The sequence below is a fragment of the Danio aesculapii genome, chromosome 9 (genome assembly GCF_903798145.1).
Source record: "Danio aesculapii chromosome 9, fDanAes4.1, whole genome shotgun sequence".
NCBI lineage: Eukaryota > Metazoa > Chordata > Actinopteri > Cypriniformes > Danionidae > Danio > Danio aesculapii.
Window position 1 is genome coordinate 40925167 of NC_079443.1, and position 140480 is coordinate 41065646.

The following is a 140480-nucleotide window of genomic DNA, read 5'->3' on the forward strand; positions in this document are numbered from 1 at the left end:
ACATTATTTTGTAGTGAGAAGACTACTACTTTTTTATATTACATTTTACAATGCATTTTAAAATTACCACACTGTAAAAAAGTACAGGTTGCCTTAAATGTTTAGAGTGAATCAAATTACTCTTATCAGTCCTTTGAACTTGTATTATATTAAGCTGAACAGCTTGCGCGTAACTTCAACTTAATCTTGTTCTAAATTAATTGTATAAGTTACAATGAACTAAAACATATGTTGTCATGATTAATTGATCATAATTTTACAGTGTACGACAAAGTCATGAATGTAATTCAAAAATAAGACCATATACGAAATGTCAACAACTCTGAAATGAAATATTAAAATAATAATAATAATAATGAATACCTTAAATGTTGTAGTGAGGTAGAAACATGCCTATTTTTTAATTTAATATGCATTTGTTTTTATTTCAGAAATAATGAAAATACAAAAACTAAAATTTGTACTTAATTTTTTTTAAAGTGTTTTAGATTTTTTTTTCACTAAAACTTCCACACTTTTCCTTGCAAATTAAAAAAATACAAAATATATTATATGATATTATTCATTTTCCTAGTTACTTTATTCATCAGAGATCACCACAGCAAAATGAACCAGCTGTGGAGCGACAGATAAAAATATTATATTGCTTGCATTTGCTTATCCATTGCATTTGCAGTAAACCATTGATGCAGTGTTAGTCAAAAAATAAAAAATAAATCAGAAACAAGCCAGCAAGACTTCAAGCAAAGAGTTGAGAAAAAGAACAAGGGAGCAGCAGGTCCCTGCAAAACAGTGTTTAATGAGGCTATAAAATCAACTACATCAAGAGTTTGTTCACTCAGAATAGTAGGACAGATGACAAAATATCACTGCGAATCTACAGAAGGATGTGGGCAGATTTACACAATCCTACACACGAACAAATAAAAATCACTCTCAAATCAAATCCCAAGCCATGACTTAACAAGCGACAAGGAGAAAATTGGAAAATGTCAAAGAGGTAGTGGATGAGCCAAAGAGACTTTTGTGTGTGTTTTTGTGTTAAGCCAGTCTGTGCAAACAGGACTGCGGTCCATTTGTTACAAAAAAAAATAAATAAAAATTTAAATAAAAAAAAAAAAAAAAACACATTGATAAGCAGGTCTAGACACGGTGTGCAGAATCTTTCCTCTGGCCATGGGCATGTTGTGTGTATATTCATAGTTAAATGCAAATGCTAGCAACTCAGACTTGAAATCTCTCACTCACTCCACTGTCTGCCGTTTCTGATTACTGCTCTGGGGAACAATTCAAGTTTTTAGCTACTGGTCTACGATTAGTGTCTCAAACTTGTCTGCAAACATTAACAAGATAGGTCTGTAATACCTGGGGAAAGTCTTACATTAGTATTTTCAATCACCTCAACGGTAGTGTATATATATATATATATATATATATATGTATATATATATATATATATATGTATATATATATATATATATATATATATATATATATATGTATATATATATATATATATATATATATATATATATATATATATATATATATATATATATATATATATATATATATATATATATATATATATATATATATATATATATATAAATAAAATTACATGTTTAAAATACAAAAAGTTACTTTACAATGTTAAATTGTGTAAATGTTGCAATTTCTGATCATACGACAATTGCATACGACATAATTATTTTATTTATTTTTTAAGTTCAGAAAGACCATTCATATGCAAACACAATCTCACAGAAATTCGTAACTTTTTGATTTAGTAGCTAATTCGTATGAATTCGTACAATTTAATACGATTTGCTTACCCCTAACGATGGTTGGGTTTACTTAATGTAACACTAACATTTTTCTCATGAGATCAGGCTGCATGTGCTTACCAAACATGCATTTATTTATTAAATTCACAAAAATGACAGAAAATTAATTGATTTGTTTAAAATAAGCTTTCTATTTTGCTCAGTTTTAAACTGAAATTTATTCTTGTGATAGTTAAGCTAAATTTTCAGCAGGCATTACTTCAGACTTCACTCATCCTTTAGAATGTATTGTAAAACAAAAGATAAAAAAACAGCAATTATCTAAAACAAAATCTTTACAAAGCAAAGTAAAAGTCTTTACTTTTCAGTTAATCAGTGAATTTAAAAAAGCCTCTCATTGACAAACTTATAAAATTTTAATACTAATTCAAAGAATCAATCAGCAAACAAAGTGAAGTTTTACAAACTAATTTCGAAAGGCACACGTGATGATTGATTGCAGCTGGTCCCTCATTCATAATCAGTAATAATCCAATCAGATTGATCCAAGCCTACAATAAATAGTCTGACTTCACCCTACTGTCTTATCTTCGTTTTGGAAGAATCCCCCCTTCCACCCCATCTCCTCCTTTACCACAGCGAGCTCTTGAGGCCTACCTGATCTCAGACCCCTTTACGTGCTAATTGACCAGATGGAAGCCCTGGGCTCAATTATCTCTGATCTCAGAGTTCTCACCTGGGACAGCATTCCAAACCTGCTAATAGCGTCAAGCAATTTCTAAGTGTGTAGTCGTGAATGAAAATTGTCAATTAGATTTTATGCCAATTTCATTTACATTTTTGATATACAAGATGGTATTTGATGGCAGGGTCAAAATGAACATTTTCTGACTGAATAAACTAGTCAATATGATAAGTACAGGCCCACTGTTATACAACTTACCTGTCTAAATAACAATAATAATGAATAATTCATCAAGTGTTTTGCATAGGAAGTGAGTGCTGTGCTGTAAGCTCCATGACTCATAACTTTTGCATGGAATATTTTTTCCACACGCGCAATCCTTCGGGCGTCCCTGAAGTGTGCCAGCGGTGACTGTGGAGGGAGAAAAGATTGAGCAGCCATGTGAAAGCAAAAAAAAAAAAAAAAAAAGCAGTTCGCAGTGGTTGTGTAGATGGCAGACTTCTGGGTGTCCAGTGGCGGGCCAGAATAAAACGTCCCTGTCAGAGGCTTGTGGCTCCCCAGAGTGAGTTCTGATTAATTGGGCTGTCCAGCCTCTCTGATAGCGGCTGCTTTACCCACCGCTCCTGGGAACCGTACCCATGCCCCTTTCACTCAACCCCATGCCAAAAAAGGGAACGAATAAAGAAAGAAAGAAGCGAATATCGGGCCTTTGAGTCTTTGCGGCTAAAATTAGAGACGTTCTTCCCTCGTCTCTCATGTTTGCGGTCTCTCTCTCTCTCCAAAATGATCCTGCATCAGCACTGCGTTCACCTTGCTGAGGGGTTTAATGTGTCTTTATGCATGTGTATGTCCAAGCAGGGGCCATTTAAACAGTATGAAGCATTCACAGTGCAACTTTCGTGTCTGTGTGTGCAAGTGTGTAACAAACTGCTAAATCTATAGCCAGGTCACCAGCAGGCCTCCTAGATTAAGCACCGCTGTCCACAGTAAACAGCCACAGAAGGCAAAACTCAACAGAGATGACATTGCAACAAAATTGCCATCCAAAGTCCTACTAAACCCTGCAGTGCTGCCCTTCATTCTCTGTATATCACCATATGCAGTGTCCTAACCATGCAGGCACGATGCAATGCCACGATATGCAATTGAAGATGTAATTTTCATGTTAATCAGCCATAATGTGAAAAGTGAGGAAAGAGTTTATTTCTGTAATGTTGCAGCTGGAATAATAGCACATAAACAATGGTAAAGATGATGTCAGGTCTGATTTTGTGCTTTAATAAATATTAAAAGTGTCTAAATGTCAGTTTGAATGTCATTTTGAGTGAGTTTTACAGCAATAATGATTGAGACGATGAGTAAATTTACATCAGATCTTGTCAAAGAGTTGAAGGATACTTGTCCAACACCCTTTTTTGATTGGCAGTGATATTTCATTTATTCTGTTGCATATTGGAGCAGTGTAGTATCAGGTGTGGACAAAGAAAACCCTTGTCACTGAAATATTTCTGAATAAAGTATCATGATATATGTTTGTTATACCAGGGAATTTTAAGGTATGTAACAACTCATTATGCCACGTTGTGTTGCTAACTGTAATTCAAACAAGTGGAAGAAGAATAGTTCGGAGACGTGAGTCAGCAGTGGAGTTTATAAATGTGCCTCAACGAAGGTTTTGTTTCCGCGATGAGAGAACAGTTTGTGCGTGTAGACCCACATGTGTGGATTACAGTGGTCTGCTAACAAGACAAAAATATGTTTGTAAGAAACACTTTTTTTTTACCAGAGAGCTTTTCAAATTTGGAAATGGTGAAATCCGGATTTTCCTCTCGTCTTTAAAAAAAAAAAAAAAAAAAAAGACGCAGTTCCAGTTCATGTTGATTGTCCTGTCTCTACGGATTTGGTAAGTGTGTGATGTTCAAGTGTCCAGTTCATGTTGATTGTCCTGTCTCTACGGATTTGGTAAGTGTGTGAAGTCAGTTAGTATTGTCAGCAATACTCTTTCCATTTTTAAAGACATACCTTAGTCAAAATGATTTAGTTACCAAGTAATATCACAGCAATATCATGGACTGAAAATCTGACACTTCCACACAGCTCTCAGATCTGCTGTAAATGCTTCTGATACACTGTCTATCTCCCCTGTGTCTGCGTTTGTGTTACCACTGCTGTGCACATAATGAAACTCCCCTTTTCATGCAAACCCTTCCCTCTTTCACCACTCCCACCTAAAATCTAGACTGACCCAATTTTTTAGACTAGCTGTGAAAACACCCTGCTGAGAGGGGGGGTCATGATCCTTTAAGTGTATTATGCGTCCTATCCTACTAAAAGGTTAAAAGTTTCAATTTAAGGACCACGATGCAGCCTCAATACAAATAAATGCATTTTAAGTGTGCAGTGTATTTTCATGTATGAACATTAGAATAATTATGTGGTTTCCTTTTATATACATATTGACAATGGACCATTATTTTACCTATATTTTGACATTTTCATATGATACTTCCAACTTTGGTCCATATATTTTAATTATAATTTAAATATCTTCATAATGCCATGTAAATAGTCAACAATAGTGCTGATTTGAGTCTCAAAGTCCTTCAGTGGGTATATTATTGAACAAAGAAAAAATGAGCAATTCCTGCGTTATGGATGTGACATTTGCAGTAAAATCTCATAACATAAATTGACAGAGGAAGTATAGGTTATCATTATATTGAAACATCTCTTTATATTTTTCCAAACAACTAGCCACAGAGTTGTGGGAGCAGAACAATATTAATCTGTAAACATTTTTTATATTTTAAATTAGGAAAATAAGCATGCGTTATGAATGTGACAAAAAAGTCTGCAAGTTCACAGTATATACCATACTTTGTAGAAATTCTGTGAATTAAACTGCACAACACAAAAGAAACGATGCTAATCCAAAGGATAAGAGTTGGATCACTATAGAACAAACAATTTTATTTGATTTTACATTTTTGCATTTATGAGGAATAAGCTTCGTTATGGATGTGAAATTGCAACTTGTGTGACTTTGTTAAATCAAATATCATAGTTTGAAAACACTGACAGAGACATTTTTGAGTATTTTTAAAGCACTGTAAAATACAAGCCTACATAGAAAAAAAAACCTGCAGAAACTGTTTTGCTATTTAGGCAAAAAGTTAATTTTCATGGCAAGGTTGACATTTGCATGGAATTGCTCGTATAATAAAAGCCTTTATACATTTCATTGACTAAAAATATCTACAGTAGCTTAGATTTAGTATCTGTATGAGAGTAATTTGATTGATGTTGGGTGTCCAGTTGATTCACCAATCCAAAAAAAGCTCATAGGTCAAATTCAATCAGTAATTAACTGAATAGCAAAGACTGCACTGTATGCTTCTCATTCAATAAAAAAAGCATCAGAAGATCATTCAGTTCCTGCTACTGAAAAAAAAGGAAAAACTCTCAGCTTCCAACTCTGCGATCTACAGAAGAATGAGCTTGTTTCAGAGTCCATTCATTGGGGAAATAGCTCAGTATCACTTCCAGGTAAAACCAAGCTAAAAAACGACTTTCACAGAGGAAAAATAACTCCGCCGACAGACACAAAGACAGCAGATCTGCCTTTCTCCAAGCTTCTACAGGTTGAACGACAGTCCTTGCTCAGCACATGGCTCATCTCTCCTGCAGTCAGTCAGCCAGCCAAGGTCAATTGCCTTCCCCTTTTCCTCTCATTCAGTGCTTTATGTGCCTTTACAGCCAACTGTATTTCACTGCACCAAGGTGACTGCTGGCCCACAGAGACTGGCACAGACTGCTGGGCAGCTTTAGACATCAGCAGACGCAGCACAGGCCTGACCCTGAGATTCACCCTGATCGTTTTCCTTTTCCACCCTCGCTCATTTGACTTTTATATTCCTCCTTTAAAACACATTATGGCTTCTTTCTACACTTTACCATTAAGTTTAATCTGGCATTTTTCCATTTTACTCTCATTTCGCTTAAGCACTCGCTTTTATTCTTCGATGTCTTTTTCCTTGCATCTAAATCTTTCATTTTTCCATTTCTTCTTTCCCTCATGTCTCCTTACGGGCTGTAAAAATCACCTATAACTGCTCACATCCATAAGAACTTCATTAGTGGTGACAAAATGTGTCTGTTGTGCATAACACAATGAAAATGTGTCCCTGAGAGGGAATACAAACATTTAATTATACAGTAATGACATAAAATGACTGAAAGAGGAAGAATCAAAAAGAGAAAGAAAAAAAAGGTGATGCGTGCAATCTGTGCAACACTGGTGGAAGCAACTGAAACTGGAATTGGATGGTATAAGTGAAAGTTAACATTAAAAACAAATTATTAAAATGAATTTAGGCTGGGACTAAATGTTTTTCTCATCAGATATGAAGGGTTTCAAAATTGCAATTTGCTCCTGTCAGCGGAGATGTAACTGATCAAGTACTTACAATGATTATTTTGACTGCCCATTCTACAATAGAATACTGAATGTTTAAACGAACAAAATGATGTTTATTAATGGTGACTGTTTGAAACGCTCTCAGACGTTGTATTAGTTATGAATTAATTCAGAGTACAACAATTGGGTTTTATTCCATGTATATTTTGCTGTATAAAATTTTTTACCAATAACTCAGACAGGCCTATAGTTCGAGTTCTGATGTTGTTAATGTAGACAAAATCAAAACTATCCATATTGATTTCGTTAGCAAACACTGTTAGTTTTGTGGTGAACAATTTATGTCATTAAGAAAATAAATAGTTTGCTCTTGTAATCTAAAACTGAAATCTGAAAATGCACTTCATGTTAGTTTTCAGGTAAATTCTCAAATTACATCCTTTTTGGGGTATTACAATACTTAACCACGCTCCCTTTTCCTGATCTCTCTGAATGAAATGCCTACTACAGCTAATCAGTTTGCAGCATGGGATTCGCTATGCCACTATTTCTATTCAGCCCCCACTTTTGTGATCAGCTCATGAACACTGCTAAATTATCACCTCAGTTCCCTTTAAATTTTAAATGAAAATGGTGTTTCCCACCTCGTTTTCAACTCATTTTTCATTTAAGCAGCAAACCCCCAAACCATGCTGTGCAGAGCAAGAGCACAAGGTGTGTGTTTATTGATAGATTGTTATCTAGAATATCTGCATTTGCAGTTCTTTGCTGTAGAAACACGTATCACTTATACCCTTAAGTCATGGAGGAGCAATTGTGTTTCCCGTGCTTTCTCATTTAATATTCCATTTCTCTATAGGAACTGCATCACAATACAAAATAAATAAATAAAATAAATAAATAAATAAATAAATAAATAGGCAGAGATTCCAGTTCATGCAGACTTTAAATTTTAATATTCTAAATATTTTTTTGAACACATCAGTTCAATTAACATCCACATTAGATTCAATTTATTAAAAAACAAGGTGTTCCCCAAACCCCAATGCCTAAACCCAACCACCATTGCAGATGAGCAATTAATACTAAAATGTACTAATGAGATCATACAAATTCATATGAATTAGCCAGCCTGATCTCACGAGAAAACGTAAGTATTTTACGTTTTGTCAGTTTAGTGGCTAATTCGTCAGTTCAGTCGATTTAAAAAAGGAGGCGTGGCACCTAATCCCACCCCTAAACCCAACCGTCATTGAGGGATGAGCAAATCGTACTAAATTGTACGAATTAGATCATACAAATTTGTACGAATTAGCCACTAAATCAAAAAGTTACAAATTGCCGTGAGATTGTGTTGGAATTAGCCACTAATTCAAATATGAACCCAATGTCAATGAAACCAATCAAATATTAATTGAGAATTTGTACATACTGTACACATTTTGACTCCTCTTCTAAAATTTACCTCACACATACTGTATAAGCAAATCAAAATTAAGTCCAATCATACACCACAGTCATTTTGAAACAGTCAGTATCGCTCAAAGCCTTCCAGTAATTACATTGTTAATGCAGATTAGCGCTGAATATTTTCAAAAAGGATTATAGAGAAAGAGTGAAAGGCATACAGAGAAACTGCCCCTTCAGCAGCCCTCGCAAGAAAGAAAAACATGAAACGCTCATTAGAGGGAGGTGCGCTTCGTTTATAGTCAAGAACACGAGTCTGTAATTATTCCTTTATTTGTTAAGTTCATTATTCAGGAGTTGCAAAAAGCGAAAAGGGGAGGAGGATGGGGTTTAAATAAGAAGAAACCGTTCACTTCGTTGTCAGCGACCTCAGAGGGAACAACAAGGGGGAAGAAAAAAAAAAAAAAAAAAAAAAAAAAAGGAGGCAAGAAATTGGGGATGCACAATTAACTTTAATTCTGTACAATCGCTTTTAATTCCATGGGCCACAGTAATGAGTGCATTTTAGCAAAGATTAGCCCTATATCCATTGTCATACTAATTTCTTCCTTTGTGGCACGCACAAGAAAGGGATGAAAGAAGTTGAAAGGAGGAATTGAAGCAGACGGAGGGAGAAGCCTGGAGAGCGGGACGACTTCATATTAAACGATTGGCAGTGTCAATCAGAGCCAATGTTTCGCTTTCTCCATTGCCGTCCGCACGCTGATGAAAATCCTCCGAATGGCACTTATTAACAGCCTCTCTGCTGTTCTTAATTGTAGGCTGACAAGACTTGTCTTTGGCTTTGGGAGAGAGGGACAAAAGCAGCTCTCAAACATCATAGTCGTGGACGTCTGAGCAGCTCATGTACATCTGAATAGCACTTTGTATAATGAGTCAGAACACTGAATGTTATGAATTTTGTCAGTGCGGAGAGGTGGAACTGAAGATTGCGTAAAACAATAGCTTGCAGCTGTTTTGCTGCTGATTGGCATTGCCATGTTTATTGCCTGCGTGGATGTCATTTTCTCAACCTTGTCACTTAAAAGTGAACTGAACTGATTAAACTTGACTGTTCATTTGAACTCTGGTTCAATGTGAAACAGCAATATCCAAAGTTGGCAAATGTGAAAATTGCAGCAAATGATAAAGCTGGCAAGTTCAAATTGTATCAATACTAGTGTTTGCCAAAGCTCATACTTGGTGTTAGAAGTTTAAAGAAACCCTTTGGCAGTTTTGGTATTTTTCAAGTTATCACAAAAGTGCATGAACCCAAGCTCTTCACATAGCGGAAAAACATAGTTGGGGGATTTTTTTATTTATTACTTTTTCCTTAAATAGAATCCATTGCCACTTACAGATGATAATACAATGCAGGCCAGTTTTTAACCACAAACTACAAATACCACCTACTAACACACAGTCTAGACTTGACACACAGTCAAAATTATGTTGATTTCATTCCCAAAAAAAGCTAGTCAAGCTTTCTCAAAGGATACTTTATTCATTTTCTTTTGGCTTAGTCCCTTTATTTATTAGGGGTCACCACAGCGGAATGAACTGCCAACCTATCCAGCATGTATTTTACGCAGAGGATGGCCTTCCAGTCACAACTTTAAGCCAGCACCTGGAGGAAACCCACGTTAAAAACACAGGGAGAACACGTAAATGCCACACAGAAATGCCAACTGGCCCAGCTGGGACTCAAACCAGCAACCTTCTTGCTGTGAGGCAACAGTGCTAACCACTGAGCCACTGTGCCACCCACCAAAGGATACCTTTACATGGCAATGAAGTTATGTCCTTTGCAAACTAGAAAGTTTCTTATACAAACAACAACAACAACCAAACTGATATCGGTTCATGGTTTAAAAAAAAGACTATGTAATACGCATGCAGGCCAGTAGATTGTGATATCACTTTGTAAAGAAACACTACACACCTGCATATGAACAGTTACGTAGTCAAGTATTTGTGAATACCTATAATCAAAACACATTATGAATGCATGTTATCAATTTCAGAAATTTGGCATTTTGCAAAATGCCATTTTTATGTAAACAAACCACCACAACACAAAAGTTTTCTATTGTCGTTTGAATGTTCCATCAACAGGGCAAATTAAAGACAACATGTATGATTTTTCTTATTAAAATATCCAACACCAACAAGAACAGTGTTATATATTTTGCTGATTTAAGTAGTTGCATTATCCCAAATGTTTAAAATAAAATTCTAAATACAAGGCAAGTTTACTTCCATAGCACATTTTATACACAATGGTAATTCAAAGTGCTTTACATAAACACAAATAAAAGAAACACAAAATACAAGCATAAGTAAATAAAAACAAAAAAATAAAAATGATTAAATTGGAGCGGTTTTCAGAGTGACCGCAACTTGACGTAGGAGTGCGGTCCCCCCGCCCACCAATATTGATTGACAGGCATCACCATATACATTTCACGTCAGCCATTTTCAGCGTGTAAGTCAAAGCGATGTCACTTAAGGAACACCCTTCCTCTCTTTTTAGATGTAAGGCTCATTGGGCTCAACACAAGATCAACATTCAGCACATGATCACTTAGGTAGGTTTGCGAACATTAGTACTTTTCATTGCGTCTACCTTAAACTTCAGCCGTTTGCATTTCTCGCGGTCACAGAAGCTCCCTGTGATCTTAACTAGATGCAGCTGGAAAGTGCGAGCACGTTGCCTCACGTGTGCGTCGCTCCATTGGAAATAAAATGCAGGTCGCACACCAGAAGTGCAGCTCAGCATCATGCCACGCAGCGCCATGCATTTTAGAATTCTAAACATAGGTTTCTATCAGGGTACACACAACGGTGCTTCAAGTCGGTGGCTGTCTGCGGCGCCCAGCCACGATTCAGGACACTTTGTTTCTGCCGCGCCACAGAGCGTCATCTGAATAGTTTCATTTTAAATAACATCCGAATGTGTGTGTCTGGTGTGCCGTGTCGCAGCTCCAAGCAGAGCATCCGGTGTGTCTCAGTCAAAGTTAATTCAGTGTGCTTGGTTATTAGTCTCGGTGTACAAGCTCGGCACTTTAAACTAGCACACAGTTGGCTGTAAAACCATACAAATACACAAATGATTTTGTACTCTCTGCTGGTCTTTGTCCGAGTCGTACATGAACGGTTGAATGCCGGTCCTCTCACTCATGTTGCTTCTCTCTGTCTGCCTGTCTGTTGCCAAACACAGAGCAGGGGAGCCCCTTGTTACGTTGGGTGGGAAGTCGAAACTAATTTTTATATGAAGCAACACACCCCTAAAACAGCGAGCTGTGTACACGTCCCCAAAATGACACTTTTGAACACATAATAAAAAAATCTGAACTGTGTTTTGAACTGAACCTAAACTGGCACACTCAGAAGAGCCATAATAATAATAATAATAATAATATTAAATCATAAAAAAGGGAAAACTATGTGCCCTTTAATATATTTTGCATTCTATTAGACTGCACAGGGTAGCATTACAGCAAAACTCTAAAATGTATTTAGCATGATAAAATAAGAGCTGCTTCATCCCCATGTTCATGACCAGAAGAACCAGAAGTCGTCGTTGCTTTTATATCACGTCATGCTAGTCTCATCAGCAATTGCTTAAGCACTCTCCTTTCACTTAACTTTCAGCCTTACACAGCTCATTCATGAAGATGATTTCCTATACGTCCTATAGGATGTAATAAAGATGAAAGCTCTCATGACTCCATAGCATCATTAAATCATGCCTTTGTTTGTTGTGAATATTCACCCTCTAGCAGCTGAAATTACATACTATTAAATGTTTAGTACAAGTTAAACTTAACAGCTCATCACAAAATATATAAATAAAAAATAAGAATTTTCACTTGCTCCTCAAAAATCTATTTTCAAAAGATGAAAATAATAAGATCCATAAACAAAATGCATCTAAACATGATTTTAGTGTGGGAAAATTCCCTTTTCTAGAATTTTAAGTATCAACTTGCATTAAATTAAAAGGTGATTAAGCTTTTTGTGTTGCAGCCCCAAAGCTCATGCCCTTGTTTGTTGTGAATAAGCGCCCTCTAGTAGGAGAAATTACATACTTTAAATGTTTCCGCCTTTAAATGTTTAGTACAAATTGATCTTAACAGCTGTCAAAAAAAGGATTTCCTTCTGCTCCTCATGTTTGTGATGATTTTAGTGTGGGAAAATTCCCTTTCCTAGCATTTTCTGTATCAACCTACATTAAAATCAAAAGGTGATCAAGTTTTCTGTGTTGCAGCCCCAAAGCTCTAGAACAGTCTCCCTCTAAACATCAGGACTTCTCAATCATTAAACGCTATTAAATCTAACAAAAATGTACCTTTTGAAAAGGTACCACCCTGGTGATAGCTTTTGTACCTTTATTTCTGACAGTGTATATATTTTTTTAAATATTTTTAATACTAATTTATTTATTTTTTTATCGTAAAACACTTTGGCTCAACTTTGTTTGTCTAAAATTGTGCTCTTTAAATAAAGTTTGCCTTGCCTAAATTTCACAAAGGAATAAACCCTAAACTAACTGGGAAATGATTTCAAATGCTGCACAGCTCATATAATACCTTTTTCTAAGAGAAAAATAATTGCTAAGTCCAAAAATTAAACCGCTAATTTCTGCTTTTATATCCTCCAAAAATCCGTCCCAATTTCTACCACTGTAATTGCCTCACTGTATCCTTTATTAGAAGAGAAAATAGAATTATTTTATCTTGCTATCAAAATAATCCCACAACCGTTCAGCACCAAGTCCCAAACATTCCTGCACTCCAACTTAGTCAATATGAAAATATAAAAAGTGTTTGAGATATTAAGAAGAGACAATTATGGACTGAGATGAAATCAAAAATGACAAAAGAGATGCCTAGAGAAATGCAGAAAGTTGTCATGCTGCAATCATTCTCCTGCCTTCTCTTAGCTCGAAACAATTTGATTCTCTTCAGGCTGAGATTGCTTGTTTCAATACATCACTGCTGAACTTGTGAAGATGAGAATCAAGAAAACAGCTACATGGGGTCGATCTGGCAATCACTGCTGGTCTAGATAAAGTGAAAACATCCCCAGCCGGCAGAGCTGTGCAGTCGGAGGTTAAATGATTTGAACTTCTGACTTACCGTGTAACTGACCTAGAAAGGAAAATAGCCAGCTTCTGTCTGATTTGATTCACATAGATACTCTGCGTATGGGAAGAGCTTTTGTCAGAATGAACGTTTTGCCTGCAAACAATTTTACGTTATGAATTACACATGAGTTGCCATGTCCTATTGCCCATGGTCAAACACTGCATGTATGAATACTGATAACAATTCAGTGGTGCGTCAAACCAATAGAAGACTGTAAACACGGCACACGCATGTGAATGAATACAAGAAACGCTGTGCCTCATTTTCTTTATCTCTTTCTCTGTCGCTCACTTCAGGGTTTAGATTTAAGGCTTTATAAAAAGGTGTTTCACACTTGTTGCTACTAATTGTAACAGATCTGCTCAATATCTACTGAAAGGCCATGTAATTGTATTTAATGTAGGTGCCGAGAGAGAAAAACAAGAGACAAATCGTTTGAGAACACTTAAGTACACAGATTTGGTGTGCTATTTTTGATAGTCAGAAAGACATCATCGGCATTTTATTAAAATCTCAAAAATCTCTCACTGTCAATGACCAGCGATCCAGCCCATGCAGATCGCCGGAGAACTACAAATCTGCCACCAAATAAACTACTAATCCTATCATGTCTGAAATCTCCCACCTGTTCCGGTTCACCGTTGATTGCAAACACACACACACACACACACACACACACACACACACACACGTGTGAAGCTGTTCAGGACTAATTAAAAAGGGCTATAAAGAGGGCACGCGTGCGCACACATACATTGTTGCAGAGTCTGGTTATACTGTTTTGTGAACATATGATGCATTTCCCTTGCCTTGTCATGTTTGACCTTTGCTTTGATTCTTTGTTTACATGGTGTGCCGCATGTATGGATCATTCGCCTGTTTACAGACCACGCTTTGGATTACTCTGCATACACCCGTTTGTTCCTTTTTTACTCTTACTTGCTAGGCGTTTCTCTTGGTGATGGTGAAATGAAACTTTCTGAACCAGTAAACGGTTCAACTTTTGTATCGGAAAAAGGTTCGTTACTCGTAGCTTTCCAAATCAGAGCTCGATGAGGACCCCTGCCGGTTAAAGTGTAGGAAAGCATTGAGTTGCAAAAATGTCAAACATTCACAACTGACCAACTCATTCATTTAGTAAAACATTAATAGTTATATACACAAATTAATGTAGTTTTTTTTTTTTTTTTTTTTACATATAAGGTATGTTACATTACACCGCCAATGACTGTAGTAAAATCCAAGGTATTTAAAAGTATTTATGTTTATCGTATTCCAATCTGTCCTACACCCACCCACTCATTCCGAGCGGGGATTGGACCAGAAATTCCAGCATGAGCGGTGGATGCTCTAAGGAGGAGGCTATGAGAGTGAGGCATTTGCGTTGCATTCATCAGCTCTCAGTTACACACTATACTATAATATGCAAAGGCCTTTCTTAAAAATAAGTGTAAATAATACACTAATACACTATAGTATGGTACAAAAGCTTTTTATTATGAATTACTATTGTATTTCAGTTGAATTACTGGTGCATGGGACCGTGCAGTGCTTTGAAACAATAGAAATGTAATAGATGCCTAATCTCTCACTATACACTTTACTAACCTACGAGGATGTTTAAACCTTTGAATCAAAATTCAAAGTGGTCACGTGGGTGTAGGCAAAAATTAGGCTTTAGACATCACTGATCAAGTGATTATGGCAAAACTATAATTAAGATCCAGTACACGGTGTCGCTGCACAATGTCACATCACTACTGACCATGCTTTGGATTACTCTGCATACACCTGTTTGTTCCTGTTTTGACCCTTGCTTGCTAGATGATTCTCTTAACTCCATTGTCCAGCGTCCTCAATTACATTTTAACCATTTTTTTTGTGTGGATGTATAAAATGTTTTTATTGGTTGTTTTGGAAACTGACATGAATTCAATCACATTAAGTTTAATTCAAGTTTTCCCAAAATGCAGTTGTTTTTATTTATTTTTTTATGTATTTATCTTGTTACTGGACAGAAGCACAAAAACAGTGCATAAAAATGATGTAAAATTCTATAATTTTCATTAAATAATTACATGAATAGGAAACTGGTTGATGTCAAATTGTTTGTCTATCTATAAAATGTACAAAGTATACACATGCATAAATAACATGAATTAAGAGTGCTTATTTTTAAGTAACAATGTAGTAACATATCTAAACAAAAACTGCTTCCAGATCCCAGTTCCAGCAGATCTAAAACGTTCATATTCTATAACGTCATGCGATGAAGGCAAACATCATAAAACAGAACCTTTATTATTCATAAACAGAAAATTTCAAAAGCACAATTCACCCAAAAATAAAAACCCATCATTTACTTAATGTCATTTTAAAACCTCAAAGACTTTCTTCTGTGCAACAAAAAACAAACAAGTCAAAGTGACAAACTGCTTATTTCTGAGTGAACTATCAAGACATTAACATCTATATATCATTACCCGTCTCGCAAAATCAGTCAAGGAACACAGAAGTAAAATCAGTATAGAAATCTATAATAAGATTTGGAGAAAGTAAGAAGAAGTGACTGAAGGATGAGTAAGAAACAAGATATGAGGCAGTAGTAGCAGCTCTACAGTGATCAAATCCACAAACAAAATCAAATTGCCATTAGACTCCGAAAAGATGAGGCAGCACATGTACAGCAGCAGCAGTCAGTCAGTCAGTGCAGCTCCAGTGGGAGAGAGAGAGAGACACTCAGAGCTGGAGCAGAGAGCAGCACGATACGCACAAACCCGCCTGCGCTTGGCAGGAGTTGGCGCTCCTAACAGAATCAAAGGCTGCTTTTCTTCCCATTGAGACACATGGGCTCAGAGGTCAGCCTGCCTTTCTTGGACCAAGATGGAGGAAAAAAAGTGAATAAATGGGCTTTGTGAGACAATGGGTTATTGCTGTGTGGGCAGGCGTTTGTAGCACCGTGGCCTCTCGCTTTGACGATATAAAAAGGGAGCGAAGGATGCTGCGTTTCCACTGCCACGATAAAAGCAGATACTTTACCCTTCTTTGTTGATAGGGCTTCCGGTCTGTGTAAACATTTAGAAGTACTGTGAACTTAGAGAACTTGAGGACATAAATATTCAACGCCTCACAAACCTATCTGTGCTATACGGTATCAAAAGGCAAGGATGGAGTAATATGTTATGAAGGATTAAAACAAAATGAATGAATGAATGAACGCAGCAACAGCGGGAATTGAAAAAGTACCCCAAACAGAAACATTAAAACATGCTTTGACAAATTGATGATAAAACTTCACTAGAATGTAAAGTTTAAAAGGAAGAGAAGATTTTCATGGGATAATTTGGTTTCTAATGGATGCTGTCAATCAAAAGCAACAGAGGCCGTATATGAATGGAAAGAAGTGAACTGAGAAAATGCACTCTCACAGTCAAATAAATAAAGAAAATAAATAAGTATTAAAATAAACATTAATACTTTTCTCAATCTTATTTAATTCAAAATTTATCAATTATTCATACACAACCAGTGCTTAAAAGGCAGATTGATGTGTCACTCTTATCATAAATCAGTTCGGAACAATTTAATTACCTCCCCCTACATCTTAAAATATATATATATAGAAAAATAGTATACATGACTTCTCATGCTTGTTCCACAGCTCCATTATAACAAGGGATCCATCCACGAAATGATCAGATAGAGGAAAAATAGAAGTGAATTTGCTGAATGATTCATTTTCATCAGCAGCCAGTCTCGCTGACGGGACTTAATCCAAAACTAAGCCGATTAACAAACTGATATTTGTGTTCCTACTATTCCCCACAAGTCTTGCTACTGGCACGGCTCCTAAATGTCACGGAACAGACTGATTTAAATTCACGAGCATCTTCAGACAGACTGAAGCGATAACCGATATGGATCACTATAATGAGTAATACATCTGACTAAACACAACAGCACACTTCAGTGGTCCGATCCCTCATCATCATAATCACCAGAATCATCATCATCATCAACCCTTGGTGTTCAGACTCCCTTTCATTTGACCATATTATTTAGCCTACAGCTGAAGCGATGAATTTTAAAAATGTTCAAAAATTAAAAATTAAATTACCACAATATTAATTAGTATTTTATAAAACAAATTAACAAAAAGTAAAATATTTAAAGATCAATAAAATATTATTTATTAAATCTATTAAACTGTAATTAAGCAGTGTGTTTTGTAATTCAGACTTGCTATAAGTTCATTTATTATATTTAGATGTCAAAGCTTGAATATGATGCTTTTTCTACAAGGATTTCATGTTTAAGCCAAGATATGGAAAAAGTGTATATAATATGAGGTCTTGATCACTTTTTTTTACCCCGCATTGATGACCTTATAAATCATGCATGCATTACAAATATAGATAAACAAACTAATAATTTTAGATAGACAAACCACAAAACTTTGACTTGAAAGTTTGTTAATTGCACAATTATACGTTAAAAAGGTTGTTTTTGTTTGTGGTTACTTTAAAATTGCACTTTTAAAAACAGTTCTTTGTGAATCTTTTAAAGGTTACTTAAGAAATCAAAAGTCGGTCTCCTGTGGTTGCAAGCCAGCAATAAATCAATCGCATCATCTTGAAAACAAGCTTGTTTGACCGACTTGTATCCTGCAGAATATCCTACAGTAGTGTTGTTGTTCTTTAACTGTATACCCATTAAAATCGCTCTCCCTTGTAGGCTTTTTAATTTATTTAATCTAAAATAACAATTGGATCAGCATCGTGTCTCCGGGCAGCGCAGCGGAGCGCAGAAGTGCGTCAGAAGCCCCTGCATTTACCATGACACGGAGAGATCAGTAACAAACCGTAAGCCCTCATTAGTTCGTGCTCTTTACCTGCTTTCAACCAGTGAACTCAAATAGCTCGATTTTACCTGTTAGTTAATGGTGAGTGTATGACAGTAGGTTATATATACTAATAACTAATGATAAGCATTGAAAACACAAGCATGTAGTCACGAGAATCGTTTAGATTAGTTGTAAAAGCTTTTCGAACTCATCAAAACGGCGTAAACTTTTTTTTTATAATACAAAAAAGTTTGCTTGGATGTTTCAAAAAGGTCAATTCAATGCGACTGTGATGGAGGATCGGTGGCTACGGCATCATTTATACTACCAATCAATGCTGAAGCTTCGTATTGATGAACTTACCCATTCTGGAAGGATTTGAAAATCATCAGTGCATGTGTGTGGAGGGGGGTGAGAAGAGTATGGCTTGCTAAAATCCTTTTAAATGCATTTCATTTTATATAAAGCAACTATTATTTTAAGGGCATCGCTTTCGATTACATGTGTTGTGTAGCTACTTGAATTATACATTATGTGCTCGCACGCAGATATACGAAATCCAATAAAAGCACACAGAGAGAAATGGAGCAACTGAGATATTCAGACTATTTCGGTTCATATACTACCACCATGTGGAGAAAGTCACTTTGTTGTGTATTCAGGTTACCCTTTTGTCATAAAACATCACATTTGCTTGTACGCATAACATTTTCCAAAATTATATTTGCATTTCAATCGCTTAAACTTTATCAATAAAAGTACATTCGAAATATAGCAGAAATTCCCACAAGACAGCAGTTCACAAATAACTCCATTTCTGCATGTTGACATCTAAAAATCTAAAGGATGATATATCAAATATACGGTGCACTTGACAGCGCGATGACATTTCAAGTTTTCAATATCTTTTCAGCCTACGAAAAGTCAACTATAAAGCAGTCACACGCACCAGAGGTTCGGCTCAAGGCAATAGAAGTGACTTTTCGCATGCACGGAAAGCAATGACCACTCAAACTCCTTTCTCAGACAGTGTACGGGCTGAGAATAACAAAACAAACGTCCAGTGAGACTGAATGCCCCTTTCAGTGCCACTTCAACAGTGCCATTCTGCGCTATCAGTGCCACTGCTCCGACTGTATGCCTGCCTATTTCTCACCAACACACATAAAGACTCTGTACATGAAATCTATGCATCATTGTGATAGTAAATGAGTGCCATTCAATCACCACAACCATCACAATAACGCATCTTAAATGGGCTTTGTTGTTAAGGGAGATTTACATGCACAGAAAAAAATTGGTTCCTCGTACCAGAGGATACGTACAAGAAACATCTCCAAAAAAAAAAGTAAGCAGAGCACATAGGTGCGTGCACGAGACGCATAAACACCTTTGCGCACGAGACGACGGTCAGTCGTTTACTCACCTTGCTGCGAGTCGCTCAGACGGACCGCCACTGAAGTGAGAAGAAACCCGAGGCAACACAGAGAAGATGCCAGCTTCATGTTTGAAGTTTCCCCGTGTATTTCACATGTCCAACACCATATCCTTTTATTTAAAATGTCTTAAGACAGAAGCGCAACTGCGGTGGAGTGACTTCAAGTGCTGCTCTGGTGTGACAGTGGGAAAAAAAGGTAATAAGATGTCCCCTTTAAATTGTAAAATAGTCCTCAGGAAAGAGTGGAAAAGTTCAGGCGTTTGAAATTCGCTGTTTGGTGCTTTGACAGGATCTCGACGCACGGCTCATGCCATTACTCTCTTCAGACGCTCTTCAGAGCTGCGACGGCACAAAGCTGAAGACACGCCCCTATAGAACTACGCGCTACAAGCTCTCATTTCATTGGCCTAAAGTCCGTATAATTAGACAAGAGCCCGCCTTTCCGTCCTCAGCGTAGGATTCTGATTGGCTTAAGAGGCGCCCCATTCTAAATACACCTGTCTCGCTCTGCATACGGCGTCTTCTTTAACGGGGCGTTTTACAGATTTCAAGAGGTTTAAACGCACTTCCAATTAGGAATTGTATGAGAACGTATATAGGCACCATTAAAATATATTTATATTTAATCTATATAAGTTTAATGGTTATGTTAAAGTTGTGTGCAACAATAAAAAAAAAACTTGAGGAAAGAACCAAAAACAATCACAGTATAACCAACCATTAGTGGCATGATACAACGACTGTCTTAAACCATTGTGTATATGATTGTTTTTGTCCTTTTTGATATCATGCTCATATGATTTCCCATTACTTTGGCATTTGTGATGCCTGTAAAAATATTTGAAAAATCACATTATATAATATAGCCCTTAAAGTTATTGTTTATCATTTACTTTGTGTAGTTTTGTATTAGTTGGCCATACATTGTCTATCTCACAACTGTAAATGCTGAAAACGTCTGGTTTAGTCCAAAAAGTCACAATCTGAAACTCAGCCAAGTCCTTTCAATGACACACTGCACGTTCACACCTGCTATCAAAGATGAGGACAGTCACATGCAACAGTACAGGAAAGCATCTGGTAAGTTTCACACACACACACACACCCTCATATAAACAGATGACCAAGTCACAAGAACAAAGAACGAATGACAAAAGTTTGAACTTCCTTTTGGTAAAAAAATAAAAGAATAAAATATGCGAATTTGTTAAAATGCAATAACCTAAGAAGGCTTTTAAACATGTCATTGATAATAATAATAATAATAATAATAATAATAATAATAATAATAATAATAATAATAATAATAAAGGTTTCTTTAACCAGATAAAAACCCATTGAGATCAAGATACAAGGGTGACCTAGCCAAGAAGTGCGCAACATACAACTTACAAAAAAATAAAATATTAATAAAACTTAAAATAATAATTTAAAAAACAACAACAAATAAATAAAGATAAGAAAACATACTGTTTAGCTATTCAGCTATACCACATTACAGTATGTTAAAAACACATACATTGAGAAATGGACTCTTGTTGTTTATTATAAAGGATAGAGCGAAATGATCTGATTGGGATGAGCTCAGACATTTTACTAAATAATAAATAACTTGCATTTATACAGTGCTTTTCTGGACACTCAATACACTTTACACATTAAAAGTACATAAAAGCCTGAAATGTTTTACTGAAGCAAAACTAAACAAATAAAATGTCAAATATAATATATTAGGCTGTCACAGTTATTGATAACCATCTGATTATCTAATATCCATGTTGCAGCTTAGATTTATAGGTTGCAATCATTTAACATAACTAGCCCTGTCACAATAATCAATATACTGACTTACCACGCAATACATGGACATGATGTCCATCATATTTGGTGGCAATCTATATGGCTCATCTTAAGCTGATCAATTTTATCTCAAAACTGATTGATTCTGGAGCCCCTTTAGAAAACAAAGTGGTTACTGACGGGTGAAAAATAGGTAAAGTTTCACATTTTTAGAAGTGAGCTCTGTTTCAAAGCCACAGAAAAGTGAACACATATGTATTCATAAAAACAGTGTAAATGTGCAATATGTCTATCTATCTATCTATCTATCTATCTATCTATCTATATATATATCTATGTATATATCTATATCTATCTATCTATCTATCTATCTATCTATCTATCTATCTATCTATCTATCTATCTATATATATTTGTGTGTGTGTGTGTGTGTGTGTGTGTGTGTGTGTGTGTGTGTGTGTGTGTGTGTATGTATGTTAATTGCTGAACTCCACTGAAGTAAAAATGACCAAGATTAAAATAAAATAAAATGTAAATTAAATATATATTTTATAGCATTAAAAAGAAATCATGTGCCTCAAAATCTTTCCACGTAAAATTGTTAAATTTAAAATGTACATTAATTTTTTTTAAAGCAAACAGGTATTACAATTTTTTTCGACAATAAATGAATTTAAATTCATGATTGAATTAATTAATAATGAATAGTCTGCATAGAAATATATAATTGATAATATACACAAAATTATATGTACATCAAACTAAGATTCCATGAGAATAGTGAAAAGCAGTGTACAAAAAAGGCCACAGTTAAAATAAGTGCATAGAATTTTTAAGGTTAATCCAGTTTAAATAAATATGCATAAATAAACATGCATACATCAACATATAATGTATTTCTATAACATTTTACTGTATCTATATACACCCTAAAACTCTAATTCCCTTTCATTTTCACTCCTCATTCCTGTAAATCTGCCATTCACACTTGTGACTAAGTCAAAGAAAGGTTTGACAGGTTATTGTGCTGGTGTGCGTGTGACATAACTGCATAGTTCATGTAATACTGACCTTTTACCACAGGAGGGAGTCATAACCACACCTCTGGGGTTAACAGAGGTCAGAGCCAGCAGGAGATCAAGCTGCTTCTCCACCCAAGCATATACAGCCCTGCAAATGACATTGGCTTCGTTATATCATTGTACACAGATGACAAGCTCTTTAAAAGACGCAACTTAGTTTTATGAATTGATTAAATGTTATAAAAACCTCGTCTGTCGCTTAACAATATGCTTTCCTGTTCTCATTTGTCAGCTCAACAACGAACAACACAATTAAGCTGCAAAATATTCAAATAGTCTTTTTTTTGTGGTGTGTGGTTCCTTTAATAAATCTCTGAGAATGGTTTGTATGACAATATCTTCCAGATGCTCTCAATCGCATAATTCATTCTCCGGATTAGGCGAGTGAATAGCAGAGGTTCCGGCGGTTGGCAAAAAAACACCCTTGATGCCGGGTGTAGAGCTAATCTAATACATGACTCCATGATTTGTTTAATGGATGAGAGTTAGCTGTGCAAGGACCGCCAATAAAACCTGAGCCTCCAGAGGCCCTTCCGTGCATAATGATTCCAGACACACAATATCCAAGTAATGAAGCGGCTTTATCAAACTAGGCAGAGCTTATTTCCACCGGTGTCCTTCTCTCCCCTGCTATCTCCCATTACACTCCTTGCATTCAAACGGCATCGACGCTCAACAGCCCTGCCACAAAAGACCCACGGTGGAGCGTGCCAGAGAATTAGTTCATTTCAAGAAAAAAACTGAAATTATTTACAATTCTGGAAATGCTATTTCCCGACAGACCATCAGAAGCACAGGAGATTGTATCAGACTGAATGCGTTATGGTTACAGAAGAGGCTCAGGGTACGAGCAAACCTGAAATAATAAACTGGGTTGTTAGTTATCACAGCAGTCCTATTTAAAAAGTGTCAGTCAACTTAAAAAAAAAAAAAAAAAAAGGAATTCAATTAGTTAAGCTCAAAGTCATAATTGTAGTTCATTCATTATCTTTTTGGCTTAGTCCTTTTATTAATTAGGGTTCACCACAGCGGAATGAACCGCCAACTTATCCAGCATATGGTTTTTACACAGCAGATGCCCTTCCAGCCACAACCCAGCACTGCGAAACACTCATACACTCTGGTACTCACACACATTCACTACGGTCAATTTAGTTTATTCAATTCACCTACAGCGCATGTCTTTGGACTTGTGGGGAATGGAGCACCCGGAGGAAACCCATGCCAACAAGGGAAGGACATGCAAAACTTCACACAGAAATGCCAACTGACCCAACTGGGGCTCGAACCAGCGACCTTCTTGCTGTGAGGTGACTGCTACCCTGTCAAAATATACATCAACTGTTTTAATTTCATGATTTTAGTTCAACTACGGAGCAATTCCATGCAAATATCAACCTTGCCATGGAAAGAATTGTTTTCACCAAAACACCGAAAACCTTTTTTTATTTTTGTGTAATCAAGTATTTTACAGTACTTTAGAAATACTCAATGTTGTTGAACAATTTGATTTGATTTACCAAAGTCATACGAGTGGCAAATTCACATCTGTCATAAATGCAAAAATAATATCCTCCTAGGGCTCGAGTGTCTACATACGTGGACAGCACATTTTAGCTCTTAAGTGGCTATTTAAAATACTGAATGTTTTATATTTTGTTACAGACATACAGTGTCATCCTGCAACTGTTTTGTAGCATATGAAATGTCCCAAACACCATTTTTAACTCTCTAAAAAATGTGAAAATGGGAAATTGTTTTTACTCTCCGATAGTCAAAGTTAAAAAAAAAATAATAATAATAAATAAATAAATAATTCGGACCACGAGTCCACATATATGGACATCATTTTTCTCTAAAAGTACATCGTATCAAAAGATGACACTCAGGTTCTTATTCTAATTAGGTTCTAATAAACCCAACTAGCAAAGAGAAACAAAAAATGCATGTAAAAAAAACACCTTGGGCCTTAAGAGGTTAAATAAAAGAAAATCATGTTTGTTCTATAGGGTGTCGACTCTTATCCTTTTGATTAGCTTTTTTTGAGTCGAGCAGTTTAATTCACAGAAATTCTACAAAGTATGTTTTGGTTAAATCCATGATGCACGTTTATTTTTCTCATTTAAAATATAAATATATAAATAAATAAATAAATAAATAAATATATATATATATATATATATATATATATATATATTTTTTTTTTTTTTTTTTTTCCAGATTGATAATTTTGGAAAATACAAGCAGATCTTTCAATATAATGTTAACACTTTCTATGTGAATTTATTTTGTGAAATTTTACTGCAAACGTCACATCCATAATGCTGGAATTGCTCTATTGCATTTACATTAACAAGCGTGCTACAGAATTAATTATATTTATGGTTTATTTATAAAACTTTATTTATAGTATGTTTTCTTTATAGTATGAATTCATTTCATTTTAGATTATATGCTTTCATTTTAAAATGTAATCGTTTTTTACACTTTTTATTATGATCTCTTTTACTTTCATTCACATTTACTTAATTTACAAAAATAACTAAAGTTACAGTACATTAAGTTAGCCTTAAAGAAAATGAAAATAGTCTATAACTTAAAATTATGTATAGGCCAATAATACACTTATTCAAGTAAAAACAATTTTAGTTTAGTTTTAGTTAAATATACAAACAAGCAAGTGTTATGGATATGATATTTGCAGTAAAAACTCAAAACATCAATTCACAGAGAAAGAAAATGTTAACTTTAGAATGAAACTTCTGTTTACATGTTCCAAAACAACTAACTACAGTGTTATGTGAGCAAAAATGTTAATCTGTAAAAAAGGTTAATTTTTTAAATGAGAAAAACAACAACAATATACTTTGTTTCTTTTGGGTTGTGCAATTCAATTCACAGAATTTCTACAATGAAAATAAAAAGGATAAGAGCGGTCTCATTATCAAACATTTTTTTTTTAATATATATTTTTATAATATTAAATATTATAAAAATAATATATTTTACATTTTTGCATTTATGAGGAAAAAGCTTCGTTATGGATGTGACGTCTCTTTGTTATAGATGTGAAATTGCCACTTGTGTGACTTTAAAAATACTCAAACAATTCTATTTGATTAACTAAAAGCACTGTAAAATACTTGTTTTCACACACAAAAGTTTTGATATTTTGGTGAAAAACTTACTTTTTTTTTCATAGCAAGGTTGACATTTGCAAAGAATTGCCCAAAGTGCTTACTACTTTGTGTAAGACTCCATAAAGTAGTATTTTTGCATTTCATTTCTTGTCTCACCAAACATTTGACACATTGGGCACGAGAGAAATGACAGAACTAATTGCTCCATCTGAATCCATAATCGAGAACAGTACATCACAATGTACAAATGGCCAAGTCATGACATAATTTGTTCTTTTTAAATGAGTCTGCATTCAGTAATCTAAATTTGCCTTAAAGTTTGATGAACTATTCCCTTTTTTTAATGGCCCAGAGTCAATTGACAAATTGCGTCGTCTTTAGGCAGCAAGATCTGGAGTCTCTGAGCAATGAGAAGCATTACCGAATTACACACACACCATTACGTGGCCACAGCCATCGCTAACTGCCCTCATCACAACTTAGAAGAGGATTCAGTGACTGTGTAATTGTTTTCCGTTCGGTAGACGCTCATCTCAGAGTTTTCTGACTCAGGCTGTTCAGAGTTTTCATAACAAACCTTTACCCACTAATACACATGACGGGAGGTATGAATGTATAGCTGTGTGAATCTGAGAGCAAGAGTGCCTTTGGTTTCGCCAAGTGATGATTAATATACTATGGGAGCCTGTGTGAATGTGTTGTCATTTGAGCTTTACTCTCTGCTGTTCCTATTATGACTGGAGTAGAGTTAGATTTGAAACACAGAACTGGCTAACAGACTGATGAATATAGCTTGTAACGATTCGTAAGTGCTTGTGCTTGTTAATTTAAGCGTGCTTTAACAGCAGTCTTGAATCTGGAACTGCCAGGGTGGTATTTGCTATGAAATGCTGCCATCTAGAGGATTACAGACACCACAGAAAGTAAAAACTTCACCAGTTGTCTTCACTAAGCTAAACAACACTTATTTAAATATACAAGTCATTGAAGAGAATGATTTCTAGTTGGAAAACAATAATAAGCAATACATTTTTATTCAGTTTTATATTGGATTCGGTTACATTTATTCATTCTTGTGATATATTTTTTTACCATTATTTTACAGAAGGCACACAGTATAATGTAATTTAGTAAAACAATAGTTTACATACTAAAAGAATCTTGTCATTTAGACAAAAGTATCATTTGATGACATAAAAAAACTGTTTAGGAATCAAAGTTGCAACTTCAAAATAGTAAATTTGTACTTTGAGGGTGTTTAAGTATGTACCTTTTATGCATGTTTATTCTCTTCCACAAGACATGTATTAATCATGTATAAACGAATAAAATTGACATTTTAGGTCAGAATAATAGCTGCTTTTTTGTTGTTGTTTTTTTAATATATACATTTTATGTTGAATAAAGTTCTTACACCCATTTTTTTCCATCAAAAAAGTTATTACATTTAACCTGATAGTTTATATGTAATTACAGTTACTTTTTATTAAAAATCAACTTTAAACTACGCTGAATAAATAAAAGAGAAATTGTGAAAATTTATTCTATCATTAAATACTTGCAAAAAAAAAACTACTATATAAAAATAAATGATAAAGCTGAAGAAATTTCTAAATATAACGTCTGATAATCTGGATTTCTGCCAAAGTATTAAAATCTTTTTCATCACACTGTATCAAAATAAAAATATAGTGGCATATTTTGCCAAAACAGCATTACTTATTTATCTGCATCATTGGTGTTTTGTAACATCTAATTTTTTTTTACAAGGTGGGTTGTTAGCCCAATGCTCAACGCCCAACCTGGAGAACCAGGACATACACACAGAAATTATGAATAATTTAGCTTACCCAATTCACTTATTGTATAGACCATTTTGAGGGATGTAAACAAAAACAATGGTCCCAATGCATTTCCTGTTTTACATTTTTTATTTCTATACCATCTGAGAATCCAAAAAAAAAAAAAAAAAAAAAAAGTAACATATTGATAATGTTATGATAGCTGTTTTAACATGAACTTATGATTGAATTGCCTTTCATAACAGTTATGAAATAGTTTGATAACAAGCAGGAACTGTTCATGCGCCAATGACATGACCACATCGAAATGGTTTATAGCGCATGTCTGAAGAAATTTCTAAATAAAAAGTCTGATAATCTGGATTTCTGCCAAAGCTTTGAAATCTTTTTCATTACACTTGTATAAAATTAGTAGCATGTTTTGCCAAAACTGAAATAATTGATTAACAGTTGACCAAAGAAGATTTAGTTTTATTTTTGTTTATTTACACTTTTGAATTGTGCATTCAATTTACACACACACATACATACATACATACATACATACATACATACATACATACATACATACATACATACATACATACATACATACATACATACATACATACATACATACATACATACATACATACATATATATATATATATATATATATATAATATATATATATATATATATATATATATATATATATTATTTTTTTTTTTTTTTTTTTTTTTTTTTCTAGAAATGTGATCTTCAAAATAAATAGGAAGAAACATCTGGTTTAACTCACACAAAGCACTTTCCTACACAAAGGTGCTGTACAGCGTCAGAAGAAATCATTTTAAAGATTGTTCATTTTGTTTAACATCTTCTGCAGTTCGACAGATGGACTTGTCATATTGTAAATAACTACTCATTTTATATTATTATATGCAAAACAAACAGCAGCATACTCCATGGCAACGTGGGGGGGTGGGGGCGGGGTCGCAGGACAATAACATGGAGTCGCTTGGTGATTTCCAAAAGTCAAATACATTTTATTAAACTATTAGAATCACCATATTTTATCCATAACCCACAGAAGATAAAAATAGTAGTTACATAAAAAAGCAACAACATGTAAATAAAAAGCCATCAGCCTTTTATTTACTTATTTTTTCACAGGAGTATGTGTTTACAATAGATTCTCCCTGTGTTAGTGTGGGTTTCCTCCAGGTGCTCCAGTTTTCCCCATAAATCCTAAAAAACATGCGGGTACAGGTGAATTGGTTAAGCTAAATTTGCCGTAGTGTGTGTGTGTGTGTGTTGTGTGTGTGTGTGTGTGTGTGTGTGTGTGTGTGTGAATGAGAGTGTATGGATGTTTCCCAGTGACTGGTTACAGCTGGAAGGGCATCCGCTGTGTAAAACATATACTGGATAAGTTGGTGGTTCATTCCGGTGTGAAAACCCCAGATTAATAATGGGACTAAGCCAAAAAGAAAATGAATGAATGAATGAATGGTTGTTAGACTGTTGCACTTTATGTTGTCAATATGCTCATGTTTATTCAGGCCTATTGTTGTGTGTGCAACATTTGTATATTTATAACCACCTCCAAGAATATGGGGGTTGTGAGTCACTGGCTGAAAAGTTTGGGAACCCTTGATCTATGGGGGCAAATAAACTATTCCTTTTACAACAAAATGTGCATTCGTGTTGTTGGTGGAATCCTGACATCTGCTGGGCACTTGAAAAAAGCAATTCACTGGTTTGGTAATGATCTCAGACTGGGGAAAAAAATAAAAATAAACCACCAGAGCCTAAAGTTTACAAAAAAAAAAGTTCTCTGCCACTTGGAGGCAGCATCAGTCTTGTGTAAACAGTGTATTTGGAACATATCTTCAGTATGAAATCTGCATTAGTAGTCTTGCCATGCAACTGCATTTTGAAGTCGAAGATAAAACGGTTCATAGCAAGAGACAGAGACACGTAAACTCTGAACATTCAGTTCCAGCTCGTTATGTAATTTCACCAGTTATCTTTATCGTTAAGGTAAAGTAGGCTACTGAGAAGCCGTGCACATATCTTTTTTCTCACAGATAAAAGGGCTGAGAAAGCCGCTCCGGGTCTCTTTAAAAAGTCAAGAGTGCAGTCCTGCAGTCAATCTTGAGTGTCTCAGGGTGTATGGAGACGATGATTGTTCACAAACACATCTATCACTATTTCTGTACTGATAGAAAGCAGGGTTAGCGTTAACACCAACTCATCATGTGAGAATTCTCATATGAGATGAATATGAGACCGAATCGCATTTCAAATGTGTTTGTAAGCCTGCATGAATGCGTGATATACATGTTTTTTGTCCAGGTGTCAGCTTGTTTCGGCGCACTAAGACTTTCCACGCTAACACTTAACCAAACACCCACCTATTTAACCTCCAGCAGTGTCCAGACTATACACAATTTCCTAATTGTTCAACCTACTTCTGCTGTGATGAAAGGCGTATAGCCACAGAGAGAAACTCACAGTCATAGTAATACAGTCAGTTCCTTGAAGTGGAGGCCATGGTCGAAGAAACGGCTGCATAAATTTACCAACAGCACATAAAAACCACGGTCTTATACTACTGTATGTCCACCACAAATCAACTGTTCATTAGTATTGCGATCACTATTTATAAACTCACTTGACAGGGGGAGAATAAAGCAATAAACCAAATAACACTGACTCTCACATTTGAAAGAGACGCCATATACTCTATTACATTAAAACTTAAAATTTAGTTCAACGAGTCAAATGATCTGGCTTGGGGTTTATGGGGTTTATTGGAACCTTGCGTCTATACAGTCTACAAATAATTCAGCTCAACCTTGTTAGGTTAGATTGTATTTTCATGTGCTGACTACAGACTACTTTGATTAATAAAAGGGACTAAGCCGAAAAGAAAATGAATGAATAAACGATTGAAAACATTCGAGGAAAACTACAGATTAAAGTTTACAAATTAAATTTACTTACATGAATCTCACACACACTCGTCCATCAAAAAGAAACTGCCCAGCTAGCAAAATCCATGTGGCTCAAATCCGGCCCACACCAGACACTTACATCCGGCTCACCTAGCGCATGGAATGATGCCACTTGGGCGGTCTGCTCCTGTTTGCCAGATCTGGGCCACAATTAAGCCATAGCAATATCACATATCAGCCAGACTTCAACCAAATGAACCGGATCTGACCCTATTCTGGGCCGCAGTTTGCTTTTATTCTGGCCCAGATCCGGCCCACACCAGACACTTGCATATGGACCGCATACTGAATTGAATGATGGCTCTAGGGCGGTCCGCTCCTGTTTGTCAGATCTAGGCCACAAACAAGCCAAAGCAATACCACATATTAGCCAGAACTCAACCAAATGAACCAGAACGGAACCTATTCTGGGCCACAATTTGCTTTTATTCTGGCCCAGATCTGGCCTACACCTTACACTTGCTGGGTGTGGCAAAGTACAAAAATCACAGCATGTATTGCAGTATGAATACATTATATGGCTTATTGATGCTACGGATTTCATTATTTTCTTTTGATTCTGCTGTTTATGTTGACGTTGATTGTCACTTTTAGTATCCTGTTTGTGAGTTTTGTTCATTTTGTTAATTTTCACCGTTGCTGAGGTTCATACGCTGCTTATTGATGTCTCTGTGAGCAGAAGTTTGAATGGATTAGACATTGGTTAAAATCAATGAATTATATTATTTCATCACAGGTTGTGCCTCTATTTTATTATTTTTTTTTAATTATTATTTGTTTTACTTGGCTTGTTTGCTGTAATGATTAAAATTTTCAAGCAATGTTCAATGTTCTCAAGCCCAAAAGAAATTTTATTTTAAGAGGTTCAGGGCTATGAGGCCAACTAAAGCAAACGCTTTTGAATTAGCCAGAGCTAACTGTGCCAAACATTTGCCAAAAGTGGCCCACATTTGTTTTAGGATAACTGGGCCACATCTCTGGGCCACTATAGGCTCAAATCCACATTAGCTATAGCTTACTGTGCCAAATATTCGTCAAAAGTGGCCCACATAATGTTTTAAAGGGCACCTATGGTGAAAAAATCTACTTTACAAGCTGTTTGAACAGAAATGTGTGTAAGTATAGTGTATAAACTGTCATATTGGGGTGAAATAAACACACCCAGTCCTTTTTTTTTTCAAATTTAACAACATAAAAATGGTGGACCAATTGGAGCAGTTTTCAGATCGACCGCAACTTTACGTAAGAGTGCGGTCCCCCCCCGCCCACCAATATTGATTAACAGCTGCGCACATTAACAAGTCCCGGTAGTCACATGTATAATCATATCAACAAGAGAGGACGAGCGCAAAGCAAGCGGGAATAAAAGGTGTGTTCAGTTCGCTAGGATCAATCATCATCCAACATGATCAAGAGTGAGTTTTACAAGTTTAAAATGTTTTAAAACGGAGCATGTGTGTAATGAATTATAGCGATTCACTTCAGATGCACTTAATCAGCACAGCCGCGTGTCAGAACAATTATAAAAGAAGACGCTTCAATCCCGCTTTGTGGACGTTAAATCAGGTTTATTTTGTACATTAATATAACAGATATCAATACAGCAGTGGATATCACCAGTATTAAGTCACATATGTGTGCAAAACAAGTGTAATACTTAAAGCACTGTCTCTCTCTCTCTGTGTGTGTGGCTGCGCTGTGTGTGCGTGTGTGTCTACGCTATGTGTGTGTGTGTGTGTGTGTGTGTGTGTGTGTGTCTGCTCTATGTGTGTGTATCCTCGCTGTGTGTGTGCGTGAACTTTGTAATGACATTGTGTGCGACTCATTGTTGCAACTCCACAAAAACTGCATCAAATACTGATTGTTAAAGTTCTTACTGTAGTATTTCTCACCTACGTTATGTGAGATCTGCTTCCTGAGGCAGCCGAGGGCGGCGATTGCTGACAGGCACGTGGGAACGGTGGGCGAGGAGGACTAGCCTTAAAGGGCCAGTACAAAAAAACAGCAACAACTTTTTTTCAGCAATAATATAGACCAGTGTTTCCCAACCCTGTTCCTGGAGGCACACCAACAGTACATATTTTGGATGTCTCCCTTTTCTGACCCATTAACTTCATGTGTTGGAGTCTCTTCTGATGTTATGATAAGTTTATTCAGGTGTGTTTGATTATTGAGAGGTTGAAAATGTGTACTGTTGGTGTGCCTTCAGGAACAGGGTTGGGAAACACTGATAGACACTGCAAACAGCTATAATAAATAATCTGATGGGTGTTTTGAGCTGAAACTTTACAGAAACATCCTGGAGGCACAAAAGACTCATTAAATATGAAAAAAGGGCTAACCTATGTGCCCTTTAAATAACTGGGCCACATTTGCCATATTTTCTCTGGGCCACATTAGGCTCAAAGCCGCACTAAGCAGAGTTACTGTGCCAAATATTTGCCAAAAGTGGCACACATATGTCTTAAGATAACTGGGCCACATTTGCACTTACACGTGTGAGCCACTTTAGGTTTAGACCCAGACTACCCTTAAATGACTATGCCACATTTTTGCCAACTGTGGCCCACATTTGTCCTCCATCTTTTGGGCCAAATTTATCATGTCAACTTGGTTTAATAAGTTACACTGATCTAAAAATATATGCAGTCAGGACTAATTGATCATATTTTTTTACAGTGTAATATTAAATAACACTTTTTACATTAACACTTTTAGTACTGAACATTAGAATTATGCAGATATTCCCAGGTATTATTTTATACTTACTTATTCACATATTAATTTTAAATTCAAATAAATATTTAGCTTCAGAATTTCAACGTATTAAATATTACATATAATAAATAACAAAACAAACAAAAAAAAGTTTCTCGTTTAGTCGCATTACTGAAGTGCAGTACAGACATGTAAACACTTCAAATCAAATTATTGCCATTTTAGTAGTACTTCTTAGTAGTGCTACATTTTGTGACAGAAAACACACATGGCCATTATCAGGTGTTGACGACAAACAAATGAGAATAGCTTCAAGCAAGAGAGGGCATTTTTGGTGCGAACGGAAATGATGACTATGCTGACAATTCTGGAAGAAATGTACATTATGTAGTGCCTTGACTTTGAAGTGACTTTGCTGAGGGGACATGAATTCAAAGTTAATGAATGAAATGGCAGAGGTAGCCTGTTTCTTGAGAAATTAACTGCAGTTGAACTGGTCACGAAATGAAAAATTAAATGGCCAAAATCACAAAGTACCATGATGAACACTAACTGTTGTGGCGTGAAATGCCGGAGAAAACTGTCAAATGGTGACAATGACATTAATTAAACTATGGACTATATCATAAAAAAACATGAAAGGAACACTCAAAAAGTAACTCATGTAAACACCTTATTCATTAAACGTCTTATTCAGATTAAAGCAAATAATTTGATTTGTAAACGTAAATGTAGTCACTGTAATGGTAAATGCCACTGAACAGCAATGCCTCCCTGCTACCTGTGGTTTGCATAATCTTGAATCTAACCTATATCCATAGCAGATGGTTATGTCACAGTAATGCTAAGTTCACACTGCCAAGATCACATATGATTTTCAAAGATTTTGGATCACAGTTTTTTTTACACTGCATTTCTATCTGAGGTGGCGTTCAGTTACTGCTGTGTTCATACTGCACAATGGATCAGTGACATGAGGATACACACTGCATCACCACAACAGAAACAATTGGCAACAACTTTGTGTCTCTAACTCACAAAACCTATCCACGAGCAAAAATCAGGGCTAAAGCCGTGCAGTGCAAACTCAGCATTAGGAAGAACTAAACACGTCAAGAGTCTAATGCTGCGTTCACACCAGACTCGGAACGCGCAGATAAATCGTGCTATTCGCGCGTAAATAGACGGGTGAACATTTGGGTTTACTCGCTTCATTTGTGCCAGAAAATCCGCTTCATTCGCGCATCAAATTCACTTCAGAACAGACATGGATTCGCGTCATGGGCAGGGCTTCTGTCTGCCCGGTGACTGTAGCTTCATTGCTAAATGGCTAACATGGATTTTATTGAGGAAATAACAGTGTTTATGTGCTTTATGAAGGCCGAAAAACAGCATCGATACGTTTAAGGCTGTGTCTGAGTCCACTAGATTCTTTCAGAGGTGCATCCAGCTCTGTGAGCTCAAACTCCTCCAGAAGCTTAACCTGGAAGTTGGAGGCTTTCAGCGGTGCTTTGACTGAGCCCAGTTTGATTAACTGTTGTCGCCGTTGGCTGGAGGGCTTCCCCAGGTACACCAACAACAGGCTATACATCACAATCATGCCCCCACAAGAGCAAGCTCCTGATTGGTTAACACGGCGTGAATGTCCGCTTAAGTTCAGATTTTTTAACTTTTTTTTTTTGAAAGCGCGAAACGCTCCATTCGCACCACGCCATTTGACTTAACATGTAAATCACTCGCGCTTGATACACATTCCGCGTCTGGTGTGAACACAGCATAAGACTGATTCCTGTAAAGACCCCGGGTAACAGACAATTTTCAGCATAGATCCCTCCGACTACTCTTAAAAACCCATTGGTTGACCTATTTGGACCAGCATCTTTACCTTGATGGATGCTCATCGGTCAAAAGCCCTTCAACATCTCTTAGACTGCAGCTCTTTCTCTTTTCCATTTCACTAGAGGAGAAGTGGTCCCCAAACTAAGCCTGAATTCACCCAAAGTTTGTTCTCTCAACTTTCATCAATTGGTAGAGTTTTGGATCCTTGCAACCCTAATCTCTGGCTTGCTTGGTCGAAGTTGGTGAAGATCTTGGATAAAGTGGGCTGAATGAATTTACTTCACAGGGTGGCAGGGCGCACCCTATATAAAGGGTGAGGAGCTCTGTCACCTGGGAGGAGCTTAGAGTAGAGCCGCTGCACTTCCACATCGAGAGAATCCATCTGTTGTGGCTTGGGCATCGGTTTCACATGCCTCCTGGACACCTACCTAGAGAAGTGTTCCAGGCCTGTTTCACCTGAAGGAGGCCTTGAGGAAGACCCAGGACATACTGGAGGGACTATGGATGCACTCAGACTAGGCTATCCGAACTGTGCCCGGGCGGGTTTCCCGGTTCATTTGACAAGTGTGAGTGCTCCTAATCGGGCCCAGGCACAGTTCTATTGGCTGGCCGGTTGAAAGTGGCGTGCCAGAGCATGGTTTGTGTTGGGCTTTGGCGCTGTAAGCTTGTAGTGCGAGTGCGTGAAACTGATGATGCAGCATTACTTTTAAGGCACTGTTTCATATAGATTTAGTTATTCTTATCAATGAACACAAACTGTCATAGTTTATTAAAGATGCATACCCCTAGCACGAGTACTTTTATGAGAATTTATGAGCGTCAAAAGTTGTGGATCTGATCGGCAAAATAATTGACTGCATATCACTGCATCCCAAATGACTAAAAATAATACAAAATGATATAACTAAAGCAATGTCTATTGTGCCGAGCGAGAGCGCTTCTCTTCCTGTTAAACTGAACAGTCGCATCAATGACTCAAATGTGCTCCGGCTTGGAAAGTAAAATGCAATGTGAGTGCAGGCCGTCAGGGGCAGAGGGACAAGCGCGCTTTGGCACGGTTCAAGGCAACTGTACCTAGTGTGAGCATGTGCCAAATATCTTGACTGGCCTTAGAATGCCTTGGGATCCCTCCGGAGGCTGGAGGAAGTGTCTGGGTGAAGAGAGGGAAGTCTGGGTTTCCCTCCTGAGACTCCTGCCCCCACGACCCGGATAAGTGGAAGAAAATGAATGAATTGGTTTTAATTCATCTAGAATTAAACCAGTATTCTATCCTTCTGCACCTTGTCTTATATGCCGAATATGTTCCACAACCTACAGAATGGATGCTCCCGCCAAGCTGAAAGTGCTACCACAGTCAGAAAAGGGTATTAGCCACATATTTCAGATCTAGGAACGGTCAAGATATTTTCACTTCAAAGATAATATAACATAACACTGTCTCTGGTTGTAAAAACTGTGAGGAGATTCCAAAAAAATATGAAAAATTTAATAGATGAAATGTCACATTAGACAATTTCAGGTGTAGTAAAGGTGAAGTTATTTTCACTCTCAAGATGCCATAGCACTGCACTCTCTCTGCTTATAAAAACTTTAAAGATTTCAGAAGAAATATGACAAATTTAATAGGTGGGAATGTGTTGTTTTTTTATAACTGAGTATTACAGGGTTTTAAACTATGGTAACTTGTTGTTTTGTTGTTTAATGCTTTTGTTGCGTTGTACTATTTAAGTTTAGCAAAATTATCTGCTGAAGTTTGTTGCAGATGTAGATATTAATACATGCTTTTTACCATTCTAACAGGATGAATGGCTTACCCATTTTGCCCCATAGAAATATAGATTGGTTTTGCTCCCCTACAGCCAAGTACTGTGTGGACTGCCTTGAAAGAAGAACTAATTTCCACATGGTTCATTAAACAGAATAAGTTAATTGCGTCACATGATGGTTTAATCTGTACTTGTGCCCATCTATCCTTCTCTTTTGTCTTTCCTTGTAAGGAAAATCCCACCTCACATTTTTGAAGCCATAATGAGCTGATGACAATATGAGATCTTGATCGTCCTGTCGGGGCAGAAACAATAGCTTTTAAATAATACTCCACCCAACCGGTGTATGTCTGTTTCATTTACTCAAGTGTCTCGAATCTGACCTGCCATAACCTCTCACTCATAACATAACATTATAACATTCACAGACAATGCCAGCCCACACATACACAATTTTATCCACAGTTGCCCTCTACAAAAAGTCTTCCTACTCATTACAGTACAGTGGAGAAACAGTCTCTTTGACATTTGGAGAAGACAATACCAGATGACAGAGTTTGTAAAGTCTGTCACACCATACGTTTATGTGGGTTAGATAGTACAAGTGATGTAATCAGAGAGCTTAACAATCAAATGGTTGGAATATCACTGAATTTACATGTCTGATGATCTTAAAAACTGTTTGATCAAAAGTATTGTAAAATACCCCTAAAAATGAATGCCAGTAAACATGTGAATGCATTTACAGTAACACTGTTGAAAAAGTGTAGTCCAGAATTATGCAATTACTTTAAAGAGAAATGTCATCTCAAAAGATATTTTAAAAAATCTAAATGTATACAGTCCATCTTATTAGACATTTAATTTCTGCTAGTTAGCAAAGATTTGTTTTCAGTTTAACGTGTGTGTCTGTCTATCTATATCTATTAGTGGTGGGCCGTTATCAGCGTTAACGTGGTGCCTTAACGCTAGACTCTTATCAGGCGGTTAAAAAAAAAAAAAAAAAATATATATATATATATATATATATATATATATATATATATATATATATATATATATATATATATATATATATATATATATATATTATAATATATATATATATATATATATATATATATATATATATATATATATATATATATATATATATTCTCAAAGTTGGGTTGGGAGCTGGGTCTATTCTATGCAAGCTTTGATGACTTTCACCTTGAAATTTTAGCACGGATGTATACCTGGCTGAATTGCAATGTAGGGGCGAGATCAAGTCTATATATATATATATATATATAGCGTTGGACAAAGATTAAGTCGGATCCGAAATTAAGTTTGTTTTGACATACAAACATACACTTAAGGCTATTGCTGAAATCCTCCTGCCCTTTAAAATGGGTTTAATAGACCAAGGATTTTTTTTTACATTATTCCCTATATATATATATATATATATATATATATATATATATATATATATATATATATATATAATATATATATATATATATATATATATATATATATATATATATATATATATATATATATAAAAATTGTATTTAATATTTTTCTGTATATACTTCTGTAATATTATTTGGGTGTACTAGTTTTTGTAAAGTCATCGCAAGTTTTTTGTTAGATAAGCTCCAGATTTGGCTTCAGTACTGATTAATATAATATATATGCACAAATATAATATTGTATAGCGTCCTATTAAAAATATGAATTTAAAAGATAGATTAGTGAGGGGTGAACTTTTATAAGCTGAACACTATGTATATATGATAAACAAAAAACATTTGATGGATCTCCTGAATTGGTTTTAGCAATATAAACTATTTAATATATAGATTTTATAAAAAAAAAAAAAGTAAATAATAATAGAAAATGTTTAATTTATTCAATTTTTTTCCCAGAAATGCGTCTACACAGTTTTTGTAGGCATTCAATTTTGAATTAACCAAATATAATAGAATCTTAAATACAATTCAGCATTTCTTGTGTGTGTGTGTGTGTGTGTGCGTGTGTGTATTGACGACCATCTAAAAATGCTACCACAGCGTCAGGGACATCTTCACTATAAGAGTTTGCTGAGTAAGTGACACCACACTCCATAAAGAGACGTGAGACCAGCATCGGGCCCTTCGTTTCACAGCTAACCAGTTCCTTCATCTCCTCTGTGGTTACGTTCCACTGACCTTTTCAGTCTTCAACGCTCAAACGCCTGCTCAGGATGTGAGAGTGTGAACACTGCGAGCAAGCCACTAACACTCACATTCTGAGGCCTAATGTCTGCCTCATACCAACCAGGATGGCACGATGCGATACCGCATGCCAGGCTGCGTCCACTCAAAAAACAAACCAAACAAAATGCTCCAAAATGCATCCTAAAATACCTTCTGAATGTCATCATGGGTTCGTCAGATGTGCTGGGAGATGTCATCTTCATTTGTTTCCTGTTTTCACTTCAGCTATTGACAGCTGTGCACCCATTTTTATCAAACCACTGTTTCACAGTTTTCCTCCAGTTATCTGCTTCTCTTTCTCTCCCCGCACAGAACAGTTCCCTCCAGCCTTCTCTTACTTTCCTCCACCTCTCCACAGATGTCTCTTCTTTCCGCACATCTCCTTTCTCCACACAGGTGCAAACACACACACAACCCTCAACCTGATGCTGTTAAACTTCAATCCCTCCTCCAGCCAGAGCAAAAGTTCTATGGCAGTTTTTTGGTAGCAAGTTTAATTTAATTGATTTGTGCAGTTGTTTTGCCCTAAATGGGTCCCGCTTTGGGAGTTTCCCCATTGGCAGTGGCTGTATGAATTTGGTGAGCGGTAGGAAGACAAGTGGAAGCCCCCCTCCCGCTCCTCCTTCCTCCTCTCGCTTACAGAAACCACAAACCAGCCTCTAAATACCCAGAGGTCTTTGCAGCAGTCATTTTCTCTCTCTATCACTCTCCCTCTCTTTTTTTCGTCTTCTCTTTTCTTTCTTTCTTTCACACTGAGCACAGGAAATCGCACTCCTCAGCCCCTACAGACAAACCAAGATGGAGGTGTAGCATCCCCGTAGCAAGAAGGTGTGATATTATAGGGCAGAAAGGGTCAGGAAGTGAGTATTAGGAGGATTCAGCAATACCGGGCTCTGCAGGATCTCCCCAAAAACAACTATGGATGGAAAACTGAAAAGCATTTGCTTACTGTTATGATGTTGCATGCAATGCTTGCTGTAGCACAGATGAAGGGCTTTTAAGAACACTGTCCCACTAAAAACCTTTACACCTATATAAAACGCAAACCTTTTGACTTTCTAAAATGACTACAATATTAGGAAATACAAATAAAAGTTTACTATTTTCTAGAAGGCTGTACTCTTTTAGGGTACAATGATTGTCTTAGGCAACTCTGTGGTGTAACTCATACACCCCCACACACTGCTGTTTTAACTTGAATACTATGAATATTGTCTTGCTAAACATTTTACACTTATTTAGCATTAGAAAATATACCCTTTACTTCAGTCAGAGATGAGTGGTGGCCGCTGATTAAACATTGATAAAATATTGTACATTGTTGATAGGCCTGTAGCGAGCCTGGTGAAAGGGGTAGCTCATTTTTCTCAAAAGTTTGAAATTATTTGCCTCTTTTTCTATTTAATTGTGAAATTTAAATACTGCATTTTGGTGACGTTTAAAGCACTATTCTGAACTAGCTTGTCGGATGGTCATCATAACCACACTTTTTGACAATTACAGCCAAAATAGTATTAAATCAGTTTTAATATGGGCCACTTTTTGGTGCTTCACATCTTTTTATTGGTCATTTTTGCTTCAAGAATATGGTCCAAGATTTACAATAAAGGTTATTTATAACATGTTTTTCTCTATTTAAAAACAATACCGTAGATGACTTCTCTTACATCAGACCGTGTTTTCTTGTACACCTAGATGTTTGACTCATAAAAAAGCAACTGGCCAAAACTGATTAGCTGAAGTCATACCGAATCAACAGCCAACAGGGTCAAAATAGGACAAATGAGGTCATGTATGGGACAAACTCTAGACCTTTGTCAGTGAGGGGTGGATCTTCTGACAGTTACAAAAAAACTCCAGCAAATTGATAAAAGAAAAAAAATAATAATCCGTTTGACAAGACACGTGCTACAAATCCTCTCAACGTAAAAACATAAATAAAAATAAAAAAATAAATAAAAAATTAGTAGCCATTTAGGTGGTTATTAGGCTAATAAATACTAAAATAAACAAAACTCACCTTTTAAAGATCACCTACAACTTCACTGAGCATTAGTCACGACACAACGGCGTTCATCACGTTTTTGGGTCCCCTTGAAACATTTCTGTTGTGTTCCGTTCGTTATGCAAGTGTATGCAGGTAGACCTGTCAATGAGTCGCGCACGCGAATGCATATATATATATATATATATATATATATATATATATATATATATATATATATATATATATATATATATATATATATATAAAACGTAGCCAACGACATCAACTCTGACGCTTTCATTACAGAACAGAATTCAGCAGAGTCCCAAACCTTAAATCTACTAGAACAAAAAAAAGCTTTTATACCGTCATGTAGCACAAGTATTTAGGGATGTTAATGAGAGAGCACGTGCAGAACATCCGCTATGTAAACAATACAAACGAATTATTGCAAAAAATAAATAATAATAATACTAATTATTGCATACAAAACGTGCATAAATCAGGCTATGAACATGACCTTATAATCCTTACTGGTTTAAAAAACGCCTAAAATAATATTGACAAATGAGAACTTCTCTGTCATAAACTACAGCAAAACAACTTGTCAAAAAGAAAATAAACAAAATGAAATTCTGCGAACAGATTATGGAGAAAGGAGCGAACTTTTATTATCAGCTGTCAGTCAGGGCCCGCTGCTTGCTTGCGCCTTTTGCCTTGTGTAAATGCAGATAATCGGATATAGGCTAATTCACTTTTAAAAGATAATGTAAGCAGGTCATCAAAAAAAAAAAAATTTTTTTTAAATTATATATATATTATATAATTATATATATATATGTCACAAAATCAGAAATGATCATAATGGTCTGCAGTGTAAATTCAGTCAGACTTAATGTAGAAAAACATTAACTTGCCGTTGTGATGTTGCATGCAATGCTCTTTGGAACACAGATGGAGTTGGTAGGCTTCTCCTAAGTGGATGATTACTAAACAACTAAACTTAAAAAAAGAATATATAAATAGCAATATACCTTTGAAATATTATCTTACATAATCGATTAAAAGTAGTCCATTTAGAGCCCCTAAAGCAGCGGTGTCTAAACCTGTTAATGGAGAGTCGCGCTCCAATGCTAATTAAACACACCTGAAAGTAATTTAGACCTTCACGCTCACTCCAAACTTCCAAGCTGATCTGTGGGAGACAAACTCTGCAGGACATTCATTCTTAAAAATAGAGGTTGCAATCTCTTGCAGCTAAGTCATAAAACTATGTTTGGTATCCCAAATAACTTTTCAGTCAACAAAAAATTCAAGAAAGTGTGAAAATGCAAAGTGTTTTTTCCACTTTAACTCTCCTGACTGAGTTTTGGCCTGTGACTCATTTTAAGAGCAGAATTTTTTTTAAACATGTTTATATATACCCAGCAGCTGAAAGGGCATCTTCTGGGTAAAGCATATGGCAGTAAATGGCGGTTCATTTATTTTTTTTATGAAGGGTGTACATATATAGGGTACAAGAATTGTCTTAGGTGTCAATTTTGACTTGCCAGCTACATATAAAACCAACACTGATGAAATACTGCACACTGATGTGAAAAAAACTAGACATTTACAGGGATTAAGCTAAATGATGAGGTTGCTGCTTCATGCAAAATATAATTGAGAGTTGAAATAAAAGTGTACTGCTTTATTTTAAGGGCCTTAGTAAAGTTGGGTCATTCTTGACCCTTAGGATGAATGGAATATACCAGCCTGATCTCACAAGGAAACATATTTTCCATCCTTTTGACCATTTAGTGGCTAATTCAAATAAATTCGTACAGTACAATAGTTCGGAAATGTAAGATTTTTAAAGGAAGGCAAGGCACCCCTTTAATCCAACCATCATTGGGGGATGATGAGCAAATCATACTAACTTTTATAAATGAAAATTTACAAATTCATACAAATTAGACACTAAATATAAATATACACAAATTAAAGACCACACAAGGGTTAATGTATCCTTTTGTTGAATGAAAAGTTTCTAAAGATATTAAAGGTTCATCTTTAACACACACACACACACACACACACACACACACACACACACACACACACACACACACACACACACACACACACACTTACACACACAAAAGTTTGTATGATTAATAGCTTGGTGGATCATTCCACTGTGGTGACCTCAGGAAAAGCCAAAGGAATGAATGAATGTATGAATGAATGATTAGTAGCTTTAGCCCTCATTGATTGGTCGTGAAATGTATAATATGATGTACTGTATTTCAATGACGGACAGAGTCTGATCACTGTGAATTGGCTTTTACAGACAATTTACCAAAAATAAGATTTCTGTATGCAATTATATGCTCTTCTGTGGTTCTAAATATAGGTTTTTTTTTTGCAAACACAAAAAGGGTTATTCTGTATGGAGTCAATCTAGGGCCATATATACTTGCAAAATAAAAGAAAGTTTTGTAAACAAAAAATAAGTGTTGAGCAAAAAATAAATAAATAAATGCAAATCTCCAAAAATCTTCCAAAATAATTTGAGAAATAAAAATTTATTTTGCTAAAAAAAATTAAGAACTCAAAGAGAAAATAAAGTTTTGAGAAATAAAAAAAGACCTGCAAAAAAAAAATCCTAAAATATTTGCAATTTAATTATTCGTGTTGCACTCTGTGACCCTAATTTCACAAGGCGGAGGAGTCAAGTGAAATTGGGCGTTTACAGACCCAGACCTGCCTCTATTTAAGCAACGTCATCACTTGGAGACCGAGTATCACCGAGGTGGTCTTACAGCAGTGTAGGTCCAAGCCTGCCATAAACGCCCATGTTCCCTTGACTCTGCCCCCATCAAATCAGGGTCACAAAGTGAAAAATGAGCATTTTAATTGACTGGACGGGTTTTGTAAAGGCAATGATATAAAAATGTTTTGCAAATACATATCTTTTTTTTTTTTTTAAATTGCAAATATTTTATTTATTTATTTTTTTTTGCTCTGCTTTATTTTTATTTGCAGTTCTTTTTTTGTTTGCAAATTTCATTTTTATTTCTCAAAACTTAATTTTCCCTTTGAGTTCTTTATTTTTGTTAATAAAATTTATTTTTATGTACCAAAAATTATTTTCCGCTTTGCGATTTTTGGAGATTTGCATTTATTTATTTATTTATTTTTTGCTCAATACTTTTATTTTTCAAATATATATGGCCCTAGATTGACTCCTACATTTGTTTCCTTGAAAAAGTTTACATTGATTCATAATAGCTCATCTTTCCTACAATATTTATTCATACATTCATTTTTCTTCGACTTAGTCCCTGATTTATTAGGAGTCACCACAGCGGAATGAACCACCAATTATTCCTGAAGATGCCCTTCCAGCTGCAACCAAGTACTATATATGCAATATTTATATCACTTTTTTTGATGATGAGAGATTGCAAAATTGCTTGAGGGAACTCAAAAGTTTTCATAGAGGATTTAAAAAGCCATGTTTACACCTGGCTTTAGGGATTTTGGATAATCCAAGAGAACAATAATAAAAGCAGGTGCAAACTGGTTGTAAAAGATTTTGTACTTTTGACCATTTCCAGAGGAAGTCAAAAACCACATTTGCTCAGATTGATAGTGTAAAGCCTCGTGGTTGAGTGTATTGGAGAAGACACAAAAGACCACCTACTCTCTTTCTATACTGATCATTGTGGGACATGTTATGAGAAGTGACACTAAGAAAAGCTTTTCAAACTACAAATGCACCAAATACATAGATAACAGTCAAAATCATTGCTGTAAGTCAAATGGTTTTCACTTGCTTGCTTTTTTACGCTCTTGTCTGCTGCATGGCACTGGTACCACTGTACTGGGCCTTCCTGTAAAAGTGAGAGACTGTAAAGCATAATGAAAATGGAAACATTAGTATACACACTATCATTGGGCAAGTTTGAGCGTAAAGGTACAGAGAAAGAAAAATCATGAAGTTACATATTTCAACATAAGTTAACACACAGTATAAAGCACAATAAAGTACTACAAGAATCTACTGTTTACAGTAATGACTACAAGCATGTTTATAGTTTTTACTAACATTTGTTCAAAATTGTGGTATATTGTGGTCATTAATTTATAAAAAAGTCATGTTGCATCACAAAATATATTTAAAATATATTAAATGATGAATGAAAATGCATTTGTAAACCATTTAAAACGTATATACTTAAAAACAATGAATAAAAAAACACTTATCTTAGGTTTGGAATTTATTAAATTATTCAGTTTTGTACTGCTAGTGTAAAACGTTAATACACTACAGTAAAAATACTGTAACATTGTCATACTGTAAACTGAAAATTTGTATTTTACCGTAAAATGAATTTGTGGTATACTACTGTAAAACATTTACAGTTAAGTTACTGTAAAAGTGGAAGGTATGGTAACTTTGTGGCAACAGTGCTGCCAATAATTTATCACAAAAATACAAAATGTCTATTAGCGTTTTGTGTGGAAAATTGTACAATTTCAAAACATGATGTTTGCTGTTTGTTTAAACTGCTGTGTGTTTAAGTGAAGTTTTATAAACTAATTTTGAGAGGAGCACGTGATATGATTGATCGCAGCTGGTCTCTCATCTGTAATCAGCGGATAATTCAATCAGATTGATCCAAGCCTACTGCTAGTGTAAAATGTTAAAACACTACAGTAAAAATACTGTAATATTGTTATACTGTAAAATTAAAAAACAGTAAAAGTCAAAAAAGGTGTATTTTACTGTAAAATGAATTTGTGGTATAATACTGTAAAACACATTAACAGTTAAGTTACTGTAAAGTGGAAGGTAGGGTAGCTTTCTCGCAACAGTGCTGCCAATAATTTAATCGCAAAAATACAAAATGTCTAATAGTCTTCTGTGTGTAGAATTGTACAATATCTTTAGTAAGTACATTGTCACCTTTAAAAAATATATTCTTTATGTGTATGAATGTGTGCAGTATGAATGTAATCAAGACATACTTAATTTGTCATGTTGTCATTATCATGAGACCTACCTGTGCCAGATGTGTTCCTTCACTGGCATTCTTCACATGGCCTCAAGGGATTGAATGAAACTGTGAACACTCAGTCCATGTACTTTTTGCCTACTTTTTTTTGAGTACTGAGAATTCAGATAAATACTCAGCACATGCTGCATTTGTCCATGTAGGAGGGAAGTATAAATGCAAGTGTCTAATTTGATCACAACCTAAATGCATGCTTACAAACTGTAAGTGTAGCAGCATAATTTCTCTTTCCAATGTATGAAAAAGAAAGTTAATGAATTCTGAGAGTTTAAAAAATCTAACACTTGACATATAATTGATGAAATCCTCATTTTTGTGTGGACTACTCTCAAACAAAATTAAGTTTGCTGTTTGTTTAAACTGCTGTTCGTTTAAGTGAAGTTTGATAAACTAATTTTAAGAGGAGCACGTGATATGATTGATCGCGTCTGGTCTCTCATCATTAATATGCGATAATTTAAGTGTGAACTCTTGAAACTACTTTAAAACAAACTGAAACAACACAATTCTTGTCAAACTTGATTATTTTATAATCAATCCATTTAAATTTGAACAAACTAATAAGTTAACTTAATTCCTTCATGCTGTCTCAACACAAGTCAATAGTGTCAAACCCAATATTTTTTACAGTAAAATCAAACCAAAATATGATTCAGACACATTCAACATTTCTCACATTATCACTGTTTATTCGCTAGTGTTTATAGTGTAAACTGTGTCCTAACAAATTAATTGTAAAAATGTATTCACTCACCAGTACACTTTATTAGGTACAAATCACTTTATGGTACACTTACTAGTACTTCGTTGGACCCCCTTTTCCCTTCAGAACTGCCTTAATCCTTTGTGGCAAAGATTCAACAAGGTACTGGAAATTTCCCTGAGAGAATTTTGGTACTATTAGTACTAATGGGCCCAAAGTGTGCAAAGAAAATATCCCCCACACCTTTACATTACCGCCACCAGCCTGAACCATTAATACAAGGAAGGATGGATTCATGCTTTTGTTGTTGACGCCAATTTCTGACCCTATTATCTGAATGTCATTAACAAGGCATTTGAGCACAGAACTGCCGCTCACTGGTAATTTTCTCTTTTTCGGACCATTCTCTGTAATCCCTAGAGATGGTTATGCGTGACAATCCCAGTAGATCAGCATTTTCAGACCAGCCCGTCTGGCACCAACAAACATGCCACATTCAAAGACACTTGAATCGCCTTTCTTCCCCATTCTGATGCTCGGTTTGAACTGCAGCAAATGCTCTTGACCATGTCTGCATGCCTAAATGCATTGAGTTGCTGCCATGTGATTGGCTGATTAGAAATTTGCATTAACGAGCAGTTGGACAGGTGTACCTAATAAAGTGGCCAGTAAGTATTTATATATATATATATATATATATATATATATATATATATATATATATATATATATATATATATAGTACTATAGTATTTTATCATGTGGGCTTCTTCAGTTCCTGATATTTTTAGTCTCTTATAGAATATCGGAGTATAAAATCAGTATTTATTTTATTTTGCTATCCTCATTTACATAAAATAACTAGAATTGACTGCACCCACTAGTAAAAAAAAAAACCCATCAACATATATACAGATATCTTAAGTTTTTTTTTAATTCTGTATTTTTTTTAATCAAAATTCTGTCGATCACACCCAAGCTTTTTTTGGATTTCACTGAAATGGCTTTAGGCGCAATGTTGACAGCATGTATTTTTCCTCTCTCACAGATATTCACCTCCCTTGAGTCTGGCTAGGATTTCAACAGTAGCTTCAGGCACTTAAGATACTGGCCCTGCTTTCCTGAGGCTTTGTAAGAGCGGATACTGGCTGTTGGGACTCTATGACAGTGGCAGCAAACCGCCCTCACCAGTGGAGCTGGATTCTCCTGACACTCCCAGCGCTAAACGCCACACCACAATCACTCATTTTTTTCCCCCTTGTCATTTTCATAACTCTCTTTCTAGCCAAAAAAAAAAAAAAAAAACACATTGTGACAGTCATGACGCTTACGATTTGAGCTCCGTGCATTTTTCGGCCATTCAGTCACATAGCACGTGTTAAATCCTGGCCTCTGACTGTGGAGGTGTGTGGAGTGTCGCTTTCATAAAGGCATGCATTTTTAATAGGGTGTGTTTTCCAGTGCAATGGATGGCACAAAGGCCAGCTAAGACAACCCCCACACCGCTGGGCTGGAAAAACTGGAATAGGAGTCACCTGTGATGATTGCACAACAATCCTAAAGATATTTCTGGGTCACGGTGGTGATCTGTTTTTACCAACCAACACAACACTTATCGTCCAAAAGCGAGCATGCTTCACTGGAGCCCTCATATATCTGACGCATCTGAGAGTCGAGCATGACTAGAGATTGAATACACCCAAATATAAATCCTGTTCTGTTGAAATCAGCTGGAAGTTTCAGGAGATGAGTGACGCCATTCATAAACTGAAAAACGAGAAGCAATCTTTGTTTAAAACACATATTCAAAATAATCGTCTCGGAATAAAGGGACTAAGACAAAGGAAAATGAATGAATAATCGTCTAGTTGCTTGTTACTCTGTTATATACACTTAGCGGCCACTTTATAAGGTACACCTGTTCAACTGCTCGTTAACACCAATTTCTAATTAGCCAATCACATGGTTGAAACTCAATCCATTTAGGCTTGTAGACATGGTCAAGAAGATCTGCTGCAGTTAAAACTGAGCATCAGAATGGGGAAGAAAGGTGATTTAAGTGTCTTTGAATGTGGCATGGTTGTTGGTGCCAGATGGGTTGGTCTGAGTATTTCAGAAACTGCTGATCTACTGGGATTTTCACGCACAACTATTAGGGTTTACAGAGAATGGTCTGAAAAAGAGAAAATATCCAGTGAGTGGCAGTTCTGTGGGTGAAAATGCCTTGATGCCAGAAGTCTGAGGAGAATGGTCTGACTGGTTAGAGCTGATAGAAAGGCAACAGAAACTCAAATAAACGTTACAACCAATGTATCTTGATTTCTGCTGCGACATTCAAATGGTAGGGTCAGAATTTGCTGTCAACAACATGAAAGCATGGATCCATCCTTCCTTGTATTAATGGTTCAGGCTGATGGCGGCACTGTAATGGTGTGGGGGATCTTTTCTTTGCACACTTTGGGCCCATTAGTACTAATAGTACCAAAATCTCTAATGGATATTTCCAGTACCTTGTTGAATCTTTGCCACAAAGGATTAGGCAGTTCTGAAGGGAAAAGGGGGTCCAACCCAGTATTAGTATGTGTACCTAATAAAGTGGCCGGTGATTGTATATGTATGTGTATGTATATATATATATATATATATATATATATATATATATATATATATATATATATATATATATATATATATATATATATATATATATATATATATATATATTAACATTCAATTTGTTAGGACACAGTTTACACTATAAACACTAGCGAATAAACAGTGATAATGTGAGAAATGTTGAATGTGTCTGAATCATTTTTTGGTTTGATTTTACTGTAAAAAATGTTGGGTTTGACACTATTGACTTGTGTTGAGACAGCATGAAGGAATTAAGTTAACTTATTAGTTTGTTCAAATTTAAATTGATTGATTATAAAATAATCAAGTTTGACAAGAATTGTGTTGTTTCAGTTTATTTTAAAGTAGTTTCAAGAGTTCACACTTAGATAGTTTGGCATGCTGTCGACATTTAGATGGTAGGGTCAAAATTTGCCATCAACAACATGAAAGCTTGAATCCATCCTTACTTGTATTAATGGTTCAGGCTGGTGGTGGTGGTGTAATGGTGTGGAAGACATTATCTTGGCACACTTTGGGCCCATTAGTACCCATTGAGCATTGTGTTAACACCACACCCTACCTGAGTGTTGCTGCAGACCATGTTTATCCCTTTATGACCACAGTGTACCCATCTTCTGATGGCTACATCCAGCAGGATAACGTGCAATGTCTCATAAATCATCTCAGACTGGTTTCTTGAACATGACAATAGCTACGTTTCCATCCACCTATTTTTACAACATAGGCTCAATCTGAAAACGTAGCCCTAAATGTTTCTGGAGACCGCAAATTATGTAGCCAGAGGTAGGTATGGCTACATTAAATTTTTTTTTTAAATGAACGCTATGGGGCGGTATGACACCAATCTTTTTCACGCTTACCAGCTGACCGCTTACCTCAGTATAGACTGTTTTCCTGCTGTTTACAGTTTTTCCCGTTAGCTCACCATGTACGTCAGTGGACCTGAGACGCAGAGGAGTTGACCATGATGATGGGGTTTGAGTCCAGTGAAGAACGTTTCCAGAAAGCAGGTAACTATTCCAAAAAATAAAATAATGGTAAAAATCAGACGAAGGCTTTTCTGTTTCTGGATTGCTTTTGAAAATTGTTGGTTGGGTTTAAGGAAGGGAGAAGGTGGGTCAGTCGATTGGATGGTCAGTCAGTCAGTCAGTCAGTCAGTCAGTCAACAGCGGCCTCTGGTGGGTTTAAGTGAGAACATCAGGCGCAAATGGCACTCGTGGATTCTTGAAAAAACTAAATCTGCAAAAAAACATACCCCCTGGGACATCTTCATGGTATCCAGAAATGTATATAGAGGTACGTTTTCAGAATGATTCTCGGTTGTATTTTTATGCTGTTTTTGGATATGCGCATAACAAACAGTTGATGGAAACGGCAAGATGTGCATACATTTTGAAGGCGCAAGTCATTTATTAAATGAAGAAAAGATTCACGCAGCTTCTCTTATCGCAGCAAAAAAAACTTTTTTACTGTTAGTATTTGGCGCCAGATAATCAGGAAGTGATGATTTTGTTCTTTTTGACTCGTTGGATGAAAACACTGCTTTATATGCGCATCTTTTATGCAATTATCAAGTTTTGTGCATAAAGTTAATTCACATTTTTGGATGGAGACAGCTAATGAGTTCACTGGACTCAAATGGCCTCCACAGTCACCAGATCTCAATCCATGTGCAGCCAACAAATCATATCAATATAGACCAAAATCTCTGAGCAATATTTCCAGTACCTTGTTGCACACTTTGGGACAATTAGTACCAATTAGTACTAATTGAGCATCGTGTCAACTCGTTACTCGTTATAACCAAGGTACAGACATTTTTGAGAATTTGAGTATGTAGGCGTGGCCTACCTATTCATTCGATAATGTTTTGACTATATTTAGAGAGTGAGGTAAGCTTCCTGTATATTTCTTTAAGGATTTATAGGTAATTTAGTTTATTTTCTTTACAGATTGTTTTGTTTGCTATTTTGGTCAGTGGCCACCCTGAAGAGTTGCTCCTTAAGATTTTTCTACCTACAATAAATCCATTTAATTAATCTCAAGTGAGTGTCGTGTTTGGTTATCAACCGATGGGGATCTTTTTGGGAAATCCATCACCACAACCTAAGTTATTATGGCGTTTAGTAATGTATTTTCCCCATAGACTCTGGATGCAATATACCCCTTATTTAGTCCTTAAGAAACAATTCTTATTAATGTCAATGTTACAAAAATGTGATGGACAGAATTTACACGCTTAAAAATGAAAGTGCTTTTCATAGTAATACCATAGAGCAGTGGTTCCCAAAGTGGAGGTCGGGACTCCCTGGGGGTACGGGCGTGAATCTTTTCTTTACTTAATAAATGACTTGCACCTCAGAAGATGCCGACACGTAATGAACACGTGGTGGTGTTTGAAGGCGTGAGACGCAGAGCACAGACGCTCTTGACAGTTATGGAGGTCATTAATAATCTAATAACACTAATACTGAAATAGTTAATGCGTTTTAGACTGACCCAAACAACATTTGAGATGTTTTACAGTGTGCTCCGCCTGCTGGTTTGTCCATTCACACACTTTGATCATCACATGATCTCTTATAAGAAAATCACCTTTTTTTTTATGTGAATACTGGAATTTGTGCGGTAAACGTGTTTCCATCAGAGTTTATGTGCATTTTTTATTATCGAATAAAAAGTTTATCCTACTCAGTTATGCGCATACATTTATGTGCGTTTTCAAAACTGATGCGCATCTTGCCGTCAACCAATTTTTTTAATAAGAATCTCCAAAACGCACATAAAAAAAGGTGAATGGAAACATAGTTAATGAGAGGGAGTCGCTTCATGAGTTCCAAAAATCTCATTAATTTGAATAAACCTTCAAAATTACCAATGTTAATCCAGAAAAGAAAAATAATTACATTAAAAATACAACATGCAAATAAAAAGCCGTGAGCCTTTCATTTTTCCCTCCTTTGGATTGAAACTGTTGGGGTTTTATGTTAGAATAATGACACCACGTCAGTTGCAGAAGATTGATTTTAAGGCACCAGTCTAAACTTTCTGCCACCTTTATAGCACTCTCGCACATTTAAAATAAATACAGGCTACGACTGAACAGGGAGGATGATCTTCGAGTGGCGGTGTTCAAAATGAAACCAAGAAAAGATTTGTGATGTTACTTAAACATTGTGCCCACCAGTATCATTAGGTGAGGTTATTATTAAATAATAAAAAAATATTAGTTAAAATTATATGGTTGTTAGACTGTTGCACTTTTTGTGTTGTCAATATGCTTGTTTATATAGGCCTATTGGTGTGTGTGTGTGTGTGCGTGTGTGTGTGTGTGTGCGTGTATGTGTGTGAGCCGTTGCGTGCAACATGGTATGATTATAACCACTTCCAAAAGTAGTGGGGGTTGTGAGTCACTGGCAGTGTTATTTTAGGGGTCAAGGGCTGAAAAGTTTGGGAACCCCTGCCATAGAGGTACCTTTTTGGCTCTCCGAAAAACCTTGATGTCAAAAGTTCTGAGAGAAACATTCTTATTATCTAAAGAAACTTTTAAGGACTGAAAAGGTTCCATGAATGCTTTTAAACGCACAACATGTAAGATTTATTTTCATTAAAATGTCCTAAAACCACTTGAACAGTGTTATATATTTAGCTGATTTTTGTCCTTACATTATCCCAAATGTTTCAAATTATCAAATAATATAGATAAAAATGTCTTGTGCCTTAATAGTAATTACATACAGCATCGATTTCAGGTTTAGTTTTACAGAAAACAGGAAAACACCAAACGAACCATTTAAGAAACCCTTGATTTCAGTAAAGAAAGTGTATTTCTTTCCCCCCCTTTTTGCCGAATAAACTGTTAGCTTTATTTATTTATTTTTCCTAACCTCTATACATTTAGTAGCCTGTAAGTTGCAACCCCTTAAAAACTCATCATCACTTATCTACTTATGGATGGCAAATAAATAGTGTTACAAGTAAGTTATACCGTTCTTTCAACTGCACCGCTAAAGTTGTGTGAGAATACTGATATAAGGAAGCAACAAAATGCCACAGACTAAGTTCACACCTAGCTGAGGACTCATTGTACATTTGCCACAACATCAGGGCTAAAGGCCAAAAGCATTTAATGGCACGAGCCGCATGCTGGTTTTAGCTCTCCTTCACACTGCGGTTGAATCGGCCCTGCAGCTTCCCTAAGATTTTACACAGATAAAAAAAGTGAGAGATGAACATCCCCTCTTGTTAATGTAGCACCAGCCTTCAGCACAGATGGCGAGGAACTGACAAGAATTAGCAGAGCAACTAATAGCAGAGTTCAACAGCACGCCTGATATATTATTCTACAAAACAGAACAACATCTACATTGAATAATATAAAATTTAAAATGTTACTTAGCATTACTGAATCAACTTAAATTTATTAATGTAGAGGTTTTTGATCGTTTAGATGTCATGGATTCTCAGATATAATCATGCCATGTGAGGGGTCAACATTCTAAATTGTAATAGACATTTTTATAATGTTTTTTATACCCATTGTACTGTATATATTTGACCAAATATCTGGTTGGTAGCAGTTTCTATGGTTGATGTAGCTTTCTGCCCAAATTCAGCTATCATTTTACATTTAACATCTGTCAGCTGTCATTTTACATTTAAATTGAATTAATGCAAGCAGACAGGTTTAATAAAACTGTTCAAAGTTTAAAAGTTTTTGTTAAAAATTATTTGTAAAAAAATTCAATATCATATAATATTGTAGCTATATAATAATACTGTAGTATACACACACACACAAACAAAGACACACACACACGCACGCACGCATGCACGCACGCACGCACGCACACACACACATATATATATATATATATATAAATAAAAGATAGCATTAGCATTATGGCCCACAGTAGCATTATAGCATTATGTTGATAGTTTACTTTTTCCTTTGCATCAGGAACTTCTCGAACACTGGCACAAACAGTTCACAGATGTGAAGTTTGTTTTTAGAGTTTACCTTCCAAATGTATATGCATAAAGTTTCTAATGATTTATTATTATATATAAGCTGTATCAGCCAGTACAATGGCTGCACTCCTTGAATCAAAGCTAAGCGAAAAGACAGCGGAACGGATAAAGCTATTTTTAAACACAGCGCTGTATGTGATGTTATATAGTAGGTTTGCTGTTGTTGTACTTTTAGCGTCGGTTGGAAAGTCTTTTATATATTATAGCAGTACAAAATCTGATTCTTTAAAGTGAATCGTTATGGGTGATTTGACTAAATTAACTTACTTGGTCCTTTATCTGTTTTTATATAAAAAAAAACTATATATATATATATATATATATATATATATATATATATATATATATATGTATATTTATAGCTTATTTTAAGTTAAGTTTAGTTAATGTATCAATGCTAATTGTTCATTTATTCACAACCATATTTTCTTTGTGGTTTTCATTAATTACTAAATGAGAGAATCTGTTTGTAGGTTAATTTAAAAAAACAGGTTTATACTTTCGAATACCTTTAAACTTGTTAGCTTCTTTTTGTTAGTACAATAGATTTGAGCTAACAAGCTAAAGCACTAGGTTGTGAAGAAGTAGCTTCTCTAACACTCTCACAAACAAATCACAGAAGTTTGTCTTTTTTTTTTTAAACAATTTTAGAACAGCAAATTAAGATGATTATTAGACTGTATTAGCCAATACATTGGCAAAATCAAACTCCTAAAATCAAACCTGGGAGGGAAAAAGTTTGCTGTGCTCACAGCTTTAGCTATATAGCATATCTGGCTTTTCTCTTTTGTAGCCATAGCATTATAAATATGATTCATTCAAGTGATTTAATTTATTGGAAAGTATGAAGTTGAAGAACTGAAGAACTGAAGTATACAGAATTTAGTATACTATATTTTCAAGTGAGTTATATAAAGTGTATTCTACCTTATTTAGGTTGCATTTAATGTAAATATCTCACTTCAATGCTAAATGTTGATTCATTTAATACTCTCTCTCTGCTTAGAGGGACAAAAGTGTCTTTGATTAATTTATAGGTTCAACAATCCGAAACTTTAATTTTTTTTCCCCCCAACAAGTATCTCCAAAGCTGCCACAAGTCTGTTTGGCAGCTTTTAGCTAACAAGCTAACACAATAGGCCACAGAAGTAAAGTTTGTCTTAATGCAACATATAAAATATTTTAACAGCAACTTAATACTCTAATCCAATACTTTCCAGATCAGTACACACAAAGAAAGATGGTTATCCTGTATTAGCAGTACACTGGCAAAACTCCTAAAATCAAAGCTGAGGGAACACAAAGATGACGAGATGAAGTCATTAGGTAAAACTTTATTTTGATGATCCCTACTGCACATTTTGTTGACAAAGTTACATTGCAACTACATGCCAATTAAATCTCAATTGAGTAATAGACTGTCTGCTTAATATCTGGTGATACTGCTACCCCAACAGACATTTAACTGACTATAAGAAACTTTGCAAGTACATGTGAACTTACACTAACCTAACCCTAACCCTAACAGTCTATTTGTAATCTAATGAGAATAAGTTGGTATGTAACTTAAATGTAACTTAATTTAACAAATGTGTTAAAGGGACCATCAAAATAAAGTGATACCAGTTATTGTAATACACAACATGTGATGTCATATTGTAGATTTGCTATGTTCACACTTTTAGCTAAATGCACTCTCAGAAATAAAGTATACAGAGCTGTCACTGGGCCAGTACCTTTTCAAAAGCTACACATTTGTAAAAAAAGAGTCCATAACAGTATCTCGAAGATACACACAAGTACCGAAATGTACATTTGAGGTACCAATATGGATCCTTTAGTTATAAATATGTATATTTTGAAAAGGTACTACCCCAGTGACAGCACTGTACCTTTATTTCTAAGTGTAGCACAGCTGGCTTTATTAAACAGCATTATACAATTTGATTAATTCAAGTGAATCAATCTATTTACATTTTATGTGTAAATCAGGGGTGTCCATCGGTCCTGGAGGGCCGGTGTCCCGCATTTAGCTCCAACTTCCTTCAACACACCTGACTGGAAGTTTTTGTATACCTAGAAAAAACTTGATTAGCTTGTTAAAGTGTGTTTGATTGGGATTGGAACTAAAATATGCAGTACACCAGCCCTCCAAGACAGAGTTTGGGCACCCCTGGTGTAAATAAACTGATGTATCCAGTTTGAATCAGATTCGGGAGTGCATTACAGGTCTAAAGAAAATTATAAATGATAAATGATCTTGAATAAAAGAAATACATGTATAGAGATTGCATACATCAGAATTATTAGCCCCCCTTTGTTTTTCTTTTTAAAATATTTCCCAAATGATGTTTAACAGAGCAAGGAAATTTTTACAGGATGTGTGATAATATTTTTGCTTCTGGAGAAAGCCTTATTTGTTTTATTTCGGGGGTAATAAATCTGGGGGGGCTAATAATTCTGAATAATTCTGAATAATCCCCGCCCTCAATTATGCAGACTTAATAAATTCTAATAAAAAACTAAATGGATGAATTATAAAAAATTAACCCCCTCACAGTTGTCATGAAGGGTAGGGCTAGCTATATGAACCAAAGCCATCTTTTTGTATCAGGCTGTAAACATGTTTTTATCAGCTGTAAAAATGGCCAATTTATCATTGCAGTCAGTGAACATCTGGAGTTTCTGGAACCAGCCCCCAAAGGCCAGTCGATGAATTGCAGTTTCAGTAACTTCCGTATTGGCTTCACGAGGAAGAGCGGGAGGTTGCCGCTTGGTCCGAACACAAACGAGTCACAGGTAACAAAATATCAAGCGTTTCTCCCAAAAAAATCCATCTAAGGATCTTTAGCTCCACTGACGCTCCGCCTCTATGCCCTTTTTTGGTCACCCCCGGTCAATGCAATGACTTGCGAACAAAATGGTGACGGTAATCCACGCCTACTTGCAGATTCATTTGTGCTCTTCAGAAATCTATGGGTGACGTCACGGATACTACGTCCATATCTTTTACAGTCTATGATTTCAATGCAAATTGTTGTTCTATTTGAAATCCTCTCAATTTAGAGGCACATGTTATATGCACAAATGTTTGAACCAATTACTTGACAATACTGACTTCACTTCAAATGTGATTTTGATTTACTTCAAAAAAGCTACAACATTTAGCTCCGAAGCTGCTAGCTGAGTTTTATTGACAGCTTTTAGCTAACAAGCTAACCCAACAAGTTTGTCTTTACGCGATATATAAAACAATATTACAGCAACTTAATACTCTGATCTGATACCTTCCAGACCAGTACACCCAAAGAAAGTGGATTATCCTTCATTAGCCAGCACACTGGCAAGGCAACACTCCTAAAATCAAATCAAAGCTAAGCAACGAGGCAGTTGAAGAGATAAAGCTCACCTCCACAGTTAAGTATATGAGTCATGTTCAGACAAGATCAGGCCAGTGAGTTTCGCTAAAAAACACAGAGAGAAAGACAGTAGCAAACTGACAAAACCCCAAACAATAGGGAGGGCTGAGTGGAGGTTTAGAGATATTCTGTTGCAATCATGTCTTAACCAACACAGCTCCTTCAATGCGAGCATATCTCTAGCATCTCTCTGCAAGTGCACGCATCTCTGAGGGTCTCTGACATTGCGGGCGCACAAACATCAACCCAGGACTTTGATGCATGCGGACTTTGAGAAGTAGAGGGGATGCCAGCATTGCTGCATTGAAAGCCACAGACGAGAGGAACCCACCACCACCACCTGGCATTTGGAGCTTCACCCAGAAATACAGACAGAGACGAGCCGAAGCAAAGGTCACCGACTGTGACAAGAAGCATGCTTTTTTTTTTGGTGTGTGTATGTGTGTCTGCAGCGCTGGTAGAGCCCCGGCGGGTTCAATGCTGTTTGAGGTCCTCCAGGGCTTCTCACAACACATTCACTGCAAAAATAAACAGGATCGTGTGTCTGTGTCCAGATAAAACATTTAAAAGTCCCGTTCCAGCAAGACGCACACAGAGAGATTATACCCCGTCAGTCAGAAAGCCTTTGGAAGATAGTTGGCATAACAAACAACATAAAGGGGCTTTACTGCTTTCGTAAAATCCCCTAAAATTATTTGTAAATATATATATATATGGTAACACTTTAGTTTAACTCACAATTCATGCTATTAACTACTGACTTATTACCTGCCTACTATTAAGCTATTTACTGTTCATTAGTAGTTAAATATGATCTAAATGTGCATCCCTAATCCTACCCAAAACCTAAACCCAACTTCTACCTTACTAACTATTAATAAACAGCTAATTAGTGATTTGTTAAGCTAGTAGTGTTAATTGCTTGTTAATACTGTGACTTGTGAGTTAACTAAAGGTTTACCAAATATATATATATATATATATATATATATATATATATATATATATATATATATATATATATACATATATATACATACATATATATGTATATATACGTATATATATATATATATATATATATATATATATATATATATATATATATATATATATATATATATATATATATATATATACATATATATACATATACAGTATATGTATGTATACGTGTATATAAAAATAAAAAAATAAAAAATAATATTAGGGGATTTTATAAAGCGGTAAAGCCCCTTTAGGCTGTGTTATATTTTTAAATTGCTATATTATTATTAAGTAAATTTAGCATCCAGCTGCTATTGTGCATTTCACCACAACTGAAATGCTAACCAACTAGCATCCAGATCTGTTTTTGTTTTTACTTCTAAATATTTATTAAATGGCCCATACATAGAACAATTTGTAACTTTTTTAATCCAACAAATTTGATTGATATTTTCTGATCCAAAGACATAATAACAATAATAATGGTGGATGAAGCAATTAGGTTAACTTAATAATTCTTATAAATTTAAGTGGATTGAACATAAAACAATTAAACTGTCACAAAAACCCTCAAGAATTGTATTTCATCTAATTTTGATAATTGAACAAACAACTTTTTGCGTGTAACGATTTTGAAGATATTTCTGCTCAAAAAAAGTGCTGTATAATAATTTTGTGGGAAACTATGATGGTGTGAGAACTATTCATTATAGTATATGGGAACTGTTCATTATAATGTTTAAAAAGCCAAAATTATTTCAAATCTAATCATAAACAATCCCAATTTTGTAACAATTATGCTTTTACTGTCACATGTTTACTGTTATAAATAAATAAATAAATAAATAAATAAATAAATAAATAAATAAATAAATAAATACATTTTATAAATAAATAAATCCCCGACTGTCTGTGCTCTATCACCCAGTGATACACTTAAAAAAATGCTGGTTTCCACACAATCGATTTGTGTTGAGACAACATGAATGAATTTAGTCAACATATAAGTTTTTAACATATTTAAGTGGATTAAACAAAACAATTAAATTGTCAAAAACCCCTCAAGTATTGTGTTGTTTTATATGTTGCTGTATATTAATTTTGTGGGAAACTATGATTTGTGGGAACTATTAATTAATGTGGGAACTATTCATTTTAATGAGCTAATTTCTTTAATCAGTTTATTTTGTTTGAAAAGCTGATTTTTTTTTTATGCTATCCCATGAACAATCCCAATTTTGTAACAATTATGTCTGTCACTATGTACTGTCACTTGTTGTATCTTCGCTCAATAAAGTAAAGTAAAGTAAAGTAAAGGTGATGCAGTGGCGCAGTAGGTAGTGCCGTCCCCTCACAACAAGAAGGTCGCTGGTTCGAGCCTCGGCTGGGTCAGTTGGCATTACTGTGTGTTTGCATGTTCTCCCTGCGTTCGCGTGGGTTTCCTCCGGGTGCTCCGGTTTCCCCGACAATCAAAGACATGCGGTACAGGTGAATTGGGTAAGCTAAAATTGTCCGTAGTGTATGGGTGTGAATGAGTGTGTATGGATGTTTCCCAGAGATGGGTTGCAGCTGGAAGGGCATCCGCTGCGTAAAAACATGTGCTGGATAAGTTGGCGGTTCATTCCGCTGTGGCGACCACGGATTAATAAAGGGACTGAGCTGAAAAGACAATAAATGTACGAATGAATGAAAATAAAATAAAATATACACAAAATGTAATAAAGAATATTACCTGACCATTTTTAACCAAATTTAAAATAAGTTTCTAATGATACAAACATTTTTTCTGTGCTCTTTATCACCAAAACAAAATCGATTTGTGTTGAGTCAACATAAATTAACTGAATGTAGTTTTTTACAAATGTACGTGGATTTAACATAAAACAATTAAGTTGTTGCAAAAAACTTAATTATGCTGTTTCATCTAATTTTAATAATTGAACAAACATAATTTCTTAATGTAATACTTTTGCTCCAAAAATTTGCTGTATAATAATTTTGTAGGAAACTATGACAGTGTGGGAACTATTCATTATAATGAGCTGATTTCTTTAATCAGCTCATTATCATTCATTCATTTTCTTTTCGGCTTAGTCCCTTTATCAATCTGGGATCGCCACAGTGGAATGAACCGCCAACTTATCCAGCAGCGGATGCCCTTCCAGCCGCAACCCATCTCTAGGAAAAATTCATACACACTCACTCACATTCACCTGTACCGCATGTCTTTGGACTGTGGGGAAAACCGGAGCACCCGAAGGAAACCCACATGAACGCAGGGAGAACAAGCAAACTCCACACAGAAACGTCAATTGACCCAGCCAAGGCTGGAACCAGCGACTTTCTTGCTGTGAGGCGACAACACTACCTACTGCTCCACTGTGTCGCCTCAGCTTTAAGTTTAAAAATACAAAAAAATATTTCAAATCTAATCATAAACAATCCTAATTTTGTAGCATTTACGCCTTTACTGTCACTGTATCTTTGCTAAAAAAAAAATAAAGTAAAATAAAAATATACCTCAAAATTGAAAATAAATGAACGAATGAATGAAAATAAAATAAAATATACACAAAATGTATTAAGGAATATTACCTGACCATTATTAACCCAATTTAAAATGAGTTTCTAATGAAATACAAACACATTTCCGGTGCTCTCTTTATCACCCACTGATACACTGTAAAACATGCTGGGTTCCACACAATCTGTGTTAAGACAACATGCAGGAATTCAGTTAACATATACGTTTTTTCTTTTACAAACTTGAGTGGACATAAAACAATTAAGTTGTCCCAAGAATTGTGTTGTTTTAGCTCATTTTATATGAGTAGTTTGAACAAACAGCAAATGTCAACTCCAGCTTTTTTTTCCTCTAAGCTTGCGTGCATTTGTTTGTCTGACTTCGACACACTCTCTCATATTTGCAAACCGGAGAAGGACGGTGGAAAGAAAAGAGATGGCCTTTGACTACAACCACAAGTCCATCAAAAAAAGGGGGCCTCATTCTATATGAAACCGCATATCTATTCTCAGTATAAGATCGAAAGATTCGCACAAGCAACAATACAGACACCACACAACCATGTGACAACAGCTCTGTGTGAAAATGAGAAGGAAAAGAGAGGAACAGACAGAAACGGCTTCAATGATGAGTCTATTTAATGCAGAAAAGCCCATGCTTTATAAACCAACATACAACAACACACATTCCTTAAAGACGCCAAGATTACAAAAGTCAACCGTTGTAGAACAGCAAACCTTTTATATCTTTAAAAATAAAAATATATGTATTCATTTATTCAGATATTTGACTCGAATCAAATAAACAAACTCTTCAACAGTTCCATACAAATTCCTTATAAGAAGATTTGACAACATTGTACCTGAGAAAACCCCAAAAAGCAAACTGACACACAGCAAAAGTGAACCCCCTTTCGACATGTTTACCAAAATAGACTGTATATAATTCATACGTTAATTCACTTATATAAAAATACACTGCAAACCCTGGTCTTGCTGTTTGTAAGGTTCCACAGTGAATAAGAACAGTTAAAAAATGCCTTTCTCTCTCTCTCTCTCTCACACAAAAATATATATTTACACAGCTGAGAAAATAGCAGTCCCATACACTTTAAGGTAAAAAGTGAAACCTGACTCTAGAGTGCCTTTCTTTAATTTCAAGTACTCTCCAGTCCTAAAAGTGTGGACTCATGGACACGTCTTGTTCGTGTGCTCTTGGTCATTCGGTTGTAAACATAGTCTTACATCAACGTTTCCTTCACCTTGTTCCTTTTTTTTGTTGGAAAAAAAAAAAAAATTAACAAAACAATGTTTTGATATACAATAAGCTCTGATAATAATCTGATAAAATGCCCTGGAATTATGGAGCACATTCAATATCATGCCTGCATGTGACACTGATCAACAAACTAACAAACAACAAAAATACATAAAGATATTCATGCTTCACTAGAACAACTAAAATTCTTCAAAATGGATTTGAGAGGTGTGTGTGTGCATGTGTGTGTGTGTGATGTCTGACTTTTTTGGAGGTGTAAAAAAAGGCTAGTTTTTATGCAACAATAAAATGGCGTTCAAACAATATGACTGCATTTCTATCAGTGCCTTTTAAGTCGTTCTCCTTGTAATGTTTAAAGGGCGTATTCACAGTTTTCCTCAAAGCAGAGAAGGCAAAAGCAAAGCTTTAAAAAAGAATAGTCTGATAGTGATGTAAGGCTCTTTTAGCACTGACATAAAAGCCCAACAAATGTGCAAGAGAGCTTCAGAACGCTGTGACTGCTGCAGTCGCGCAGCATTCGCATTGATTAAAGCTTGTGCTACAGAATTCTTACTGTAAATATTAAAAATACATTAAACGAAGAAAGAGCCCATAAAAAGGGAAGTGAAACGCTGCTACATGAACCTTAAAAACAAATAATCTACATTTCCACGGCGTGAAAAATTGAGCATGAGAAAATGCATAAAGTGTTGGAGGGGGCGAAGCATTGTCTGATTAATAAACCGCGTTTTATCTTGTAAAGCTCTTGTGCAGCGATTAAAATCTCCAATCTTGTAACACATTAAAAAGTTATTGTTAGAACTTGCAAGCACATGTAACATGTGCAAAAGTATTTATCTGTATCCAAAAATGCAATTAAGTGCATCTTTCAAACTCAAAAACTACATCTAGCTCCATACGAAGGTCAAAATAACGTATAAAGAAAACACTAAAATAAAGAGTGTGTGTTGTAGCACTTAAGAGAGTCACAGATGTTCAACCATTCATTAATAATGAGGCATTCGGTCTGAAGGCTGAATGAAATTCACTGATTTCAATCAAAAGTATGGCAACCCTTGTTAAAGCATGAGAATAGGTGCAGACTTGTTCCCTGTTGAATCACACATGCCGATACAGTGTGCTGTGATTAGCTAAACTACACTGACCTTTGTTCGCTTTATCAATAGCATGGAAATAGCATATTTTCACCCAAGGCCTCAAGCTAATAGTGCAAAAACAGGTTTCTCAAGGCATGTCGCAGTGCTGTTTAAGTGCATAAGAGCGCGAGAGATGAGCGTAAGTGTGCAACAGCAGCAAAACAAAGCATTTTGTCCATGGCCATCTCGGTTTCGCTTCCAAAATCGACGAGACACGAGGGGATTGTCAGCAACACTTCATTAAAATATGTCCCAAAGACTTTCTTTTTTGTGAAACTAGCACCGACATAGGGAACAGGACGTTAGCGCAAAAAAACCTAAAGCTTCGGTTCGTAGGAAACATTCGGTTCATCATAAAGAAGGGATGAGAAAGACACTTAAAAAGACTCCATAAAAGGCAAAAATCGTGCCGTTGGAAACATCAGCAAGGCACTGAGAAGCCGCAGCAGCATGAAGCTATGAAATAAAGTCCTTTGTTTTCTTTCTTTTGTATGGTTTAGTTCTTCAGTGGTCCTCTAGTTGCTGGGTTTACCTGTAAAATTGTTCAAAGTCCATGAATGACAGCATGCATCGAGGTAATATAGATGAGGGAAAAAGTAATAAAAGAAAGAAAGAACTTCACAACTTTACTTGACATGTAGCTGCTCTGCTGGATGGTTCAATACAAACACAACAACGAACTGTGTGTGTGGGGTGAAAAAATAAATCAAATCAAATCAAATAAAAAAGAGGAGTCAAACATTCACAACAGATACTCACAGCCCCTTTCCCAGAAAAACAAACAAACAATAATAATCATCGAACAGCTCCAAAATGAAAACATTTCTATTGGACCCAAACCTTCATATATCTGCCGACGGTTGCTCACGTAATGCTTCGGCAGTAAAGCGGCTAACGAAAGGTGTGTTCCCCGCGGACGATGTGCGAAGAGAACTCGTAGCGATCTTTGCTGCAGTGGCCGCAGATGTTGCACTCCAGCGGGTCTCTATATCCGTGGCAGCCCATGTGGATGGTGTACATGACGTGGTCAAGGAAGAGAACACGGCAGTGTTCACATTGGAACACCCTCAGCTCTTGTCCCTCACGGGCGAACACGCGGACGCCGTCCCTTGCAGCGACCCGACTTGGTTCCATTGACCTGCCTTCCTCTGCCCGACCAAACCCTGGACTGGATCTCAACCTTGGTCCGGTGGCACTGAGCTTATCCCGTGGGCTGCTCCGCGCCGAATCGGCTGAATCCTGTCCACTGTTGCATGGCGAGCCATCTTGGGCTGATTGGGGATTCTTGGGTCTGACCAATGGAATTGCACCATTGGTTGGTTGTGGGAATTCAGGGTTTGGCTGAGGCATCGGAGGAGCCTCGCGGCTACTAGGTCGGTCCATCCGTGGGCCGATCGGGTACACCGGATGAAACAACGGGTTAACCATTGGTACAACTTCGGCCATAGAGAGGGATGGATGGTGCATCATAGGCCTTAAGGAGTCAGAGCCCAGATAGGAGATGGCATTGCTAAGAGCGTGGTCCATCATTTGGGCCTGCATCAACTCTGCTTCCTTCTCATACTTCAAGCCCATCTCATAGTTCAGCTCGGGGTATGAATAGCGAACCATTTTCTCACCTTAACAGACAATGCAATAAAAGATGCATTAAGAACAGCTTCAAAGCATACTTTCCATTATGATAAAAAATAGGCCAACATTACCACTTTATGAAAGCCCCTACTGTAAGAGATTTGTTGATAGGGAAAAAAATGGCATAGGGGATGAGGGGGAGGTATTTCAGTGCTTTTGCGTTCACTCACAAAATATTTCTGCTCTAACAGTAAACTTTATTTACTTGCAAATGCATTCAGGTACAACTAACTAACTTTAACTAACAAATGTGAATGCTATATATACAGTGCTCAGCGGATATGAGTACACCCCCCACAAAGCTCTCATTTAAATTCTATAGGATGCTTTACAATATTATATTTGTGCATATACATTAGATTAGGCAGTACTGAAGCCAAATATGGAGGTTATCTAACAAAATAACTTACAAGAAAAATATTAAATAAAATTTTCAAAAATAACAACAATCAAGAGAAACAAAACAGATATACAATTTAGTTGAAATGTTGTAGGTTGCAATATTTTTTTAATATTTTGCTTTAATTTAATTGTATTATCTTTCCATTTCTAAAGATGTTCTGTGACTAAAATATTATTTTAATTAACATCCGTTTATTAAATCCATTTTGTTCAGATGCACCAATATATATGTCACCCATATTCACTGAGAAATGGATAAAAATATTGATTTTCAAAATGGGTTGTACTCATAATGCTGAGCACTGTATATATCAATCACTTTTGAGCAAAATTTGAAATATGCTAGATGCACAATAATAGGTGCTAAGTGTGTGTGTCCTAATTTCTATTGAGGCTGCTTAAGTAACCTTAGAACTTTCATTTTCTCTGGATTTTTTGGATGTATTAGTAAGAGGTTTGAAGTAAGTTTGAATAAAATGTTCATATTTCTTTATTTCTTTAAAAGATTTGATAAGTTTTCTGGCAATTGCAAACATGAAAATAGGTTAAATAGAAAAAAAGGTCTAAATACAGTGCTCAGCATATATGAGTGCACCCCATTTTGAAAATCAATATTTTTATCCATTTCTCAGTGAATGTAGGCAATGTATTTTGGTGCATTTAAACAAAACAAATTGATGAAACAGATATATTTATTAAAACAATATTTTAGCAACCAAACATATTGAGAAATTGAAACATAAAACAATTACATTAAAGCAAAATATTGCAAAACCTACAAAATTTCAACAAAACTTTTCCATTGTTTTGCTTCTCTTGATTTTTCCTCTTTTTTAAAATTGTATTTAATATTTTTCTATAACAAAGTTGGGTTAACTAGTTTTTAGACCGTTATTGTAAGTTATTTTGTTAAGTTAGCTCCAGATTTGGCTTCAGTACTGACTAATCTAATGTATATACACAAATATAATATTGTATAGCTTCCTATTAAACATATTCATTAAAATGAGATATTTTTGAGGGGTGTACTCATATATGCTGAGCACTGTATGTTTTTATTTGCATTATTAAAAATCAGCATTACTCCATTTAGATATTTTCATAACTGTTATGAAGTAAAATAATTGACATTGTTTTGTCTGATTATAAATGCATATAAACAAGTCATAAAACAAGTGCATATATACAAGTCTGATAATTGATCATGCACAATAATTAGTGTGTGTGTGTGTGTGTGTGTGTGTGTGTTTGTTTGTGTCTTAATTTATATTGGAAAGTCTCAGTCTTAAGTCTTTTTCTCTGGATTTTATGGATGTATTAGTAAAATTTTAGGTTGGAGTTAAATGTTAATGTTCGTTTGTTCTATTATTTAAAATGTCTGATAACTTTTCTGGCAAATTTAAAAAGTATACAATGTCATTCAGAGTTTTTTTTTACAATTGCCAAAATGAAAATAGGTTAAATAGAAAAAAAATAAATAAATAAATAAAATAATAATAACAACAACAACAACAACAACAACAACAACAATAATATTAATAACAATGATAATAATAATAATAACAAAAAAAAAAATAATAATAATAATAATAATGATAATAATAATAATAATAATAATAATAATAATGATGATGATGATGATGATGATGATGATGATAATAATAATAATAATAATAATAATAATAATGAATATAATAATAATAATAATAATAATAATAATAATAATAATAACGAATATAATAATAATAATAATAATAATAATAATAATAATAATAATAATAATAATAATACATTTTATTTTAAAAAGTCTTTCTGCCAACTCAAAGACACCGTACAGTAAAACAAGAGCAATACGAGAAATAATATAAAAGTATACACAACAATAGTTCAGACACATTTAAGTATTAAAATAAGTTTATATTTGCATGACTATATTTCCATAACTTTTATGAAGTAAAATGATTGACAATGTCTGAAAACAAGGCATCATTTTCATTTTATGCAAGAAAAATGTAAAACATAAATGACAACGTGTCTTAACAGACAATAATTGTTTTAAATTTGTTAGAAATATCCTCAGTAGTTTTTAGTATAAAAACAAAAATGTCATTTTACTCATAAAATCATAACTATAATTGTTCATGTGTCATCATTGGATCAGTGCATTGCTGTAGGCGTTCTGACAGAAACATCATAAGTTGTCAGTGACGTTAATGTAACTCAAACAACCAGAGCAAACAAACAACACCATAATAAAGCATTGCATGTCTCTGTATCTTTAAGTAGCATTCAGATGTCATGCGGTCATTTACTTATTTCCAAAATAAACAAGCTTTATGCATTGTGTTTGTTATTTGTGTCTCGAATGACTTGTGCATCTAATCTAATCTAGTATTTGAACTATAAACTGCAACAAAAAAATCATCACTTTTGATCACAATATTAAATAAACACATAAAAAAAGAGCAAAATTCTTTTGGGACGACGTTAAGGGGCAATAAAATTTACAGTAAAAGCTGTATTTAAATGTCTGCAACTTTGTTTTCATTGTGTTAATGATGGAAAGTCCCGTTTGGAGACTGAAGTGAGAAAATTTAACCCATGCATATTATGGATGCGGTAAACTGCTCTGGCGTAGTCAGTAAAAGCAATGGCAAAGTTACAGGTGCGCAAAAACCACAGAATGAAAAAAAAAACAACTCCTACTCAAACTTTTTTCTCTTTCACTTTAATACTTAGTTTGATTTACGCAGATATTGTCAATACAGACATAATATGTTTCCTTTCAAATAATATCTCTCGGATGAAGTAGTGCCACATATTTTATCTTCTATAAGAAATATTCCATCACAATTTCATTGTATTAATCGTTTTTTCTTTAAGTGTGTGTGTTCAACTCTCTGTTCCCTCATGTGGAAACTCAGCGTTCACTAAACAGTTGCATGTGGTATTTCAGCTCAAAACCTCCATGTTAGTGACTAACTACCCGCAATCCAGTTTAACCAAGCGCTAAATGCTCTGAAATAGCAGTGTGCTGTATTTAAATAAGACAACTGGCTTTATTTGTAAGCATAAGTACACCTCCTTTCTCTCAGACACGAACACTATATTGAGGGTATACCTTTTATGACTATGGAGGAAGTAATTAATGAAATGATGATTTAATAATAAATGAGCTTTATTTTCCTATTCAGATGGCCAAAAGTATCATTGGTTATGAATAAATGTTTCTTTATTTAAAGGGAAATGATTCTGCCATCATTTAATGACCCTGACTGAGTTTTTTTGATCTGTCGATTACAAAATAAGATATTATGGTCACACTTTATTTTGATGGTCCATTTGAGTATTAGTAGACTGTCTGCTTAATATGTGTTGATACTGCTCCTCCAACAGACATTTAACTGACTATAAGAAACTTTGCAAGTACATGTCAACTTACACTAACCTAACCCCAACCCCAAACCTAACCCCAACCTAACAGTCCACTTATAATCTAGAATTAGTTGTAATGTAACAACAAATGGACCATCAAAATAAAGTGTGACTGATATTTTGAAGAGAGTTGAAAACTTTTAATCATTGACATCCATAGTGGGAAGAACAAACGCTAAGGTAGTCAATGGCTACTGGTTTCTGACATTATTCATATGTTTTTTTTGTGTTCGACAGACATAAAAATGGTTTGGGTGAGTAAATGATGGTGGAGTTTTCCTTTTTGGGTGAACCATCCCTTTAAAACAACACCTTGTAGATTTAGCAGCACAGTTAAAACTTTGAAGATCAATCTGTTGCATACTGTAGATTCAACCACATTTAGTGCTGAGGTGACACTTACCCACAAACTTCTGTGGCGTGGTGCTCTTCCGTTTACCCACATTTCCTTGCAGTCGTTCAATTACAGGAGGCCGGTCGAAAGCTGCCATCCCAGCAGGCTCCAGAGGCCTCTGTTCTTTGGGAACCTCCCCTGGAGAAATGACAAAACGATTCAGCATATAAAACAATTCAGGATATCAAATAGATCCTTTCTTAATACCTACAGAAAACTATTGCATTTCTTCCTCATTGTTTTTCAGCCAGTTAGTTTTGAACCAATCACCTAGTTTTGAACCAAAGACCTCATTTATAAATGTGAACAGTGGATATAGTTTCCTAAATATTTTCCATAAATGATTTATAAAAAGTCTATATAAACATATTTTTTCTTTATAAAGTTCATCTTATATGCAGTATGTGCAAGCAACCCACTTAATGACCACAAATATCTCAATTTGCTTCAGAAGAATTGCAGGAATCATCAATATTGGATAAATGCACTCCCAGAAAATGTGTGTGCCACATGTGGACATATTTTATTCATTTTATAAAAAAAGCACTCATAAAATGTATTAATTTCAATGATGCACTGATTAAAAGCACATTAAATGTTATTTTATATAAATAATGTTTCATTTATAGAATACCTGGTGTATTTAGTAATAAAAAGTATGGATACAGCAACGTGTGCCATTATGAATATTGATTGTTCCTTATTTTTGATGTCCATTTATCTTGGACTGTCCATGTATATTTTCCATGTATCCATGGCTATTTGGAACATAAATGTTTGTAAGGCCTCTGAGACACAAACATGGCTATTTTATTAAAGGCAAACAACAATATCAAAACAACACTGATTTCAGGTAGAATGGTATTGTGTGAATGAAGAAAAAAACCCTTCTCGCTGTCAGCCCCTACCAGCAGGGGCTAACCAAGCTAACCAGCAAAACCAATGTACCGATAGTGTCAACAAAATGTACTCCACAAATGTAGCAATCTTACATTACCAATTCATTTTGTTTTGTATTTTCCAAAAAATACCAGCTCATGGAACAAGGTCGTGACATCAAATAAATGATGTTAGAAAATGTGATAAGATTTAGACTTACCATGCCAACATGCATTACCATGACCCCTTAGTGTAAACAATAAACAATATAACCCAAAAGGGTAGTTTTGCAGTTCTAGTTCCCTCACATGTGTTGCTTTATTTCTCTGTTTTCGTGTCTCCCATCTGGCGTCTGTACTATGCCGCTGGATTAGCTGGCTAGCCAGTTAAGTTTCAGTTTAGTCTGCACCAATCTTGGGTAATATTGGAGAATTTTAGGTGAAACGAAGGCAGCTAGACTTATTTGACTTCGGCTCTTATTTGACAGGGTTTTATAGAGTTACCTTTATGGTACTTAAACTTAGAATTGGTGCAAACTAAACTGAAATTTAACTGGCTTGCCACCTAATCTCGCTTAATGGTACAATTCCCAGATGGAAGACTGTTGTATCTGCATTACTTCACAATGAACCAACAAAACTCAATTAACCTGCGGTCACACTAGAGTTTGAGCATACAAAATTCTGATGTAGGTCACTGTGAAAAGGGGCGGGATTAAACAAGATGATTAGACATTAAAAAAGGGGCTAACCAGCAAAATCCTATACAAATGGTACCAACAAAAGTTATGCCACAAATGTTAGCACTGCATGTTGTTTTGTTTTGAGGAAATTTACCAGCTTGTGGAACACTTCTGTCCCATCCAAGGCTGAACATTTTGCAATAATTTAGAAGAATTTCAGCAAACATAGTGGCTAGCCATGCTAACCAGCAAAACCTTGCACCAGTGTTGTTAACGAAATTAAAAACGCAAATGTTTTGTGCAACAACGACTTGCATTTTTTCTTTTGAAGAAACATATTAGCTTGTGGAACACCGTGGTGCCATGCTAACCCACAAAACCCTGTACCAATGGCATTAAGAAAAATAACCCTGCTACTGTTTTGTGCAACAATGACTTTGTTTTTTGAGGAAACATACCAGGTTGTTGAACACTGTTATGTCATCCAACACCAAAATTATTTAGCAAAAAAATACAACATTAAATAAAACCAGTTAACCATAAAAACCTTCAAGCCAGGCTCATTTTGAAAACGTAGTCCCATGGATGTTTCTGGAGACCGTGAAATACGTCCATGAGAGGCTAGTAAATTGATTTATATTGCATAGTTTTCGGGAGTTTGTGTAATACTATTGTGTGCAAAATCAATAACAATAACAGTAACAATATCACTAAATAACACAGAGGATAACGGTGCCACATAGCTAAACCTTGACCCTTTAGTGTCACCAAAATGTACCCTACATATGTTAAATGTAGTAAACCTATATTACTAACTGGTATTGTTTTGTTTCCAACTTTCCAGCTCTTGGAACAGCACTGTGTCATCCAAAAACTGAAACAATTTCACAATAAATCTAGATCACTGAGGTGGAAAAGCATCACCTTATATTCCCATGAGCCATTTACCTGGATAAGGGCCAGGATTGGAGGCAGAGTCCATTCCGACGCTCTGCAAGTAATTATGACACCGTTCTTTGTGCTCCTCCAATGACGTGCGCTGCTTGTAGCTCCGCCCACAGTAGTTGCACTTGTGTGGCTTGCCCACTGAAAGACATCAAAGAGTAGCAGAATAAGTATTAGGAAATTAAACAAGTCATTGTCACTGCTCACACAACTGAGTTTCAGTCCTCAACTGAGTAAGCGAGAAAGTGGGCACAGTCAGATTTCATGATGATGCAACCACTACAACGTAGTGGGGGGGGGGGGGGGCAGAATTAGGTTTTATAATAGTTGTTTTTTGATGTTGTTTTTTTGTCATCAACCTGTTATTGGCGCTACTTGGAAAGTCTCTTTGAACAATAAACAGAAAGCGAGTGAGTGTTTCTCCTCAGCCGGATAAGGGTGTGAAGTGATTCACTGTCAGTTCCACTCAGATTAGGTCAGTGCAAGGGCGATAATGCGGGACAAAACCAACCTCCCAATAGAAGCAAGCATCTTGTCCTTCCGTCGTGGGCAGAGGAGAGGAGGAGGAAGAGGACGACGCTTGGCCTCCAGAAACAGCTAATGGAACGATTGCTTCATCGATTCATTCCGAGTTTCATTCATCAATAAGTTGAGTCATTCATTTATCTGTCATGTTTTTCTCTTTCGCTCATCGCTAATAAATCGGAATATGTCCCACCATTACGTCTGCACTCTTCTGTTATGTCAGCTAAAAAACCTAATTGAATTTGAGACAGGGGTTGCAGTAAGCTCTCTCTTTCTGTGGTCAATCGTTTGGTCTCAGGGACTTTCAGAATTATTCATAAAGAGCGCAGCACTGAAACAAAACTCCCTAGTGAATTGAGTCATACTCTAAGCACTCAGCTAACCAGTCTCTTGGTGCACGTGAGAAAATAATGAAAATTCACACCTGTTACTAGCAAGCCTGTGGGATTACCTGTAAAGCGTGCCATTCGTAAAAATACCCCACTACTCTTTTTGGTAACCATCTTCAAAGTGGCAATGTGCTTTCAGTCTGAAGCAAACAGTGAAAGTGAGACAACTACTAGCTGCGATGCTGTCTAGTGACCTTTCACGTGTAGAGCGCATGTCAAACAATGGAGGCCCTGTCACTTCTTTTGGGATTGTGGCAACATAAAATGGCTTTGAAATACTTGGAATTAAATAAAGTTTTACTTTCAGTGTGCTGAAACTATTTACAGTGTTGCTAAAGGCTTATAGGCTTAAAGGCTATATATATATATATATATATATATATATATATATATATATATATATATATATATATATATATATATATATATATATATATATATATATATAATAGAGGCATGTTCAGTAACAATTATCATGCCATCGAATTGGTTCAATTCAATATCTTGGTGCATCGACAATGCTTTCCACAAACAATTTTATATTTTACTTCACAGCACAACAATTCTTGTACTAAAATGTATAATTTTTAAATACATTTTATGTGCATTTGTAATACAATTTTGTTCTTTAATACAAGCAGTCAGATATATGGACTGTTCTTTTAATTTGACCAGCTGAAAGAAAACACTCTTTTTGAATGCATCAAACAAAACTCAAATACATGCATAAAACACCATAAGCATTTATTGCAAATAAACAAACATAAATACTATCCCGCTTGCTTTTAGAGCATTATTGAGCGTGTTGTTAAACGACAATGATTGGTCACGCGCTCAACAGAAAGGGTGATTGGCTCTAACTCTCCGCAACTGTACACAGCTAAGCGCCACTGATAAACGGCAGCGGCGATCACAGTTGATCCATGATAGATGCGATGGTGAAAACTCACTCTGTAGACACGCAAACACACACACAGGGAATTGTGTGGAGTTTCTGGGTTTTAATTACTCGCGCTTACCTCCCTCGCCATAGTATTCTACCGCCACATAGTGCATAAGATAAATGACCGGTCAGGATATATTACTGAACCAATACCAAATTGTCCGCATCTGCATCACAGTGCAGTGAAGAAACAATTAATTTTGACACCCCTAATATATATATATATATATATATATATATATATATATATATATATATATATATATATATATATAACACTCCCTGACAACAGTCTTGTTGTCAATTCCAGTTGTAAGAGCAACAAATAATAACTTGACTTCTAGTTGATTAAATCATCTATTGAACTGCATCTCAATCATCACAAATACTGCAGAAGACCTATTGCAACATCAACAGCCTGAGGTATCAAGACACTTGTGCTGCCCATTACATTACAAACCACAGGAGAGGCCAAATGCTTCAGCAGGATAGCACTCCTTCTCATCAAAGTTCTTGAAAGCAAAGAAGGTCAAGGTGCTCCGGGATTGGCCAGCCCAGTCACCAGACATGAAAATTATTGAGCATGCTTGGTGTAAGATGAAGGAAGAGGCATTAAAGATGAATTCAAAGAATATTGGGAGAACTCTGGGAGTCCTGTAAGAATGCTTTCTTTGCCATTAACTTTGCCAAGTTATTTGGGTCATTGCAGAGATGTATGGATGCAGTCCTCCAAGCTCAAAGGAGCCATACACAATATAAATTCTTTTTCCATTGCACCATGACTTTATATTCCATACTGTACATTATTTCTGTTAAGTTATAAGTCCTTTGTCTAAGCAAAGTCACACCTTACTGTCCTTATTAAATAATTAAAAGTCAAGGCATGATCATATATTATTTTGGTGAAATAAGCGTAATCGAAAGGCCCTTGCCTTTCATATTAGCCACTTCTGATATCAAATGATCAACTTGAAGTCAAGTTATTATTTGTTGTTCCTAAAACTTGGATAAGCAACAAGACTTTGTCAGGTAGTGTATATATATAAAACACAATAATGCTTAAAATAATATCTAAACTTGAATTCACACACAAATACACAAGTAAACTTTCCCATTTAATGCATTGTTTAAAAATAACAACAGTATGTTTAATTAATTAATTAATTAATATATATTATAGCATTTTTTAATTTAGAGAATTATAAACCATTTTATTGATATGCATATAAAACAAGCAGTATATTTAACATTTATGATAAAAATAATAAAGTAGATAATAAAATCAAACAAATAAATATAAAAACAGTCACATTCTGAGGACTGACTAATGTTTATTATTATTACTGTTAGTCTTATGTGATTCAGTAAAGGTCAGGGATCTAGGGCAGACCCCATTAATATGTCAGTAGTTTTAGGGTCTTCATATGTCAGTGGGTGACTGTATCAGAAACAGCTTCACCTCAAGAGAAAGCTCTAAATTTGGGTTGTCACACTTTCAATATGTCTTACAAAATAAATATACAAATTTATCGTGTGCAAGACAGCACTTGAAAAAGTTTGCCAGGGACATTTTACAGGATACAGTGCATCCACACTGACAAATCGACACTATCAGCGGTTAAAAAAAGAACTAAATGTTTTGGTTCAATGAACTGTCAAAACACCTGCAAACTGTAAAATCTGGGACAGACAGTCATGATAATAATTAATGGACAGATGAAGACAAACTAACTGCAAGCAGTTGTTATTGATAAATGCCAGCTGTTTGCACAGCCATGAGTTCTTTTTGCAAAGTTTGGACGATTCAAAAAAAAAAAAAAAAAATCCCTATCTAAGCACTTATTCAAATGCAAATTTATGCACATAGTGCTGCATTAAAGCCCTCTAAACCGCATCCATTCGGGTTGAAAACAGGAAACAGTGAGATGAGGATGACATTTCATTTCAAGTAAATGCCTATCAATTGTAGAGCATCAGCAAAAGTGCTCGACTTACTCAACTGGTAGTCAAACACGCACCCAGCTGAAAGCATCCATTCCTTGAATCAGACGTTGGCCACTCACCTCACGTTTCTTATTTTACTAAGCAGCCAAAGCAAACCAAAACAGCAGAATGACACACACCTAAAGCTGTGGTGCAAAATACGCTGTTTCAGTTTCAACGTTTTCAGTGTGTTTGTGGTCTGCGTGCATGCATATGGATTTCTGCGACAGGTATTCGCCAATCATTGGATCGCCAACACAATGTTTTTTACTCTCCCTTGACTGAACTTCTCTGGGCTGTTTGCCACTGATCCTACTGTTGCCAAGGGCCGAAAGAGGAAGAGTCCTTTCATGTGGCGCTCATTGCACAAGAAGCCGTCTAACCTGCTGAGTTCCTCACATTCCTCTCCAGCTGAGGTGGCTGATGAGAAGACGGACGGGTCAACCTGAAACGGGATGGACTTGTGGCAAAAAAAAGGACTTGAATGACTGAATGGCTCATTAGTACGACTCCAGAAACGACTACACGTCTCACACTGTGGTCGAACAAACCTTTCTTGTGGCATTTCCTTACAATGCCTATAGAAAGGATATGCAGATAAGTTAATGACTCTGATCGGCCACAAACGTTTATATGCTGAGGTAAATGGCTGCGTAGGCTTTGGTGGTAAAGGTTCCTGAACTGACATTTGATATCAATATGATAGACCACAACACTTACACACACACCACAGATTTTGCATAGTTTTTTGATTGGAGGATGGAAGATCTATTCCACTGGTATGGATACACCTACTGGTTGTGTATCATCACTAGTTATGACTTGATAGAATAATAGAAAAGTCATCACATTGCAGGGAGATCTCATACATTTCTTTCCTCTCTAAATTGCCAGTTTTGTTAATTATTTTGGAAATTAAGGCTTTAAATTAATGTTTGCTTACATTTGATAAAACGTGATATTATTTCTATTTGTTTTGGTTACTCTATAAACCAATCAATCAAACAAATGAAGCCTCCCTGACTAAATATACACACATTTACATACACACATACACACATTTTCAAAGTTTTGTGTAAACAAAATTAATCAAGTTATTGTTTTAGAAATGAAGACTTTAATTCAGGGGTGCCTAAAACTTTGTCTTATAAGAGGCCAAACACCATACTTGATGAAGGACTGTGGGTTGAAGTTATGGCCCGTTTCCACTGAGTGGTTGTGGTACGGTACGGTTTGGTACGCTTTTATGGCCGTTTCCACTGTCAAAAGATACTTAAAAGCGAACTGCACAGTACCACTTTTTGGGTACAATTTGCAAAGGGTACCTACCATGACAAAAGTGTACCAAAAGGCAGAGATAGATGTGCAGTTGAACGCTACTGGTTTACAGAGAAGCATCACTCGCGCATACACAAGCAGAAGAATGAAAACAAAGAAACTGCCATTTTTAAATACACAGCTGAGACATTACATCGTAATACTATATGCATATAGTAACGAGCCATAGTTGACTCGAACTCAAACAAACCAACCTTATCATTGTCTTGATGTACAGCCACAAAGCCAAGAAGAACAAAATCTATTGTGTCCTGTTTTTGTTTTACAAGGCCGTCTAAAAGTACGAGCGGTTTCACTTTCTCCAGGGAGCTCGCGATTGCTCGTGTGCGCGAGAGTGAAGCGTGGAAAAAAAGGAGCAAATGATTCCTTCACCAACCTAAAACATGCTGCCATGTTTAACTATTATCATCGCTTTTTGGACTATTATGAACGTGGAATGACGGAATTACTCTCTAACAGAGGTTACATGTGCTGGAGAAGATTAAAGATACAGACGAGAGTTGCGTGTTGTTTTTGAACCCAAATAAGGACAAAATGTATGCTGTGTGTATTTTTTTGTCTGTAATTGGTAACATATCGCAGACTGTAAGGGGATGTATGTGTTCATATACATTGCATTTATTTATTTATTTACTTATTTATTTTTAACGTTAAATTCCAGATGTTACAGAAACTTTCTATAGTACACCATGCTCACCAAAGGTACCCTTGGCACCCTTTAGGCAGTGGAAATGCAAGCCTGATAAAAGTGACCCATATCGTACCGTACTGTACCAGTTAGTAAAAACGGGCCATATATATATATATACCAAAGCGTATTACATTAAATTTGCCATGGGTAATTTCCTAATTTAGTTGCTAATATCTAAAAATAACTAGAAAACGTTGCTTTAAAACATATTAATTAGTGATGAAGTAGCATGTTTTATAATGGACTTATATTCAACTTTATTGTAATTACTCATGTACAAGTACAAAGTATAGAGTCTAAAAGTATAAAGTGCAGTTCTAGAAACAACTCTGGGTGATATTTATAGATGGATGCACTATGAACATTATATACAGGTTGTATTAACAGATTTACAATAGATGAATACACTGTATGTACAGGTAATCCCATTTATAACACAATAGAGTTCAATGCTGAATATACTAGTCGAGCTGCTCCTGCCTTTGCCTTGATTTGCTTGCCGATGTCTTGTGTATTATCTGTCAAGTGACAGTATTTACATTTTAACATTTAAATGAAACAATTAATTTTAGTTGGTATTTTGTAGCTCCTCAGTTAAATAAAAAAAACAAAAGGTTTTGTTAAATTCCATCTCTGTCGAAGGCATTCGCCCCAACCAACTTCCCATCATTCTCTCTCACTTTTCAGATGGGATGAAAGGCCAAAACTTTGGCCCTATTTTGGGCACCTCTGCTTTAAGTTAATAGGTATACTTTCATTTGATAAAAAGTAATATTAATTTTTAGATTTGTCTGCATTTTGCATCTATTATTTGTATCTGTTTTGCTTACTCTATAACTCAAATGAATGAAGCCCTGCTGAGCAAAACATTATAACATCTCACTGACCCTTAACTATTGAATGGTACTTTGTATTTCATTTACAATTAAACCATTCTTGAACTACCTTCCAGCTTTTACTTTTAATATATTTAAATGAAAATATTTTCAAACCGCAAGGAGGACAAATTCACCCAGTTGCATGCAAACAAAAACACACAGTGGTGATCAGCTCTTCGACTTTGACCACCGCCAAGTACATCAAACTAAAACATGTTTAAGCCTTTAAGAAATATTTCATAAATTCTACCCACAAAAAAAGGACACCACAGCTATCATCTGCCTGGCCTAAAAACTGCGCTATCCCTGCACTGTGATTAGAGCTGCAAAACAGGAAATGAGAGAAAGGCAGCAAAACACGATGAGAGTGATAGGCCCGCTCCTGCTCTCCCTGTGCGTTTGAACGAGCGCGTCCCTGACTGACAGCTTGTGAAGTCCCGAGCGAAGCACTGATGGTATCATCTGACCCGGATCTTTAACGATGAGGACTAGACAACTGATGGTGGGCTGATATGAAAGTGGGTTAGAGAACGATGCTTCACCAAAGCGACACTTCCCTTTGGTTTAAGAGAGCATTTCCTTTTGGTGGAGTGCTAGTCTTGCAGGCAACACAGCAGCCTGTCCTATAGGTGGCCTAACCGCAATGTTTGTTAGCCAGTCTGTGCACGTCCCAAAGGACAAAACAGATCTGCTGTTTTTTTCCAGAATGTGTCAGCTGCGGTCACATAACCACAGCCTCGTAGCCAGATATGAGGTCAGTGGGGTACAGAAGTCAGTATAAATTTTGATGCTCAAAAATACAAATCGAAGGTATGCGAATGGAAATTTATTTAAAATGATGTTGCTGAATAAATCTATGCCACTGAGTTTCAGCAGGCTGACTGACTGAGTTCCTAAGGCCGTGGGTAAAGGCTTCGCTCTTTATGTTGCCAGATACAGTTAATTTGTGTTAGTTTCACATCATTGGAAATTATTTTAATATTTATTGTGACTACATTAATAAAGAAATTAAGGGGATGAAGTTAATGAAGTGGGGAGATGAAAGCTGGAGCTTTCATTTGCAAGATTTTGGTGCCCTTTCAGCGACTTGAACATGTACACATACATCAACTATATACTATAAAACCAACATAGGCTCATTCTGAAAACGAAGCCCTATATACATTTCTGGAGATCGCAAATTATGTAGCCAGATGTACGTATGACTGGATTTCATCATTAAAACGGATGATACAGGGCAGTATGACAGCGTTCCTTTTTGCGATTACCAGCTGACTGCTTACTTCGATATGGATGGCTTTTCCACTGTTACCAGTTTGTCCAGCGGTTTGTCGCGTAAGTCGGAGGATTTGAGACGCAGATTGGAGTTGATTGTGACAACGAGTTTCGAGGTTATCGAACATTGTAAAAATCATGCGAGGGCTTTTATTTTTCTGGATTGCTTTTAAAAACAGGGAAGTGGGTGGGCACTGGTCAATTAGTGCTTCTTAAAACACTCGGTTGGGTTTAGGGAAGCCCGTGGGTGGGGGTATCGGTCAGTTGGTCAGTCAGTCAGTCGACATTGGCTTTTGGTAAGTTAACGCAAGAACAGCAGGTGCGAATGGCACTCGCGAGAGAAATTTGGGTTCTCAAAAAGTGTAGACAGTGAGAACGAGAACAAAAATGTAGCGCCTGGGACATATTTGGTGCTCTCTGGAAATAGATGTACATAATCAGAATGACTCTGTGTTGTACATAACTGCAGGTTAACTATGATTATTAATAACTTTAACTGTTATAACATTTGTGACTAGTTAATTAGTCCAAGTTATAAGTAACTAATAAAGTTATGGAAACTAATAACCTTAACTTTTTCCAAATTTGATTCATACAGAACATACAAAGCATAAGTCCTCTATCTCTCATTAGAGATAGACAGAGAGAAAGATAGATAATGACTGGCCTACAATAGTGAGAACTTGGAGAGAAAGAGAGAAAGATGATAATAATTGGCCTACAATATTAACAAACTGTAACACAGTGAGTATACTTCATATAAGTATAAGTTCATTTGAAGCCATGATTATTGCACAATTCCTAAAAGTTCGCAGACCTAGTTTACAAACCAGTAGCTATGGCCATGTACAACCACAGTTGTTCTGCAGGTTGTGGCACACATTACTACAACCTGGCCATATGTTTCTCTGCATAGAACTTTAAGGCCTGACCTGAGTGTGTGCGTAGATGTCCGGTCAGGGCGTCACGGCGGCGGCAGGCATAGCTGCAGAACGGGCATTTGAAGGGCTTCTCTCCCGTGTGGAGTTTGATGTGTCTTAGCAGGTTGCCCTTCTGAGTGAATGAAACCCCACACTGGTTGCACTGGAACGGCCGATCACCTGATGGACAGAGACACGAACAAGAGACACTCGCTGATCACTGCTTGAGCTAATGTTAATAAATGTATAAATACTGCAGTGTTTTCAGTCCAGCTGTCTTTGTATTGAGCAGAGAGGATACAGGTTCTGTTGTTTCCATTCTGGGTTGGCTGATATGTTGCATATGTGCATAGAAAAGGATGAAACACAAAGGTCTTTTTAAGTTGAGACTTTCAGTTGAAAAATAGTACAAAGTATTTACACAAATTGGTCAGTTAAAATGGCTAATTTACACGCAACATATTAGTTAAAGTTTTAAAGTGGCTTTAGTTACACTACGATATACAGTATACAATTAAAAGCTCATTTCTCAAATTATTTGTTTTGAAAAAGTTTGTTTTGGTTCAAAGTGGTCTATTTAAATGATTCAAAATGTATTTAAAATCAGATTTCTCATCGCCCAAAAGTTGTTCAAAAGTAATCAAGTACACTTCATTTAAGAAGTTATCAAGTACACTCGAAAAATTATATTTGCTTTCTGTTTAAAATACTTATTTAAAATAAGCTGAAACAACACAATTTTTGAATTTTTTGGGGGCACAACTTAATCGCTTTAAGTTCAATGCAGTGCATCACGGTGGCTCAGTGGGTAGCACGATTGCCTCACAGCAAGAGGGGCTGGTTCGAACCTCGGCTGGGTCAGATGTCATTTCTGTGTGGAGTTTGCATGTTCTCCCCATGATCACGTGGGTTTCCTCCGGGTGCTCCGGTTTCCCCCACAGTCCAAAGACATGCCCTATTGGAGTACTGGTTATGCTAAATTGTCCATAGTGTATGTGTGTGAAAGAGTGTGTATGGATATTTCCCAATGATGGGTTGCAGCTGGAAGGGCATCCGCTGCATAAAACATATATGCTGGATAAGTTGGTGGTTCATTCCGCTGTGGTGACCCCAGATTAATAAAGGGACTAAGCCGAAAAGAAAATGAATGAATGAAAGTTCAATCCACTTAATTTTGTAAAAACTAATATGCTAACTTAATTCCTTCACTTTGTCCCAACACAAATCGATTTTGTGGAACCCAGCATTTTTTGCATTGCACAGTATATCACTCACTTAAAAAAAAAAAAATCATATTAATAATAATAATTATAATAATAATAAAATAAAATAAAATAAATATTTTTGTAAAACAAATGTTTTTATTTTAAATTTTTACTTTGTTCAAATTCTTATCTATACTCTACAGTATATTGTCAGAAAGCTGAGGGTGCCTATCATACACTCGGCACAATAAGGCGCAATGCATGTGTGGTGCGATTTGTTGCTATTTTCGGACCAGCGCAACAGTAATTTTTACGTTTTGCGCCGCGTTGTTTAAATAGCAAACTCATACGAGCCACCCTATGGACTCATGGGCATGCTGGTCTGATAAGGAGGGGTGTTGAGGCACAATGTTGGTGTGTTGCTATTTTGAGGAACTTAAATAGAGCGCGCCATTGACCAACTAAAAGCTGGTCTAAAGTCCAGAGCAGAGTTGTTTTAATAAAAACAAGTTTAGAATTGTCCACCAGTCAGGTTTTGGAGACGTCTGCATCACCATATGGGGATAAGAATAGGACGTGTGCTTGGATATAACTGTTTTTTTAAACCACATTTCGTTGTTATTGTTCAATTATTCGTTTGCTAGAAATTAGTACTAAATTTAGAAATAGTTTTAAAACAAATGTTTGTACTTAACAATCTAAATTAAATATATATAGGCTGATAGATGTCTTCAGTTAGGTGCGTACAACACTGTTTCCTTTTTCACAAAAGTAAAGGAGTAGAGTAAAAGTAAAAAGAAAGTAAAGCAGCCGAATAGAGGAGGCTTGTTCTTTATCCTCGCGCTGCAGATGGTTTGTTTAACGCTAGTGAAATGTTCAGTTTTTCCACTGACTCATAAAGGGAATGGGAGATGAGACTTTGATTGGTTTAATGCACATTATGCTCAAAACACACCCATAACTCATAAAGAGAATAAGCACAACCCTATTAGACCATGTGCCAGGGCACAAACCATATTTTTCCGTCCTTAAAGTAGCAAAAGTGGATTCAGACATGTCCTTAATGCTTTAGCACCATGCGCTTTAGACTTTGTGCCTAGATTGTTGAAATAGAGCCAGAGAAATTTAACAATATATTATTTTTTTTCAACTTTACCACTAGCTGACATAGAACAACATAAAGGACATCAATTGACCAACATTTTCATTTTTGACAAACAGTATTATAATTGTGAGTTATTATAAGAGAAATATATTATTATAAGAGAAATATTTTTCATTGCTATGATGATAACGATGCTAATCCTCTTACAATGGTACAATTTTCAGTTTTGTTTGATTGTAAATATGATAATGTTCAGTTAATTGGCTTACTCATGCATCAGACCTACTGCTTGAGCACCTGCTCTAAAAATAGCCTCTATATAAATCTAAACCCACATTTGATGGAAATTTTCATCTTCATCTGTCGCAGTGGCTTATTCAAGGTTTTCTCTTTGCGTGCTTAGATAAAAACCTGGAAAACTGAAATATGAGCGTGTCCTGCTAGCGTGTCATCTGGCGGTATCAGCGTCAGCCCAGGGCTTGGGAACAGGTTGTGGAGGATTCCTGGGATGTTTTCCTTGAGAATAACTCCTAGTCTTAACTATTGTCTTCGTACTGAACAGCTATACCCGCTCCACACCCTTCTAACAGCGAAAAAAAGGAAGAACGCATGAGTGACAAGCCTTGGTCACGAAAAGGGTTTTGCTGTTTTAATGGGAAGTCAGAGAAATGTGTTGTGTCTGTCGAAACCTATTTGAAAAGTGTCACAATAAATTTAGAATTTTGGGTGTCTTTAAACTTCCACTTAATTATTTTAATTAGGGTCAATATTCATAATATAGAGTTGAAGGCAAGTTTGTTATCCTTCAATTAATTATATCCTTCAGTTAATTATATTTCATTTTTAAATATTTATGTGTTTAAATGATGTTTCACAGAGCAAGAACATTTTCACAGTATTTCCTTTTTCATTTCTTTAGAGAAATGCCTTTAATTTTGTTTAGTTTGGCTGGAAATATTTTTTTAAATATTAAAATATTTTATTTTATATATATTTTATTTATATTTGATTTTTTTTTTATTAAATTTTTAAGGTCAATATCCAAAATACCTACATAAATAGTAGGTACTGTGATAAATTAGTAATTATAAATGAGTTATTAAAACTATTATGTTAACAAATATGTAAATAGCACTTTGGGAAATAGTTTTTAAAAATGATTTCACAGTAGGGCTAATAATTCTGTTTGTATATGTATATATAATATGTATATATAATATAAAATGTAAATACTGAACGAAATGATGTGTTCCAAAATAGCAGGAAACTGTTTTTACTTCCTTCAATGACATTAATGACATGTAATTATAATTTATATATTTACCATTATATTTACCGTTTGGCAGTCTTATCCCCGTTTCATTCTGCACTTCGGCTCCTGGCCCAGCATCTTGTAAGTTGTTTGGACTGTCAATCATGGGATCCTCCAATCCAGAGCCTTCCTCGCCACTATGCCCTGCCTCATCTGGACCACCAGCTCTTCTTTCCGTGTCCTCCTCAGTGCCTTCTTCTTGTTTGATTGTGCGTGCTGGAAGAAAACATTAAAGCTTTTAAGTCTGTCTTATTGTTTCAGGCAGAAACTTTCAACACCTCCCAATTTTGAGTTTTTTAGCTTATTGTAAAGTGTTTTATTCAGTCTAACTCAGGGGTGCCCAAAATTTTTCTTAGGACAGGCCAGAAACCAAACTTCATTGAGGGTTGTGGGCCGAAGGTAAAAACCAAACTGTATTATGTAAATTTTCCATGAGTAATTTCCTAATTTATTTCCTAATATTTAAAATTAACTACAAAACATTGTTTTAAATTATATTAACTAATGCAGTATATTTTATAAAATTATAATGAACTTATTACAGTAAAGTAAGCAACAGTAAGCAACTACGTTATTAACACAATGTAGTTCAATGCTGAACACACTAAGCTGCAACTGCCTTTTGACTTGGTTTGCTTGCCGATGTCTTGTGCATTGCCCGCTATCCGTGGAGTGACAGTATTTACATTTTTTAAAAACCTGATTCATTTACAAAACAAAACAAATTACAAAACAAACAAACAAAATGTTACATTAAATCACGAAATGACCATCTCTGCTATAGATAATAGCTCATTCGCGTATTTAAGTGTGACGTCCCACAAAGCAGCTTCTGGGTCCAAGCACTCTATCAAACTGAATGGGGAGACTCAACATATGCTAATAATAAACGTTTGTAAAGTGCTGTAATATTTTCGAAAATCTTGATCGCAATATATATACCCATGCCTAATATCCAATGGCCAGAAAGTGATACATTTTTTTATAAACTGTTAAAATATTGGTGTCTGTGATGCAGCAAGTCCAGAGACCGTTGTGTACACCATGATTTTATATGAAATTCAATGTGTGATATGAATGCAAAGTAATCATAAGCGAAAACTTTCTCAATTCAAATGAGTAGTGGCCCGGAAACAGTATTTCATACATCACGACTTAACAAGTGTATTCTCCCTCTCATCTCAAATAGGATGGTGGGCCAAATAAAAGTTTAGCATGGGCCATCTCTGGGCAAGTTTGGGCATCTCTGGTCTAACGCAAATAATACATCCAAATTACACTTTAAATGACATTTTTATTGCATGTTATACATTTGTCTGTGTAAATTGCAATCACAGTACACATTTTTAAAGGCTGTTTGTCAAAATGAGTTTTTTCTCCTGCACTGAGTCATAAATCTCCACTTTTCAGCACTTACATAAGCTACATAAACTGCACAGTTTTATTCATATCTGCATTCCCAAGGATTTTAAAGAGTGGTTTGTTTTTAAATGATTTGTCTGATTAAATAAAATGTTTGATTCTTGTTACGAACCTAATGTGCAGCTTTACAAAAGATGCACATTACTGCATTACATTTAAATTCAAAAAAGTTAAGGTTATTAGTGACCATACATGTAACTCATTAACTTGTAACTAATAGCTTTTAACAGTGAAAGTTATTACATATAAACAGGGACGGATTTAGTGATTTCTGGGCCCTAAGCAATTTCGGCCATGGAGCCCGAAAATTCTAAAATGCACCTTTGGTACTTTAATTAATTTTTTATCGATTTATTGTGCTGTTTTTATCCTTATATGCCTCATTCTCATTTTCAACATTTTGTCTTAATGCAAAATAATAATAACAACATGTAAGCATTTTTTAAATGATTTGTTTTTATAAAATGGATTCACGACTAAAAATTATGTATAAACTATTTCGGTTTTAAAATTAAATCTTTAACTAGTTTGACTGCTGGACTGCTCCATAATTGAGGGTGGGGGACACATTTGCGATGTAATAAACATTAAACTTATGAAATTTTTTGACCCTCATCATACAAAATATAAGAGAAAATAATGTTATATACGATTTATAGGTATAATTTATACTTCTAGCATTTAGAGAGCCCTCAGATTTCCTGGGGCTATAAGCCCATACTTCAGCTAGTTCAAAATGCAACTGCTAGAGTGCTTTCTAGAACAAAGAAATATGATCATATTACTCCAGTTCTTTCATCATTGCATTGACTCCATCATTGACTCCCTATTAAAAATTGTATAAATTGTAACATTTTATTGACTACCTACAAAGCCCTGAACGGCTCAGCTCCCCACTATTTGAGGGAGCTCCTGGTGTATTATAGCCCCTCACGTCCTCTTTGCTCAATTAATTCTGGACAATTAATTATTCCTAAAATATCAAAATCAACTCCAGGCGGTAGATCTTTCTCATATCTGGCACCTAAACTCTGGAACAGCCTTCCTAGCACAGTTTGGGAAGCAGATACACTGTCAGTTTAAAAGTAGATTAAAGACACATCTCTTTGCATTAGCATACACATTAGCATACATATAAAACACAAATGCTTTTTCATCCTCTAAAGGATTGTTAGTCTGCATTATTTAGGGCAACTGGAGCCGAGAACACTTCCCAAAAAGACATTATAATTTGAACGGCATCTGCATTTATGTTAGTCTGTTTTTATTATTCCTGAGGTTTACATAATCCTGGACAAGGCCGTATCCTGAGCAGCTGCTGTGGTGGTCATGGAGGAATGGAGAGCATGAGATTGATTTCTGAAAGACCCAGTGACAGACAAGTCGCATTGATCCTGAAGGGTCAGCCTGTACACCAGCCGGTGTCTTCTCCCACCTGCAGCTTCTCCAAGATGTCCAGCGTTCTCCAGCCTCCAACACCTAGACTGCAGCTCTGCACAAGAAGTTTGGCAATAGGACAAATGGTCGTGCCCAACTGAGCCTGGTTTCTCTGGTTTTTTCTTCAGTTCTTCCACCTGCCCTTCTTTCTTTCGTCAATTGGTGAAGTTTGTTCCTCGCTGCTGTCACCACTGGCTTGCATGGTTTGGGACTTGTGGAGCTGTGCATTGATGGATTTGCTCTTCAGTGTTTGGACTTTCAACAGGGGAAATTAAACTACACTAAACTGAACATAAACTCTGAAAACTGGACTGACACTTTCAATTCACTATAATCTTCTATGTTAAGATGCTTTGACACAATCTACATTGTAAAAGCGCTATAGAAATAAAGATGAATTGAATAAGTGGCCGCTTACCTTACTTATTGATTAAATCCACTGTATTTAAACATAGTTAACCTGCAGTTATACAGTATATCATGTCCATGAGTACCATTATATAATGAAATGTTTCATTACTTAACGATAACTTTAACTTTAATTCTATAAAAACAATTATGATTTCTTTCTAGCTCAGAATCTTTCCTGAATTATAGATGGGCAAAATCCTCTCTGTAAAAAAACTAAAAACTATATGTCCAATATGTCCAAAAATTAATCATTTCTAAACTGACTTCATCCAACGTTCAGCTTTCATGCTCAAAAAAATATGCAAATTAGCGCATTTCTAATTAAATAAAGCCTTATTAACATATTTAAACTAATAATTTTAGTAAACCTGTAATCCATATATGTTTATTTGCAATTCTTAATGTAATCAATCAACTGTGAAAGTATCGTGATAAAAGTATTGTGTTTATTTTATTCCTATTCACCTGCAGTGTCTTGCCTTAACAGTACCAAAGACACTCCATCGCCCACAGCACTTCAATATTTTCCATACACAGCATTTGCGTGAATTAAGATAAGCCTCTTTTGAAATCACTGGTTACTATGACAGCGCAGTGACCAAGAAATCTGCTCTCCAACATGATAACAGCATCGGGATGACAGCGAACAGGAAAAAAATAAATAAAAAACAGGCCAGACGCAGCTGTAGTCTCTAGAGTGGCGAGGCAAACGGCGGGCAGGTGGGTTTCTACATGACTGACAGTGGAAGACAGTCAGTGGGCCAATGCTTTGGTCTGGACTGAGCAGGTCCCTCCATTTATCTGCGCACACACAGGCAGCTGAGCACCTCCAGGGAGGACAAGGCCTCCCCCACACGCGCTGACAAAATAGACATGCAAAGGACGCGTAAACACATAGCGACACGTAAACACACCACAGCCCGGCCTGCAAGTTTTTCCGTCACAACCACGCATACTCTCCAGGTTTCACGACAGGTGGAAAGAAAGAAAGAAAAAAAGAAACAGCAGGCAAGCTTCTCTCCGCCATCCAGACAAACCAGTTTGTAATTTTACCGTGAGTTTTTTAATCTCTGGGCGAGAGCTTGAGACTGTGCTTTGAGTCACCCCTGTCTTTCCCGTCCGTGTGAGTGTTGTCCCTCAGGCAAAGCTGCTCTGCATTTTGGCGAGATGTGAGTCAGAGTCTGCGAGTGTGACTGAAATCGCTCTGATCCAGCTTTCAGAAAAGCTCAGTAGTTCCTGCTGTTTTGTTGACTCTCACACCAGAGCAATATCAGTCAAAAACAGCAATTCAGATGGGAATAGATTTCCCTGAGGAGGCCAATATGTGTTTCGCAAACATAAATTGTGATTTTATATCATAAATTGTTATTTATATTAGTGCTGGGCAAAGATTAATCACTTCCAATATAAAAAGTTTGTTTTGACATCCATATATATATATATATATATATATATATATATATATATATATATATATATATATATATATATATATATATATATATATATGTGTGTGTGCGTGTGCTGTGTATATTTATGATGTATCTACAAGTACACACATGCATGCATACATTTGAGAACTTTTAAAAATATATTTAGACATAAAATATATATGTAGATGACACAAATTGTATATAAATTTGAATATACAGTTGAAGTCAGATTTATTAGCCCCCCTGTTAATTCCCCCCCAATTTCTGTTTAACGGAGAGAAGATATTTTTTCAACGCATTTCTAAACATAATTGTTTTGATAACTCATTTCTAATAACTGATTTATTTTATCTTTGCTATGATGACAGTAATTAATACTTGACTAGATATTCTTCACGACAATTCTATCGTCTTAAAGTGACATTTAAAGGCTTAACTAGGTTAATTAGGTTAACTAGGCAGGCTAGGGTAATTAGGCAAGTTATTGTATAATGATGCTTTGTTTTGTAGACTATCGAAAGAAAATATAGCTTAAAGGGGCTAATAATTTTGACCTTAAAATGGTTTTAAAAAATTTTTTTAACTGATTTTACTCTTGCCGAAATAAAACAAATAAGATTTTCTCCAGAAGAAAAAATATTACCAGACATACTGTGAAAATTTCCTTGCTCTGTTAAACAACATATGGGAAATATTTAAAAATGAAAAAAAATTACAAAGGGGGTTTAATAATTCTGATTTCAACTATATATATATATATATATATATATATAATATATATATATATATATATATATATATATAATATATATTATTATATATATATATATATATATATATATATATATATATATATTTATAATATTGTGCAATATTAGTGCAAATTACTAAGCAAATAAAGTTATATTACTTATTTATTTACATTTTTGAATATACACCACACACACACACCCGCACACACCCGCACACACAACGCACACACACACGTGCTCAAAATGCTCAGCATAGATGAGTACAACCCCCTTATGAGAATGAATATTTGTATCCATTTCTCAGGAATATAAACAATAATTTTTGGCTGCTTTAAACAAACACAGCTATATCTATTAAAATACGAGTTGGTCACCAAGCATCTTTAGGAATAAAAAGATAATACATTTATATTCAATCAAGTTATTGCAAAAACAAAATAAAAAAAAAGTTAACACAATTTTAAGTTTTATGTTTACCTTGATATTTTCCATTTATTACAAATGTATTATATATTTAAATATATAAGGATATAAAATATTTTTCCCCAACATAGTAATTAGGTGTACTAATTTTTGTTATCCAAAGTTTTTATACAGCAAATCAACATTTTAGTCAAACAAAAATCCAGAGCACCTACAGAAATAAGGTAATCTAATACATATACACACTAAAACAATACTCCAATCCCAACAAAAATCAGAACTGTTGTTTTGAAAATCCCCTCCAAATGAACTATACATACTGTACTGGCATACTGTACAAATTCGAACAAATCTTCAAAAATACTTGATTGCTTTAAGAGACTGTTTACACCCGATAAACAGAGCTTTTGAAAAAGAAGTGTTGTGTGGCAGTGTCACACGATAACCCTCGCTTCACCCGCTGGTGCTTCCAATGAAGTATTACAGGCGTGCTTGCTTAATATTGCACAAGAGATCTTTACTATCAAAGAACCACGCATGACTTGCACAAACAATTGCTAGCACAAAATGCAAAACTTACTCTTTACCTACAGCAACTGCGATGCAATCCTTTCAGCGCATCACAATCAAACAGCAGTAAATCAATGTGTCGAGACGTACATTTGTTCCAAAGCCTCCGTCCATTCTGTCAATCATGAGATCAGAAAACAGCTGCCTGTGTGTTAACTATCTCTAGCATTCACGTTATGGAGAGTGTATGATGGCTGCAGCTGAGTGAACTTGAAATGGTTGCCCAGGACAACATACAGAATCCTTTAGCATTCTCATCATCAACTGATCAAAGGAGTTGAATGAGAACAAAACACACTCAGTGCTGGAGATACATTCAGCCTAGTCAGCCGCTAACAGGCTCACATGACAGGCACAGCACAAAGTAAAACATCATAGTGGGATGCATAAATGATGCGCCAGTTTAACTCAATGGTCTCGATTTCTTAACATATAACTTTTGCACTGAGTTCTTTTCGAAGAAGGAATGTCTAACATTTGATGTGTAAAATCATGGCTTGCGCTGGATGTCTCCTATCTAGAAGTTACTTTGTGCATGCATGTGCATTTGAATGCAAGCCATGAGTTAACTAAACCAAATGTGTAGATTAGACTTCTCTTTGCAGAGTAACATTCTTGTTCAGGCATATACCAAATGTGGTCACAATGTGTCACAAAATTTTAGTAGCCCTCTAACCCACAACAATTCCCATGTTGCAACCCATTAAGTATATAAATAAATGTAATAAAGACATTATAAGTTCTACTCTTCTATAATAACTGAGGACTCCATCTTCAAAACAGTTGTCGAGTAATATTAAACATTATATTGGTACAGCTGCTTATAATATAAAAAAAAAAAAAAACAAAATAATATATATATATATATATATAATATATATATATATATATATATATATATATCTATATACTACTATAATATATTGCAAAAAATATATATAATAAAAACAATAAAAACTATTCAAAATACATTCATTCATTCATTTTCTTTTCGGCTTAGTCCCTTTATTAATCAGGGGTCGCCACAGCGGAATGAACCGCCAACTTATTTAGCACATGTGTTACGCAGCGGATGCCCTTCCAGCCGCAACCCATCACTGGGAAACACACATACACACTTATTCACAACGGACAATTTAGCCTTTCCAATTAACCTATACCACATGTTTTTGGACTTTTGGTGGGGGAAACCGGAGCACCCGGAGGAAACCCACGCGAACACGGGGAGAACATGCAAACTCAACACAAAAACGCCAACTGACCCAGCTGAGGCTCGAACCAGCGACCTTCTTGCTGTGAGGCAAACGTGCTACCCACTGCATCACCGTATTGCCCCCAATTCAAAATACAATAAATAAAAGTATTTTATAATAATAATAATAATAATAATAATAATAATAATAATAATAATAATAATAATAATAATATCTACATGATAAAATATATGTAATAACAATAATAAAAACAAATTCAAAATACAATGAATAAATAATTTTAAAAGTACTTTATATTATTATTATTATAATAATTATAATATAGCTTTTTAAAGGGAACGTTCTAGTCTCCTATATTAACTGAGGGCTCCATCTTCAAAACGGTTGACAAGTAATATTAAACATTATATTGGTACAGCTGCTTAGAGTAAAAAAATAAATAATAAATAATAAATAAATAAATAAATGATAATAAATATTATATGCATGATAAAATATATATAATATAAACAATTCAAAATACAATAAATAAATAAAAGGATTTTTATTATTATTATTATTATTATTATTATTATTATTATTAACAATAGTAATAATAATAATAATAATAATATTAATAATATAGTTTTTTAACGTCCTACTTTAATGAAATGACAGTGGGGTCCATAGTCAAGGTCATGTGGTGTAAAAGGCCCATAAGATTTAATCTTTCTTTATTTTTGAGCAATATTAACCATTTCAGAACCAGATGACATTTTCCTTTCAAGATGTTCATAATGATTATATATATTATATGAACTATCACAAACTGACGAGGTTATGATATTGTCCAAAACTGTCCGAGGCTCAGACACACTCTCCCAATTCAAAACTAGATTAAGGACCTATCTGTTAGGTAAAGCATACACTCAGTGCTTCACTTAGCGGGTTTCCACACAGGTTCTGCATCTTGTTTATGTACACTATGTACAGCAGCTACGCTAATTAATCTCTTTATTCTCCATTTCCACCTGGGGATACTCATCCCGAGGCCCTCAGACTACGCAGAGTCACTGATTCAATCCAAGACCAACGACGAGATGATCCTAAGGTTTCCATATCCTGGATGAGGCCGTATCCTGAGCAGCTACTGTGGTGGTCATGGAGGAGTGGAGAACATGAGACTGATTTCTGTGATGCTCCAGAGACAGACGAGTCTTCGCTGAGGCCAGCTTCCAGCCTCCACCGCTGAGACTGCAGCTCTGCACAAGACGTTTGGCCAGCGGAGAAATTAACATGGCCGTGCCCAACTGAGTCTGGTTTCTCTCAAGGTTTTTTTCTTCACTTCGCCAATTAGTGAAGTTTTTTTTCCCTCTCCGCGGTCGCCTCTAGCTTGCATGGTTCGGGATCTATAGAGCTGCGCATCGTTGGATTTGCTCTTCAATATTTGGACTCTCAGTAGTGATTATTAAACCACACTGAACTGAGCTAAACTGAACTGAACTTAAACACTACAAACTGAACTACACTGTTCCAATTTACTATAACCTTTTGTGTGAAGCTGCTTTGACACAATCTACATTGTAAAAGCGCTATACAAATAAAGGTGAATTGAATTGAATTTTGAAAATACAATAGTAATAATAATTTAAAAAGTTAGTTTGGTATCATTCTGTTTGTAGGGAAAAAATGGCAAAATAACTTTTGTGGTCACTAAACAAAGGCAGAAATTAAAAAGTCGACAAACGGATGTCTAAATGATATGTCAGCCTGACCCAAAGGTCATTTTTCTATTCACTTTAGTTTTTTTCTCAAAAAGCAATTTTAACCCTTGATGTATGAATTTCTAGCTTGCCCTGGGCATCTCCAGCAGTCACATTATGCATTCACGAGCATTTGAAATGCACTGGGTTAACTAAACCAAATGTGAAGATCAACTTCTCTACCCAGTAATATGTTTCTCAACGTCCGGTGGAACATAACCAATACACTATCTAGAAGAACAATCTCCATATGGGAAGATGGTCTATGGCTCCATCTTTCAGCGGCGAGTGCTTCCCTTTTCTCGGTTTGCACACTTATGCTGACACCCTCCATCTAAGCAACAGTTGCTTTTGAGGAAGGGAGATGTTACATACTGAGCCTATCCCATCTGATCGGAGATAAAACTGTAACTTCTATATTTTTTTTACACTTTGAGATAATGCTTCTTCCTCTGCCCCCTTGCAAGCTGATGCACACTCATTTCTTCTTTATCAGATCTTTTGCAATGGAAAGTGTCATACTGTACTTCTTATTGTAATGTTAAAGGAAGAGTCCACCCAAACATGGTGATCATTTACTTACCCTTATTTAAAGCCTTACTGATGTATTTTCCACAGTTCAAAAGCATTATTTTGCAGTACTAAAATATATTATGGAGTAGGTATAATTCAATAATATAAAGGGTCACATTTAAAAAGGTATAACAGTTAATGTCAATGTCAATTTTATTTATATAGCACTATTAAACACAACAAAAGGTTACATTTTTAACCAATTTTTAACCAATAAAAGAAAGCTTTTGTTATTTAAATGGACAAATTCTGACTGAGGAAATGAGCAGGCCATTTTGTTATCAGCCTATAAGCTACAGTTTTTAATTTAACAAGTTCTAACAGATTGCCAATTTTGTTGTTGTTGTTTGTTTGATTATGATGGATGACAATAAATTAGCATTTAAAAATAAGTATTTATTCATATTTCTAAAATTTTTATCTCATTACATTATATATAAAACTGTAATAACTCACAGTTTAAATCCACATTTGTAAATAACATAGCTTTTTGTAAACAAAAAAATTGTATGATAAGCACTTAGACAAAAATGTAGGAAGTATTTTTGTTGCATCAAAAAGTATGGTAATGATAACCACCTGACAAGCTAATGCAGCACAAATTAGTGCTTAAAATGTCACTAAAATGCTGTATTTAAACCTCAAATTACAGCAAATAGGTCCACTTTTTGAGAAAAAGAATCACCCCTTTAACAGGCTGGCTATGGGCCTTATATGGAAAGAATTTATCATTTTAGATTGATTGAGATGATTCTGTCTAAATCTAACAACCAATCTACAATCATTGATAAATACAATAAAAAAAGATGTTTTCCCAGTTTAACAGTTTTCAGCTACAGTAGTTGAATAATAAAAATAAACAGAATTCAATAAAATTAATCCTTATTAAAGTTTCAAATAGTTCAATTTCTGATGCCTGAATGCTTTTAATATCCTCATACAGCCACAGGCCTCAAAAACACATGCAACTAATGAATTGTAATACTCATAAAACTCATCATGAAACGATATATTGTGTAGCCCTAATGTAGACTATATCAGGAAATGTGAGACTGTAGCTCAAATTAAACCCTAATTTGCATTACACTGATAATACTGTAAATTACAGATCTTTTTGGACATTTTTATGAACACTGTATCATTTGTTAATTATGTCACAGAACTGAGGAGAAGCTCTAAGGAGGAGCATGTACAAATTTTGATATTCTTTCTGGCAAAATCATGTCGCATCCTTCACAAAAATAAAATTTAATAAAAAATTTATTAAAAAAAATAGAATAGAATAGAATAGAATTTAATAGAAATGAAATGCAATAGAATTGAATTGAAATTAAATAAAGTAAAATAAAATAAATTTAAAATAAAATAAAATTAATAAAATAAAATAAAATAAAATAAAATAAAATAAAATAAAATAAAATAAAATAAAATAAAATTAAATTAAATTAAATTAAATTAAATTAAATTAAATAAATTAAATTAAATAAAATTAAATAAAATTAAATTAAACTAAATGAAATGTAATTTGAATAAATAAATAAATAAATAACCTACAGACACAGATAAGCCAGAGAAGGTTTCACTACAAACCATTCACATTTAAAAATATATTATATTAAAAATAAATAAATTAATAAAAAATATTTTGTATAATATAATAATTATTTAATAAATTAAATTGAGTCTGTTTCTCACATGCGATAGTGTGATGTTATATTAGACTTGACTTTGGTTGTACATACAGCACTTAAGCTTAAAAAAAGAGTGACCAGCACATTATTTCACTTCATTCTGCATTCCGTCATAAACAACATGAGGGCAAAGGCATGAAGACACAAAGATTATTTTTGTGTGAACTCTGGCTTCAGCAGTGAGGTATTTGTGGGAGAAGTGTACTCACCAGCAGGGGACTGTGGGCTGTGTGAGCGCTGGCCGTTGGGTGTGCTGGTCGACAGGTCCACCAACATTCTCGAGTTCTCCTTCCTGGGAGAGCAGTTGCCGTTACCTGGGAGACAGACAGAAACAAGTGCACTGAGGACATTGCCTTGCTCCAAGCAGCGCAGCTATTGTGGCTAAACGCAGCTCTGAACTCCTTTCTATACAAGCAGACAGTTCAAGGAACATCTCTGTTATAACAGCCACGCTTTGTCAGCACCTTTCAGAGACAATGCTGAATAAAAGATAACCGGGGAGAGAAAAAACACACTCGTCTACATTTATCTCTATAAGCATCATTAATCTGATATACTTCTCTATGTTTAAACAGCAATTTACTATGTAAAACTCTGTGAGACATTGATTTGTTAATACAGACTGCTTATAAAGCAATGTTAAATGTATAAGATCCATGAACTCAAAATTATTTAGTAAAACATAACTTCGTTTATCTTAGGTACTCATCTAGATGAAGAATTTGTTTTGAAACTCAATCAATTACTTAAAGGGATAGTTCACCAAAAAATGAAAATTTACTCCCTCGGGTGGTTTTAAAACCTTTGTTGTGAACACAAAAGGAGATATTTTGAAGAAAGTTGTAAACCTGTAATCATTGGCATCCAGAATAGGACAAAAATACTATAAAAAGTCAATAGTTTTCCAACTTTCTTTAAAATACCTTTTTTTGTTGTTGTTGTTCAACAGGAAAAGACAATAAAAACGGTTTAAGACAAGTGAAGGATTATGAGAAAATTACTTCCCTTTAATCAAAATGCTTAATTTCAAACAAATAATTATTATTCCAATATAAAATATAAATAAAAAAAAAATAGTATAAAGTATATAAATATAAAAACTAGTTCAAATTATTTAAATATTTAAATAATTTATATTTATGTGTATTTAAATAAAAATAATAAAATAAAAGATGATTAAATTATAAATAAATAAAAAATAAAGTTAAAAAATAATGCATTTAAATAAAATAATAAAATAAAAAGATAAACAAAATAAATAAAAAATAATAAAATAAAAAATAATGCATTTAAATAAAATAATAAACTAAAATATAAACAAAATATAAATAAATAAAAAAATTAAATAAAAAATAAAATAAAATAGAAACTAGTATAAAATATATAAAAACTTCAGTTCAAACTAGATATTAAAATGTGCATTTAAATAAAATAATAAAATAAAAGATAAATAAAATATAAATAAATAAAAAAAATAATAAAATATCAATCAAAAACTATCATAAAATATATAAATATAAAAACTACAGTTCAAATTAGATATTAAAATGTGCATTTACATAAAATAATAAAAATAATTAAATAAAATTTAAAATTTAATTTAAATAAAATAATAATATTAAATAATAAAAGAAAAATCTACAATTTAAAACAAATACAGTCTATTTAATAAAATACTACAATACTTAATAAAAATGTAAATAAAATACTAAAAATAAAAACAAATGCATGATGAAAAATTCTAATCTAAAATAATTAGGGATGTGCAGATCCGATCACGTGATCAGAAATCGGACTCGATCACGCAGTTTCAGACTCGATCGGAATCGGACATTACCTCCCGATCAGGACTTTAATACATATGCATCTATATATATATATATATATATATATATATATATATATATATATATATATATATATATATATATATATATTCTCATTACTTTTTAACACATCCATAGTTATGCAGTGGCACAGAGTTAGACTTCTTTTTTGACTTCACACCAAAACAGCAACGTGTGCGGCATGATATCACTTTGTTGCAGAGACGCTATTGGTTAAATGCCAGCAAAGTAGAACACGGAAGCAGCTTGAAGCGCGAAACGCGAGTATGTCTGCAGTCTGTCTGATGATGACAACATTGCCATTGCAAACTGTGAGATATGTAAACTTGGGATTGTCTGTTGGGTATTTTAATTTGAGGTGTTATTTGTTTTTTTATATTATATTTTTTTTATATTTACTGTTGCACTAAAGTCCAAAAGTGAAGAATTGATGTTATTTATTACTTGATTGTTCAAGTTGCCTCACAGAAGTGCTCTGTTTGTTAACAGAGTTGTTGAATGTTAAAATAAGGTGAATTAAATAAAGAATAAGGAACATCCTGGATCTGTTTCTTAGCTCTTATTTACTCTTTTTTTGATGTATTATAAAAGTATTGGATCAGGGTTCGGTATTGGTGGATACTCAAAATCAAATGTCTAGGACTAGGACTAGGGCAGAAAAACCTGATCAGTACATCCCTAAAAATAATATACATAACCTAATTCAAAACATTTGTGATGTAAGCTGTGGTCCATCTAAATTTAATTCACATCGACAAATTAGTTACATCAGCCAGAAACACTTGCTTAAATGACTGTGTAAAGGACAAATATGAATCCATATTTGTCCTTGACAGTCCATCAATGCAAATATCTATGCTCCCCTCCCTAATACTTTGGTTAAGAAGAGCACTATATCCCATTCTTTTCAGGTACTGTATACGCTAACTGCTTTTAATAGCACCCGTCTCCATTACCGGAGCTGAAATTTCTCCAGGGTCGGTGACCAGCTCAACACTTCAGTTTACAGTGCCATCATCTCATGTGGGGAGAGCTTGTTAAGCTTTCAACCGCATCCTTAAGATTCAGATTGGATTTCCTCATCTCTCTGCACCCACCACACACCGGCTTCGGGAAATAATACTGCTTCAGGGGGAGCGATTCCTGCTCCCTGATCCCATTACCCACTGACCCCTTCAGAGCCAAACACTCAATACAACCACAACGACATTAGACAGCTCTTAATGTCTGCATTATGCATATGCGCAGCCTCCAAGGGTGGCATTACGGCTTACATCATTCCTTGAACTCCACGTTTAGACACTGGAAAGTACCTTGGATGTCACAGGTACATCTCTAACCAGTGCTCCAATCTAGTCGCTCCCTCCTTCAAACAGGTTGGTTGAGTTGTTTGTTGAGTCAGACTGCCAAAGGAAATAGTATTCACTGTGCTTTTAATGAATGTGTTTATATGATCGTTCATAAGCTTAATAAACCAACAATGCATGTGGTCACGTAAATGCATCAACCGTTTTTCTTTTATTAGAGTAAGGTCATAAACAGCTTAAAGGCATAGTTCGCCCAAAAATGGAAATTTACTCATCAATTACTCCTTTATGAGTTTCTGTTGAACACAAAAGACGATATTAAGAAAACTATGAATGTCAATGACTACCTGTGTCCAAAATTGTTCAAGATTCTTCAATATGTCTTCTTTTGTGTTCAACAAACAGTAAGAAATAAACTCAAACAACATTGGAACAAGTGGAGGGAGAAGTTTCTCAGAATTTTCTTTTTTGGGTCAACTACACTACCTAACAAAAGTCTTTTCGTCAATCCCAGTTGTAAGAGTAACAAATAATGACTTGACTTCTAGTTGATCATTTGGAAAGGTGGCAAAAGAAAAAAATCATCGGTTGAACTGCATCCCAATCATCACAAATACTGCAGAAGATCTATTGGAACCCGCATGGACCCAAGATTCTTATAGAAATCAGTCAAGTTTGGTGAAAAAAAATCATGGTTTGGGGTTACATTCAGTATGGGGGTGTGCGAGAGATCAGCACATTGGATGGCAACATCAACACCCTGAGGTATCAAGACATTTGAGCTGCCCATTACATTACAAACCATATGAGAGGGCAAATTCTTCAGCAGGACAGCGCTCCTTCTCATACTTCAGCCTCCACATCAAAGTTCCTGAAAGCAAAAAAGATCAAGCTGCTCCAGGATTGGCCAGCCCAGTCACCAGACATGAACCTTACTGAACATGTTTGAGGTAAGATGGAGGAGGAGGCATTAAAGATGAATCCAAAGAATCTTGATGAACTCTGGGAGTTCTGCAAGAACGCTTTCTTTGCCATTCCAGATGACTTTATTAATAAGTTATTTGAGTCATTGCAGAGATGTATGGATGCAGTCCTCCAAGCTCATGGGAGTTATACATAATATTATTGCTTTTTCCACTGCACCATGACCTTATATGCTAAACTGTACATTATTTCTGTGAAGTGACAAGAATTTTGTCAAAGCAAAGTCAGATCTTACTGTCCTAATAAAATAATAATAAAAAAAAAATCAAGCCATGATCATATTTTATTTCAGTAAAATAAGCATAATCTAGAGGCCTTTGCCTAAGCCACTTCTGATACCAAATGATCAACTATTATTATTATTTGTTGTTCCTAAAACTTGGATAAGCAACAAGACTTTTGTCAGGTAGTGTATACCTTTAAGTTTAAACTGAACATCACAGCTAGATTTTTTGCCATGTATTAAAATGCATTCATCTGTTTTACTGTTGTTGTTTTTTTATTTGTATGTGTGATATTATGGATTTAAGCACATTCAGACAGAACAAACATTGTCTTGTGTTCACACTTGTGCTCAGCACAAGCAGACAAATTGCTGCATCTTCAGAGGACTAAATGTGAGCCTTTCAGTTTTTAAATGGTATCTTAAATATGAAAACTGACATAAATACCCCAAAGTTAGAAATGCAAATGACTGTTTTAGTCATTTATGATAAGTTGAGCAATTTTTTTTAGTGTAGCAGCATAACAATACAATATTTCAACTTAAAACGGAATACATTTTTCACTGCCAATCATTTCACGTTTTTTTTTCAATAAAAAGTAATTCAACTAAATTAAATTCATCTTTATTTCTATAGCGCTTTAACAATATAGACTGTGTTAAAGCAGCTTAACATAGAAGTTCTAGTATTGAAACTGTCAGTCCAATTTTCAGAGGTGAAGTTCAGTTTAGTTCAGTTCAGTGTGGTTTAATTTTCACTGCTGAAAGCCCAAATAATGAAGAGCAAGTAACAAAACACAATGTAAAAAAAACCTGATAAATAACTAATTTAATAAAGTTTTGTAAATAAGTACATACATTTATTTGGTAACACTTTAGTTTGTCACAATTTACTGTATTAACAAACCATTAACTAACAAAAGTAGCTTAACAAACTACTAATTAGCTGTTTATTAATAGTTAATAAGGTAGAAGTTGGGTTTAGGTTTTGGTTAGGATTAGGGATGCAGAATAAGATCATACTTTAGAACATCTAATGAACAGTTAATATCTTAATAATAGGTAGTAAATAAGCCAGTAGTTAATAGCATGAATTGTGACCTAAACTAAAGTGTTACCATTTATTTCTGTAAGCAGCTTTTTGTGAGTTATAAGCTCATTGGTGTAAACGCTCACCGACTATTAGCCTTATTTTTTGGAATCGCAGGTTTTTATATCATCCTCAAACTACGAAATACACCTATATAAGTACATTATAAAAGATGTAAATGAGGTATATCAGGAGACAGATATCTGTGCTGTCACTGTCAGACAGACACTGTCATTCTGACAGGGAGAGCAACTGAGGGAGACGCAGCCAATGACACAATCCCAAAGCCCGTCTCCGGTTACGGTGCCGGGGTTGAGGGAAATCTCAGGTAACGGCAGTCCCTTGGCAACGGGATACAAGCAGCCACTCCGATTTGAGTGACGGCCGAGGGGAGGATTTTCCATAACAGAGCACTGTGTCTGATGGCCTCCCGGCCTGAGAGAGCTTCTCAGGAAAAGAGATCTGTGAGAGTAAACTAAACTCTTGTACAGTAGCGGCTGAAAGAGCTCTCTTATCCCACATCTAAACAGAACCCCGATTATTATCATTTCTCATGCCATGCTCACGCTGCAAGACTGAGGCTTACAGCATCACCGTGTGCACGTTTAAAAGACTCACAGATTGTCTTTTAGATTAAGTCAATTAGATTATAAACCTGCCAAATATAAATGCACATACTAAAGTTTGAGGTTAGTAAGATGTTTTAGGGTAAATTTACACAATGATTTCAACTCAAAACTATCTATGCATTTCTGATTTTTTTCTGATGCATTGACATTGAAAACTCTTTTTTTTTTTATTCAAAAAGGTTTCATAGAGCAACAGTACCACTTATTAACATACCAGCTATTTACAAAAATAAATTTTTATTTGTGATAGTGCCGACGTCATGTGCATGTCTTTTACATTTTTAGATATACAGGGATGCATTGACAGAAGAAAAATGTTTCCATTTTTAAAGGTTCAAGAAACATTATTAAAAAAGAAGTAATTTTTAAAATATTTTAACAGATTTGAGTGTGTTGAGCATCAATTAAGTGAACGTTAGCACCTGCTAGCTTTAATTGTGAATAAACCTGGATAAATTCTGATCTTTTGTCAGATAATTTCATCTTCCAGGTTTAAAATCATTTTTGGGGCGGGATCAAAATCGGTGACATAGCACTCGTCTGCCTGTCCTGAGATGACATGTCGGTTTCTTATTATTATTCATAGCTGGGTTTACTGAGAGCATGCTTCTTTATTACTCATGAGAGCACATGCTTTCCAATGACAGACCTGCCAAACTGTGAGACCGTGGCCATGCATGACACGCAGTATTTAGGCGTTCAATAAGGGTCGTAATGTGTTTGTTTTCATGATCCACGAGGTTTGTCGTATGCATGGCTAACCCCACAATGCTGTCTGAGGTACCAATACAGCCAAGCTGTTTGTGTGCAGCAAGCATTTTTGTTGAGAGAGCTGTATAAGAATTGGAGAATGGCAGACTTTGTTTTTTATTAGTTGAGTTTGTTACCATTCATACACGTCGCCTATATCCGTGCTGTCGTGTTCGCCTGTGTTTAAAATCTTACAGATTACAGGCAGGGCTAATAGTTGGAATAGATAGAGCAAGAGACCTTCTTCGTTACTATCCACTGTGTCTGCAATCAGATCGGGAGATTCAGGAGAGAAGTCCTCCTCATTTAGTGTTTATATAAACATGGTTATCTTTATAATGATATAACAAATTGTGGTTAGGTGTAGCCTATATATTATATGAAATTATAAATAACCGTATTGTATATGTAGAAGGGCATTAAATTACACACCCACTCCTCCCTCTGTTTACAGCACTCCACGCCCATCTCGGTGCATTTTTTAAAAATCTTCTGAGGTAGACTTGAACAGAAAAAAGGGGGGTTTGATGACCCTTTAAAAATATACATCACTGCCATGTAAATGTCTTAGAATATTCTGATTTCCAAAGCTGTATTTATTCAAATCAAAATACTGAAATGTTGCAACAATTTATTTCAATTGAAACAGTTATTTTATTATTTTAATGAGTTTTAAAATGTAATGAAATTATTAAGCCGTTCAGAAAATTTCTGAACATGCTGAAATTTCATTAGCCGTTCGTTAATCTTAACGTGAATCTAGAGAAATCCTTCTAATAAGATGATCTGGTGCTCTAAAAATATTTATTTTTATCATGCTAAAAAACATTGAAAAGTTTGTAATAGACAGTTTATACATATAATGAACATAAAAATAAATATATAATTAATTAAAGAATAATCCAAATGAGCAACTAAGATGTAGATTTACTAAAAAGTAAAGTTAGCACAACTTTCCACACTCTACAAGTAATCTACTAAAAAAATGTGGAATTTAAAATTCGGATAAAATTTTAATTAATTTTATAAATGTTTATTCTGCTAGCGCACATGTTAGTCTTACAATGAACAACCAATCCTTGCAAGTTTATCCACTCCTGTGGTAATATTTAATAAAAATCTAACCATGTCCTTTTGTCCTGGATGGCAGTCTTTCTCTGAAAGCGTCAGTTTGAGGTTTGAGTGAAATATGATTAGCCACGCCCTCTAACCGTTAAATTTAAACATTTCAGTAGGAAATACATCATTGTTGATTCATTCATTTTCCTTCGGCTTTTAGTCCCTTATTTATGAGTGGTTGCCACAGCGGAATGAACCGCCAACTATTCCAGCATATGTTTTACCCAGTGGATGCCTTTCCAGCTGCAACCCACTACTGGGAAAATATGTAAACATATAAATTCTATTAAAATTATTATTGAGGCATGCTGTAAGCAAAAATACCACTACAGTTTATGTTAGCAGTGAGGTATTACATCAGAATATGGGATAGAGAAAGTATCACGGATGGATGACAACAAACTCCAGTTGAGTTTTCTTGCGTGTCTGTATTTGGTGAATTCTGATTGTCGTTCAGTCTGACATCATAAAAACTGAGATCATGCAGTACGACATAGGGATCATATCCATGCAGTCTGACGTGTTCCAATTGTAATAAAAATCGCACAGTGTGAGCCGGGCTTAAAGCAGATCAAATAAAGTCACAAACAAACATTACGCAAAGGTTTGTGTAATGTACTAACAAATCAGGTGCAACATGGGATTTACAGACAAATACAAGCAAAATGATTCCTGAAAACTACCACTTTTAAGATTATTTAAATACTCTAGTCCCCATAAAATATGTGTCTGAATGGAATCTTCTTCAAATAGATATGCATTAAGGTTGCATTAATAATACTAATAATCATTAATGTTTTAACACCAAAAGACTTAAGTTTATGTTTGTGCACGCTGTTGCAAAATCTTCCACTAACGAACCAAAACAGAAATTGTTCCAAACTATGAGACTATGTTAGATATACAGTTGAAGTCAAAATTGTTAGCCCTCCATTTATTTATTTATTTATTTATTATTATTATCATTATTATTATTAGTTTTTTTTATATTTCCCAAATGATGTTTAACAGATTAAGAAAATTTTCACAGTATTTCCTATAATATTTTTTCTTCTGAAGAAAGTCTTATTTGTTTAATTTTGGCTAGAATAAAAGCAGGTTTTATTTTATAAAGACCATTTTAAGGTCAATATTATAAGCCCCCTTAAGCATTTCTTAACAATTGTCTACAGAACAAACAATCATTATAGAATGACTTGCCTAATTACCCTAACCTGCCTAATTACCCTAGTTAAGTCTTTAAATGTCACTTCAAGCTGAATACTAGAATCTTGAAAAATATCAAATAAAATATGTACTGTCATCATGGCAAAGTTAAAATAAATCAGTTATTAGAAACTATTACCTTCAGAAATGTATTGAAAAAATCTTTCTCTTAAACAGATATTGGGGGAAAAAAATATACAGGGGGGCTAATAATTCAGGAGGGCCAATCATTCCGACTTCGACTGTATATGAAATGTAGTATGGTAGCATTTATGCATACAATCTATGAAATTACTTTCTTTGTTTGGTACCCTCTCTTCCCAATTAAACAGCCTCGTAGTGTCGCTTGGCTCTCCTATCATCTATACAATCTCTGACGCATGCTTAAATTTGTGGTTTTCAGTTTTACAATGATTCCACTTTGAATGTTGAATTTGCTTCACGAATCACATTGACATTCCCACACATATGATTGCTGATGGCCCAAGAGCTCTCTTGTAATGACGGTCTGCGACATACGGTTGATATTAATAAGGCTACCATCTGCCCCCATGCAGTGATGCATGCTGAAAATCCGTAGGCCCTGTGGAGACTACTGGAGTGACTACAGGTCTGGCCTGTGACACTGCTGAGTCAGAATCAGATCCCGATTCACTCATTCGCTTAGACTGTGTGTATAACCAATCAAACAACAACCTACAGAAATGGACTGTTCCATGCTGTTTTTAGTGGATCAATGAGGAAAATAGCAGAGGGTGTTTTTAATAGTGGCCCACGGGTGAAACTCAATGTGAAACGCAGCATGTGTGACTTCTGTAATACAAAAATATTCACTGAGAACAAATGTTTTATTCATTGGGTATTGATTGAATCATAGAAGTGCATGTTGGATATACTGCAAAAAATTTAGAAAGTATTATATTGAAAATTATAAACTAAAATGTCATGCCCTCATGAATCATATGAATTATACATGGTCAAATTGGATTTCTTGTTGAAATTATGTGGGCAAATGTGTATGATTTCTTTGCATCGTTCACTATAATTTCTCTGAAATCAATATGGTTGCAAACAAAATATTAATAAAAGATTGAATTAGTACCATTAAGATAATTAGACAATTAGAGCTCCTTTAAATGTGTTCGCTCTTTAAAGTTCTGATTGACGCTCATTCTGATTGATGCTCAATGATTTTCTCATTTATCAGCTTAAAAAGGTTTAAAAAGTGATTACATTTTTTCCCTGTTATTGTTAAAAGTAGGGCATTCGCTGTGTAAAACTTATGCTGTATAAGTTGGCGAATCATTCCACTGCGGCGACCCTTGATGAACAAAGGGACTATGCCACAGGAAAATGAGTGAATGAAGTGTTTAAAAGTGCATTACTGCTTGCATACTTTTTCAGTAGCTCTGATTCTGGAAGTATTTTCCCATTATTTGTTTCTTAAGGAAATGTTTAAACATCATTAAAGGGATAGCTCATTCAAAACAAAAATACCCAAAATTACTCGCACTCAATTGATGTTTTTTCAGCATCGATATCACAATGTGATCATTCACAAAAGTCACATCACAAGTATACGAAGTGTTGAGTCTGGATTATAATTGATAATTTTGCAGGTGTTTTTTTAAAGCCTGTGACTGTGTCAGGATTTTAAAAGCATCCAGGCTTTGTTGAAATTGTACCGTTTCTAACTTTGACAAATTAAAACGATTAATTGTATTGAATTGCTTATAAAATGAAGACTTTGCAGTATTTTTTACATTTAATTATTCAATTACTGTATAGGTGAATACAGTTAGACTCCTTTGAAAACAATAAAACGCTGTTTATTTAATTTGTATTTTTTTTTTCCTTTATTGATTTTATCAACTGTTGTAGACTGTTTCTTATATTTTATGCATATGCACTCTCCTACAGAATCATCCCAATCAGTTTTTGCAAATAGTTAAAGAAATACAGTCATATTGCAATATGAATTGCGGAGTAAAAAAATATCACAATGTTTCAAATACTGTGCAGTCCTACTTCAGAAGCATTTTCTAAACAATTGAAGAATGTTCAAAATCAGCAGCCATTAACATGCGTAGTAGGAACACAAAACACTATGGCGGTCAGTATACATTTTTGCAGTATATCTTTCTTTGTGTTCAACAGAAAAATGAAATGAGTTTGGAACAAGTGAAAAGAGAGTAAAAGATGGCAAATTTCATTTTGGGGTGAGCTATCCTTTCAAACTACATAAATAGCAAATACTATCAATTAATAACCTCAGAGTTCAAAAGAATACATTGGATAAAAGCATCTGCTAAATAAATACATGTTAAAATGAATAGTTCACCCAAAAATGAAGTTCTGTCATCATTTACTCATTCTTCACTTGTTCCAAACCTGCTTGATTATATTTCTTCTGTTGAATATCCAAAGGAATATATGAAGAGTTAAAATGCAAAAACCTGCCTTCTGAAATTTTCATCTAAAATGATCATTTTTCTCAGGCTGTTGTGTGTAGTTTCCATAATTTTGCCCTTAATGCAAAGAATACTTTTTTTTCATTGCCTTTAAAGTGTAATAACTGAACATAAACATATAGGTGGCTCAGAAAAAAGCTAATTTTAGAAAATTATTTCAAGTTCTAATCAGTATGAAACCTTTAACTTAATAAACAGTTGTAGTTAAAGAAATCAATAAAGCACAACCATGCAACAGAACTCAGATAAAGCTCATAGAAACAAAGCTGAAAAAGAATAAATTATGCGGATGTTTTTAGCGACAGGCTACAGCCACTTTATAAACTCGTCTTTCTCCAACCAAGAGAAGCAAACTTACATTTTTCCATTTTGCACCCCGGCCCAAACCAATTGCTTGTATCGATCATGCTGTTGTTAATATTAGGAATTAAATAAATATATGTATGCTTGTTTGGGGTCAAACTTTGGACAATGCTTGAACAAAATTTAAGACCTCGCAAAAACATGATTAAGACTTTTAATACCTTTTAAGGGCCATAATTTTCTCATAATTGATTTATCAACTTTTAATACTTTTTAAGACCCCGAGGACACGCTGCAACACTGTATTTGAATGGTCCTGAGGTTAGGGTTAGGGATTAGGCAGATAAAGGCGATATTACAGCTTCATATCACACTACTCCACATTAAAATTTACACTGGTAGCAAAATGTGCTGATGGGTAGCATATTGCGTCATTAAAATGTGCTACCTACTGTTTGAATGGGAAGTAGAACAATCTGACAAGGTAGGACAAATCAACAGAACAACAGCACTTAGAGATCTGAACTCTTTATATACTAAGGAATACTGAACAAAAAACAGCCACTGACTTTATAGAATAGCTGCTTTTTTTCCTAACATTATTCAGAATATCTTGTTTTTTTGTTGTTCATAAGAAAAAAGAAATTCATTTATAAATTTAGAACCACTTTGCGTAATTGGTGAAATAAAATCTATATTTGGGTGAACTATCCCTTTAAATGCCTTTTTACCTCCAGAAACCAACAGTTAGCACTCTATAGTCATGGACTACATCTTTATTGTTATTGTTACAGTTATAATCCCTGGTGTGAACGATCTTTTACTATGCAAATATTACTCTGCAAATAACCCTGCCGTGATTTGTGCATGATGGTTGCCGCCGGCTCTATTCCAGTAATGAAGGTGGAGCTTGGAAGCAGGTTCTGTGCCAAAGAGGCGATACTAGACAACAGAAAAAGAAGTTTTTAACAGGATCGGTTCTCCCAGGAAAGAGAGTGATTGGTTGTGGCATGTCATAGATGCTAAAGTTCGAGTGTGGATCAGGTTTATCCTGTCCGTCCACACACCTCTAAACCATCCTTCCACATCAAACACAAAACACATTCCCACTCACGCTCCTTGCCACCTGCCAGAGCTGAACTGCTCTTCTTTAAAAGGACAAGCTGAAGGGGACAAGGTCTTATTAGCATATCAATAGCAGTTTACTGTACAAAAGGTTCAAGTATTAGCCTGTGATCTGAGATGAACACACTTAAGACTGTGTTAGGAAAGAGAAAGCAAGCTGTGGTTGAACTATCCAAATATGAGGTAAACTATATACCTCATTTAAGAATTATATACCTCAAATATTTATCTATTATTGTTGTTAAGGTGATAGTTCACAAAAAATGAATGTATTTACTCACCCTTCAAGAGTTTCCTTTTTCTCTTGAACACAAAAGAAGATATTTTGAGTAAAGCTGGAAACCTGTAACCACTGACTTCCATAGTAAAAAAAAAAAAGCAATACTATGGAAGTCAATGGTTACAACTTTCTTCAAAAATATCTTCTTATGTGATAAATGGAAGAAAGAAACCCATAAAGGTTTAAAACAAGTAAATAATAAGTAAACTATGACTTAATTTTTGGGTGAACTATCCCTTTAGAAGCACAGATTCAAGTTTCTTTATATCAACCCTAAAAGTTTATGTCTACTGTTGATGCTATTAAAAATAAAGAAGTGTGGATAGGCATTCATTCACGATTTTAAAATAAAACCCTTCATGGAAGGAAAAAAGAAACGCCTTCAAAAGTCTATGGAACCAAGCTAAACTGTAAACTTTTCATTTTCCAAGACACCTGCAAGAATCTTTTATCAGCATGTTCCATCTGAGGGAATCTGCCGGGGGAGTTTAACGGGCTTGAAGGTACCACTGTGCACCTGGTACTGAAGGCCTGTCCAGATAACAAATCTCAAGGGGAGCCAAGAGTCGACGCAGTTAGCTTTTCAACAGGATCTCGCGGGCAGCTACAGTATAGTACGTCTGACTACTGCACAAATTCATTAAGCAGAACTGACTTTACTGCTGCAGACACACTCCCACGGTGCTGCTGGATTTAGATAGGATACTTACAATAAATCAACATGCAAAATAAATAAAGTAACAAAATATATCTACAATGCAAAAAAAAAAAAAAAAAAAAAAAAAAGCTGTCCAGGTCACTTACGCTGTGAAAAAAAAAAATGCTGGGTTCCACACAATCGATTTGTGTTGGGACAACATCATCATGAAGGAATTAAGTTAATGTATTAGCTTTCAGAAATTAAATGGATTGAACATAAAACAATTAAGTTGTCTCAATGATTGACTTAATTAAGTGTGTTGGTATATATATATATATATATATATATATATATATATATATATATATATATATATATACACATACATACACACACACACACACACATACATACATACATACATACAGTTGAAGTCAGATTTTTTGATTGTCTACAGAACAAACCATCGTTCTGCAATAACTTACTTAATATATATATATATATATATATATATATATGTGTGTGTGTGGTGTGTGTGTGTGTGTGTGTACCCAGGGAGAGAAAGATAGAAGACATGATGTAATCACTGTGATGGTCGGAACTGCTTGACTATTTTAGGTCTGTATGTGTTCTGATTGATTACAGTAGAAGAATTAGAGTGCTATTACTATCCCATTTAGCTTTCATAGTCTTTATTTAGCCCTCCTATAGTATAGAAAATCTACAGTGGGTTACATTAAGGAAATAAACGACCCTTAAGTAAAATTTTCATCCAGCAGGAACAATTAAACATTCACACTTTGGCTGTTTAAAGTTAGACAAATGTTTCTGAGTGATCGTTACAGGCATGAAACCTGTCAAAGAGACCATTTAGCATACCATTATGAGTTATTTTATACCATTACACAGTTAAAAATGCTGGGTTTTACACAATCTACAGGATTTGTGTTGAGACAACATGAAGGAATTAAGTTAATGTATTAGCTTTTATAAATTTAAGTTAAGTAAACATAAAACAATTGAGTTGCACACCCTCCAAAAAACCCCAATAATTGTCTTGTTTCAGCTCATTTTAAACAAGTATGTTGAACAAATAGCAAACATCACTTTTTTGAGTGTAGTTTGATTTATAAAAAGCACTCCTTGATAAACACGGTATCAAATATGCTGCTCAATTTAAGAATAAAAAATTAATGAAGTGAAAATATGCATACAGCAGGAACGATTTAACATTCACACTTTGGCTGTATAAAGTTAGAGAAATTATCTTTACAGGCATGAAACCTGTCGAAGAGACCATTCAGCATACCATAAAGAATAAATAAAGAATGGTCATAGCTTTTCATATGTGGCCATTAGAAAACAAAAAGTCGACTTACTTTCTATATACCCATTCGATGTCTCCATTTCCGTATTCAGGGGGCAGAGCTGTGAAATAAAGACGAGTAACAAATTAGTTCATGATTATGTTTTATTCTGTATGACTTTGATGTAGAAATGCCTATTATTACATGTGACTGGCAGCGATCCTTAAATGATTTGCAGTGCATAATTAAATAGCTAGTAAAATCAAATGCGGATAGTTCAGTACTTTATTAAATATATTAAGCAAGAATTTCTATTAAAAATGAGTGTTGCAAAAACTATGTTAATTGTCGACAGTTCATCTGTAATTCATTTTTAACATTTCATAATCAGTACTTCTGGCACATAAACAAGCTGTTGTGCAAAAACACACGTGTATATTTCTCAGTGTTTTTGTTACATCTTTACAACTTTCCTGATACATATTATGCACATCACTATACAACGCACACTGTAAAAAGGCAATTATACAGTTTATACACATATCTTCAAGTGTCTTCAAAAGTATTAGGGAAGTAATAGACAACTTCCTGGTTAGTCAAAAAAAAGATACATGCAAAGTGTGAAAAATGCCATGTTTCCACTGAGTTTCAGGTCCTTCTATTGGCTAAAATTAAATGCTTAGACAGAGCAAGTCAGCTGCAAAAATCAACAACGCCTCTTGTGACGGATATGGCCCATCAGATCATATCAGACTGGCCTCAATACTGAATAAAAACACGTTTAGCTACAATATCATCAATTCTGTACACTTTATATGAAGAATAAAACAATACAGGCTTTTATTAAAGCACAAAATTAAAAGCAAAAGTCAACAAAAGCATTAAAAAGCAATAATCGCAATAGAAATTAGCATTTAGTAGTTTAATATTCAAGAACGGACGTCAAAGAATGTAACGTTCTTTTATGATCACAGATAAAATTAGCAATTCTGTTACGTTTATGTTCATAAAAAAAGACCTTCTGCATGCTGCTTGTGCTTTGCTGATGAACGGAAAGTGCAAAAATGGCTCCAAGTGTCAAAATATATCATGGACAGAACACATATTATGCTTGCGTGAAGCTCTTTCTTCCACCATAATATACACATGACATTAAGGAATTTATATGAACTGAGTCAAGTTTGGAAAGAGAAATGTGATTTTATAATAAGTACTTTTGAAATATTTACTAATTTTAATGTAGTTAATCAAGAATTGGCGTTAATATTCGTACCATTAAATTTGGTTTCATTAAAATTTCTAAACCAAGGTGTTCGCTGCTGTTTCATCAAATTGCAGGGGGAAAAAATATAAATGAATAAATAAGTGCTTGATGGATACAGTGTAACACATGTATAACATGCATACAAACGTTAAAAAAAAATTATAAATCAGTTAATCACAAAGTTAGATCTTGGGGGGGGGGGGTCTAATTAGCCCTTTTCAATTCAGGAATTACATCAGGAAGCATCTTTCCTAAAAATCCCATTAATTAGGAGGAATAATCCAATGATTGCACCTGGAAACACTGACCCTGATCAAAGTTTGTGTCTGAAATGAGACACAAATTGCATCTCCTTGATATGGAAATGAAGATCAAATTAGTCTAAGAAATACACTTCAAATTAAATTCACTGAACAACAATGGAGTGAAGAAATGTCTTGCAAAGCATTTGGAGAGAGGTCGGCCTCATGTTTGGAGCCGTGTTTCTCCAAGGGCCCTACACGGCACACACATCCTTCACCATCCAGTTCTACAGCACAACACTATTGTGCCTATTATATCCTTAATATTAACAGACTGCATACAAGTAATGTCTGTTTCCAACACTAATTAAATCCCTTTGAGATAGAGGGATGTTTTATGGGTCAATGACGACTAAAGATGTCTGAATTTATTAAAAAAAAAAAACCTCAAAACTCAAGTGCAAGACGCAAGCACCAGGTTATATGAAACACAATCGTTATGTTCATGTTGGTTTCATTTATTTCTGAAATACTATTTTCTAGAGAGAAAAAATGTATGATGTAACTATTAAGTGAAAAATAAAATAAATAAATACTAAAAACAGGAACTCAAGTAAATTATTTTCAGTTACGTTTTTGAATTATTTCATTCAAATTGTGAAATATTTATAGATTTTTGAGTCACGAAGACCAAGACGTCATCTTAAGATTATTATATTTGGCCTGAATGAAACATGAAACATCTTTATAAAAATGTAAAAAGCTCATGACAGTTATGAGGGTCTTCAGGGGTCTTCACATAAGAACAAAATGGCTTCCTGCATGTTTGTTATACCATACAAATTATTTATTTTTAATTAATAATAAAAATAAAAAAAATTACACTTTTTTGTAAAGATATCTCTCTTGTTTTTTCATAATTTTTATTTAATAAATGGATGAATGCTAGATATATTATACCAATGTGATTTACACCAACATGTTCAACAACTTTTAATTACTTTTTCTTTAATAGTTCAGACAATTGCATCTAGATACCTTTACTCCAAAGTCAACGACACATAAATATGACCTAGAATTATTAAAAATACTTTCATATAAACAGAAAATATGTTCATCATAGAATTATTAGATCCGGACATAAGTTAGCGTCACATCACTGACACATAAACAGATATTAATACATATATGTGTGTCACTTAAAGTATAACAATACATAATTTCCCAAGACGTTGGCTATACAAGCCAACATTATAATACACATGTCGTTCCAGGCTTATCCTAAACTGCACGACTCGTCAATAAAATATGACTGCGACAATCTTTTACCTTTTTTGTCTGGTCTCCCCCCTGTGAAAACGCAAATAAGTGTCCAAAGGAATCCTTGCGTAAAAAAGAAAGAAAAAACGAAACGAGTAAAAAATATTTCCAAAGACAAGAGGCTTTTCAGAGTCTACAGTGATGATGAAGTCCTCTGATGACTGTCATGTTCAGCAGGAGTTCATATTGGTCACAAACAGGGGACGATCTTGCGCCAAACAGAAAAAAGTTAGGAAGCGAGCTGCTTGAGTTTGTATGGTTTGGTGGCTTCCGTTGCGCCGAACGAGCCTGTCAGCTTTTCCATTTCACTATGCGTCTAAGCGCTTTTTCCCCGACAATTAGATTTCTTCCTCTGATCTGAAACTGCGTGAAACAATGAAGTGAAACCTGTGCCGTTCTACACCTGGGTCAATCGATGTCAGGCTGAGACGAATACTCAACTGGATCCACCGGTTCCAAGGGAATTAAGCCATAAATAAGGAAATGATGGGAACTGCCTACAACAGGCTTAGAGCCCAATATTTCCACCTGTCTGACACTCCGTCAAAGGTTGTGTGATGACTCTGTGCGTGTTTTCTATATGCTTCATGTGCAGCTCAGTGCATCAGCATTCATGTGACACATTCGCCTATAGGCACCTCCGTTTAAATGCTTAGGCACTAAATGTTTGTGTTACTAACGCGTAATGACAGTAAGGTTTTTAATTAAATTATTTTTGTTTAGAAACACAAGTACTGTACTTTCTGCAACAGTGCAAATTAACGGGGGTAATGGCTCAAATTAAAAGTTTGGGGTCTCAAATGTACAGCAATGTCAAAGTAAATAAGTTTCTGAAGTTTTATTATTATTATTATTTTATATGTTAGAGTATGCTTACATGAGTGGCAGGTAAAAAAAAAAAGCCTAAATAGATAAAAACCTTTATAAGTAGCTAAAAAGCGACTAAAATGTGTACTTATATAGGCTATCTGTAACTGAATTATATCTTTTAATCTGCAAAACACTTGTTGCTCTGTCACTGTATATTATAGAGTAAAGTTAGCCTAGCCAACTGATGCAAATAATCAAGTTAATAACATTACAAGTGTAGCTTATCCACTAGCCTACACAAAAATTGTAGCTAGGCCACACGCACAAAAGTTGAAAGTGTTCAAAACATATTTTAGATTAGGCACGCTAGGGGCGCCAAACCTCAATGGCATATCCAGCTAGTGTTATTCAACCAATGATAAACTTCCTGTGAAAGCTTAATGTGACTATTTGAAAATTTATAAGGTTTCTTTTAGAGCATCAACATCGTAATGTAATTAAAATACAATCAGTTAAATAAACTTAAGCGTTCATTTATTTGTTCAAGCATAAAACGAGATGATAGACCAGGCATGGGCAAACTCGATCCTCGAGGGCCGGTGTCCCTGCAGACTTTTGCTCCAACACTAATCAAACACACCTGAACACCCTAATTAGTGTCTTCAAGATCACTAGAAAGCTACAAGCAGGTGTGTTTGATCAGGGTTGGTGCAAAACTATGCAGAGACACCGGCCCTCCAGGATCGAGTTTGCCCATCCCTGTGATAGACCGTGTAACAGCTAGCACCGTCAGTACCATCAGGCTAGCGCAGAAACTCCATTCAAAATACTGAAGTAAAATAAATGTTCATATTTTATAAAGATGGAAGGTAAAATGGAATTTAACGCAATGCTTCTTGTCCGGTCTGAGACCTACTTTATATCAAATATCTATTAGGCAGTGCAGATCACTTATTTTTAAAGAAAACATGTCTTAACCGTGGCAATATTGTAACTTAATGGAAAGATAGTTCACGGGAAGCTGTCGGGCTGCCTGAAAATTAAAAGTCTGTGTGCATATACCCTATTTGAAGACCAAAATGTTATTTTGTTGATTTATTTGGAAAAGGCTAATTGCCTAAAATTATCTCGCTGAAGTCTGAAATGAAGATTTTCAAGTGTACCTGGCCATTGTACGAATGTTTCATAAATAATAACCTTTTTGTTTATTTTTTTGCAGTCAGTGAGCACCTGCAGCTATACCTCAGTTAACAAAGTATATTTCTATTGTCCAAAATTAAATGAATCCCACTCCAACTTATGATATAACTTTTTAAGTTAGCCAACTGGGAGGTTTGAAAACGTTGATGAAACGTAGGCTACATACTCAGCTACATGTATAAACAATAAACACTTTAAGACCCCACACCTTTACTTTGACCCTTTTTTGAGGGGTAAAAAGGGGAGGGGGGTTAAACTTCCTCAAAATTCGCACCCTTATCCAAACGCGTCCTGGACCTGTCAGAGCAAAACATATAGCCTAGGCACAGAACATTTAAACCACAAAAGCAAAACCTTAAGACCCAGAACGGACATTTTCGCTTACCTTTAGCAATACGCAGAGTGACACACATCCATCTCATCAGATATGGAGTAACAGAGGGCGTCTAAATGCCGTGTATCCACTGCAGTGCGATAGACGCGCAGAAATACTGATTCCTTTCGCCTGCTTCCTCCATCTTCAGAACGGACAGCGGCGACCGTCTGACTGACTCAGAGAAACGGATCTATCAGTGGCACTCGGTAATCGATTAGACGCCTTAATATCAACACATTTAAAAGTGAGGTTTTATTAGTCTTATTTAGATAGCCTAAGTAGGAAACTAGAATTAAACCTCCAAATCGCATATATCATGTTATATTAGCATCATATATTATGTAGAAGTATTATATTAATGTTACGAGCATTTATTGCGGTTATTTTGTATATTAATCATAATTCTTGGTGTAATGAATGTGTGATGCAGTCCTCACACATACTCAAAAATACCTTGAATAGATTCTATGAAATTATTTTTAAAATAGTTTTGCTTCTAATAATGATGAAGAATTCGAGAAATTAATTTTAATTATTACAGGCGCTCGGGTTTTTATTTAAAAAATAAAAGATGGGAGGTGGGCAACGCTGTGAAGGGTAGCCTACTAATATTTCTCTTGGACCCCCTCTATTGGCCGGATAGAGAAATACACCACTGACCCAGTTGGAAGCCTTTCAGAACTGTGGAGAGCTGGTGACGACAGAGAAACTACAGTCATCTTTTGAGCAAATGCTGAGGAAAAAAGTATTAGAGTATTACAGTTTATATTATTACAACAAAATGCTTAGATTAGTGTTGATCTCTGAATTAAAAGAAAATACCTGTGAGCAACAGATAATTTCAGGTCACTGTACGGTCATCAAAACCAGCTCCTAATGATCTAGTAATTTTCATTATCATCCTTGGAGAGTGAATCAGTGGTATCATTAGGATTTGCATAAGAATGACATTGAGGTGCTTCACTGAAGAACTGAAGCAGGTCATATTAGTCATTAAAGGTTGTGCATTTCCATTTTTTCATTGCTTCTTTTACAGTAAACTAAAGCTGTGTATATTAAAATGTATTACTGTAAGTGAGGTGCGTTAAGGGTTACTTCCTTGCGTAAAAAGAAAGACACGAGTATTTCCAAAGACAAGAGGCTTTTCAGAGTCTACAGTGATTATGAAGTCTTCTGATAACTGTCAGGAGTTTAGGACATTGGCCACAAACAGGAGACGATCTTGCGCCAAAAAGAAAATTTAGGAAGCGAGCTGCTTGAGAGTTTGTATGGTTTGGTGTCTTCCGTTGCGCCGAACGAGCCTGTCAGCTTTTCCATTCACTAAGCGTCGAGGTTCTTTTTCCCCGACAATTAGATTTCTTCCTCTGATCTGAAACTGCGTGAAGTGCGTGACATAGTGAAGTGAAACCTGTGCCGTTCAACACCTTGGTCAATCGATGTACCAGACATATACATACATAAAACAGCCTCTCCATTTCATTTGCTGTCTTACATTGATTGTTAAATAGATTTTGTGAACTGAACCATACCCATTCAGCTCCTGGACCAATTACCTTTAAGCATTAAAGGAATAGCTCACACAAAAATGAATGAAAACAGTATTTTAAATATGTTTTGTGTGTTTCTTTAAATTAAAGAATAAATGTAATTTAAGAATATCATCTTTTTTAATTTGTTTTTTTATTTTTTAATAATAGAACAATGCAGATAATACATGTTTATATATATATATATATATATATATATATATATATATATATATATATATATATATATATATATATATATATATATATATATATATATATATATATATACAGTTTAAGTCAGAATTATTAGCCTCCTTTAGATTATTTCTTCCATTTTAAAATATTTCCCAAATGATGTGTAACAGAGCAAGAACTTTTACAGTATGTATGATAATATTTTTTTTCTCTGGAGAAAGTCTTTTTTTATTTTGGCTAGAATAAAAGCAGTTTTTAATTTTTTATGAACCATTTTAGGGACACAATTATTAGCCTCTTTGAGCTTTTTTTTTTTTTTTTAAAGCCTTTAAATGTCAGTTTAAGCTGTATAGAAGTGTCTTGAAAAATATCTAGTAAAATATTATTTACTGTCATCATGGCAAAGATAAAATAAATCAGTTATTAGAAATGAGTTATTAAAACAAATATGTTTAGAAATGTGTAGAAGAAATCTACTCTCCGTTAAACAGAATTTGGGGGAAAAAATAAAGAGGGGGGCTAATAATTCATGGGGGCTAATAATTCTGACTTCAACTGACTTATTACAAATAAATATTTTTTATACTGCAAAAATAAAACAAAACAAAACAAAATAAAATAAATAGACAGGTCATTTTTGGATATGCATGGAGTTTCAATAAGTGCGAAAGTTTTTGTTTATTATATCTGAGATTTTGTGTTAGTGTCAAAAGAACTTTTGTAAAACATATTTAGCCTTTTTATTTTACACACTGCATTTTCAATGTATTCCATTGGAAGTTAAAATGGTCTAAGAAATTTAGCAAGCATTCTATTGTTTTAATATAAAAATAAATTAACAATTATTTAAAATTAACAAAATTTAAACAAATACACTTCAAAGAATCAAACACAAAAGAATCAAATTTAGAAAAGTAAAACAATTACTAAAAAAACACAAGGCACAGATCACATCTCACCCACAAATCAATCTAAAAGTGATGGTGTGGAAAATTAACAAAAGCTGATTTGCTTTGAACAGTTTAATAAGGTCACCGTTTACATGTGTTCAACTGTGTTCTTTTGAGGCCACGTTGTTTGTTTACCATCAGCACTCTGATTTGTTCAAGTATCCTCAGATAACAATCGGTTGCTTTTGTTCAGTGGCTGCTGGTTAACTTTCCATGGTTTAAAGAGCACTTTCTGAAGTAGAGGGGAAACCGTTAGACGCCCCCTCCCCTACCACCCTCCTCTCATATACCTTTCTTTTATGCCTTTATTTTATACATTACTCTCTACTTTCCTCCCCTTTCAGGTTTCAGCCATCTGTGCATTACCTCATTCATTCTGTGAAGCTTTCCACAGTCCTACACGACCATAAAGCATTTAGTGTCAGTAAATGGTCTCTCAAAAGTAGACTTAAGTCAAATGACAAACAAGGATTTCTAAGCTATGTTTAGTCTTAAACAATGTAAGATGGTTTGGATTTCAGGCTCAGTGTGGTCATGATAGATAGGGTTTAAGAAATTGAATCTAAAAGTTGGACAGTAGAACATTTTCAGTCACCTCATGTAACATTTCATGTAATAAAATTATATTACAAATAATACAAATATTAAGAGTACAATGTAAAAAAGGGTCAAATGATACACTGATGATATGAAATACAATGTAGACTCTCTCAACACGTAATTAAAAAATGGAAAGCAAATGTGTTAACTGAGGCTTGAAGTTCATTGTGCATCCTGTGCTGGTTTAATGGTGGGTAACGAGGTTTACCTTATGTATGGAAAATGTTCAGCAAAATCTACATTAAACAATACACAATAAGACTATAAAAACTCTTATAATTGCATATCTTCTTTCCTTTGTGAGACATTAATATTTATATTAACCAACTATTTCAAGCTTTTGTTTGCACATTGAGTATAATAAGGCTGAAGGTGGCATTTTAAAGAAAATATGCTCATTTTTTGAGTGTGTGAAGATCTGTATTTGGTATTGGATTGATTAGTAATCATATAATTTGTTTATGAATAAAAATCCATATTTATATACCATATCTCACTTATTCAACAGTTAGTGAAAAAAGCATTGACATACAAACAAGCGCACTGTCTGAAAATAAAATAAATGTGGATCAAATAAACTGATATTTGATCTTTCGTCATCTTTGAGCTCCAATGGATTCATGCATGAACATTTTCCACACAGCATCTGGTGTAGTAACAGCAGGTGTTTAGGAAAATGCTGTTGCTTATTAGTTTTTTGACACACATGTGGGGTTTCCATGTTTTATGGGGTCTTTCTTAAGACAATGATTTCATGGGCTGTACTAAAGACCCCAAAACAAACCCCACCTCCTTAAGCATTCTGCTTAAAAAACAAATATTCTATCATTTCTTTTACTACATGAAAAACCTCTCTCTCACAAACACATGCATGTGCATTCCAGCACACACGCATACTTTTCTCTACCTATGATAAGGAGATGTTCTTTAAAAAATAATAATAATAAAGAATAATTTGGTTACATATAAAGACTGCATTTAATTACTTATTATTATTATTTTATATTTTAAAGATACAGATCAATTAAAAAATTAACTAGTTAATCACACTTGTTTTGCAATTAATCATGATTAGTTGCGAAAAGCCATATTTATCACAGAAATAAAAACACAGGCATGTAAGTGCGATTTGAATTTCAAAACAATCAATGCCAATAACAAACAAAAAATATTTCCATGTTGGATTCTAAGTGGACTACAAAACAAATTCTAAATACATGCATTGCAAATATGGAAAATAGAAAATGATAATAATAAAGTATTGAATACAAACAATTGTTCTCATTTTCAAGTTGTATTGCGAGTTGAGAACATTAATTATAAAGTAGAAACAACTTTGTTCAGTCCTGAATCAGCATATGAATTTTGGTGCCACTGGTGCTGTGACAAGGACATAAGAAGCACCAAAGGGTACATCAAAGGCACATACTAATGATACAGACTTCTTACAGGGACTTTGGTCACACCATCTCTAAACATTTCATTCTAAACAGCTTTGAGGGATACAGACACTGACGGCAATGTTAGGTGTTTGCTCTTGTTGCTAGGAAGTGCACACAATACAACGCAACCGGTGAGCGACTCCCTTCAGATTCATCAACACGCACGATCGCTTTCATTAAATTTGCTTAAACCAAGCGTTCTAAAGTATGGCTGTATTTTACAAGCAAGGATTCTGACACAGCAAGCTTTATAATTCTGAAGCAGAAGCTTTACAAAAGTTGCATGTAGGGGGGAAACACGCCAAACTTAATGAAACATTTGAGGGCTCATGGTATCAACTTAAAGGCAGAGATATGGGCTGTATTTGACAGCTTGCGACATTATCTGGCACTTTCATTGAGTAAATTTACATCAGAATCAGAAAGAGCTTTATCAGAATCAGAAAGAGCTTTATTGCCAGGTATGTTCACACATACTAGGAATTTGTTTTTCGTGACATAGCTTCTACAGTGCAACAGGATTACAGAGACAGGACAAAAAACAGATAATAAATATATTTTAAAAAATAGAAGTAAGTAGTGAGTGCAAATATACAGATTGACAAGTGTATGTACATGTTTATTACTATATACAACGTTATATGTGCAGCTGTTATGTGCAAATTGGCATGTAAAGTGTGTTGTTAAATAAGTGTATATGTGTATAAAAGTGTATAGCTAGTAGTGATGTTGGTTTCGCAATTATTATCATCAAGTGTTCATGAGATGGATTGCCTGAGGGAAGAAACTGTTTCTGTGTCGGGCTGTTCTGGTGCGCAGTGCTCTGTAGCGTCGACCAGAAGGTAAAAGTTCAAAGAGGCAGTGTGCTGGGTGTGAGGGGTCCAGAGTAATTTTGGCAGCCCTTCTGCTCGCTCAATGGACACCAATACTCCGATTTTATGATTAAGATTAAGATTACTTTGATTAAGAGTTTACCATGTAAACAGTGATTTTATGATTAACTTAAAGGACCACCCGAGTCATGAAATGTGGAGGTTTTTCTTTCTGGTGGCCATGCGGTATCAAATTCCATTAAAACAACACTCTTAAAACAGTCCTTACTTTATATTTTTATCCAATAATTATCACAGGGCATGAACAATATGTTGCTGATTGAAAGTGAACTGCTGAACTGCAGTTAAAGTCTAAAGATTAAAAATGAAACACCCGAAATTGCATGAAACTCTGGAGGAAACACTGGATAGCCTGGTGATGTGACATCAATTGTTTATACTGAAACTTTTATTCTAAAAGTACTTCCATGGTCTTATCCATATTTCTTTGCACGTTAAACGCACATCGGCCACAACAGGAAATAAAAAAACTGTGTTAATTGTGTTAATTATTTTTTTACGCGGGTAAATATTTCAAATGAATCGCATTCGTTAACGCACAAATTTTGACAGTACTAATAAAATTCTATAAGGCTAAATGATGACAGAACATATTAATTATAAAGTTATTCAAAAGTTAAAGTTATCTTTGCCAGCCATTAACCCTGTCGGTTATCTGTATGATTTTAAACATGGCATAACGGATATAGGCGATGTGTCTGAATGGTAACGAACTCAACCGATAAAAGATAAAGTCCCCCATTTCCAAATTCTTCTACAGCTCCCCCGAAAAAATGCTTGCTGCACACAAACAGCTTGCCTGTATCGGCCCTGACAGCATCACGGAGAAAGCCATGCAACAAACCACCCAAGTGACAGCCCGCGTACCTATTTCTGAGAGTGTACCTGGTGCAAAGTCACTTAAATCACCTTTCTTCCCTATTCTGATGCTTGGTTTAAACTGCAGCAGATCGTGTTGACCATGTCTAAATGCCTAAATGCATTGAGTTGCTGCTATGTGATTGGCTGATAGAAATTTGTGTTAACGAGCAGTTGGACAGGTGAACCAGGTGAAAGTGGCCAGTGAGTGTATATCACATACACTTGCATCAGGGGTTTCCACAGTGGAATGAATCATCAATTGTCACAAATCCTTAAGTTTCTAATTTTGCGTTTAAAAATAGAAGTTGAGAAAAATACTAATATTACAAATAAAAATAATAGTTCAAAACAACAACAGAGGGGATCTGTCAACTCTGCAGCACATGATTGAGCCTGACACTCATGGTTGCAAAAACTTGTTTTTGCGTTTCAGTCAAGAAGAGCGTCTCACCTCTAAAATGAAACGAAGGAATTTGTTTCATCTTCATATGGCATGTGTTAGTGCGCTTGTTCAACATGTAACACATATTCAAACTTAAATGTGTCAGAAAACCACTGATTAGAAAAACAGCCTAAACCACAGGCCCCATTTTCCTCATATACTAATTGAGGATGTTACATTTTTTTTCTTTTTCTCTGTATGTGTGTGCGCGCATGTGTTTATGTACTCACCTCCCCCATTTCCAACCCTCTGTACCCCAAAACACAAACACACACACACTTAAAAAAAAATCACTAATGCTTCACTGCACTAATGTACTAATGTAATCAAACTGTGTGCATTTTATTATACAAAAAGTTCTGTTTTATATCACTAATACATTCAAAAGTGAAATATATATGAACTTGCATATCATGCATGCATCAGGCATGCATAATCTGCCTAATTCACCACAGATACTTATAACCAAACTTATGCTCTTTGTACACAGACAGCGAACCAAAGCTCAAACCTCAGATAGGCATGAGTTTTAGACACCCACACTGAGCCCACATTTTTAGTTGAGGTTGGATTTTTGCAAAGCCCTGCACTGAGCATGGATAGCCAGAGATGTGAAAATGAGCATGTGAGAGCATGCATTTCTTTCATAGCCAAAGATGCACTTTTAAACAGGAAACATCTTCATACCCAAGTCTGGAAAGAAACAACCCAAGGTCTTTCACAGGAGAAAGCCATTTCCTGCTTTTGACTAAATGAGGCAGATCGAGCATATTAACGTCACACTTAGGAAGCTTTTATTTGACACTGTTATTTGGTTTTCATTACTCATTTATATTTTACTCACACTTTGTCGTTTTGACTTTTTTTTTTTGACTGACTTTGACAAACTTTAGTCATTCAAATGTACTGATCAAATGTACAAATGTACAATTGCAGTGGCTCTGCAACTTCAGTATATAATAACACTAAACAATAAGTAAATAGTTAAATAAGACAACAATAATTATATACACAGCAGCTTTATAAAACTTAATTACCATTTCAAAAGATCATTTTAAAGGATTCAACTTTTAGGCTCCAATATGTATCTTTAAGGTACAATATCGACTCTTTAAGTACCAAAATACAGTGTATGTAGCCCATACATGTATACCCCATATATGTAGATCCTTTAGGTATTAATGTGTACCCTTTAAGTAACTTTTTAAAAAACTTTCACATTTACATTTAGCAGACAATTTTGTCCAAAGCGATTTATAATTGAGGAGGCATTCAGCAATTCAAAAAGAATAAGCAATACACACAAGAAATACTAATTATACAAAGAATCTGCTAGTGCTCAGAGAATTAAGTGCGAGAGTTTTTGTAAGTCAAGTTGAAAAGATTTTTGAAAAGATACCGCCCCAGTGAATGATTTTGTACCTCTTTTCTGAGAGCGTAAATGAATAACAATACATTATGAAATGTAATTTAAGTTAGTCTTTATTATTGAAAAGGTGGAAAATAGGGAGCATTAAGGCTTTTGAAACACATAAGTAACAGCATATCCTCTACAAGTATGTTTATTTGATCAAAAATGTAAAATAAATAAATAAATAAATAAATAAATAAATAAATAAATAAAACTGAAGTATTTTGTAACATTTTTTACAATTAATAAGGTTTACTGTTGAAATGAATAGTAACTTTTACTGTTGAAACTTTAGCAGTCACCACAACTCCAGTCTCCAGTGTCACATGATCTCACACAAAGCACTCTTATTTCCTGAATAGGTGATTATTATTCTTACATATGATTATTAGTCTATTAGTGATTGATATAGTCTGATTATTAAAGGCATAATTCACTGAAAAATGAAAACGTACTCACTATTTACTCAATCAATTGTTTCCAAACCTTTATGAGTTTCTTTTTTTCTGTTAAACACAAAATAAATATTTTGTAAAATGTTGAAAACCTGTACCCATAGACTTCCATAGCATAACAAAAAGATACTACTGTATATCAGTCAATGGTTACAGGTTACCTTCTTTCATCAAAATATCTTCTTTTGTGTTTAATAGAAGACAGAAAGGTTTTGGAGCATGTAAAATGTGAGTACATGACACTATCTCTTTAATAAATTTCAGAATGTTTCCTTTAATGCTGAAAACAGTTGAGCTACTCGGTTTATAAAAAGGTTTGATGACTAAAAGCAAACAGCATTTTACAAAGGCAAAACTTTTCAAAACTAAGAAATTGCCTTCGTAATCATTGGTGTTAGTCGATGGCATGGCCTGGAAAACTCATAAAGATGGTAGAAAGAATGAATTGAGCACAGGCCAAAAAAAAAAAAAAAAAATGAAATCCATCAAGTTACTGGGATTCAGAGAATGAGTCATCACCCATGACATATAATACGCAATATGTCTGTCCATGAGAGACCCAGTGAAAGCCCAGACCAATCCAATTCAGCATCAGTATGACTTTAGTCAGGAAGTACTATTAATGGTTATCTTCTAAACAGGTTGAAGATTGTTAAAGGGCCTTTTTTTTAAATTAATTAATAAAGGGACATTTATTAATTCAAATATCTTGAGACAAATACAAGCACAGTCTCATAACTATAGTCATATCATTTTGGGGGTCACATTTTAAAATACAGTGCCATTAGAGCACTAAAATTGCCATATTAGAATAATTTTCAGCAGTAAATTCTTTTTTTGTAATATTAATTATATATTTTTATTCATAATAACACTAAAATTACATATAAAACAAGACTTCATTTTATATATATATATATATATATATATATATATATATATATATATATATATATATAATTGGATTTATTCCTAATAACGTAAAGAAAACAATACATTAATATTATCATTATTAAATTGTAAAAAGGAGCATTGTTTAAAATGCTTTTATTTTGTATTATACATCATGTATGAGATAGATAGATAGATAGATAGATAGATAGATAGATAGATAGATAGATAGATAGATAGATAGATAGATAGATAGATAGATAGATAGATAGATAGATAGATAGATAGATAGATAGATAGATAGATAGATAGATAGATAGATAGATAGATAGATAGATAGATAGATAGATAGATAGATAGATAGATAGATAGATAGATAGATAGATAGATAGATAGATAGATAGATAGATAGATAGATAGATATAATTTTTTTTTCTCCAATCCAAGACCTCAATTCAATTCAGCATCGGAAGGACTTTAGTCAGGAAGTACTATTAATGGTTCTCTTCTAAACAGGTTGAAGATTGTTGAAGGCACATTAATTAATTAATAAAGGGACATTTATTAATTCTAAGATCTTGAGACAAATACTTGCACAGTCTGATAAATATAGTCAGATCATTTTGGGGGTCACATTTTGAAATACGGTGCCATTAGTTAATGTATTTAATGTCAGGAACTAAGAATGAGCAAGACTTGCATTATGGCAATCCTAAGTTGTGCTTTGTAACATTGTTAACAAGAACTAACAAAAAAATGACTATTTAGACTTAAATAATGTTAACAAAATATGAATAAATCCTGTAATAAATGTTTATATTTGCTAAATGTATATATATTATATGTGTTGTTATCTAATAGTAGTGCACTAATAGTGAACTATTCCAAATATAAGGTTCTCGTTGTGAGACCTTTTCTTTAAAAAAGGAGGCAACAATTTTAAGAAATGAAAATGTATTATTATTATCTTTATGACAGTACTTTTTGCTTGTTTGTTTTGTTTGACTAGACCGTGTGACATTTGCAGCCCCTGGATATCCCTATGGATTGCATCTGAAAATTTCTTCTATGGGCTTTTCCCCAAAACATTCATTCATTCATTGTCCTTTTGGCTTAGTCTCTGTTTCAGAGATCGTCACAGCAGAATGAACTGCCTTCACCAAAACATACAATATGAAATCATGTAATTTACACAAGGCGATAAAAATGCATCAGGCTGTCATGCTGTAGTATCATTTCAAGGTCAGTGGATGCTTCCTACAGTCTCGCTTCCATAAGGATAAGTATCCTTTGGAAGCTACTAGATGGCACTGTTGGTCTTCCAGATTCGTCAGCTCAACAAAACGTCTTATTGATACAGCATGTTAAGGAAAAATCCCTCCTTTCTTACTCAGTCTCCTCACATCCTACAGATTTCATCAGCTATATGACTTATTTAATTGACCTCCATTCTCCTCTTAAAACATGATTTGACCATAGATTCATAAAAAAAAAAAAAAGATTTCATCAGATATATGACTTAAATAATTGACCTCCTTTCCCCTATTAAAGCAATATTGGACCATGGATTCAAATAAATAAATAAATAAATAAATAAATAAATAAATAAATAAATAAATAAATAAATAAATAACAATACATTTCTGCTTGCATTCTTTGCTTTTAAAATATAACATAGAACCTTACATTAAATATTTTCTGTTCTTTGCTTAAGGCAAAGAAATACATCCAACATCTGCTGATTAAATACAAAAAAAAAAAAAATACACATAAAAACTGTCACAAAAATATCAATTAATAAATTTATTTAGATATATAAAATAAGATAAAACAAAAAATGAAAAAAAAAAATAAAATAAATAAATGAATAAAATAAAATAAAACCAAGACATTTAACACGTGCACTGACATAAACATTTTCTGGCTGCCTTATTGATCTAGAAAGTATTTCTCATCAGCCTCACCCTTTCTTTCCTTCATGAAATGTGTCTGAAAATCATATAATAAAGTGAGACACAGAAGGGAAAAAAGAGCCTATAATAATTTGCCTTCAGAACTTTGTTAGTGCAAGAACAATGGTGCATATAACTCTAAATTACACAATAAAACCTGAGCCGCAACAGTGTGCAATCTTCATATGTCTAGCCTTTTAAGAGTGTGGGATGTAGAAATAGTTGTCTGAAAAAAAATCATGTCTTGCATCGTGCCTGAAGGCATGTAAGAGACAATCTGGATGGATTCTACAGTCAACAACGTGCAGAGACAGATAACAGGATGAAGATAACGTGTGCAAAAGGAAGCTGAAAATGCATTTAGAGAGATGGGGGAATAAATGCAATATATGGAGTAAATACAAGCCAGATTGTGACTGATGCAAATGTGACTTCTCTGTTCAAAATGGTCAGAAGTAGCAGGGTCAGGACAGGATTATTGATGCGAGCAGTTCAAAATGTAACCATATGTCAGAACTGTGTGCAATCTCTTTGTATTGTGTTTTTGAAATACGTATTCAGGAAGGATCCTTTCAAATAACCAAAAGTGTTAGTAAATATGTCAGTTAATGATGTAAGGAAGTAAGCAAAGAGTCATGAATTGTACCCATAAAAATGATTCAGCAGAATAAACATTTTCAAGAGCACTAAAATTTGAATAATTAAGTAAACCCTTTTATTATAATATTAATTCTACAATTTTATTCATAATAATACTAAAATTACATATTAAACATGACTTCATTATATACAGAAATTAAAATATTGTGTCAGTAAAATGTAATAGATATTTTGAGCAGTAAAACTGAGTAAATAATAATAAATAGTAATAACAGTGTAATTGGACTTTATTCCTAATAATATAAAGAAAACAATACAGTGTAATTTCATCTATCTGTCCATCCATCTATCCATCTAGTAGTCCGTCCGTCCGTTTATCCATCCATCCATCCATCCATCCATTCATCCATCCATCCATCCAGTAGTCTGTCTGTCTGTCCATCCATCCATCCATCTAGTAACCTGTCTTTGTTTGTCCATCCATCCATCCATCCATCCATCCATCCATCCATCCATCCATCCATCCATCCATCTATCTATCTATCTATCTATCTATCTATCTATCTATCTATCTATCTATCTATCTATCTATCTATCTATCTATCTATCTATCTATCCATCTAGTAGTCCGTATATCTATCTATCTATCTTTTTATCTATCTATCTATCTATCTATCTATCTATCTATCTATCTATCTATCTATCTATCTATCTATCTATCTATCTATCTATCTATCTATCTATCTATCTATCTATCTATCTATCTATCTGTCCATCCATCTAGTAGTCCGTCTATCTATCTATCTATCTATCTATCTATCTATCTATCTATCTATCTATCTATCTATCTATCTATCTATCTATCTATCTATCTATCTATCTATCTATCTATCTATCTATCCATCTAGTAGTCCGTATATCTATCTATCTATCTATCTATCTATCTATCTATCTATCTATCTATCTATCTATCTATCTATCTATCTATCTATCTGTCCATCCATCTAGTAGTCCGTCTATCTATCTATCTATCTATCTATCTATCTATCTATCTATCTATCTATCTATCTATCTATCTATCTATCTATCTATCTATCTATCTATCTATCTATCTATCTATCTGTCTATCTATCCATCTGTCTGTCTGTCTGTCCATCCATCTAGTAGTCCGTCTATCTATCTATCTATCTATCTATCTATCTATCTATCTATCTATCTATCTATCTATCTATCTATCTATCTATCTATCTATCTATCAGTCTGTCTGTCTGTCTGTCTGTCTGTCTGTCTGTCTGTCTGTCTGTCTGTCCATCTATCTGTCCATCTATCCATCCATTCATCCATCCATCCATCCATCCATCCATCCATCCATCCATCCACCTATCTATTAGTCTGTCTGTCCATCCGTCCGTCCGTTCATCCATCCATCCATCCATCCAGTAGTCTGTCTGTTTGTCCGTCCATCCATCCATCCATCTAGTAGTCTGTCTGTCTGTCTGTCTGTCTGTCTATCTATCTATCTCAGTCTGTCCATCCATGCATCTATCCATCTATCTAGAAGTCTGTCCGTCCATCCATCCATCCATCCATCCATCCAGTAGTCTGTCTGTCCGTACTTCCATCTGTCTGTCCATCCATCCATCCATCCATCCATCCATCCATCCATCCATCCACCAGATCATGTCATTGTGATACAGAAAGAAAAAGACAGCACCGCATAGCACAAAGAAAAAACAAAACAAAAGTAAAAATGTGAACATAGGACAATCTCCTTTTACTTGCACCTTCATTAGAGAAAGTGAAGATTCACCTGGTGGAAATTTACCAATTTTAGACAGATTAAGAAAAAAAAAGTCCAATAGAAAAGTAAAGAAAATGCATTATGACAAAATATTGTGACAACTTTTTTTTGCCATTATGCATGTAAAGTCTTATGCCATGAACAAATGATTAAATATTGTGGGGAGGGAGGGGGGACTATTCAACAGAGACCAAAATAATACATTTTGATCAACATGATGCAAGCGGTCGATAATGTAGGAAGCATATACAAAAGCATTTGCAACTTGTTCAGAGAAAAGAGAAACTGCTTTTTTGATGTGACACAATGATGGAAAGTTTGTATAGGTAGTTTTGAGAATTCTGATCTGAGAAATGTACCAAAGCGACTGAGAAAAACTGTAAATGTTTGTCAATGGCTCCCAATTTCCAAAATATTGTGTCAGTAAAATGTAATAGATATTTTGAGCAGTAAAACTGAGTAAATAATAATAAATAGTAATAACAGTGTAATTGGACTTTATTCCTAATAATATAAAGAAAACAATACAGTGTAATTTCATCTATCTGTCCATCCATCTATCTATCTAGTAGTCCGTCCGTCCATTTATCCATCCATCCATCCATCCATCTAGTAGTCTGTCTGTCTGTCCATCCATCCATCTATCTAGTAATCTGTCTTTGTTTGTCCATCTACCCATCCATCCACATTCTTCAAATTATAGTACTTTGTTTAACTGAAAAAAGAAAGCTTTATAAGTGTGAATAAATAAATCGACTTTCATTTTTAGGTGATCTCTCCCTTAAAACTATTCCAGTCGTTGCAGATAATGGTGTCTGGAGCTCTCGGATTTAACATCACGTGAAAGTGTGCAAGTAAAAATAAAATTTTCTTCATAATACTGAGAAAAGGAAGCCAACCATTTGTTACAAAATGAAGTAGGTTACCTACACTTTTCTAGATGAAATGAGTGATGAGTTGACCTGTAGGAACTGCACTGAGTCACTGGGACCACAAAAAAATGATTACCATCGCTTGCTGACTTTATCAACACCACATTCAGGGTAGTAGTGAACAAGACAGCCCAAGACATGCACCGAGATCCTTTTCAGGCTCAGTAAGATAACACCAGGACTGAAAACATGACAAGTCAGACCGAGCACTTTAAGGCAGAAAACAACAATTAAAAAATGAAATATTTACAGCTAAATAAATAAACTGCTAAATATTTTTTTAAATATGCGAAGGCATAGACAAAAAAAGACAACTCGAAAAATTCAGTTAAAGTTTACTGTAAAAAAGGTTTACATTGTAAAATATTCTAGTTGCCATAATTTTTTAGTTGAATCCAATTAACGTCTCTAGTCATCTCAGTTTACATCAATCAAACTGACAAAAAAACTGAGTTAAACTTTATATAACTTAAACAATTTTGCTGAAACCTGATTAACGTATTAAAATAAGTTTATGCCGGCAGCTAGCTTTCTGCAAATCTCACATGGTTGCCCACTGGAGTTAAGCAGGCCTGTGCCTGGTCAGTATCTAGATGGGAGACCACATGGGTGCTGTGCTGCCGGAGGTCGGGTTTGTAAGGCCAGCAGGGTGCACTTAACCTGCGGTCTGTGTGGGTCCTAACACCCCAGTATATTGATGGGGACTCTATACTGCTCAGTGAGCGACGTCTTTCGGATAAAACGTTAAACCAAGGTTGTTAAAAATCCCAGGATGTCCTTCGAAAAAGAGTAGGGGTTTAATCCCAGTATCCTGGATTATTATTATTATTATCATAGGCGGAGCGTGTGTAAGGCTGGGGAAGGCTTAGCCTCCCCCTGGCCAGAGACCAAGGAGATAGCAGCAAAAAAAAAAATGTATTGAAAACATGTAACAGGAGAAAGCCGTAATATGAATGTAATTTAATGTTGATGATTAACACAACACTTTAGCTATTGTAAGTTTGTCAATCAAATTTCAAGTCCCCCTCCGCACAAAAATTAAACTGTCCAACCCCGCACGTTGCACTGATGAGCGCTGTTTATTACTGGAGTTCTCAACAGCTCTGAAAACCAAACCAAAAGTGCTGGCCAGCGGACTATTTTTATATGCTGATCAAGGACATAAGTAATAAAACGACAAATGAGTATTACGAGAGAGGTATTATATATTATTCTGGTTTTATTTGTTTTCAGCATTAAATTGGTAGTTTCATTGTACGTAGTCTATAGCCTATAGTGTAGTAATCTTGTTTAGGCAATCGTTTGGAGTTTTATATTTTAAAGGTAAAATATTTATTGCTGAATTACAAGTTCGGTTTTTGATTGGCCTCGTGAAAAAGAGAATGATTTCATATTCTTGGGGCCGGCGCGTCCAGAGGTGACCTAGGCGGCCGCCTAGGGTGGCAGAATAGTGAGGGCTGCGTCCGCGATGATGAATTTTCAGCTTTATTACTTCTGTCTTCAGAGTCACACGATCCTTCAGAAATTGCTCTTATTAAGAGTAATAAAGTTATTACTGGTAATAGTAATAAAAGCAACAAGTAGTAATAATTTAATTTGAAACGGCATACAGTAATAAATAAATATTTAATAAATAAGTATTTAACAATTTTTTCATATTTAACAAATGCCGCCTTAATGAACGGAATTATTTTAATTAGATTTTTAAATAAAAGTAATAATAATAAAAAATAAATAAACTGACCTGAATTTAATACGCGTGTTGAATATAATAGAGGTTTGTTGATAGGCGGTGCTTTTGTTAAAACCTCTTCTTGGTCGGTCGCAAGTCTTTTTAAATGCATTAAAGGGCAGCGCATATATTAGCCTTATCCTGGAGTTTGTTCACCCTCCGCCTATGATTATTATTATTATTAAGTTAAAGCAACATAAAAAAAATATTTGTTGTCTTCACCTTTTGTCATAATTTTTTTACAATGTAGTTATGCACTAAAATGCTGGGTTCCATACAATTGATTTGCGTTGGGACAACATGAAGAAATTAAGTGAACTTATTTATTTATTTATTTATGGTTACAAATTAAAGTGGATTGAACTTAAAACAATCAAATTATTGAAGAAAAAAACGTAAGAATTTTGTTTCAGCTTATTTTTATTTTTTTATTACTATAAAAAAAACTATAATAAGAGCATTTTAATTACCCGGATGATGCACTCATTCAGCCAGTATAATGAAGTGTGGAATGATAGACACTTCACGCACTCAACGACCACTGGTTTGCTAACGTAGCGGAAGAAACGGAGCTATCGGGCGCACATGTTGGATAACTTTATTTATTTTGAATTGTAAAAGCAAAATTCTCCTACGAGAGTGTTTATAGCGCCTCCCGATGGTGAATTTGGTTATACTCATGGCAGGTATTACTTGATAGTTTGTTCAATTATTTCACTGATTTGGCAACTGTCAAACGTCATCAGGGAAACGGGTTGAATTTCCGCTTAGTAAAAAAACTTTAGTGCTCCATTTGGGACAACACTACACACATATACTATGCTGTTGAGTGTGTAAGTGCATAAGTGCATGAGTGCATAGTGTATAGTGTGCCATTTGAGACGCAGCTATTGTGATGAAGCCAATTATGCTATGCACTGGATTCCTTGGATTTACTCAATTTTTTACGTTAAGTGGTTGTAAACAATTTATTTGTGTTGAATTTAAACAAACAAATTAAGTTAAACATTATTAAATTTAATTTGTTTGTTTAAATTCAACACAAATAAATTGTTTGCAACAGTTTTACCTGCAACACTTTTTTTCAGTGTGGGAATGGTTAGGAAGTCAGGATGCCGGGGTTAAACCCCTACTCTTTTTCGAAGAAAATGCTGGGATTTTTAATGACCACAGAGAGTCAGCACCTCGGTTTAACATCTCATCCAAAAGACGGCGCTCACTGAGCAGTATAGAGTCGCCATCAATATACTGGAGTGTTATAGGACCTACACAGACCACAGGTTGAGCGCCCCCTGCTGGATTTCAGACATATATACCTAATGCTAATGCTTCAGAACAGTAAAGAAATCAATCTTTCACTTTCATAGCTGTCCTTTTTCTGATAAAATAGTATAAATAAGGGTTTAAATTACTATTTTTATACGAAATATTAAAGAAATGTAATTTCTTTATGTTGAATAAAATTGACTAGAAACATTAAATCAGACACTGTACTTTCTACAGTATGTATAAACACCAAAACTGGATAGAAACCCTACAGATTCAAGGCATTTTATATAATTTAACAAAACATATTATGAAATAAATGAATAAATAAATAAATAAATAAATGAATAAATACTACTGATTTAAAAAAAGTCCAAGGTTACTAGGTCCATCCTACAAGTCCTTCAAAGTCATCATTCACAATCTGCAATTTCTCGTGAACAAACCATTGTTTAGATTTGTATGTTTTACATGATTCATATATTTACAAATCCACTCAAAAAACTAACCCAAATGATTTGTTTCGCAGAACAGATTTGGTTCTCTGAGTAAGTTGTTGACTCAGTGGTTAACAGCTCACTGGAGGGACCAAGTTTGACTATAGCTGAATAATTACTAAACTTTCAGTCTAGTCATGGAACAGCTTTCACAGACTTCGAATTCAACACACAAATCATAAGGACCACATTTGTTTCTTAGGTGAACTATTTCCTAATGATTTAAACATTGAAGCAATCATCCAGTAGCTGAAATCAGGACATCGCTATTTTCCTTAAGAGAAATATATGTATTCAGTAGGCAGCAAACCAACGCAATCTTTATAACCACAGCAACTTCTCTTCAAGGTCAACACTCGTCTTTATTGAACACCAGCAAAAGCAAGAATTATTCAAGGTGAGTGTTCGCTTTCTCTGTAAAAATCTCCTCAAGTGAGTTCAAGAGAGCATGTTAAGATACTTGAATGTGTTGTACCGCAGCAGCGCTACAGAGGCTATGATATGTTAATCCTACTAACAGCATTATAAGCTTTCTGCACAATGTCAGAACATTTATTGAGGCTAAAGGTCTCATACCCCAAAGGAAAGACCTGGCACTTAAATATTTTTAGGTGATGGTGTGGTCTGTAATGAAATTGGGGTCCAGCTGTGACACTGAATCCAAGAAATGGTATTTAGAGCTTCATTTAGAAGAAACTGCGTGAGAATTTTGTGCTAAGGTTTGTGGTTGATGAGATAAAAATACAGCGTTTTTTTAAAGGCTTATCTTTTCCTCACATCTTTGTTCATTGACTGAATCACATATCTTAATGAATTGAATATATTTAAAGGCCAGTTGAATGAGATTGATTTTAATACATTTAATAAAACATTTTTTATTTGTATTTTTATGGAGCAAAATTTGCTGTAAACGGGGTCTAAAACAGGGACATTTCACTGAAATTTCAAGATGTTCAGATTTTATTTCTGCATTTGTTTGTAATACTTTGGAAAAGATAAATTGTCTTAAATAATAAAAGCAGTCATTAAAGGTAAGGATTTGGGCTTTAAGAGCCAAAACAGTTGTCTAAAATGTTTCTATAGAAAAAAAACAATGACTGTGTTTTATATTTATTTTCATATATTTTATTATTATGTGTTTGTTTCTCAGCTGGACTTTCAGCAGTGAAAATTAAACCATACTGAACTGAACTAAACTGAACTTCAACTCTGAAAACTGGACTGACACAACTTCAATATACTTGAACTTTTATGTTAAGCTGCTTTGACACAATCTGTATTGTAACAGCGCTATAGAAATAAACATGAATTATATACTATAAAACAAGCACAGTTGAGGCCTTTTGTATTTAATTTTTTAAATGTAAGAACTAGCTATATTTTTTTTTTTGTCTTTAGATATGGAAGAAGGTATTTAGATGTGGAAAAGGGTATTGAAATAAGCAGGCCTATCTACAAAAAACCAACAAATGATGTACATAATCAAACACCCTCAACATGAGTAGAAAATAAAGTTAAGAATTTCAAAGTTTGTCTTATTATGCCGTATTATTACAAGAAATGCATTACATGCTGATTCATAATGCTAAAAAGGACAGTAGTTTTGACACAGTGTTTGCCACTGTAAAAATGACAATGAGTAAAATCAATCTTCTTGCTTAGCCTTAGTTGAAAAGGCTTAATATATCCGCAAAAATATACATTAAAAATGATTATTATTATTTCCTTTATTTAGCCAGGAGATCACATTGAGACAGTACTGTCTTTTCTTTCAGCGAGACCTGGTCAAGACGACAGGCAGCACATAAAGCTTCACATAGAAATCACAAAAAAAAAAAACAATATCACGAAATTACTAAATCAACATTCGTAAAAAGGGTCAGATCATTAAAAAAATTACAAGTATCCTTTAAGACGTTGTACAGACGATATTTAAAAGTACTCAGAGTCGGAAGCGTGTCAAGCCTAAGCTGATTTAATCATTAAAATTGATAAATGAGGTATAATAACTTTTTGATATGGCTAATGTTGATAGGCCTAATAAGCACCCTGCCAATTTGATCATATTTTTAAAAATGGAGTCAAAATTGGGCAACAACAACCCAATACAGTTCAAGTATTTTCATATTTTGAATAAAGAAATTGATGAAACAAAGCAAAATCAGTGGAACTACTTACTAAATCACACTTTACAATAAGGTTTCAGGAATTATTGTACTTACTAACATGAATTATAATGAACAATACGTGTACAGTATTTATTAATCATAGTTCAACATTTACTTATGCATTATTAACGTCCAAACTCATGCATGTTAACATTAGTTAATGGACCATGAGCTAACATGAACTAACAATGAACAACTTTTTCAACGTTTCAACAAACGTTTAAAAAAAACGTATACTTATTACCATATATTTATGTGCCTTTCCTTGTTTGTCAATCTAAGTAAATGCATTAACTAACATTTGTAACATTTTAGTTCAGGTCACAATTCATGATATTAACTACTGGCTTATTAACTATTGGCTTATTACATTATTTAGTTAGTTAACTTTATTTGACGTAGGGAAATTTCATTTGCAGCATACACTCACAGAGACTTCTGACATTTCATATCTGGCATATATATATATATATGAGGGGTGTCAAAATTAACATGTAATTAATTTTAAATATTTAACACTTAAAAAAAAAAAACGCAAATAACGCAGCTGCAGTTTTTTTTCATTTCCTGTTGTGGCCGACGTGTGTTCATGGACAGTGCGTACATAGAGGCGACCTAGGCGGCCGCCTTGGGCAGCAGAATAGTGAGCGAACCCCACGGTCCTAACTTTCATCCGCAAAACGGTCACTTTCAGGTTGAGGGTGGCGTGATTGCTGTTTGCCTAGAGCGCCAGTTCAGCTTGCTCTGGCCCTGCGTGTGTTTAACGTGCAAAAAAAATTGGATAGGACGCACTTTTAGAAGGATAGTTTCAGTATAAAACAATTAATGTCGCATCACCAGGCTATCCTGCATTTCCTTCAGAGTTTCATATAATTTCGGGTGCTTCATTTTTAATCTTTAGACTTTAACTGCAGTTCAGCAGTTCACTCTCATTCAGCATATTTTCATTCAGGATGTTTTAATGGAATTTGTTACCTCATGGCGAACGGAAAGAAAAACCTCTGCATTTCGGGTCTCGCGTGATCCTTTAAGGTAATCAAAAATAGCTGCTTACATATAGATTCCTAATCAGAGCATCTTAATCATAAAAGCGGAGTATTGGTGTCCATGTAAATGTAGTGAAAGTGGCAAATGAAGTCGCAAGCTGTCAAAGACAGCCCTATTCTCTGCCTTTAAGCTACTTCCATGAGCCCTCACATTTCATAAGTTTGACGTGTTTCCTCCTACACGCAACTTTTGTAAAGCGTCTGCTTTACGTTGCTGTGTCAGAATCCTTGCTTGTAAAATATAGCCATACTTTAGAGCGCTTAGTTTAAGCAAATTTGATGAACGTGATCGTGCGTGTTAATGAATCTGAAGGGATTCCTCGCTCACCGGGTCAGCTGTACTGCGCGCGTTGTTTGTGTGTTTGAAGTCCACTTAGAATCCAACATGGAAATCATTTTTGTTTGTTATTGGCATTGATTGTTTTGAAATTCAAATGGCACTTAAATGCCAGTGTTTTTATTTCTGTAATAAATATGGCGTTTTGTGATTAATCATGATTAATTACAAAAAAGTGTGATTAATTAGTAAATTTTTTAATCATTTGACAGCCCTAATATATATATATATATATATATATATATATATATATATATATATATATATATATATATATATATATATATATATTTATTTATATATATATATATATATATATATATATATATATATATATATATATATATATAAATAAATATATATATAAATAAATATATATATATATATATATATATATATATATATATAAACATATCATTTAAAAACATGGAACCCCTACTCTAAATAAATATCCAGTCTATTAGCCATCAACTAAGGGAGGAGGAATTTAAAACCTTAATTGCTTGGGGTATAAATGATCATTTTTTTTCTACTTCTTACACATGGGAACACAATATTGATTGACTATATTATTTGTCATCAACATTATCATACTAAAGTTTTACCCTAACATTATCTAATACAACTTTATTGTAAAGTGTACCATAAAGTTAAACGAAGCTCCATGTCATCTGTATACATTGAAGAAACTGTTAAATTGTGCTATCATTGTTGGTATGCTTTGTGGTCTGATTAAAACCAAGACAAAGTTCGGAACTCAACCATGGGTTGATTTCTGAGATGTAAAACCCAAAAACACATTCAATGAGTAGTCAAACGTGCTTAAATAGCCACAAAAGACCACCAAGTGTCCACTTACAGATCTATTAGAAATAATGTTAGGACTGTAATGGGGCTTGTTGTGAGAATGCTCTTAAAAACAAGGTGTATTCATAATTCACTTGAAAGTAGTACTCACAAGACTGACATTGCACATTACAACTAATTCCACCGCAGCAAAATATTATGACTCATAATGGTCACAGTATATATTTACCCTTGGCATTCATACTGTATTTTCCGTAATCTGATTAACAGTGGACAGCACTAAATCAAAGTGTAAACTGGGTCTGAAATGTTTTGAGCTCATTCACTTTCTTTCAATGATATTTGTGTGTATAAAAAAGCATTACCACGAAAACCAGGGAGAGTATAATATGAGGGAACATCCTCGATCAAATCTTATGAAAAGAAATCGATACAAAGAGGCATCAAACAAAGCACATCAAAAAAAGGATTGTGTAAACAAATGTGAACAATTTGACTGTGTAAAGGCCTCAACATGCGCAATAGCCAATGAAAATGCTGTGTTTGAGACTATATTTGCATATTTCACACTGTGGTATGTGACCAAAATTAGAGAACAATTGATAAACACTTGAAATGTATTGACTTATTTTTTTTAATTTTAGGAATTTTAATG

General features: G+C 34.8%; 2 protein-coding genes across 3 annotated transcripts in view; both read right to left on the bottom strand.

Annotated features, from left to right (window-relative positions):
- The window catches only part of LOC130235225 (receptor tyrosine-protein kinase erbB-4-like), a 614645-nt gene extending 594565 nt beyond the window's left edge, over window positions 1–20080 (bottom strand). The window contains exon 1 of the mRNA XM_056465705.1: window positions 19755–20080. Within this exon, the coding sequence (XP_056321680.1) occupies window positions 19755–19833 (79 nt within the window). The 5' untranslated portion in view covers window positions 19834–20080. The remainder of the gene's footprint in view (window positions 1–19754) is intronic.
- Window positions 20081–62130: 42050 nt separating this feature from the next.
- ikzf2 (IKAROS family zinc finger 2) lies at window positions 62131–115196 on the bottom strand. 2 transcript variants are annotated; one of them, XM_056465709.1, is made up of 8 exons: window positions 114642–115196; window positions 111879–111927; window positions 96735–96839; window positions 84882–85073; window positions 81248–81415; window positions 72297–72434; window positions 69797–69925; window positions 62131–65543 (listed from the first exon to the last, which is right to left on the bottom strand). In XM_056465709.1, exons 2-8 carry the CDS (start codon window positions 111904–111906, stop codon window positions 64816–64818), a joined length of 1488 nt encoding a protein of 495 aa, XP_056321684.1. In that variant the 5' UTR covers window positions 111907–111927; window positions 114642–115196; the 3' UTR covers window positions 62131–64815. The 2 variants fall into 2 exon arrangements, with proteins under 2 accessions (XP_056321684.1, XP_056321683.1); XM_056465708.1 differs by having other exon boundaries at window positions 84870–85073.
- Between the last annotated feature and the right edge of the window lie 25284 nt (window positions 115197–140480).

Excerpts from the sequence above, each read along its gene's own strand:
- ikzf2 (XM_056465708.1), bottom strand. The coding sequence starts at position 111,906 with ATGGAGACATCGAATGGGTATATAGAAA. Across the intron at positions 85,074-96,734 it reads CAGCCCACAGTCCCCTGCTG|CACGCACAATCAAACAAGAA; the intron begins GTGAGTACACTT and ends GTTTTCTTCCAG. Across the intron at positions 65,544-69,796 it reads CACGCCACAGAAGTTTGTGG|GTGAGAAAATGGTTCGCTAT; the intron begins GTAAGTGTCACC and ends TTGTCTGTTAAG.